This window comes from Cydia amplana, chromosome 19 (genome assembly GCF_948474715.1).
Source record: "Cydia amplana chromosome 19, ilCydAmpl1.1, whole genome shotgun sequence".
Classification (NCBI taxonomy): domain Eukaryota; kingdom Metazoa; phylum Arthropoda; class Insecta; order Lepidoptera; family Tortricidae; genus Cydia; species Cydia amplana.
In genome coordinates this window covers 390,199-514,519 of record NC_086087.1, presented here as the reverse complement: position 1 = coordinate 514,519, position 124,321 = coordinate 390,199, and the positions used below count along the sequence as shown (strand labels likewise).

General features: G+C 39.6%; 4 protein-coding genes across 4 annotated transcripts; 2 read left to right on the top strand and 2 right to left on the bottom strand.

The window, feature by feature from the left end:
- The first annotated feature begins 23,670 nt into the window (after positions 1 to 23,670).
- Positions 23,671 to 68,163, top strand: LOC134657086 (nose resistant to fluoxetine protein 6-like). Its single transcript, XM_063512639.1, has 12 exons — positions 23,671 to 23,797; positions 47,548 to 47,684; positions 50,755 to 50,879; positions 52,172 to 52,380; positions 56,884 to 57,080; positions 59,215 to 59,384; positions 60,701 to 60,886; positions 62,132 to 62,311; positions 63,244 to 63,394; positions 64,981 to 65,164; positions 66,986 to 67,128; positions 68,011 to 68,163. Exons 1-12 carry the CDS (start codon positions 23,716 to 23,718, stop codon positions 68,161 to 68,163), a joined length of 1,917 nt encoding a protein of 638 aa, XP_063368709.1. The 5' UTR covers positions 23,671 to 23,715.
- Positions 68,164 to 71,495: 3,332 nt separating this feature from the next.
- LOC134657043 (small nuclear ribonucleoprotein Sm D3) lies at positions 71,496 to 72,665 on the bottom strand. Its single transcript, XM_063512596.1, has 2 exons — positions 72,211 to 72,665; positions 71,496 to 71,744 (listed from the first exon to the last, which is right to left on the bottom strand). The coding sequence occupies exons 1-2, from the start codon at positions 72,518 to 72,520 to the stop codon at positions 71,662 to 71,664; spliced, it is 393 nt and encodes a 130-aa protein (XP_063368666.1). The 5' UTR covers positions 72,521 to 72,665; the 3' UTR covers positions 71,496 to 71,661.
- Positions 72,666 to 73,180: 515 nt separating this feature from the next.
- Positions 73,181 to 86,183, top strand: LOC134657085 (zinc finger protein 384-like). The gene is made up of 8 exons (XM_063512637.1): positions 73,181 to 73,386; positions 73,723 to 73,933; positions 75,118 to 75,245; positions 76,196 to 76,366; positions 77,732 to 77,988; positions 78,630 to 78,725; positions 84,581 to 84,653; positions 86,058 to 86,183. The coding sequence occupies exons 1-8, from the start codon at positions 73,228 to 73,230 to the stop codon at positions 86,181 to 86,183; spliced, it is 1,221 nt and encodes a 406-aa protein (XP_063368707.1). The 5' UTR covers positions 73,181 to 73,227.
- A 15,634-nt stretch (positions 86,184 to 101,817) lies between these two features.
- LOC134656745 (alpha-ketoglutarate-dependent dioxygenase alkB homolog 7, mitochondrial) lies at positions 101,818 to 110,007 on the bottom strand. The gene is made up of 5 exons (XM_063512261.1): positions 109,796 to 110,007; positions 109,295 to 109,485; positions 107,776 to 107,955; positions 103,874 to 103,998; positions 101,818 to 101,956 (listed from the first exon to the last, which is right to left on the bottom strand). Exons 1-5 carry the CDS (start codon positions 109,902 to 109,904, stop codon positions 101,824 to 101,826), a joined length of 738 nt encoding a protein of 245 aa, XP_063368331.1. The 5' UTR covers positions 109,905 to 110,007; the 3' UTR covers positions 101,818 to 101,823.
- Between the last annotated feature and the right edge of the window lie 14,314 nt (positions 110,008 to 124,321).

The following is a 124,321-nucleotide window of genomic DNA, read 5'->3' as shown; positions in this document are numbered from 1 at the left end:
ATCGACTATCACTATGCCCGTCACTTTCGCACTTACATACTTGTTAGAACGTGACAGGCATGGTGATAAACGATAAAAATGCTACCGTGCTACTAGGGCTGAATTAGATAGCGTTAAATGTCCGGGTACAGTTGCCATCAGCCAGCCTATTATGGATAGCTTTATCCATCTTTATCCACGTGATAAAATAACTGTCACTGTTTAACACCGTGGGAAAGAAAGTGACGGACACCGTTTTATCACGCTGTCACGTAGACAAGAACGACCATATCCGTACAGATATATTGGAGCGGCCAAGGTGCTCAATAAATCTGAACAAACACTTTAACGCCTTGACAATAAAGGCGTGTTCCGATATTTGTGAGCGCCTCGATGCTCCGATATATCTGGTGGCGACTGTACAACCTCTTTAACGGTTAAAATTAAGGCTCTAATGTTTTGCACAAATTAGTATTCCTTTTTCTGTATGATAGTAATTGATATACCTAAATTTAATTATGATCTAGATATTCTACGGTTAGTAGAAATGTATATGAGACGTTTAAAAGTATAATAAACGTTTTAGAAGTGATCTAAATGGCACAAGCATCAAGCGTTCAAAGTGTGAAAATGTGATTATCAATTATGTAACATTTAGTGGCTTAAGCTACTTTGTGTTATAAGCGTAATTTAGTTCAACTATCTATATCATAATATAATATGAAAGGTAAAAAAGCGTATATAATTTGACATGTCTTACGTCATATTATAAGGCTCACCCCCGCGACCTTTGCTTATTATAATTTCGTCATATACACCCGCTATGGTGAAATGCAGGAATTATAATAATTAATTATCTGCCAAATAATCCAGGGAACATACGTAAATTATGTATGTCACACGAAATTTAAGATTTTAAGCAATTGTTACATTGAAGTAACGAGGTTGCTTAAAACTATTTTATCTACGCACATGTCATTAGTGCTCTATAATGCGTTCAGAAACCGTAGGAAATGACCAGCTTTATTACAACCAATTTTACTATGAGAACTTTCTTATCTGTGGTAGTAGGTAAAATCTGTACTTAAATGTTATTACATTACAGATTTTTTGTTACGTTATGAGTTTAAATTTGGAACAGCAGTCAAAACTCAAGTGGGTCTCTATTCTAGTATCCATAGATATTAAAACAGTTATCGATACGAAACGTCAATTTAGTATGTTTTTTAATATAAACCGCACGATATTTGATCTCAAGTGACATGAGAATAGGGACTTCATTCGTTTGTCTAGGAATTAAAAAAAAACTACGGATGCGTGACATGCGTGAATAAAGGTTTCATTCACCGCCATTTGACGTACAGTTTATCTTTTAATAAGTTTTAAGTATGTGTTTAGATAAAGTAGTGTGTGTAACTGTACATAATTAGGCATTAAAACTCACTACGTTCGTTTCTTAAACCCACACTCGTATATTAATGCCTCTTATTATGTAGCAGTCACATAAACTACTATAAAAGTTAGCTATTTAAAGTTAAATAATAAATATATACACTTCAGGACTCTTATTCAGTCTCTTAATAACAATTATGTGTTGCTGTTAATTTAACACTATCACAGAATAAATAATAGTACTAAGTACAGAAGACTCACTCTCTAACAAAACGCGTCTGTTACGATCAGCACAGATATGGCCGCTAGGTGGCGACAGCGCCACGCGCGGCTTATGGCTTTCCCCAAAATTGGGGCCGAACGGATGTACTTTTAGCTACCAGTAGCAAAGTGACGAAATCGCGGAGTGAGACACGCCTGACACTATTAGATTTTATATAATGCTTGTTCATCTAATGATATTATTTTATAGTATTAAAGTAATTAAGAGGATAGTAGACGACTCTTATTTGGGCTGATTATTATATATTTGTCGATTTTTCTTCCCCAGATTTCTAATTTGGTGGATAAATAGTTCAATATATCACAGTATGTTCTACAAAATCTTCCTCTGAGTTACGAAAACGTATGGCACAATCGTCATCAGATATATCGGAGCGGCCAAGGTGTTCGCAAATATCTGATCAAAGTCTTTGCCGCTCCGATATATCTGATGGTGACTGCACTTTCGTAACACAATGGAACATTACATAAGAATTAGATATTTTTCGGGACATGTTGTGATTTCGTATTTATTCCGCCCAGAATGTGGAGCTCACACAGAAGCGCTGGTGGCCTAGCGGTAAGAGCGTGCGACTTGCAATCCGGAGGTCGCGGGTTCGAACCCCGGCTCGTACCAATGAGTTTTTCGGAACTTATGTACGAAATATCATTTGATATTTACCAGTCGCTTTTCGGTGAAGGAAAACATCGTGAGGAAACCGGACTAATCCCAATACGGGCCTAGTTTACCTTCTGGGTTCGAAGGTCAGATGGCAGTCGCTTTCGTAAAAACTAGTGCCCACGCCAATTACTGGGATTAGTTGCCAAGCGGACCCCAGGCTCCCATGAGCCGTGGCAAAATGCCGGGACAACGCGAGGAAAATGAATGTGGAGCTCACACCGGTCAGCCAAATTTTATCCAAATCTAACGAAAATCAAATTGTCAAAAAATTAAAATCGGCCATTTGCTTTTTAAGGTCCACTCTCCTCTTATTTACCTTTTAAAGTTATACATTAATTCTCATTTAAATTGTTATTGGATCTGGGCAAAGGAAAACTATTAGGCGGGCCATTATATTTTATAATGTAGACTAACGTGTGATTGTTAATTGTAAATAGGTAGATAGTTGCTCAATAGAAAATTATTCCATTTGGGCGTAAATATAGGACTGTTTAGAATTGTATATTGTGTCACATCACAAGAGAACAAAATGACATATTTACGGCGAGGGCGTACGATCCTGAGTGTAGTGAGGGATTCAAGTGTTAACGCTCAAGGTGGAAATAATTTTGCTACCATGTGACATATACTGCTTTTTACATGACCTATGAGGAAATTATTGTTTCAAAATATTATTTAAGCTAAAAAAATAGCATGTGGAAAAATATCTACTAAATATTGACAACTATTGTCAATAATACCTATTGGCTGGTGTAAACAATATAACAATGTTTGCTAGTGTCAAGAATACTGATTCCTAATGTAATGAAGAAAAGTGTCAACTAGTGTTGGAAAGTGACAAATAGTGTCAAATTGTTCCGGCAAAGAAAATGATCGTTCCTAAATTGAGAGCCATAACGTATAAGTCATTCAAGTGTTTGTTTAGTAAATGTCAATGTTATAAATAAATCACTCATTATTATGTAAACGTATATTTTGTGTATAGTTTGTAGTGGTTGATTTTAATGGTGGACCAAATATTATCGTTATTTTATTACCTGAACTTGAGTATGTAAATAAGAAATTGACATACTTGTCGAAGTTCGGGGTTGATTCACAAAAAGGCATCATTATCACTAGCATTTTTAGCACTTTTAATTTTTACGTATTTAATGAGTCGAGTTTGTAATCCCCTTACTGCCCGTGATACACAATGTTTTTCATCACATTTGCGAAGAAATAAAAAATACATAAGGCAAAAAGTATGTGGCCAAGATACGCGAGCAGCCGACCCAACTTCATACGCTGCAGTCGGCCGGTCAACGACACCTCGTCACTCATGAGGCCCTGGTACTAGCTCCTTGTTCAATTCAGTTTTTGGACAGTTGGATTTTAGCTAAACTACAGATGTGAAAGTTTCCCAAAAGCTAGAAAAGTTCCCGGAAATTTCAGGAAAACTTTCGTTTTGAACATGGAATGTTTCAATTTCGGTACAAAGATATGAGAACTTTCCTAAATTTTTATAAATGGAAAGTTTAACAAATTTGGAAACTTTCTTTCGGCACATTAGTACAAATAACAAAAAAACCTATAGGTACTCATCCCTTTCTTTTGGGTGCTAGTACTAGCGTAAGAAAAGGACAGTATGATTCGCTCTATGTTTGAAATGCGACAGTCCCTGGACCAAACCATATCCAGTCAACGATATGTCAGAATTTCACATTAAATATTTGCCAAAATGTGCTTTAAAATGTCGATATAAATGAGTCCTAACTCGCTTTGTATCGCTGTAGAGTGTATACACGGCTTATTACTCCGCGGTGCTCCTTATTGCCTTTGTATATGAATTAAAATGATTAATATACTATTTTACATACATTATTGATTTTTATTTTACCTCAGTGTCTGTTTATTGTTTAAAAGACTAATATCTTCCCGAAATAATGTGGAAAGCTTCAGTATTTAAAATGTGAAGTTAAGGCCTGCCGGCAGAGCGTCAATTTATCTCCAGGGCCCGATTTATCTTTCCACGCTGTATACAGGATGCCCAGTAATTAATGGATAACCTTCTAACCACCGACATTCTACAGTAACAATTATTATCGAACGAGCGAGCGAAGCGAAGCGAAGTTCTTACATTCGACTTTGAACACACGGCTGGCTAGGGGCACGTCCCGGCATTTCAATGTTTTTAAGCTGAACTTTCAGAGGATAGTTTGATACTCAATAACTTAAGTAAATTTATTCTAATTTAAATGAAATTGGGTGAACGTATAGTCGAGGGCATTATATTTTAGTCATTAAATTTTGAGCTGGCTTGAACAAGAGGTTATTGAGCTAGAAGAGCTTAAAATGCTAAAAAGCCATTTGTGAGGGGTCTTGCTATTCTGGTCATGTTAATTGCAAGAAAGTATGGTCGAGTTTGGTATCAAATGAAAGTGCTCGGTTTACACATTTATAAAATTGTTTTTTTAAAGATTTTTTTTTAAATTATGACAATTTTGGAATCCAAGATGGCGGCCATGCACTGTCATTAAATCGTAATGGATATCATTTTATAGGTTTTAGGGGGCGCAGATTTCGAAAATGATGATCATTTTGGATTCCAAAATGGCGGCCATGCACTCCATGCAGTATGTCATAAAAGTCGTCATGGATATCGTTTTATAGGTTTTAGGAGGCGCAGATTTCGAAAATGATGACCATTTTGGATTCCAAGATGGCGGCCATCCAGTATGTCATAAAAGTCGTCATGGATGTCGTTTTATAGGTATTAGGGGGCGCAGATTTCGAAAATGATGATCATTTTGGATTCCAAAATGGCGGCCATGCAGTATGTCATAAAAGTCGTCATGGATGTCGTTTTATAGGTTATAGGGGGCTCAGATTTCGAAAATGATGACTATTTTGGAATCCAAGATGGCGGCTATGCAGTATGTCATAAAAGTCGTCATGGATGTCGTTTTATAGGTTTTAGGGGGCGCAGGTTTCGAAAATGATGACCATTTTGGAATCCAAAATGGCGGCCATGCAGTATGCCATAAAAGTCGTCATGGATGTCGTTTTATAGGTTTTAGGGGGCCCCGATTTCGAAAATGATGACCATTTTGGAATCCAAAATGACGGCCATGCAGTATGTCATAAAAGTCGTCATGGATGTCGTTTTATAGGTTTTAGGGGGCGCAGATTTCGAAAATGATGACCATTTTGGATTCCAAGATGGCGGCCATGCAGTATTTCATAAAAGTCGTCATGGATGTCGTTTTATAGATTATAGGGGGCGCAGATTTCGAAAATGATGACCATTTTGGTTTCCAAAATGGCGGACTTGCACTATGACATAAAAGTCGTCATGGATGTCGTTTTATAGGTTTTAGGGGGCCCCGATTTCGAAAATGATGACCATTTTGGAATCCAAAATGACGGCCATGCAGTACGTCATAAAAGTCGTCATGGATGTCGTTTTATAGGTTTTAGAGGGCGCAGATTTCGAAAATGATGACCATTTTGGATTCCAAGATGGCGGCCATCCAGTATTTTATAAAAGTCGTCATGGATGTCGTTTTATAGATTATAGGGGGCGCAGATTTCGAAAATCATGACTATTTTGAAATCCAAGATGGCGGCCTTGCACTGTGTCATAAAAGTCGTCATGGATGTCGTTTTATAGATTTTGGGGGGCGCAGATTTCGAAAATTATGACCATTTTGGATTCCAAAATATTGGCCATGCACTATGTCATAAAAGTCGTCATGGATGGCGTTTTATAGGTTTTAGGGGGCGCAGATTTCGAAAATGATGACCATTTTGAATTCCAAGATGGCTGCCATGCAGTATGTCATAACAGTCGTCATGGATGTCGTTTTATAGGTTATAGGGGGCGCAAGTTTCGAAAATGATGACCATTTAGGAATCCAAAATGGCGGCCATGAACTATGTCATAAAAGTCGTCATGGATGTCGTTTTATAGGTTTTAGGGGGCGCAGATTTCGAAAATCATGACCATTTTGGATTCCAAGATGGCGGCCATGCAGTATTTCATAAAAGTCGTCATGGATGTCGTTTTATAGATTATAGGGGGCGCAGATTTCGAAAATGATGACCATTTTGGATTCCAAAATGGCGGACTTGCACTATGAAATAAAAGTCGTCATGGATGTCGTTTTATAGGTTTTAGGGGGCCCCGATTTCGAAAATAATGACCATTTTGCAATCCAAAATGACGGCCATGCACTATGTCATAAAAGTCGTCATAGATGTCGTTTTATAGGTTTTAGGGGGCGCAGATTTCGAAAATGATGACCATTTTGAATTCCAAGATGGCTGCCATGCAGTATGTCATAACAGTCGTCATGGATGTCGTTTTATATGTTATAGGGGGCTCAGATTTCGAAAATGATGACTATTTTGGAATCCAAGATGGCGGCCATGCACTATGTCATAAAAGTCGTGATGGATGTCGTTTTATAGGTTTTAGGGGGCGCAGTTTTCGAAAATGATGACTATTTTGGAATCCAAGATGGCGGCCATGCACTATGTCATAAAAGTCGTCATAGATGTCGTTTTATAGGTCATGGTCATCATATTCGAAATCTGCGCACCTGTTTCAAATAAGATATAGATCAGGGATGTTGCGGATGCCGATTTTTTGACATCCGCGGATGCGGATGCGGATGCGGATTTTTAAAGGCTCACATCCGCGGATGCGGATGCGGATGCGGATGTCAAGATTAGGTACTTAGAAAACGTCAAATATTACATTTTTAGTATTTTTTTATTTAAAAAAAAACGAAACGTTTAGTATTTGAACAAGAATATAGGTGCGTTATATTTAATAAACAGTAACTTGGCTGACTTTTCTGGATCTAGACGATTTCGTTATAGGTAATTATGAAATTACCTAGCACTTACGCCGCCGCTAAGACGTTCCTGTACCGACTTGTTCGACATCCGCATAAGCTCCGCATCGATTTTATGCGGATGCGGATGCGGATGCGGATGTTGAAAATAATGCGGAAGTTCCGCGGTTGCGGATGCGGATGCGGATGTTCGCAACATCCCTGATATAGATGCATCCTATAGTAAGTCAACAACATCTATATCTACTATCGAAATGAACTTTTGATAGTATTAGTAGTACGAAATGTAATCTGAAAGGAATCAAGTAATGCATTCCTGTAATGAGGAATCGACATTGATTCCAATTACTAGTAATTGCAATATTCGAGAAATTGATTCCTGATTCCTCAAATGGAATTGTACTTAGTAATTCGGTATTGTTACATTACAAAGTACCTAATCTGGGAATCGGTAATCAGATTAAAAAGTAATTTCAAGTAATCGTGGAATCAGGATTCAATTACGAAATGCCCATCTTGGACTAAGTAGCACTGCTATCAATTGATCTTTTTGACGAACCGCGAGTTCTCAGTTCGGGGCGAACTACTAGTTAATTAAATAATAAAAAACCGGCCAAGTGCGAGTCGGACTCGCGCACGGAGGGTTCCGCACCATCAACAAAAAAGCGGCCAAGTGCGAGTCGGACTCGCCCATGAAGGGTTCCGTATTTAGGCGATTTATGACGTATAAAAAAAAACTACTTACTAGATCTCGTTCAAACCAATTTTCGGTGGAAGTTTACATGGTAATGTACATCATATATTTTTTTTAGTTTTATCATTCTCTTATTTTAGAAGTTACAGGGGGGGGGGACACACATTTTACCACTTTGGAAGTGTCTCTCGCGCAAACTATTCAGTTTAGAAAAAAATGATATTAGAAACCTCAATATCATTTTTGAAGACCTATCCATAGATACCACACACGTATGAGTTTGATGAAAAAAAAATTTTGAGTTTCAGTTCTAAGTATGGGGAACCCCAAAAATTTATCGTTTTTTTTCTATTTTTGTGTGAAAATCTTAATGCGGTTCACAGAATACATCTACTTACCAAGTTTCAACAGTATAATTCTTATAGTTTCGGAGAAAAGTGGCTGTGACATACGGACAGACGGACAGACAGACAGACATGACGAATCTATAAGGGTTCCGTTTTTTGCCATTTGGCTACGGAACCCTAAAAACACAATGCCTACGAACAATGAGTTACATAAAAAAAAAGAACTTTTCTCGTCATTACCATAAAGTCCATGGTCTAATAAAACATGGTCTTCTCTTCCCAGAGTGTCACTTGCCTACGTCACAATAACATTGCCACTTTATTTCAACATAACATGTTACATTGTTTGAATAAATTACATTGTACATGGGTACATTATATCTATGGTTAATAAGTTAATTTATTTCTTTATAATTTAATAATTTTCATTTATATGTATTTTATCTTAAATTTTACAATAACACGTCATTTTTAATTATTCGTTAGCAATATCTTCCGATTCACGAAAGAAATTTCAGACGTTCGGGTAATTCTGTTTACACTACTGGCAACACAGGATAGCGCTGTCACATTTGACAATCCGCCATTTTGTCCCTGACCGACCGTCCTTGTCGAACGCGTGTTAATTGTTATTTCCTTCTCGCTCAGTGTCAGCAGTCGCAGTGTTTTCCAAACTTTTCACGTCGTAAGCTTCGTAATTAATGTTTTGTTACGAAAATGGTTGGCTGCTCTATTCGGAACTGTAAGAGTAGGAGTGAAAAGTGCAGTATAGATTTGTTTTATTTTACTATGTTTCTACATGAATAACTTAAAATTAATGCCGTTAAAATAATTTTCACTGTTGGTTAAAATTCTCCCACATTTTAAAGTTTGAGAACCTGTAAACAGCATGATGACGTAGGCAAGTGCCAGTTAGGTCATTCGCGAATCTCGGAAGAGAGTACCAGGCGGAGTATATTATTATACCATGCATAAAGTCATTATCAGTCTAATTTACTCTATGTGTTGACCAATTAAAGGGAATCATTTCCTTGATCAAACAATACACTATTAAAAGCAAGCGTAAATTAAGTTAGAAAATATCTCAGAGAAACAGGTATTCTTTCTAATATGTCTAAATTAACTAAGATAATCAATAGGTAATTATTATTTTAACATTTTATATATTTTTATACACCATTTTTTCCGTGATGAAATAGTATTTTATGCAACCGTTGTTTAAGAGGGGTCAAAAAAGGCGAGTGGTGTGAGTAACAATTTGAGGCGAAGCCGAAAATTGTTAATAAAGACGCCACGAGTATTTTTTGACTCAGTTAAACAACGTTGCATACAATACTTTTTTCACCTCAGCAGCTCGAACAAGGGTACTTTGATTCTTAAAAACAGTGAGCAAAATGCGATTTTGCTCACTGAGTGAGACAAAATGACATTCAAGTGACCTTTATAGTCAAATGTCATTTCAACATGCGGGGTCTAATAAAACTTCGAAATACTTGGGTTCTATTATCTCTGTCCCTTTCACACTGTTAGCAAAAAGAAACAGACAAAAAAAAGTTAAAACGACATTCAACAGTATATTCACGGTTTATAATAGACCCCCGAAAAACTTCAGACCGCATCGTTCCAAACCACGTACGAGTATGAATTCTTAATAATTAATAAATAAAAATAAAGTTTAAGATTTGATAAAAACTGATAAAATACTATATTTTAGGTATTTTATTGTACAATTAAAATAACGAACTCAAAAAATACACAGATCATCACGCAAAATTAATTATTTTACTTTTAAGAATTTCTACCATAGTTGACAAATAGTACGTATCCGCAATTCGGACCGTATCTTACAAAGATTTTTTTTACAAAAAAAAGTTTGAAGTGTCAGTTAATGTTTGTTATTTCTATATTATTTTAATGGAATTTATTATTACGTTTTGTTTTTGTGTTCCATTGCGGTAATTAAACTTAATTGTTTGTATATCTTAAGAAAACATGAGTGCAGGTATTAAGTGATGAACAAGGATTACATTTTTCAAGTTGTCTAATAGGTATGTTCTCACTGTGCTGAGGTGAAAAATGAAACTACGAAATTAATGGTGTCTCAGTTTTTGAAGTGAAAACTTGTTTAGCGGCGCTGGGCACTTTTTGAGGTGGGGAAAAAATGATAAACTCGAGACAGCGTAAGGCGATCACGTGACCGTAAGGTTTAGATGGCCACTCATTTAGATGGCTTTTAAATCAATAAACAAAAACTAAATGACATTACATGAAAGAGGTTCTATATAATCTTGTACGGGCTGAAATACGAGGATCTCGGAGTTACATTCTTTATATCACTCAAATATAATTTAATAAAGCTACATCTTGATGAAATCGCTAATAAAAGTGAACTATAGTACTGGTGAATAAAACTCAAAATATCATGACCAAATATATTTAGATGCGAGGTCTGCAAGGTACCTAACTTTACAATTTCTATTCGAATTTTAAACAATTAACGCTACAAATTTAAGCTCACTGGCCAGCAATTTCGGAACTAAAGTTTTTCAATAGAAAGGAGGATGGGTCAATTATACATAGTGCTGCAGACATTTTGGACTAGTCATTGAGTTTTCACTTCTGTCGGCACTCCCGGAGTGCAACCCTTTTTTTTATTTCACGTTATGTTTACGATCGCTCTTAAATAGCTATCCAATGAATTAAAGCTAAAAGCTTAGCTTGTTTCTATGTTATTTCTGGTCGGGCGGGTTTCGACCATTGAGGTATATGTATACAAGAGACGACATCTCGAACAAAATGTTTCCGCACCTCAGAGAAGTGCATGCACTTTGCTTTTAGTACGTCACCGACCACTGACGAGATGCCACACGTGTACCTACAGAAAATTAAAAAAAAATAATTAAAAAATGCCTTCGTGCGTGTTAAAAAGTTGCAACAATAGCACAAGAAAATATAATAAAAGGGATGGAATAACATTTCACCGATAAGCAATGGAATAACTGTTGATTGTTGGGCTAACGCTCGTACCGTGGGAGAGAGGGCGGTGCTTGGTGTGGGACGCTACGTGTGTCAGCACCTTCGCCGCCTCGCATATCAGTCGCACGGTGCGCGCGGCTGGAGCGGCGGCCGAGTCTCAGGCTGCAGTGAAGCGGCAAAAGTATGCCCCCCTAGGAGCAGGGTACATTTTTCTCCCTTTCGCGGTAGAAACGGCGGGCTGCTGGGGGGCGGACGCGAAAGACATGGTGCGCGACATAGGCCGTCGACTTAGGCAGAAGGGGGAGGACCCCCGCTCCGAGTCGTTTCTGGTGCAGAGGCTATCCATAGCCATCCAGCGCGGCAATGCTGCGAGTATTATGGGCACTTTTGCACCGGAAGCGTCTAGGAGCGGCAGCAATGTTTAGTTAGTAGTTAGTTTGTAAGTATGACTGACTGTATGTATGTCTTTTTAAGTGTATTTGAACCTGTCTTTTACTGCAATAAATTGGGGACTGTTGATTTACTATTATTTAGTTTTCAAAGTAAATGCTTGGTCGTAGAAAAAGTATTGTATGCAACGTTGTTTAACTGAGTCAAAAAATACTCGTGGCGTCTTTATTAACAATTTTCGGCTTCGCATGCATGCATGCACTTCTCTGAGGTGCGGAAACATTTTGTTCGCGATGTCGTCTCTTGTATATACCTCAATGGTTTCGACAGCAGCAGGGCACTGTGTCGATTACGTAATGGAGAACTTGTCTATTGACCTAGGTCACTCGCTCTGTTCATACTGTTGTGATATTGGTATACTGTGATGCATCGTCTTCATAGAAATATATTAACTGACCAATTCAAACTTACATTTTATTTTTAGGGTTCCGTATAAGGCGAAAGGATAATAGATCCTCGCGAAAGGATAGATCTACGTACGAGAGGTCAATACGTTGGTCATACTGAACAACTTTTACTATGGGACCAACCCTGAAATTGAGAAAAAATATGCTGTTTTATACAGGATAGCCCATAAATACGATGGCAAAACTCATGTTTCTTCTTACTTAGGTGACTTAGGTCATAAAAGATTAAAACTAGAATCATCTAACTGAAACAAAATGAAAATATTTTCCTTTTATACACAAACCTTTGTTAAGTTATCAACAATATCTACAATAAATAAAAACTTTGCATTTTGCAACACCAACGCATAATACGCTAGTGGGAGAAGGGGTTTCTTAACTTCTTAAGTAATAGCCTAATAGCCCAAGAAAATAAAATTAGCATTATTAACAAACAAACATTACGTTAACAAATAAACATAGTTTTAATTCGCTTTAAATTATGGCAATAATCGGCCAATACGTATAATAACGTATAGTACCTACTTTACTACAGCTCTTTTGTTGCGAAAACTTCTTGCGTCATATACTGAAATAACTACACATAGTGTGAAACAGAATACATCAGGTAACCACTGACTTATTCAAAGCAATTTCTCAAATAAAAAGACTAACGAAATTTTTTATTCTACTGCAAATAACTAAATTAAGGAGATCATTTGCTAATGTGTCATCTATCTATCGCAAATTTCATCAAGTGCCGTCTTTTTATGTCACCCTGTGTCTTCTTAAAACAGAACCCTCTCCTTTTCGGTAAACAGGTACAGTCAGCAGCAGAAGTTGCTAAGCGGGCCAGGTGCTCAAGATGATCTTTTATTTAGACTTTATTGTTAAGAGAATAAGAGCATGTCAAGGTAATTTTGAAGAACTCGTCCGCATAGCAACTTCTGCTGCTGACTGTACATGGAATAATTTAAAGTACCGCTCCATCCGAGGATATAAGACATAAGTAAACAGGAAAAATACGAGCATGAGCAATGCCAAAAAGAGCTTAAACGTAATATAAAAGTAGGCCAAGTTCTCTTTAACCAGAGACAAATACGTTTAAGACTGTTAATCTTCATTCAATAAATATCAATTAAGTATGTAGAAAACCTATGAAAGTCTGTTAATTAAGTTTAGTTTAGTTTAGTTTATTTATTTCATAATGATAAGTACTAAGTACTCCATGATTTGATTATGCGATCGTATCAAAAATACACTGCAGACTTTTTTGAGTTCCAATTAAGTACTTACCTACCTTTAATCTTTGGGTTTAGTAGTAGTATAAGAAAAACACATATTTGCACAAACCAAGTATACTTACATAACTTTACTCTAAGTACTCTTAGTACACAGTAAATATTGTAAATACCTAAGTTATTAAGATGTAATACGTATGCTAGTTTTTAGGGTTCCGTACCCACACTGAAAGAAATAATTAACTGAACTAATTGAGTACTTTAAGAAATAGTTCAACTTAAGTTACAGCGAAACAAATTTTAGTTATATTTACAAAACTAATTTTGTGGTGTACACAATACTAGTCATGTTATTTTGTATTTGATGTGCAGTAATTTAATATTGGGCTGTTATTTACTTAATCAACTTAAACAAAATGGTAGGGCTGCGGCAACGAAACCGTTTTTTTAAATTAACTTAAATGTATCCTTATTTATTATCAGTATGTTGGACTATTTATTAACAAACTGTGTAATGTTGTTATAACTAAACTGTATATAATTACTAACTGTTAATGTGTTTAATTGATTTTAACCAAATCTAATCGCATACTTATAATTTTACCTAAATAACAATCAGGAAACAATATCATTCAGATATTTGACAAACAATTATGTTATCTTCAATTTACTACTTTATTTATTAACAAAAAATAGTTTTGTAACAATTAAGTGGCTTTTCAACTGTTTATGAGCTTAAGCAAATGTACGAAATTAACAAAACTATAGTTATAAAGTACGCAATGTTTAGTAAGATAGCTACCAAACTTTTGTTATCTGTAGCACGAGTGATTGTTTATAAATATGTGAAACGGAACGACGCGCACGTTATAAAACGGACCGAAGCAAACCTGTTTGTTCCTGTTTCCTCTGTCAGTTGTGAGTCCGGAACGTTAGTAAAGTTGTTCACTAAATTTTGTTTCTACAAAGATACTAAATATATTGATGGTTTTTGTTAAAAAACCTTTCAGGCAAGCCCTTGTTGTTAATATGGACGAATTTGTGGAGGCGGCGGCGGCGGAGTCCGCCGGAACTCCGCCTGAGCGTGATGCCTCATGTACAAGTTGTACTACTACGACCATGGAGGAGTATTTGAAATCATGGGGACTCCCTATGTATATTGATAAATTTAAAGGTAAGTAACAATATTATTTAAGGGCCTACTGCAGCCGCGTCTGGCGCTTCGTAAACCACGCCCGCTAGTTCTTCCCTCCCCGCTAACACGCACACATGGAAACGCTTCGCGCCGCACGTGAAGTTTGTGTTACCTTTTAGCACCATCTAACGTTACAGAAGTTAACTACCATTATACGCGGTCGCTGCGGTCGGCCAGAAACTTAAATTCGGAAAAAATTGAAACAGATGGCGTTGTTACTTGTTCATAATAGCAAACAATAAAATAATTAATTCATAAACCTGCATATTTATTGTTGTTTTGGAAGATGTTAACAGCATAGAAGCAGCAGCGTAGATAGCATATAAGTTAAGAGTACCTATTGATAATAAGAAAATAGCACAAGAACAGAAAAGAGATTATTTTTCATAAAATATGATGAAAACAGATTTACTTACTTGATTACGCTCACCTGACTTTTCGGTCACTAAATGCAAATTTCAACCTTATTGTTATGGGGTTACAATACCCCTGGGGTTGCAGGCGTCCATAGTCGTTATTATTATAAATGCTTTGGTTGAAATGCTTTTGAACCCTCGAATTTTTCATAGGTACAGTCACCTGCAATAATATGTTACTCTTCGACGGCCGCAAAAATATGTGACACGCTCTTATGGCTCTACAAATAAGATCTAACACGATCTACCGCAAAACGGCCTTCGGTGTGTAACACATTATTGCAGCTGACTGTACTCGTATTCATTGTATAGGTAGGTATTAATATCTTTTATCCGATCGATTTGAATTTATTTGAAATAAATCACAGTGTTTAGTAATTTTTATTGAATAAGAGATTATTTAGGTATGTAAGGAATACAGGGTGCCTTTTTGAAACACTCATTTTTAGGGTTCCGTAGGCAAACGGCAAAAAACGGAACCCTTATAGATTCGTCATGTCTGTCTGTCTGTCTGTCCGTCTGTCCGTCCGTATGTCACAGCCACTTTTTTCCGAAACTATAAGAACTATACTGTTGAAACTTGGTAAGTAGATGTATTCTGTGAACCGCATTATATTTTCACACAAAAATAGAAAAAAACATTTTTTTTTGGGGGTTCCCCATACTTAGAACAACTGAAACTCAAAAAAATTTTTTTCATCAAACCCATACGTGTGGGGTATCTATGGATAGGTCTTCAAAAATGATATTGAGATTTCTAACATCATTTTTTTCTAAACTGAATAGTTTGCGCGAGAGACACTTCCAAATTGGTAAAATGTGTGTGTCCCCCCCCCCCTGTAACTTCTAAAATAAGAGAATGATAAAACTAAAAAAAATATATGATGTACATTACCATGCAAACTTCCACCGAAAATTGGTTTGAACAAGATCTAGTAAGTAGTTTTTTTAATACGTCATAAATCCCCTAAATACGGAACCCTTCATGGGCGAGTCCGACTCGCACTTGGCCGCTTTTTCTGGATAATTTTGAATTTCAATTGTCAGAGGTGCCTACATGTGAATGTGACTAGAACTTAAAAACGAACTGAATTATTTTAATATGTCGATTTTTCTTGGTGACCCAGGAGAATTTTTTTTTATCCCATACAAAAAGAGCGTCTCCCAATCGCGTATCGGTTTTGGTTTTTACTTATAAGTGTGAAAAATATATTCTACCATATACGAAGGATGTGTGTTTTTTCATGTTTTATGTGTCTTTTGTACAATAAAGTGTTTTACTGCTACTAATATATCATATTAACGATTAACTAAAAAGGTATTTACATCTAATTTAACTGGTAAATTATTAAAGTCCGCTAAAATTAATATATATTCAAAAAATATTTGTTAATATGTCCCAAAATCATGGCTCATTTTTTAAGTCTCCTGACTTACCAAACATATCGCAACGAAGGCAAGGGTACAACGCAGCATCGTGAACCTAATAACGTAACGTTTCAGTTACTTTTTTAGTCGCCGACCATTTTATCCGAGGTACGAAAAGAGGTATTAGATCTATCCTGGGTCTAATATGTTATAAAAACATAGTTTTTTGAAAAATGTTCGTAGGTAGTACACAAAATTTACATTTTCTTTTAAATCTGATTTGGGTCATCGTTCTCCCTGGTGACTTTTCTGGTGACCCAAGAGACATCAATTTTATTATGACTCAGGAGACTTTTTTTCTATGCACTTTGATTTTTTTGATGCGCTAATTTTGTAATATAAAATAACTTTAAACTGCTGATATACTTATATCACTTTGCTGATGCGTGGAAGTGGAATTTAAACTTAATTTATTGTTCTCTCCCTTGACATTTTGGCATACATTTGACATGCTGCAGTGCACTCCTAACGTTAATAAAGACATAATTTTTAGAAAAAGCTTTAGGAAAACTCACTCTTGAGCTTAAAACGATTAAGTCCTTATCATATTATGTTAGATTTTTAGTACAGACCCCAAATCAGTGAAAATGTGTCTTAGCCAACTAAATTTGTCTCTGGGAAAAGTACGATATCCCTAAAAATTGTACGTACATTTCGCATTTTTCTGAAGGAACGGAATTCATAAATTGGGTTATTATTATTTTTTCAGATTATTTGATTGCATTGACATATCACCAAGATAGATAGAACATTTAAGTTACCAGAAGAAAAGCATTTGTGTTCTTTTATACAGTGTGGAAAAAGTAGGTTCGATTCCCGGGCGCGACTAAGCGAATTTAAAAAAAAAAACAACGTGTTGCATTCCGGGAGTGCCGACAGAAGTGAAAACTCAATGACTAGTCCAAAATGTCTGCAGTACTATGTATAATTGACCCATCCTCCTTTCTATTGAAAACTTTTGGTTCCGAAATTGCTGGTCAGTGAGCTTGTTTAAAATTCGAAATTCAAATTTATAGCGTTAATTGTTTAAAATTCGAATAGAAATTGTAAAGTTACCTTGCAGACCTCGCATCTAAATATATTTGGTCATGATATTTTGAGTTTTATTCACCAGTACTAGAGTTCACTTTTATTAGCGATTTCATCAAGATGTAGCTTTATTGAATTATATTTGAGTGATATAAAGTTATAATACTGTGAGATCCTCGTATTTCAGCCCGTACAAGATTATAACCTTTTTCATGTAATGTCATTGAGTTTTTCTTTATTGATTTAAATGCCATCTAAACCTTACGGTCACATGATCGCCTTACGCTGTCTCGAGTTTATCATTTTTTCCCCACCTCAAAAAGTGCCTAGCGCCGCTAAAGAAGTTTTCACTTCAAAAATCTTTGAATGCAGTTGTTTCTTTAAAAAACAATAATGTTTCATTTAAGTAAAATGAGCAAACTTAAGGTTTAAGGCACTTTCCCTCCAGGGCCCATAATTTTTTTCCACCCGGTAGTAGACAACTATTTTTTTCGACTAAATGAAGTTTTATTAGATAAATCGTTGATCACATGGTTCGTTTCACACATCACATCAAATCGTTTGTCATCACAATCAAAATTTGTCAAAAGTAATGAAATTTATGCCAAAAAAACATAAATAAAACATATAAATTGAACAATTTTTTTTAATAAAAATCTTTCTCGATGATATAAAAAAGAACATCGACAAATTATGTTCAAAGAATTAATATCAAAACAGATGTCATAATTAGGATTGGCTACTTTAAGAAAGGGACAGAGAGATTTAATCCTCTCGCTCTGCACGTTTTTCTCATTCCTCCTTGTCAAGCCAAAATAAACTATAAAATGATAGTAACACAGTACATTGTAATATTCACTTTTTCCACGGTATCATGTCATTGTAAATTACTTATGTGAAATTGTAGTGGCGTGCGACTTTCAAACCGGAGGTCACGGGTTCGAACCCCGGCCCGTGCAAGTGAGTTTTTGTAAGTAGGGACCTTTTTTAGTGGTACTTAAATATAATAACTTTTCGTATTATTGAAATAAAATATTTTATTCAAACTTAATAACGAATAATATCTATTAGTTTTTAATATTTATTCAATTATTTTAAATTATTTGAGCATGAAAAATACTAGATTTATTTTTATCATTACAATAGAAAAAAGCAAAAAATATATTCTTATAGATATTTTATTTTCAAACAAAAATAAAGCAAAAAGTTACGGTTAGATTCTGATGGCTAAATACCAAACAGCTACCGATACATTTCCATATCTGTCGAAATTTCCTAACCCGTTGTAACTGACAAAGAGTATAGATTTCGACGTAGCATGACGTAGCTAAGCAAACACGCACACATGCGTAACGTATAGGCCTGTAAGAAGGCACCATCATAGGTTTACCTCCGATTCCGTTACTACTCAATGGAGTTACGACTCAACGTTTATTGGATATTAAAATTTTACGTAATTCGGAGCGCTGCGCGAAGTGACATAGGTCTTACCTCTTTGAGGCACGACGGCCATCTAACATTACTGGCATAAAGGATGCATTTATGACTTTGACGCATGACAGAAAGAGAAACCGAACTGCGTAAAATGGGCGTTTGCTGTTGAATTCATAAAATCAAAAATCGATAATAAATCCATCGGTAAAGGATAATAAGTTAATATTTAGTTCTTTGAAAGTTAAGACGAGATGAAAACCTTTGCTGTAAGGTGGATTGTGCTGGATATGGATGTGTTTTCTAGTTGCACGAAGCTAAAACCGAAAAATGAACACGTAAGTTTGGATTTATTTTCTATCGAGAAAATTTTAAGCATTCGTGTTTCGACTACTACGAAATCACTTATCATATAGTCAAGAAACATATATCCGAAAATCACTACTGTTTGTTTCCGGGGCTAGCCACTGCCACGTTTCTAAGATCCTGTTATTTTTCGATGCACGGCCTTAATAACATTAATTAATTACATGATATTTGCGAGTTGTAGCGTTACTATTAGACATCTACCTAATGTGTTCAATGCCCAGAAGGGTTGAATGCGCAATTAGGTAGGTGAAAGGACTGGCTATATTGACATTCGTTGGAATTGTTGGAAAGTTCTATTGTACCTATCTCCTTTATCAGTGAACAATTAAACATAGGTATGCTGATATGTGCATGTTTTAATTTCAGAACACAGCATCGATTTCGATACTCTTGGCGGCCGTCTAAGCAGGAGGTGCTGGAGGCAGGGATCGGAACCGGTTTTTTGCAAAAACTTAGAAATAACCATATTTTTCGAATTATTTTATACTCGAAATGTAGGACTCAGTTGTGTTTTTAGGTTACGACTTCGTATTATTAGATTGCCCAATTAGAAATGAAGTAATTAGCAAAGAACGAAAAAATACCGTTTCCGTTCCCATACAAAAAATACCGGTATCCGATCCCTGGCTGGAGGGATTCATTATCCATGTGAAAAGTGCGGCGCAAATAGAAGACACCATCGCACGCAGAGCGGAAAAACTTCGCGGAATGGACTTAACGTTGCAGCCGGCTATAGTAATTGTGGGACCTCGTATCAAAGAAATATCAGCCAGGTACATAATTGTAAATAATGTTCGTTACGAAGTAACGTCTATTGTAAATGCAGTTGATGCGTATTTTAAAATGGCTACCAAAATTACCCCCGCCCCCTGTACCCGTCCTGTTGGGTAAATATCCAGCTGCTGCCCATATATTTTTTATATTAATGTTTGTAACGTCAGTGCGGCCAACTCCGTCATAGGGACTATTCCGTATACAAGCGTATATTTAATTTTTATCAACCATAGGAAAAAAGCCCCTCTACTTTTGATAGCTGAAACTAAAAGCAATCACTACTGCTTTATCAATGTAATTATTACCTAAATCTGTACTGGTGTGTAAAAACCCCTCCTGGGGGGAATAGCCCCTATGACGGAATTGGCCACATTGACCTTATGTATTAGAATGTCTCTAGTGGCCACAAATGGGAATGATAATGATTACCTAGTTACCTTTAATACGTACTCTTGTGCACTCGAGCATTTTCCTTTAAGTAGCTGATAATGATAATATTTGTTGTATACAAATTTGTTACCACTAGTGACAGCTGAGATTTTTTTACCTGTTGCCACTGATAAGTACTTACTGGAAATATAAATTCTCAGCTTAGCAACTGGGAATTTGTATTCCCAGTACTTATTACTGGGAACAGTATTAGAAATATGTAGAACTATAATTATTTTTACTGAGGACGCTTGGGAAGAGATGGTACTTTTTGATTAGACCTAAATAAACTAAAAACGATTATATTGTAATATTGTTTAAGACTTCATAAATACAGTAATTATTAGAATAAACATATACTTATCATTTAAAGGAAGAGTTTTACTATGCTACCTATACCTACCTAAAAACCATACAATTCAAATATTCATATCAAGTTGCATTATGTTAATTTTCTGAAAACTTTCAAAACTGATTTGCTAAGGGACGGAGTTATGCGACTGTAGTTCCGTCCTGTAGCAATTCTGTTTAGGTGCTAAACAGAATTGCAATAAGACATCATGGTAAGGCTACTAAAAGGTATACTTACAATTCATTTTGATTATAAATTACTAAATCGGTCAAGCTACTTGTAGCTAAACAGTTTAGTTACTAGTTACCAGACTAAACAGTCTTATTTACAACTTAACCTACTGTAACACATCAGCAAAATAAATAAGTTACCAGTTGACGAACAATGTGGCTGCTAATAAACAAATCAATTCAGAAAATAATTCAACAGTTAAACTACTAAGTAAATGTGGGATTATTTAATTATGACAAAGTATTTTTGTGTTTGCAACCAACTAGAAGATATTAGATTCATGAACAATTTGGTTATTAAATAATTAAATTGTTTCCTCAATAGTAATAAAATGATGCTGGTACTTTTGTTGTAAATTACAAAATATTATAATTCTTTCTAGACTAATACTTTTGTTATAAGTAGAACATACAATTTAATATAGTAACATAAATAGTTAAGTTGTTCATATCTCAACAGAAATAGCAAAACACGGTTTGGTAATGGATAACACCTAGTTCGCAAGTCCCAATTTTTTAGTAAGCTGTAATCAAATATTTGGTTACAGTTATGCAAATATTTCTTTCAGTGCAAAGGGTAAAAACGGGACCCTATTACTAAGACTCCGCTGTCCGTCCGTCCGTCCGTCCGTCCGTCCGTCTGTCACCAGGCTGTATCTCACGAACCGTGATAGCTAGACAGTTGAAATTTTCACAGGTGATGTATTTGTTGCCGCTATAACAACAAATACTAAAAACAGAATAAAATAAAGATTTAAGTGGGGCTCCCATACAACAAACGTGATTTTTGACCGAAGTTAAGCAACGTCGGGCGGGGTCAGTACTTTGCTTGCGTGTTTTGCTCTATTTTTTGTTGATGGTGCGGAACCCTCCGTGCGCGAGTCCGACTCTCACATGGCCGGTTTTTTTTTAATGTATTTATTTATGGGCCAATAGTCACATCATCCATTAATTACATCACACGTTTAGGGGGGGGGGAGGGGGTCAAGAAAATGTGACATGTTGTGACAGGGGTGAGTGGGGGAGTCACAAACTCTGTGACGTCAATAGGTACAAAAACCTTACTTCGATTTGCCGATTTCGTTAAAAAAAATGTGACGTCACACCAGGAGGGAGGGGGTTTGTCAAATGTGACAATGGGGGTGGGTCAAAAAACCTACCGATTCGTGTGATGATTTTGATTTGATTCTTCAATTTCATTTCATAGCCTGGCACGTTTGCCATTTCATAGCACGTTGAAATCTCCCAAATGTTTTAAATCCAAGCTTTTGTTTCTGTACGACAACTTCCCATACAATAAAATTTAGCGAACGCTTTAACGGTGACAGACTGTTCTTTAAACGTGCTTGGTTACGCAAGTGCATGACTGTTGGGCCGGTAAATCAACTGAGATCCATGCCAAGTTCAAAAACATTAATCTTCAAGTTGTTTTGAATGTTGACAAAGTTCAGCGAAGCACGCTTTATCTTAAAATATATTATGTTGCATGTTTATATCTGATTTCGATTTATTGGAACGAAGTTCCTTATCACTATCAGACGGTACGGTGGCACGGAATTGGCGATGGGGGCCATAGGTACCAAATTTCATCTAAATCGGTTTAACGGTTTAAGCGAGAATAGGTAACAGACAGACAAAGGTAGAGTTACTTTCGCGTTTATAATATTAGTTGGGATTAGTATTAGAGATTCTACTTACACGTGTTAAGTTGACTACTTACCTGTAAGTACTTGTAAGTACTACCGGTATTAAAATAACAATAAATTAACGATAATTTATCGTTACAACATCAATTAACAATTTGATTACAGCGACTATAATAAACCATGTAGGTACTCTACTCGACACTGTGTTGCCCTTGACCCTTGAGGCATCTTAGATGTTGTTGGGTTCTATTTTGTATAGAATAGAGCGAGTCACCATCACCATCTGCCAAAAATAGAATTAGAATATAGACATGCATAGGCATGAAATCTTATTACCTCGGGCAGCTAAACTGAAAAAACCGGCCAAGTGCGAGTCGGACTCGCGCACGGAGGGTTCCGCACCATCAACAAAAAATAGAGCAAAACAAGCAAAAAAACGGTCACCCATCCAAGTACTGACCCCGCCCGACGTTGCTTAACTTCGGTCAAAAATCACGTTTGTTGTATGGGAGCCCCACTTAAATCTTTATTTTATTCTGTGTTTAGTATTTGTTGTTATAGCGGCAACAGAAATACATCATCTGTGAAAATTTCAACTGTCTAGCTATCACGGTTCGTGAGATACAGCCTGGTGACAGACGGACGGACGGACGGACGGACGGACAGCGGATTCTTAGTAATAGGGTCCCGTTTTTACCCTTTGGGTACGGAACCCTAAAAAAATGGCCGCAAAAAAAAACTGAACCCTTTGCACCACAAGTATCACATCATAACTTTATTAACTCAGGGCATCTCAGGGTGTCTTCCGCAAGGTCGTACTCCCTTACCATTACCACCACTCTCGCGTTCCCACCCTCGCCAGTCGCCACCCATGCTGAAAAAAACTACACTTTGCATCATATAATCATCATTAGTAGGTACGTACATTTATTTATTACCCAAGGTCGCATTCTTACACTTAGGTACCATCACTGGGTTACTACAACTGTACTTTCAACCCTCGCCATTGCAAACAGTGCACCGATGATGCAAAAAAAAACTGAACCTTTTTGCATCATAACTTGCTCACAAGTATCACATCATAATTATATTACCTCAGGGTGTCTTCCGCAAGGTGGCACTCTCTTACCACCACTTTTACTCGCGCTCCCACCCTCGCCAGTCGCCACCATGCCGCCGCGCACCGTGCTCGTGTGCGCGCTGCTCGCGTGCGCGCGCGCCGACGCCGCGATCAGCGCCAGCGATCTCACCGGTGTGTGCTAGCTTTAACAACTGGCCAATTTTTTAATTTTTATTTGAAAAGTGTGAGTTTGTTGTGCACTGGAAGTTTGTTTTGTCATTGTTTGGATTTTTTTTTAATTTGGTAAAAGTGAGGAAAATTATCCGTTTTTTTTCACGTGAAGTCTTTCTATAATAAGGGTTTTTGAAAACATTAATACTCTTACTTAAGAGTCGATTTTCCCCTGTAATAGCAAAAAATAGGTGTTTGCTTATTACCTACTTATTATTATACTAATAACATGTTGATGTTACATCTAATGTGGTGTTGTTCAAATAACTATGACCTACATCTTCACCTCTCAGACTATGGTCAATCTTTACAAAATCATCCTGTATAGATATTTACATTTGGTTCATTTATTCTAACATAGGTACATATGTATGTTCCAATTTAAAAGCTAAACCTTCGGCACAAGTGTTGGTATCACTTAAATTTTCAAAATTAAATATAACGATTAAAACATAATTCATATTTACTTTCATAGGTATTCACATCTTACATCAGCATAGTATTAACGACTGCTCTTACGTGTAATGTAAGACACAATAATATACTTATACAGACAGATGCTCTACATATTTTTTTGCAGAATTGTAAATATAATTAACATGAGTTTACAAATATTAAGAAATTGGCCAGTCTCATGATATTATACTAGTTATATAATAAACATATGTAAGGATAATAAATTGGGTAATGATAAGTACGAAATGTGATGCCATCACAATAATCATTAAAATTAGCGAAACGGCAGGCAATAGAGCGTTAAAGTTTAAGTCGGTTTACATAGTGCATTGGGTCATTTGGGTCCATTGCATGCATGTACATGTAGACCGTAGCAATACTTCATTTAATACCCAACGTATTAAAATTGCTGGCAGTTTTATTGCCAATAAATTAATAATATACATTGATTAAAGAGATGGTGAATAACGTGATTACTCAGATCATAGAATAGCTTTCGACAATTCTTGTCATGCGTTGTAAATTGTCTCCAAGACACTGGCTGTTGCTGCCCGCTGAATGACTAACAATAAGTTTAAAAATATTTAGGTATGTCGAATTTCCAACGAGATGTGATAAATGTGTGAGTGGACACTCAACACAGGATCTGACGTGATTTAAAACGAGACGTACATAGATTTATAAATACACTGGAAATAACCCATTGAGATATAGTTCCATGACTTCCATGATACCGCAGACAGTTTGGCGACGCAAAATAGTATTTGACTTGTTGCTCTTCGGTGAAGGAAAACATCGTAAGTCGTGAAGAACCTGCCTGCATCTGCAAAGAAATTTAGGGAGTGTGAAGCCTCTGGTCTAGGTACCCTCATTTACATTTAGGGTAACGGCACCAGTGGCCAGCCGGGTACCAGTGGTCAGCCTTTTGAGCCGTTTATTGGTCATAAATATCTGGTATATTCGTTTAAACAAATCGCGAGTACTCAAATAGGAGCTTTGATTCCTTATTGGTTAATACGTCACACGACAAGTGCGGTGAGGGAACGGGGGGAAGAAATATACTCGTTCATACAGGTGCTGTTTGTCGACGAGTGCAATAGTGTCATGTCGGCCATATTTTTTACTGCACGTGGGGTTCTCTTAACAGGCAAGAAAAACTATGTTTTAATGTTAAAAGTTATTGTTTTTGTTAATGATTGGTTTATTTATTAGTTTATCTATTAAATTGCATTATATTTGAATGAAAATATCAATATTTCACTTATAAATTGAGGGGGCTGGCCACTGGATAACACTTTTTTCCAGAAAATCCAGTGCCCAGCCCCCCACGGCTGACCTTTGGGTTATTCGTTTATTTTATTATTTTCCAGCCAATGCGACCGTTAGGACCGTTAAATTTACATTTTCAAATTTAGTTAGGCATGCCCTAGTCAATTTAAAGTAAAACCCAGTAGTCAGCCGCATTTGAAATAACGTTTTAATGCGGCTGAGCACTGGGTTTCGCGGATCCAGTACTCAGCCATTGACCTTGCTTGGTACGTCGTCGCCAAAAATATGTCCACATTTTTAAACCCTATCTCATTGAAATAAGGTTCAAAAGTGTATACATATTTTTGACGTTACTATACATAACTATCATTTTGCTGTTTCCTGGTCGGTATATGACTTTGTTTATTAATGATAATTAGATCTGCATAGACTCGATTAATTATTTTTTACCGAATACCTACTAGGAACATAATTATATATTACCTGATTTACCTCATTAATTTTTGACGGATTAATTATTAGAAAATAAATATTGCGATTCTTAGTTTGCAAGAATAATGTTAGTTAATTAAGTACCTATGGCCAACAAATTTCGTGTCATAAGAATTGTATGTACCTATAAGATTTTTTATTTATTAAATAAGTAAACAAGTAGGTAAATAATACATATGTATATGCAAAAAAATTATAAACTAAAATTAAAAACTACAACTACAATAACAATAACTAAAATAGTTCTACATGACATAAAAGCTCTCCAAGGGGACTCTACGTGTTGAATCTGTGTCCCCACGCAAACCTATCAAAAAACCGGTATTATAGGCCCGTGATATCCAAGGAGATACAAATAAACTAAAATAGTAATAAAAAATAGATATTTGTATAACATCGTTGATTTTGATATATGCAAAAAATTATAAACTAAAATTAAAAACTACAACTAACTACAATAACGATAACAAAAATTATAAAGAAAAAATAAATATTATAATATCGTTGATTTTGATATAAATATTAGTGATTTTGACCTAATTATTATGAATAGTTTATATAGGCTGAGTACTGGGTACACAGAGGCTGCTTACTGGATTTTGGAGGCTGACTACTGGAGAAAAGTGCCATTTTTTGTTTAAACTTAATTAGAGATATTATAAAGAGGATTGTTATTTTTTTAAATATTTTGTTTTAAAACTATGATAAACAATTGATCTAACCATGTCATTTGTTTAATTATCCGACTAATCCTGTAGAAATGCCGAACGTTCAAACTTAAAAAAGTCGTTATAAGGCTGACTACTGGTGCCTTTACCCTACTAGGATTCTGGATTTGTACCTCACATGTCGTTGCGAATGCCACCTTGGTCCGACTAGTCACTGCTATCCTTCATTCGTAATAAATGTGGTGGTTTCTTAAAGTTTCTATTGAAATCTAGAGTGTCGCTAGGAGAGAATCTAGCGTGTGAGGTCAGATCGGAGGGCCTGCCGTGAACATTGTAAAATATAATTTTCCTTATCTGACTCTCGGTCGCTCTTGCGGCGTATTCGAGTGATAACAGGCAGTTTTTGGATTTTCGACATCTCTGCAAGACTATATTGAGAGCTAAGTACAGCCTGCACGTACGCCTTATCATTAATACTTAAAAACATACATCGTGTCTACTGATGTGATGTCGAAAAGTTTCCGAAATATCCACATAGAAAAATTTCGGAAACTTCTCATACTTATGTGTTTCCTTAATTTAATATAAATATCTGGGTGACCGAGCTTCGCTCGGAAAACATAAAAAAACTCGAAAATGCGCGTTTTCCGAGAGATAAGACCTAGCTAGATCGATTTTCCGCCCCCAAAAACCCCATTATAGCAAATTTCATCGAAATCGTTAGAGCCGTTTCCGAGATCCCCGAAATATATATACATATAAACAAGAATTGCTCGTTTAAAGGTATTAGATCTTTTTCTGCAATTTCCGAGTTCTTTTCCAACTTTTTTTAAACTGTAAACTAGCGCATCTGTACCTACTCTGTAGAAAGGCCCCAAATTCGTATTTACTGCAACGAAAATTTGGGTAGCATAGTGGGTAGCATAAACACCTTTCCTAATTACCGAACTAATCATCAAATTGAGTATCATATACGTCACAGTGTACAAGTATACCTAGTTGAAGTTTTTGGCGTAACCAGCACCTTTTCAACGGTTACCTAAGTTTGCTATTGTGTTGTATGTTGTGTTATGTGAGCTGTCATTTGCCGCTCGGGATTCGTGATTTCTTCCTGGCGCTGCAGGTTTTCCTATACCTAGTCTATAATTGTATATGTTTACGCTATTAGACTAATATTATTAGTGTGCTAATATTGTTCGTAGACTAACAATGTTAGTTTTAGAAATGAGGATTGACACCCAAAATATTAGTGAAAATACTGGTAATACCTATGAGGCAGTGTATTAGGGACCCAGTTATTACAAGCTATTAAATTCAATATTAACTTGTCTTCTATCTATAAATATGGTACCAGAAGGTCCATACGAGAGTACGGATATGATCTAGAAGATTCTATCTTCTTCATTCGTCACTCTCGCATTTCCATAAATATATTCGTTAAGTGTCACGATGACATGATAAAATCGTGACCGTCTTAGACCCGCTTTATCCTAAAAGTTGTAAAAGTAACCTTCACTCTCGAAAAAAGAACAAATAATGACACAAGTTCTGTAGACAAGGTAACGGCTTATTCGCAGTGCTGTAGGTAACGGCTTATTCGCAGTGATCTGTAGATTTATGTTATGGCACAATTAGGTTCAGTAGCCTCATACGGCGTGAGTATGTGTCGTCTGATTTTCGGTATGAATGTCAAAGTCATTTGGTCAACTGTAGCAGCCGATATTGCAGGAGCTCGTTTCTCAAAAGCTTGTAACTTGTAATACAAGTGGAAGTTCTTTTTTTCTAACATAAGCTGTCAAAAAGTGACATGCCCCAGGGACCCAGATCGGAGGACTTACTAGTCCCTCGATCTTTGATAGGTCTTGTAGTTGAAAGAGGCAAAAGGAAGAAAGGATGAGACTGAAATATATATTATTTAAAATAGTATCTAGACGTATGTCGACGGAGTTCTCAAACGAGTTCCAAGAACACGGAAATTTCTAAAAACTTTCTAAAGTACAAGTACACCTTTCTTAAGTAGTAAAATTACCTCAATATTTATCAGAAAATTCCGAGAACTTTCAAAACTTGTTATAACCTTTTTGCAACTGGCAAATGAATAGGTCATTTTATAGTAGGTACCTATGATTAAATCGTTGCCATCTTTCCTGTAGACATCGCTGAGTTAAGAAAATCTAGAGCTCATTTTTACGCTGCACCCTCAAGGCGGGATACCTACATTTTTAGGGTTCCGTAGCCAAATGGCAAAAAACGGAACCCTTATAGATTCGTCATGTCTGTCTGTCTGTCCGTCTGTCCGTCTGTCCGTCTGTCTGTCCGTCCGTATGTCACAGCCACTTTTCTCCGAAACTATAAGAACTATACTGTTGAAACTTGGTAAGTAGATGTATTCTGTGAACCGCATTAAGATTTTCACACAAAAATAGAAAAAAAAAACAATAAATTTTTGGGGTTCCCCATACTTCGAACTGAAACTCAAAAATTTTTTTTTTCATCAAACCCATACGTGTGGGGTATCTATGGATAGGTCTTCAAAAATGATATTGAGGTTTCTAATATCATTTTTTTCTAAACTGAATAGTTTGCGCGAGAGACACTTCCAAAGTGGTAAAATGTGTGTCCCCCCCCCTGTAACTTCTAAAATAAGAGAATGATAAAACTAAAAAAAATATATGATGTACATTACCATGTAAACTTCCACCGAAAATTGGTTTGAACGAGATCTAGTAAGTAGTTTTTTTTTATACGTCTTAAATCGCCTAAATACGGAACCCTTCATGGGCGAGTCCGACTCGCACTTGGCCGCTTTTTTAGTAGACGGGATATATATATATTTGTACCAGACGCCCTAACCAAGGTGACAATCGCTTGCGCTTCGCTATCGAATCGCTTTGTGTCTCTCTATCACTCTTCCATATTAGTGTGACAGTGACATTTGCGTTTCGTGCGCTACGGAGCGTTAGCGATTGGCATGTTGTCTACGGGGCCTGAGTCCATAACTTTTATTCTTTTGTCCACAAAAGTGACCTTTTTCTAAAATGTGTTTGACCAACTCCTTCATTAATCCAAAGTGCCATTTCCTTAAATTGTGTGATGCACCGGTCTAAACAGTACGATTTATCTAGTTATGCTTTTATTAGATAACGTCATTCTGTTGTCACCGGCAACCTCAGAGTTGGTCACGGTGGAGTAACCGTTGCGTAACCGCGAAACCCAAACTACTAAATCGATGAAAACGTGAAGATACTATCTCGATTGATGTTGCCATCTTTAAGTGTTTGGTTAGGTACATATAATGCCTGACCGTGGCATTCCACTGCGACTCGTACATTTTAAGCAGTTTTTAGGGTTCCGTAGCCAAATGGCAAAAAACGGAACCTTTATAGATTCGTCATGTCTGTCTGTCTGTCCGTCTGTCCGTCTGTCCGTCTGTCCGTCTGTCCGTCTGTCTGTCCGTCCGTATGTCACAGCCACTTTTCTCCGAAACTATAAGAACTATACTGTTGAAACTTGGTAACTAGATGTATTCTGTGAACCGCATTAAGATTTTCACACAAAAATAGAAAAAAAACAATAAATTTTTGGGGTTCCCCATACTTCGAACTGAAACTCAAAATTTTTTTTTTCATCAAACCCATACGTGTGGGGTATCTATGGATAGGTCTTCAAAAATGATATTGAGGTTTCTAATATCATTTTTTTCTAAACTGAATAGTTTGCGCGAGAGACACTTCCAAAGTGGTAAAATGTGTGTCCCCCCCCCTGTAACTTCTAAAATAAGAGAATGATAAAACTAAAAAAAATATATGATGTACATTACCATGTAATCTTCCACCGAAAATTGGTTTGAACGAGATCTAGTAAGTAGTTTTTTTTTATACGTCATAAATCGCCTAAATACGGAACCCTTCATGGGCGAGTCCGACTCGCACTTGGCCGCTTTTAGAAATATGACTTAAATTGAGTAGGTAATTTTATTGATCCCCGACGCAAAAAGAGAGGTTTACTTATATATTTGACGCCAATGTCTGTTTGTCTGTCTGTGGCATCGTAGCTCGTCAACGGATGGACCGATTTCGATGCAGTTTGAAGAGTATCATGCAGCTCTTTTGCAAAATGATGTAAAGCATTTTTGGCATTATTGGTTAAAAATACTAATAAGTAGCATCGCATTAAATCTTAAACTTAAGAAGAGCTGTATGTAATGCTAATGTAGTGTGGGTTAACAATTTAGCAACAAAATGTCAGTAGGCAGGTTTGTATGTACCTACACTTTAGGTAGCTACCATATAGGTACCTATAGTTACTTACTGCCTGCAAAAAGCTTATTTCGTAAGCCGCATCGCGCATAATTTATAACTACTTAGTCCCTTATTACAGCCTGTGCGAGTGACATTACAAATAAGTGAGACGAAATCAAAAGATTCTGGGTTAATTTTATATTCCGTTGGCACATCGCGATTCCTGTACGAGTGTTTAATATTGCCAAATTCATTCTGTCACGTTTCGAAATGCTTACTTGCATTAGTGTTATTTTGATCACTAAGTACCTATATAACAAGTGCCAAATAAAAATATCTGGGGGCACGGTAGTGCCCCCGCCAAGACGAGCAAAGCGAAGCGCAAGGGCACTACCTACCTTTTCTCGAAGCGCTTCGTCGTTTTTTTGAACCCTCTTAACTTGGGTTTGGATTATACCAGATAAACAAAACTCTCGGGATATGATGTCAATAGTGGACTTATTAAGCATAAAAATAAAAAATTATTAGCCCCTAAGGGGGTGAAAAGGGGGGTCGAATTTTGTATGGGAGATCGATAACCGCGGAACCGATTTCGTTGAAATGTGGTATGTAGATGAAATTTGGTATGTAGATAATTATTGTTATGGGGAAGGATATAAAATAGTTTCAACCCCAAAATCACCCCGTAAGGGTGAAAAGGGGTAGAAAAAGGCGTTAGGGGAAAAAGGGGGTTGAAGTTTGTATGGGGAATCAGTAAAAAGCAGATTGTATATAAAAGATGCCCCCCAAGTACGTATTTCAGGATTTTTAATAGTAAATCACCCGAAACCCTTTAAATCAGAAGATTGTCATAAGCAACTTACAAAAAGATGTGAAATCCCACCAAAAACATTTTCATGTAAAATGTTGCCAAGACGAAACCATAAGGCTCGCACTGACAAAAAGTTATCAGATATCTTGTAGAGCCAAGCTTCTAACTCTACAGGCCCTACCTTCACAGACTCTACACCTTAGTCAAAATATGTGGCTTGGCCGTTTCATTATTACAAGAACTATTTTATAATAAAAAATAATGATTCACTATTCATTATTTTTTATTATAAAATAATAATTCACTATTCATTATTTATTATTATAAAATAAAGATTCACTATTCATTATTTTTTATTATAAAATAATGATTCACTATTCATTATTTTTTATTATAAAATAGTTCTTGTAATAATGAAACGGCCAAGCCACATATTTTGACTAAGGTGTAGAGTCTGTGAAGGTAGGGCCTGTAGAGTTAGAAGCTTGGCTCTACAAGATATCTGATAACTTTTTGTCAGTGCGAGCCTTATGGTTTCGTCTTGGCAACCTTTTACATGAAAATGTGTTTGGTGGGATGTAATATTCTGGATTATTTTAATTTACGGAACTGTTCCAAAGGAATGTTTTTCGTAAGAAATATTACCTACCTATTTACTTACTTACTACTTTCTGCTATCTACTAGATTCCAAAAATAAGTACCTACCTACCTTAACTAGTTTTGGGAGTATTAGTAAAATGTGTGATGAAACATGTGATTCCCAAATTTTGGCTCGCATGGTTTTATGCTCTCAAAAACGAGCATTTCACATAAATACCATAATAAAAAATTTAATAAAAAAAAGCTAGGTTAGACAACAGAACATTACGCCAAGAACATGATACGAGACGTTGCGCCGGCGCATAAACGATCCTTTTTTACCGGCGATGTAATTTTGTTGAATGCTCATTATAAATTCATATGAACTGCCTAACACTCTCGATAATCCCGTAATAGACAACACAACACAACAACAAGTGAATCCCGACTTTGCCAGTTGCTCCAGTAGTTACACAGGATTACTGTAGGAAACAGGCGTTATGTATGCTATAGTTGCCTGCGATGATGCAATGTAAGCATATAAGGATCACGAAAATATCTGATATATATAGGGTCATTGCGTCAGTTCACCGTCCAGTGCCAGTGTGTTCAAGAATTCAAGAATTGCGTATAATTTGAATAATTCGTATAATTCTTTGTGGCAACTACGCCAAGTGGACGGAAACAGGCACTGGACGGTGAACCTACGCAATGCACCTAGGTATACGATACGAGTATACATTCATAGACCGAGCGAAGCAAAGCGTTTAGTTTCAGTTTGGACAAAATGCTTTCGTATGTATTGTCGGGCTGTTCTAGATCTCTACAGGTCGAATTTTTCTACCAAGTCTTTGAAAATTTGTAAACAGTTAGGTTAGAATATTTTACATTAGTGTTTTATATTAGGTAGTGTTTCATCTACAGCTCACAGAGGCCATGGTTTGTGATGCTATAAAAATTTGCCATAAGTGCATATCATTGTTACGCAAGATTTGTTTGCTTTAAGTAATAGTTGGTAATAGTAATTTTTTATATTAAAAAAAACCGGTGCCTGGGGCCAGAGCCAAAAAAATTAAGATATATTTTTTTAGACGTAATTATCTGGTTGATAAACTACCTACTTCACTTAATTCTGATGACAGTTTAGACGTCAATAAACGTCATTGACATTATCGGATCTGCGCGTACGAAACCGTGTGAATGGATTTGGATAGTTGTTGTTGGATCTTGTAATCTATATATATAAATGCAAGTGTCCTGACTGACTGACTGACTGACTGACTGACTGACTGATTCATCAACGTAGAGCCGAAACTACAAAAGCTAGAAAGTTGAAATTTGCACACTAGGTTGCATTTGTAAAGTGTACAAGAGATAAGAAACGATTTTGAAAAATTCAACCCCTAAGGGGGTTAAAAAGGGGATGAAAGGTTGTATGGGGTTCAAGTTTTAGTTTAAGCTAGGAATTTGAAACTTGGTGAAAATGTATTATATTAAAAAACAAGAAAACGAATTTCCGCGTTTTAGAAAATTCATCCCCCAAGGTGGTGAAAAAGGGGTTGAAAGTTTGTATGGAGATCAAATATTTTTGTGAGTGTGGGAGTTGAAACTTTGTATATGGGTATATTATTATAAGACAGGAAAAGTAATTTCAGCGTTTTTGAAAATTAATCCCCTAACAGGGTTAAAAAGGGGTTGAAAGTTTGAATCCATTACAAATGCTTTGAAACTTCTTAGAAAGGCATAATAGCCGATTATAAAAAAAAGTAATTGCGACGTTTTAGGAAATTCAACCCCTAAGGGGGTAAAAAAGGGGATGAAACTTTGTCTTGGGGTGCAAATTTTATTTTAAGCTAGGACCTTGAAACTTTGCAAAAAGGTATTAAATTAAAAAACAAGAAAACGAATTTCAGCGTTTTTAAAAATTCATCCCCCGAGGTGGTGAAAAAGGGGTTGAAAGTTTGTACGGAGATCAAATATTATTGAGAGTGCGGGGCTTGAGTCTTTGTATAAAGCCATATTATTAAAACTTAAGAAAAGTAATTTCAGCGTTTTTAAAAATTCATCCCTTAAAAGGGTTAAAAAGGGGACGAAAGGTCGTATGGGGTTCAAGATTTATTTTAAGCTAGGAATTTGAAACTTTGTGAAAATGTATTATATTAAAAAATAAGAAAACCAATTTCAGCGTTTCCGAAAATTCATCCCCCAAGGTGGTGAAAAAGGGGTTTAAAGTTTGTATGGAGATCAAATATTTTTGTGAGTGTGTGACTTTAAACTTTGTATATGGGTATATTATTATAAGACAGGAAAAGTAATTTCAGCGTTTTTAAAAATTCATCCCCTAACAGGGTTAAAAAGGGGTTGAAAGTTTGAATCCATTACAAATGCTTTGAAACTTTTTAGAAAGGCATAATAGCCGATTGCAAAAAAAAGGAATTGGGACGTTTTAGGCAATTCAACCCCTAAGGGGGTAAAAAAGGGGATGAAACTATGTCTTGGGGTGCAAATTTTATTTTAAGCTAGGACCTTGAAACTTCGCAAATAGGTATTAAATTAAAAAACAACAAAACAAAGTTCAGTGTTTTTAAAAATTCATCCCCCGAGGTGGTAAAAAAGGGGTTGAAAGTTTGTACGGAGATCAAATATTTTTTAGAGTGCGGGACTTGAATCTTTGTATAACGCCATATTATTAATTCTCAAGAAAAGTAATTTCAGCGTTTTCAAAAATTCATCCCTTAAAAGGGTTAAAAAGGGGTTGAAAGATTGTATAGGGTTTAAATTTTATTTTAACCTACGAATTTGTAACTTCGTAAAAAGTTATTTCATTAAAAGAGAAGAAAACTAATGTTAGCGTTTTTCAAAATTCAACGTTTAAGGTGGTGAAAAAGGGGTTGAAAATTTGTATGGAGGTCAATATTTTTTGTAAGTACGGGACTTGAATCTTTGTATAATGACATATTATTAGAATACGAGAAAAGTAATTTCAGCGTTTTTAAAAATTCATAGCCTATAAGGGTCCAAAAGGGGTTGAAAGTTTGTATAGGGTTCAAATTGTATTTAAAGCTAGGAACTTGAAACTTCGTAAAAGGTATTTTATTAAAAAACAAAAAAACCTATTCAGCGTTTTTAAAAATTCATCTCCCGAGGAGGTGAAAAAGGGGTTGAAAGTTTGTATGGAGATCAAATATTTTTGAGAGTGCGAGACTTAAATCTTTGTATAAAGCTATAGTATTAGAACACAAGAAAACTTATTTCAGCGTTTTTAAAAATTCATCCCATAACAGGGTTAAAAAGGGATTGAAAGATTGTATAGGTTATAATTTTATTTAAAGCTAGGAACTTGAAGCTTCGTAAAAAGGTATTTTATTAAGAGAAGAGAAAACTAATTTCAGAGTCTTTGATAATTCATCCCCCAAGGTGGTGAAGGGGGTCGAAAATTTGTATGGAACCCAAATATTTATTGGAGTGCGGGACTTGAATCGTTGTATAAAGGCATATTATTACAATACAAGAAAAGTAATTTCAGCGTTTTTAAAAATTCATCCCCTAAAAGTTTAAACAGGGGTTGAGACTAGGTAGAGGGTTCAAATTTTATTTAAAGCTAGGAACTTCAAACTTCGTAAATAGGTAGTTAGGTAGTAGATTTTATTAAATAGTGGACTTGAAAATCTTCTGGGGGTTATCGAGATTATCGAGAACAATTTTATTCAGTTAGGGGCTTGAAACTTCGTAGCCAGGTTGTGAAAGACAAATCTCATGCGTTGTATAATAATTAACAAATGATTAACCGTCCCTACTGCTATCTTTTGCTGCATAATGTTCTAAGCTAATGTAGAATTTATAACCACCAATATACAAATCCACGCGTACGAAGTCGCGGGCAACAGCTAGTCTATATATATAAATGCAAGTGTCCTGACTGACTGACTGATTCATCAACGCAGAGCCGAAACTACGAAAGATAGAAAGTTGAAATTTGCACACTAGGTTGCATTTATAAAGTGTACAAGAGATAAGAAGCGATTTTGAAAAATTCAACCCCTAAGGGGGTTAAAAAGGGGATGAAAGGTTGTATGGGGTACAAGATTTATTTTAAGCTAGGAATTTTAAACTTTGTAAAAATGTATTATATTAAAAAACAAGAAAACTAATTTCAGCGTTTTTGAAAATTCATCCCCCAAGGTGGTGAAAAAGGGGTTGAAAGTTTGTATGGAGATCAAATATTTTTGTGAGTGTGGGACTTGAAACTTTGTATATGGGGATATTATTATAAGACAAGAAAAGTAATTTCAGCGTTTTTGAAAATTCATCCCCTAACAGGGTTAAAAAGGGGTTGAAAGATTGAATCCATTACAAATGCTTTGAAACTTCTTAGAAAGGCATAATAGCCGATTACAAAATAAAGTAATTACGACGTTTTTGGAAATTCAACCCCTAAGGGGGTTAAAAAGGGGATGTAAGTTCGTCTTGGGGTGCAAATTTCATTTTAAGCTAGGAACTTGAAACTTTGCAAATAGATATTAAATTTAAATACAAGAAAACTAATTTCAGCGTTTTTGAAAATTCATCCCCTAAGGTGGTGAAAAAAGGGTTGAAAGTTTGTATGGATATCAAACATTTTTTCGAGTGCGGGACTTGAATCTTTGTATTTGGGGATATTATTAAAAGACAGGAAAAGTAATTTCAGCGTTTTGTAAAATTCATCCCCTAACAGGGTTAAAAACAGGTTGAAAGTTTGTATATGGTTCAAATTTTATTTTAAGCTAGGTAATTGAAAATTCGTAAAAAGATATAATATTAAAATACAAGAAAACTAATTTCTGCGTTTTTGAAAATTCATCCCCCAAGGTGGTGAAAAAGGGGTTGAAAGTTTGTATGGAGATCAAATATTTTTGTGAGTGTGGGACTTGAAACTTTGTATATGGGGATATTATTATAAGACAACAAAAGTAATTTCAGCGTTTTTGAAAATTCATCCCCTAACAGGGTTAAAAAGGGGTTGAAAGATTGAATCCATTACAAATGCTTTGAAACTTCTTAGAAAGGCATAATAGCCGATTACAAAATAAAGTAATTACGACGTTTTTGGAAATTCAACCCCTAAGGGGGTTAAAAAGGGGATGAAAGTTCGTCTTGGGGTGCAAATTTCATTTTAAGCTAGGAACTTGAAACTTTGCAAATAGATATTAAATTTAAATACAAGAAAACTAATTTCAGCGTTTTTGAAAATTCATCCCCTAAGGTGGTAAAAAAGGGGTTGAAAGTTTGTAGGGATATCAAACATTTTTTCGAACGCGGGACTTGAATCTTTGTATTTGGGGATATTATTAAAAGACAGGAAAAGTAATTTCAGCGTTTTGTAAAATTCATCCCCTAACAGGGTTAAAAAGGGGTTGAAAGTTTGAATCCATAACAAATGCTTTGAAACTTTTTAGAAAGGCATAATAGGCGATTACAAAATAAAGTAATTGCAACGTTTTTGGAAATTCAACCCCTAAGGGATTTAAAAAGGGGATGAAAGTTCGTCTTGGGGTGCAAATTTTATTTTAAGGTAGGAACTTGAAAATTTGCAAAAAGATATTAAATTTAAACACAAGAAAACTAATTTCAGCGTTTTTGAAAATTCATCCCCTAAGGTGACGAGAAAGGGGTTGAAAGTTTGTATGGATATCAAAAATTCTTTTGAGCGCGGGACTTGAATCTTTGTATTTGGGGATATTATTAGAAGACAATACAATTAATTTCAGCGTTTTGTAAAATTCATCCCCTAACAGGTTTAAAAAGGGGTTGAAAATTTGTACAGGGTACAAATTTTATTTTAAGCTAGGAACTTGAAACTTCATAAAAAGGTATTATTTTAAAACGGAAAAAAAATAATTTCAGCGTTTTTGAAAATTTATATCTCAAGGTGGTGAAAAAGGGGTTGAAAGTTTGTATGGAGTTCAAACATTTTTGTGAGAACGGGCTTGAATCTTTGTACAGAGGCATATTATTAGAATACAAGAAAAGTAATTTCAGCGTTTTTTAAAATTCATCCCCTAAAATGGTTTAAAAGGGGTTGAAAGTTTATATTCAGTTCACAATATCAACATTAAATATATTATGTTATAGACGTAATGGCTTACTTTAGATATGTATGGTTAGTAGTTACACTATTGTCTTAGGTTTACCTGTAAAGATAGTTGTAAGTATGAAAAAAAAAAAATATATAGGGTTCAAATTTTATTTACTTCAAACTTCGTAACTAGGTAGTTAGGTAAATAGAGGACATGAAAATCTTCTAAGGGGTTTGAGAGGGATTATGTCGAGAACAATTTTATTCAGTTAGGGGCTAGAAACTTCGTAGGTTGTGAAAGACAAGTCTCATGCGTTGTATAATATTAATAATTAACAAATGATTAACCGTCCTACTGCAATATTTTGCTGCATAATGTTCTAAGCTAATGTAGAATATATAACCACCAATATACAAATCCACGCGTACGAAGTCGCGGGCAACAGCTAGTTCATAATACGAGCGTTGCGTAGCCATTTGCGGTTTGTGAACGTACTCGCTGGACCAAATTACCATGTAAAAGTTGTAAATACACGATGGAGCTAAAATCGCATGGACAAAGATAATATAACGAAGACGGTTGGTCTGTGTTCAATTGAGTCGCTTAACTTCAAACGCGGGTAAATCCATCTGTCAGATTATGTTGATTTTGGTATTAAGAAAAGGTAGTGTAGACATTTGCTAAGAGGGTCGCATGGATTTACTCGAGTTTGAAGTTAAGCGACACAATTTATGTAGAAAATTTTCACATCTAGTTAGCCTCTTGTCTGTGTTTTGATCCAACCATGTCATCTTCTGTCACTCTATTTAGTGAAATAGGGCCCTGAAATACCCTTTTTCCAAGTCCAAATGTATTACCAACTACTTATTGCAGCGATTATAATATTAACTATGCATTGGTAGCGTTTTTGTGTTGCGATAAGCAATTAAGTGAGCAAGCAGAGCGAAAGTAATCTACCTAATCATAATCAAAACAATTGAATTACGGCACGTTCTGCGACGCGACGCTCGTAGATCATTGATAATGCGAAGACGATTAACGTTCTTAGAAATCAAGGTTTTGCTATTATCTCACGAAGAGTATACCTACCTGGCCCCGTAGCCAACTTGCCAATCGCTAACGCTCCGTAGCGAACGAAACGCAAGTGTCACTGTCACACTAATATCGAAGAGTGATAGAGACACAAAGCAATTCGACGCCGAAGCGATAGCGATCGTCACCTTGGCTAGGCCGCCTGTTTATTTCATTTAGATTTATATTATCAAAATAAAAAAAATACAATATTTTTTCAAGCTAAACTTGACGGTATTGCAACGCTAAGACTGCACTGTTTTAAATTAGAGTACTTTCAGTTTAAAAAATGTAGGTACCTTACCATCTTTCATTAGGTATTTGCCATTTGGAAACCTTATTGTTAACACATTATACCTATCGCGTCAAACGTTGGTCCCTGTGACGTGCCATCAATTCTGTTTTGGTTGGCCTTAAATTAAAAAGTAATTGTACCTAGAAATATGTATACGTAATGCGTGATGGATATTATCCGCAGGAATAAACGACATAAACGCGCGTAGCATATACATAGCTCATAGTAGTTTTTCAAGATTCCCTATTCCTACTTCTTGAATAACAATGTAGATACAGATAACAGTGTGATTACATAAAACCAACACAAACCTCAAAAATATTCCGTTAAAATGATTTGATTTGTTCCCCAAGTTACTAACCAATTAATAACAGGCAAAATGGCCAAATATGTAGGCCACAACAAATCTTTGTTACCATAGGAAAAAGGATGTGTTACAATTGTTACATATTCGGCCATTTTGATTCTGACTGTACTGTACCCAATAGGTACAGTCACCTGCAATAATATGTTACACAACGAAGGCCGTAAATAGTTATTTGTACAACAAGTGATCAAAGTTTGATATTTCTTCGAGTGCTTATTTTGAGTCCCGTGCAAGCGAAAGATTCTATAATCTCTATTTAGAATCTTGAGCGTAGTAAGGGACTCAAAAGCGCACGAGATGTAAATAACTTTGATCTCGTGTAGTACACAACATTTTTCACCTCAGCACAGTGAGAACATACCTATTAGACAACTTGAAAAATGTAATCCTTGTTCATCACTTAATACCTGCACTCATGTTTTCTTAAGATATACAAACAATTAAGTAAGTTTAATTACCGCAATGGAACACAAAAACAAAACGTAATAATAAATTCCATTAAAATAATATAGAAATAACAAACATTAACTGACACCTCAAACTTTTTTTTGTAAAAAAAATCTTTGTAAGATACGGTCCGAATTGCGGATACGTACTATTTGTCAACTATGGTAGAAATTCTTAAAAGTAAAATAATTAATTTTGCGTGATGATCTGTGTATTTTTTGAGTTCGTTATTTTAATTGTACAATAAAATACCTAAAATATAGTATTTTATCAGTTTTTATCAAATCTTAAACTTTATTTTTATTTATTAATTATTAAGAATTCATACTCGTACGTGGTTTGGAACGATGCGGTCTGAAGTTTTTCGGGGGTCTATTATAAACCGTGAATATACTGTTGAATGTCGTTTTAACTTTTTTTTGTCTGTTTCTTTTTGCTAACAGTGTGAAAGGGACAGAGATAATAGAACCCAAGTATTTCGAAGTTTTATTAGACCCCGCATGTTGAAATGACATTTGACTATAAAGGTCACTTGAATGTCATTTTGTCTCACTCAGTGAGCAAAATCGCATTTTGCTCACTGTTTTTAAGAATCAAAGTACCCTTGTTCGAGCTGCTGAGGTGAAAAATATATAACACGATCTTATTTGTAGAGCCATAAGAGCGTGTCACATATTTTTGAGGCCTTCGAAGAGTAGCATATTATTGCAGGTGACTGTACCACACAGATGCGAGTAATTCATTAGCGTAATTATCTAATCTAATAAATAATAATTAAGTTACAAATGTACATTGCTCCACGAGCGGGCGATTCGTATGAAAGTAAGAACATTTCACCACACAGTGGAATTTTACTTGTAAAATGCTTCGAAGCACGCAACATTTTCATGCCAAGAGCTACGTCAAGTATGGAGCTTATAGAGATACGAGGGGCGTTCAATAAAAAGTGAGAATGAGTATGTTATATACAACTTTTATTAAATGTTATTTTATTTTTCGACATAGTCACCTTTTAGCATAATACACTTAGTATATCTTTTTTCTAAACTTAAAATTCCATTTCTAAAAAAGGTTTCATCTTGAGTACTTGAAAAATCTTGTATTGCAGCGACTACCGCGTCGTCGTCTTCAAATTTCTTGCCTCTTAGGTATTCCTTCAATCTCGGAAATAGGTAGAAATCACTAGGGGAGAGGTCTGGTGAATACGGAGGATGCTTAAGGATATCGAACCCAGCATCACGTATTGCAGCCATTGCAACGGCGGACTTGTGTGCCCGTGCATTGTCCTGATGGAACAACACAATTTTCGAGAGTTTACCTCGCCGTTTTTCACGGATCTAATTGCGCAATGTTGCTATTTGTTTGGCATATAAAGAGCCCGTAATAGTGGCTCCATGCTCGAGATACTCAATCATTACGACCCCTTTACCATCCCAAAAAACAGAGCCCATGACCTTACCGGCAGATGGGCCCACCTTGAATTTCTTCGGAGTTGGAGATGATGGCCTTTTCCATGTCATAGACTGCAGTTTCGTTTCAGGGTCGTAATGATGGAGCCATGTTTCGTCCATTGTTATAAATCGCGCCAAAAAAAGTTCCCCGTCTTGCTGTATCAGGTCCAAAGCTTCTTGACAAATCTCGACTCTAGTTTGTTTTTGCGTGTCAGTAAGCATTCTGGGTACCCAACGCGCTGATACCTTTTTCATACCCAAGGGTTCATGTAAAATATTATGCACGCTCCCCGTTGAAATCTTTACATTTTCAGCAATAAAACGAACCGTGACACGACGATCCGCCAAAACTAAGTTTTCGACTTTTTTCACAATTTCTTCAGTTACTGCTGTAGTAGGGCGTCCGGAGCGGGGGTGATCCATGGTCGATGTTCTTCCACGTCTAAATTCGGCGCACCAACGTGCGACTGTCGAATACGGAGGAGCATTAGACCTTAAAGTGTCTCGTAAATCTAAATTGACTTGGTCCATAGAAAAAAATTTCAAACACAAGTATTTGATAACGGCGCGCAGTTCAATTTTCTCCATTTTCGCTAACGTACTCAATAGCATCGCAAAGAAATCGCCGTATTTTTTTTTTAAACAAATAACAGTTAGTTTTTTTTTTCATGGCAATCAGCTAGGTAGATTAGCTTTGTCGGCCAGTATTTACTTTCCTAATATTTAAAGAGTTTGCATCTCATTCTCATTATATATTGAACGCCCCTCGTATGTATATACATACGTTGTTGATGCCAAGTTTGTGCAAAGTTAGCGTGGTTAGAGTCTACGCTGCAAGTAGTGCCACTGAGTTACAATGCATTCTACATACACAATATATCAGGGTAACGTAACGGTCTATGTTCATATTAAAGGTCACGATTATTATTGATCAATATTTTCATTTTATGAGGCGTAAGATATTTTTATAAAATGGCCGAATGTTAAGGGTAAGGGTAAGAAACAGTCAGTCAGTTGAAACAATTGTAACTTTAAATGGATACAATACAACGGAATAAACAGCCGTGCCCCCATATTAAATCATGACTAGCCCGGTTTTCATTGATATCGGTATGCGGTAATAAGCAATTTTTAAATCATTATAACAAGTCTTACTCATCCATGAACGGTAAATATCTGATATGTGACATTGACTCTAGTCATTCTGACAATAATTACAATTGCATAATAAGCGATTAAAATATTTTTGAAAATTACATGAGGTTATTTTAAATATTACTATTTAACGTCATATTTTTATCGATATCGACTATAGTACCTTTGCTTTACTTGTCCTCGCACTTTAAACATCGGCCGGCATCGGGACAAAACCGGGCCATGGGTGATCTGAGGGTCTACCGCGAACACCGAAGTTCGCAAATTGAGGGCATCTTTCTCCTCTTTTTATTTTCTTTTATCTACTTACGCCATAAATGGAGTATAATAGAAAGATACCCGCTTGGTGGCTGTCAGCGAGCGGTTGAGAATCACCCAGCGTTGACGACCGGGGCGCTTATGCAAGCTACCGGTTCGACAACCGACGGCAACCATCTAATCGCTTATATTGCAGACCTTATCCCATTGGGACAAGGGTTATAATACAATGGTCACTTACTGCTAATGTCTGCTTGCTGCTTTTACCGACCTCTACACAAGCAAAGTCGCGAGCGGACACTATATGTTTATTTCCATTGGGTTTATTTCCATTAGGTAACGATATAAACCTAAATTGCACAACCTAAGCCCTAAAACTCAAGCCTAGGTGAGCCAAGAGAAACCAGTCAGTGACATAAGCGAGCTAAATACTAGACAACATAAACGTGATCATTGGTAGACCTTATTCCTTGGTGATAAAGACTACGAATGGTCAACTCTCGATACGCACTTTCTAGTGCTCGCAGTTTCCTTATGGAGTTCCTTGTGTAAGTATTTGCTGTTGAGCAATATCAGAGGTTAGGATTGTAAGGTTCAAATCCGGATAATATGCTAGTTTACCTAATATGAAAACTTGGGGCATTTTATTGTACATGTACCTACATACACTGCACTTTTTTTTCAATTTGCGTATTGTTATATATGGGGGCACGGCAGTGCCCCCGCCAAGACGAGACAAAGGGCAAAAGGCAGTGCATATCTTTTCTCGGCATTATATTATTCCTGCTCAGAATCACGGGCTCTTTCTATCCTAATAATAGACCTATGAAACTATGAAAAATGGTAACGTAATGTAAAAAAAAAATCTTGGGATTTTTTTTGGTCCTATTAAATCGAAAGAGTCAATGATTCTGAGCAAACTGCAGAAATACTTAACGTAAAAATATGAACATAATACTAGTGGCTCTGTGAGCTGTAGACCTCGCGAGCATAGCTTATTGGGACCGTGCACGATGACAGCGCCACACAGCGGTTTGATCAATCAACAATACAAAGATTTTAATTTATTAAAAAAAAATACGAAGTTTAAGTGAAAAAAAATACAAAAAGTTATGTCTTACTGGGGATCGAACCCAGACTTTCTGTGTGCAAACAAAAAAAGCGATTGTTTACAAAACGCGCCATGATAGTTCTTAACTAAGCTGACGAAATTCGGCTACTCATTCTCGAGTACAAACTAAATATCTAAATACCGCCTGAACCAGCAATACAATTTTTCTGTATTTTTTGCCATTTACTATGTAAATGTGTCTCAAAAAGAAAATACTCTTATCATTTCGATACGACTATTTGTTTAAGCGCGAGGTATCACAACTCCCCCATTTTTGAAAATTTCCAAAAACGAGATCAACAAAAAAAAATTATTTACTCATAGAATCTGGTCACAAAATTTCACAAGAATCGGTTAAGAATTGTGACCTGTAGAGGAGAACATCCGGACATACAAAAGCAAAATGCCCGAGTCAAAACGTAGACCTTCGCTACGCTTCGGTCAATAAATATGGTAGGCGTAGCAGTTTACAAGTTAAATTGCACTCTGTGTAAGTGTAAACACTTTATAATGCGGTGTCTGTGTCCATAGACACGGTACTAAGTGTAGAGTCTTAATCTCAACATCAAACACGAGATTGTAACACTCGAACCGCGTGAACAGTTTCAAGACCGCGTTGCGTGTAAAATGCAGCGTTAGACAAATATTTCGACAGCCAGTGTATCAATCGTGATCGTGACGTAACGATGAAATGCCAAGTTCACCGGCGCCGGCGCAGTTGATGCAGACGAGCACGATTCAGATTTAACAACTTGTCACGGTTTTGATGTTACTTTATACGACCTTGAAGATGGCTTACGCTGATTGGTGCATGCGAAATGAAGTGAAAGTCGTGCGTGAGAGGCGCGCCAATCACCAACACGAACGTCAAGGTCGTATCAAAACCAGTTCAACCATAACAAATTGTTAGATTAATATCGACCTCCTGGCCATAATAAAAATTTAATTTTAGTTATTTTTCTGTTCCTGAAAGTTAACAAAAAAGCACATTATTTTTAAGGCTAAAACTACGTCAAGGTTTATGGCTCTTATACCTACAGCATAGCACAAACAAAAATTACTAGACACCAAATAAATATGTGTTTTTGCGGATAAGTATATTAAACCTACAACCTATGATAGGTACTTATACGAATTTTGCTTTCAATATTTATATATATTGAATTAAATTGTTTACTGAATAAATGCAAATAGAATGACCTAGGGTCCTGTCCGTCTAGACAAGGACTACCCAAGGGCGACTTAATTAATTTAATTACCAAAATGTATGCACTGGATTTATTTAATTGTGCATTTATTTTAATTGATGGCTCAACATTGTCTGGGTCATGCGGTCAAGCGTTTTAATACACATAAACCATCCATGCTAATATCTTAATTAGGTACACATTTTATTTGACTGTCTCTTACTTTTCCACGGTTACTACAGTACCATTTGTGTGTAATTTTGAGATTAAGTATTAAAAAATATTGCAAATATATAACTTGTTCTATTTCCGATTGTTAGTCGTACCTACTCGTAAGTAGTTATACTTTTGTGATGGTTTTGCGGCCCAAGCTATTATGCTAATTAAATAATTATCACATTTACACGCGTACCATGTTCATAGTTATTGTCATGGCTGTAAGAGGTGTCTCTATTATCCTCGTATCGGTCAATTATTTCTTGTAAAGATTCCTTTTTCTAGGAATTGATAATTATGCTTTTATTGTACGATCATCATGCTCATTCAGTGTAAACAAAGAAACTGAACACAATTATGAAATCAATGGGAATAGTCAAGGGAGTTTTTGTAGCATCATCAATTATATTTGAGTGATATAAAGTTAGAATGTAACTGTGAGATCCTCGTATTTCAGCCCGTACAAGATTAGAACGTTTTTAGGGTTCCATAGCCAAATGGCAAAAAACGGAACCCTTATGGATTCGTCATGTCTGTCTGTCCGTCTGTCTGTCCGTCCGTATGTCACAGCCACTTTTTTCCGAAACTATACTGTTGAAACTTGGTAAGTAGATGTATTCTGTGAACCGCATTAAGATTTTCACACAAAAATAGAAAAAAAACAAAAAATTTTGTGGGTTCCCCATACTTAGAACTGAAACACAATTTTTTTTTGTCATCAAACCCATACGTGTGGGGTATCTATGGATAGGTCTTCAAAAATGATATTGAGGTTTCTAATATAATTTTTTTCTAAACTGAATAGTTTGCGCGAGAGACACTTCCAAAGTGGTAAAATGTGTGTCCCCTCCCCCTGTAACTTCTAAAATAAGAGAATGATAAAACTAAAAAAAATATATGATGTACATTACCATGCAAACTTCCACCGAAAATTGGTTTGAACGAGATCTAGTAAGTAGTTTTTTTTTAATACGTCATAAATCCCCTAAATACGGAACCCTTCATGGGCGAGTCCGACTCGCACTTGGCCGCTTTTTCATGTAATGTCATTGAGTTTTTCTTTATTGATTTAAATGCCATCTAAATGAGTGGCCATCTAAACCTTACGGTCACGTGATCGCCTTACGCTGTCTCGAGTTTATCATTTTTTCCCCACCTCAAAAAGTGCCCAGCGCCGCTAAAGAAGTTGTCACTTCAAAAATCTATGTCGATGTGCGATGGTCACCTTAGCCAAGGCCCGCAAGTAAACTTAATCTTCGTAAGAATCCTATGGCGGTAGCTTGGTATTTAGCTACATGGCAGTAGACTATTAGCCATGCAAGAGGAATCTTTGTTATTTATCTTACGCCTATTAAAGTGTCCCACTGCTGGTGGTAAAGGTTCCCATTTTCCCGCCATTTGGTCCTGTTCACCATACCTATGTGCCGCCATCGCCACTTCCACAATATGTGGCTAGGTCGTCCCGCCATCTCCGTTTTGGTCTTCTTCTAGTGCGATCCAGTCTATCTAATTAATTGATCCGAACCCAGGATATCCCTCGTTAAAGTTCAAAAATTAATGATTTTCTTTGTTTCTTTCAGCTGAGGAGTACTACTCCATGCCTCAGCTATTCCACCTGGACGAGTACGAGAGCTGCCTGGCGACGCGCGGCGTGTACTGCCTCGGCAGCTTCGAGCTGTCGCCCGACGGGGAGTCCAGGGTGTTCCGACTGATGCAGGTGAGGGTTGAGGGCTTCATGCTGCAACTGTTCAACCAGCAGTACGAGAGCTGCCTGGCGACGCGCGGCGTGTACTGCCTCGGCAGCGTCGAGCTGTCGCCCGACGGGGAGTCCAGGGTGTTCCGACTGATGCAGGTGAGGGTTGAGGGCTTCATGCTGCAACTGTTCAACCAGCAGTACGAGAGCTGCCTGGCGACGCGCGGCGTGTACTGCCTCGGCAGCGTCGAGCTGTCCCCCGACGGGGAGTCCAGGGTGTTCCGGCTGATGCAGGTGGGGGTTGAGGCTTCATGCTACAACTGTTCCACCTGCAATACGAGAGCTGCCTGGCGACGCGCGGCGTGTACTGCCTCGGCAGCTTCGAGCTGTCCCCCGACGGGGAGTCCAGGGTGTTCCGGCTGATGCAAGTGAGGGTTGAGGGCTTCATGCTACAACTGTTCCACCGGCAGTACGAGAACTGTCTGGTGCCTGGCCTGGCGACGCGCGCACAATTGCACATTGCTTTACAAAAGTTAATTGCGGTGTGGATGCAGCTTTACAGCTAAGTACCTTTTTATCATTATTTGGACAAGTACACAAGTACACATTACACAAGTATATAGTATACCTACATATCATTGTATGTATAATATGTATTTATGCACCAATAATAAGAAAGTAAAGTCCTGTCAAACAGTTCGCATTCCATCGTGTTATATTGGTAATGCGATATTTGCAACGTGCATGTGCATCAAACCGGGACGGTGTGCCCGATACTGCCCAGAATCACTCACCAATTCTACACATTATTTACACATTCTATGTCTATTGTAAACGCTTCGGCCCGGATTCGGACCGTTCTAGCGTTAGCCATCAAATCTAACCTACTTTAAGATCTCACATTCCGCTTTTTACCCTTTGGGTACGGAACCCTAAAAATAACATTATGAACAAGTATTAAACTCTATTTCTTTTCCTTATTGGATACCTATAACAATTGCTGTTATTTAAAAAAGCGGCCAAGTGCGAGTCGGACTCGCCCATGAAGGGTTCCGTATTTAGGCGATTCATGACGTATAAAAAAAAAACTACTTACTAGATCTCGTTCAAACCAATTTTCGGTGGAAGTTTACATGGTAATGTACATCATATATTTTTTTTAGTTTTATCATTCTCTTATTTTAGAAGTTACGGGGGGGGGGACACACATTTTACCACTTTGGAAGTGCCTCTCGCGCAAACTATTCAGTTTAGAAAAAAATGATATTAGAAACCTCAATATCATTTTTGAAGACCTATCCATAGATACCCCACACGTATGGGTTTGATGAAAAAAAAATTTTGAGTTTCAGTTCGAAGTATGGGGAACCCCAAAAATTTATTGTTTTTTTTCTATTTTTGTGTGAAAATCTTAATGCGGTTCACAGAATACATCTACTTACCAAGTTTCAACAGTATAGTTCTTATAGTTTCGGAGAAAAGTGGCTGTGACATACGTACGGACAGACGGACAGACAGACAGACATGACGAATCTATAAGGGTTCCGTTTTTTGCCATTTGGCTACGGAACCCTAAAAAGGAGAGCCAAGTTCAATACAAAAATTATGCTTGGCTGTGGGCTTCGCCGCAAAAAGAATGGAGATCTAAATGAGTGCCAAGTTCTATGCAAAATCCAAATACAAGGATAGCCTTAAAAGTGCATGGCGACTTAATCAATGAATTAATTCATAATTTCTCCGTGCGATGTCGCAGCTGACTGTACATTATATTGTGCACTGCATGCGTTGACGTAAAACTGAATGAGAAACAAGTTACATTATGAAACCCTCTCGCAAGCCAACACTTTCGCAAACCTAATAATTAGGCGCTGGTCACTTCATACCTATCGAAACTAAGACTCCTTGCAATTATTTACAAACCCTATCTTGTAAATCACACACGTGCAAACTTTGGACATAAAAAAACTAGAAACTTTGTTTTTAAACAAGCTTTTATTAGGTCGACCTGTATGTAACTAGTAGTTCGCCCCGAACTGATAACTCGCGTTTCGCATAGAACTGTATTTTAAAACTGGATAATAAAATAAAAAAATGTGTAAGTCGAGCACTTTCATTTGATACCAAACAAGATGACCAGAATAGCAAGACCCCTCTCAAATTGCTTTTAGCCTTCTAAGCTCTTCTAGCTCAATAACCCCTTGATCGAGCCTGCTCATAATTTAATGACTAAAATATAATGCCCTCAACTACACGTTTACCCAATTTCATTTAAATTAGAACAAATTTACTTAAGTAATTGTGTATCAAACTATCCTCTGATAGTTCAGCTTAAAAACATCGAAATGCCGGGACGTGCCCCTAGCCAGCCGCGTGTCCCAAGTCGAATGTAAGAACTTCGCTTCGCTTCGCTCGCTCGTTCGACTAACTATGTAATGGAATCTTGCAAGTTAAATTTGATCCACTTCCCGGTTTCCGATTGAGCTGAAATACACATGTAAGTCGGGTGACAATGCAATATTATGGTACCCTCGAGCTGATCTGATGATCGAGACAGGAGGTGGCCATAGGTTTTTCAGAATTGTCTCGATGAGTATTAGTTGTCTGTCGTAAGAAAAGTACAGTCAGCGATAAAAGCTTGTACCAAAAATGAAATTTTTGACAAAAACTTATTTAAACGTGCCGTTTAAATCTTCTTCGAGCTAATATCACCGCGATTTAAGCCTTATTTCGAGACTATAAGGTCCCTTTTATACTTAAGTAATTGAGCTTGTTGTAATCTTCATTATTACGCAGTAGGTACTATGCGTAGGTAATTGAAGAATTAAGAAACGTCAACTGAAATCATAATTTGCCTAATACACGAGTTTCGCAGTCTTAATAATATATCTCAGTAAGTATAAATTTACGATTGGTATCCCAAAAATAATGAAATCAAGACTAAGGGCGTACGCTAACTGATTATTCAAATATAATATAAGTTAACTCCAGAAACTTTCCGTGTGTGATAATATATTATGTTACAATCTACTTTTGCAATACATAAATAACTAATAACATACTTAACTAATGTTACCTATTTAATTTATTATTGCAGGAGTACTCCTCAAACTGGGTGGATAACTTCAATCACACGCGGCTCCACCGGGGAATATGCGTGTCTCGACGATGTGCTGAACCGAACACGGCTCTAGAGGTTCCAGAACCTTCCATGGACTCGTGGTAAGTCTCACCTTCAAAGAAATCATGATTAAGCATAAATTTATTTTATTTCATAAGTCTAAGGCGCGTGCGGCGTAGCCAAGACGACAATACAAGCATATAAGGTGACATTGTTATTTCCAAACATTATTTATTTAATGGGTCACTCGGGTGGCGTTTACGCTTTTCGATTCTCAATTTCTCACTTTGGCTACACAAGTGTCTATCATACCTATGTTATGCGTCACTTTGAATTTAAATAAGTTTTTGGCAAAAATTTCATTTTTGGTACCTACAAGCTTTTATCGCTGACTGTACTTTTCTTACGACAGACAACTAATATACTCATCGAGACAATTCTAAAAACCCCTAACATAATTAGGTTGCGTTGTTTCATCACAGAGTTCCTATGGCCACCTCCTGTCTCCATCATCAGATCAGTTCGACAGTACCATATTATTGTATTGTCATCAGAACTACATACAGCTGCCAATTTTCATGATGCTACGATCCTTGGAAGATGGTTAAATTAGTTACCTTAGATTCCATTACATAGTTAGGTACATACAGGTCGACCTAATAAAAGCTTGTTAATAAGTTTTTGGCAAAAATTAAATTTTTGGTATATACAAGGTTTTATCGCTGACTGTACTTTTCTTACGACAGACAACTAATACTCATCGAGACAATTCTAAAAACCCCTGACACAATTAGGTTGCGTTGTTTCATCACAGAGTTCCTATGGCCACCTCCATATTATTTGTATTGTCATCAGAACTACCTATACATACAGCTGCCAATTTTCATGACGCTACGATCCTTGGAAGATGGTTAAATTAGTTACCTTAGATTCCATTACATAGTTACATACAGGGGGCCGATTTTTGAATTTCGATCGCTCGATTTCGTAACTCGAAAATCGGTGGAAAACGGCGAAATGCTAATTTTTGAAATACGAGTGATAGAAATTTGGAATCGAGTGGTACTGACCACTCGTTTTCAATTCTATTAGTAGAATTTATATGCCTAGTAGTGGACATATTACTGAACGAAATACACGAAATCGAGCGGTCGAAATTCAAAAATCGGCCCCCAGGTAGACCTAATAAAAGCTTGTTAAAAATATATATTGACAGGTACTTTGTTAGACTATCATTAGCCATGTTGATTCGATGAAAGTACGACTTTTTCCCCCCGTTCGCCCGTTTTTTTCGATCTTAAATCCTGCGTATGGATATCTCGGGAACTTAATTTTCTGAAGTTTTTCCACCTACTTACATTTGGGTTTTATCAAGAAAATTGTTTATTTACAGGTTCGCGTCATGCGTGAATGCGAGCACCATGTCGTCGCACAACCTATCAGCGCGACTATACCAGCTGGACTACTGTCAACGAGGGCAGGAGAGTGCACGGCCCTTAGACGCTGCCGATAGAGCCTTCCCAATAGTATTAGCAGCCTTGGCGGCTCTCGCTGTTGTGTCTACTGCTTTGGAGTTGCTACTGTCACCACAGACTAAGAAAGGTAGGTACGATCATAGATTAGTATATGTTATTACTGTAAGGTACGATGCCGGTGTCATAACCTATCAGTATGTCTAATTGTCTATATCGTCAGTATCACCTCACGCTTGTGTGTCATAGAGCAGGAAAGAGCTCGACCTTTAGACGCTGCTGATAGAGTTCCCTGTTATTGACAGCTTTAGTTGCTCTTGCTGGGGTCTCCACTGCTCTGCAGTTTCTAAGACTAAGAAAGGTCAATATGCTAGCCTCACAACCTTTCTGCTCGTCTATTCAAGCTGGACTTTTGCAAAGAAAATGCACTCCAAGCTATCTCACTAGTCTCACTACTTTAATGAGTCTCTTTTCGGCTGGAGTAGGTACATTTTCTTGCCAGCTACAACTTGAACCAGGCACCTGTATTTCAGACCTTGGCACTTCATATCGAAAACACATACTTAAGACAAAAGCTTACAAGCTCACCTTCGATCGATATTTCGTCATAGCAACCAAAAGGTTAAGGGCAAGGGAGATGGAGTAAATAACTAACCTAATTATTGTGGAATATCTGTTCTGTTTTAGAGTATAGGGACTGTCTAAGCTAACTCTGCACCTTCAACAGAACAAAGTGCATCATTGTCATTATAAACATTATTATTATTTTTATAGACAGTTGACACATTTCGTCGCTACAAAGCGAGCGGAGCAAATCCCAAGCGGAGTTAGCTTATTGGTCCGACTCTACGAGTTTATATTTGTTCGCTAATTTACTTTCGTTTCGACAAAGTAACAGACTATGTATAGTATGTACTTATACTACATAGGCAATGGCCAGTATATTTACCTATCGGCTCGAAACTTGGCGAGATTCGCAAACCGGAAAACATGATCTGTTGCGTTTGCACGGTTTGCGCAAGGACCGGTCCTTATCTAACTGCAGCCCTGTGTTTTGCGAAATTATCCCACACGGATATTGGTACTTTTACTCAATCTGGTGCTAATGCTAGACTTTCGAGAAGTCCTTGTAACGCATTCACATGATCACATCTATTTGGCTCATTTCATACAGGTTATGGGACATATGGGTAACAAGTGTAACAACTCTATAATGGACGTGGTACCAATAATTTATAAGAAGTAGAATACTGTCGTTGCATTTCTTGCTTGCCTCTGAGCGACCTGCGCGGACGTAGCTGTTTGTTTACACAATACATACTTACATGTCATAACAGATCTGGGCCTTTCGCCGCGGCCCTGACCCGCCTCACGTGGTCAGCACCCGGGCACGTGTCGATGACCGGTTTAGGGCCAAACACCGGGCTAAATCAAGTTTAGATACTTTAGAGTAAAAATGGCTGAGTTAACTGACCCGCTGATCTACTTGTTTTGGAGAAGAAAGTGAAATAGTTTTCGTAATAGAAGATTCGACGCATAAATTACATCTAAGTATATTTTATATATTACGCGAGCGTGATGGGCACATTTGCGTCGGGGACAGCCCGGGACAGGTTTTAGTATTTATAAGTAGTTATTTTTTATATTTTTAGTTTGTATTTATATTTAAGTTTTTGCAATAAATTTTCGGTATATTACATGTAAGTAAATTAAGATTTTTAGTTTATATGTATTTTAATTAGATAACTGTTCAGAAAATGTAGTGTTCATTTAGACAAGGATGCTGTGTAGGCTTTCTTTTACAGGCTTTGTATTTATTGTAAGCCTGTATTTGTATTTGCCTAGGTATGTATCTTGTAGAGCAAGGGTTGCCATGGTTGCCAACCTTTACTAACTCAAGCACGCTCAAGCTGTGCTCAAGTCAAGCCTCATATGGTGCAAAAAACCGGCCAAGTGCGAGTCGGACTCGCGCACGGAGGGTTCCGCACCATCAACAAAAAATAGAGCAAAACAAGCAAAAAAAAACCGGCCAAGTGCGAGTCGGACTCGCCCATGAAGGGTTCCGTATTTAGGCGATTTATGACGTATTAAAAAAAAACTACTTGCTAGATCTCGTTCAAACCAATTTTCGGTGGAAGTTTACATGGTAATGTACATCATATATTTTTTTTAGTTTTATCATTCTCTTATTTTAGAAGTTAGGGGGGGGGGGGACACACATTTTACCACTTTGGAAGTGTCTCTCGCGCAAACTATTCAGTTTAGAAAAAAATGATATTAGGAACCTCAATATCATTTTTGAAGACCTATCCATAGATACCCCACACGTACGGGTTTGATGAAAAAAAAATTTTTGAGTTTCAGTTCGAAGTATGGGGAACCCCAAAAATTTATTGTTTTTTTTCTATTTTTGTGTGAAAATCTTAATGCGGTTCACAGAATACATCTACTTACCAAGTTTCAACAGTATAGTTCTTATAGTTTCGGAGAAAAGTGGCTGTGACATACGGACGGACAGACGGACAGACGGACAGACGGACAGACGGACAGACAGACAGACATGACGAATCTATAAGGGTTCCGTTTTTTGCCATTTGGCTACGGAACCCTAAAAACGATCACCCATCCAAGTACTGACCCCGCCCGACGTTGCTTAACTTCGGTCAAAAATCACGTTTGTTGTATGGGAGCCCCATTTCAATCTTTATTTTATTCTGTTTTTAGTATTTTTTGTTATAGCGGCAACAGAAATACATCATCTGTGAAAATTTCAACTGTCTAGCTATCACGGTTCGTGAGATACAGCCTGGTGACAGACGGACGGACGGACGGACGGACGGACGGACGGACGGATGGACAGCGGAGTCTTAGTAATAGGGTCCCGTTTTTAACCTTTGGGTACGGAACCCTAAAAAACTGTGTGTTTTGTTTTGTAAATCCGTCAGGCAATCCAAAAATCAAAGGCCCCTCTTGCTATCTTGCTACAAAACCCGCTTCACAAACAGTGCACCTGTTAAAATAGAGTTATTAATTCATTTAACCTAGAATTTGACTAATTATTATTTATTAAATATTATAATTATCTTCGTTTGACGTTTTTGAGATGTTAAATTGGGCAAGCCGGTGGCCGGTGCTGTCATAAAAGGTCACGGCCTTAACGACATCATACCTCTTACTTTTATCAACCACTCGTATTTTAATTACAGTACTGATTACATCAATGTTTCCTTTATTACAAAATCTACTAATTAATTAAACCACTCTCAACTTAGGTAACCCAGCATATTAACATCTGTCAAAGTAAAACCTAACTATAAACTGCAGAGCATGGTAAAAAAGTGGCGTACATAAGTAGAGCCACTATATTAGTGACTAGATACCTACCTACAAAATCGATGCATTCCTTCAAATATTATGGTTCAGTGGCCTGAGTGGCCATAATGGTAAATTTCTCTTGACTTTTTGTCACTGACTTTGTGGGTCAAACACAAAACTGTGTTTACGTCTTTCCTGTAGACATTCCCAAAAGGGTTATAATAAAGGTTAATTTTCTTATTTAATCCTTATCCACATGAAAAGGATAAGTAAATATGATGAAATCATTTGTCATTTCCTTTCCTACCTGCATCATTATGTAGGTACAGGTACAGTTCTGACGAACACTCCAGGGCTATAACCGCGAAAATCAAAGTTAGCAAATTGCGGGCATCTTTCTCTGTCACTCTAATTACGCTTTCATTGGAGTAAAACAGAAAGATTCCCGCAATTTACGAAATTCTGTTTTCGCGGTAGGCCCTAAGTTTTCTCACCTGTGGTGTGGATAATACCATGGACAATAGTTAACAGCTTTTTCTCAAAAATGGACGGCAAAGTCGACGTTGCCGGTTAAAAAATAGGTCGCGAAGTGCGTAGTTTATGGTCATTCAAAAAATTAAAAAGTTAAAAACATTGCAGTCTCGATTTGCATTGCAATGTCGCATACAAATTCAATTATTTAACGAGTTCCAAACTTTTTAAAACTTCAAATGGCCATATCAAATGAAGGCATAGGTCCCTTAAACAGCCAATCTCTTTCTCGCTCTCACTTATGGGTGCGACGCTCCAAGGTCGCGGTGCGGTGCGATAGTCTGTTACAGGCTTAATGTTGGTACCGCGACTATTTAGGTGTCTCAAATAGGTTGGCGTATTTTCACTTCTTTTTTTTTTAAAGGCGGCAAGCTAATTTTTTTAATGGTTGTATTTTTTTTCTGTGAAATGAATGGAAAATTAGAACGTTGCTTCTGTAAAGCCCTTGCTACACGGTCGCCGACAAGCCTTCTAACCGTCTGACCTTGGTCTGTCCTTGATCAGTTTTGGTCAAATTTTGTTGGAAACAACTGTCTACACGGTCCGTCCAGACCAAGGCCACGCGGTCTGAGGGGCTTGTCGGCGACCGTGTAGCAAGGGCTTAAGTTCTGTAAAATATTTCTATTTCTTGCACCATTTTTGAGAAAAGCACTATATATGACTCGGCTGGAAGGCTACTTGCTGGCTTCGGATTCAATTAAACGGACTCCCAAGGTCGTCCGTTTAAAAAGAATCCTCAGCCTGCAAGTAGCTACTTCCGAACCTCGACAATAATGTACTATTTCAGAATACCAATGGGCGTTATGCTGGTCGCTCCCGGGCTGCTGGCGCGCGCTGCGGGCTCCGCCGCCGGCCGTCTCCGCCGCCGGCGACCTTCGGGTCTTCGACGGACTCAGGGTGCTCTGCATGATGTGTGTCATCATTGAACACGTATGCTGGCTGAGCACCATCTCTTATCTTACCGATATACGGTATTTTGAGACGGTGAGTACAGAGGCCCGTTTCTCAAAAGCTTGTAACTTGTAATACAAGTGGAAGTCCCTTTCTAACAAAAGCTGTCAAAAAGTGACATCCGCTTGTATTACAAGTTACAAGCTTTTGAGAAACGGGCCCCAGATAGATAATTCTTTATTCATACTCATACCCATACTTTCGCTGTGGGCGTCGGTGATGAAAATAAATGATATTGGAACACCATCGCTTATGTAGCTGATACACGGTTTATTTATTTCAAAGACACAAGACGTTTCTGCTTTTTTAAAATGTATATGTAAATTGGATGACATGTAACTAACTGATCTGATAACGGAGACAGGAGGTGCTGGCTATGGGAACTCTGTTGTAAAACAACGCAAACTGTTTGGGGATGTTAGAATTGTCCTGTACGGTTACCATCAGTCTATCCGGTGGCGAATGCACTAGTCCCAAAACGCACTATTAGTCAATACACTCTAATTTCGAAAGCCCCTCTTCTCATAAGAAACTAGGCCCAAAATACCATATTTCCAAAAAGGCTCATTCTCGATTTACACGAGAACCATTGAGAACTAGTCCCAAAATACACCTTTCCCAAAATACCCCAAATTGTGTTCACCTGTGCGTGGCGTAATACTTTATTCTCATAATGCGTAGGTCTCAAAACACTCTAGTTCCAAAATACCCTATTTTTTTGGAATGTCTCTTTATGACTGCTTTCAGCCGTAATCATTACCCGTTTGATGCCTAAAATATTTTTTTCAAAAATAGGATTTATTTAATTATTATTTTGAGCTATACAGGGTGTAATCGTTAAGTGTTGCTCGGCGATAGTTCCGTAAATATAGCAGATATCAGAAAATTTCAAATTGATATCGAAAGTGCATATAGTGAAAGTGAAGGGCAATATACACACGAGTGTTTTAATGCCTGTGTTGATAAAGCAGTGTATGGAACTATCATAATTAGGTGGGCGAGAAACTACCCTCATTTATGGCATTATTGGCATTATTTATCTTATTTTTCTGATATCTGCTATATTTACGGAACTATCGCCGAGCAACACTTAACGATTACACCCTGTATAGCTCAAAATAATAATTAAATAAATCCTATTTTTGAAAAAAATATTTTAGGCATCAAACGGGTAATGATTACGGCTGAAAGCAGTCACAAAGAGACATTCCAAAAAAATAGGGTATTTTGGAACTAGAGTGTTTTGAGACCTACGCATTATGAGAATAAAGTATTACGCCACGCACAGGTGAACACAATTTGGGGTATTTTGGGAAAGGTGTATTTTGGGACTAGTTCTCAATGGTTCTCGTGTAAATCGAGAATGAGCCTTTTTGGAAATATGGTATTTTGGGCCTAGTTTCTTATGAGAAGAGGGGCTTTCGAAATTAGAGTGTATTGACTAATAGTGCGTTTTGGGACTAGTGCATTCGCCACCGGATAGCCATCAGTTTGTCACTGACATAAACGCCGTCGAGAACGTAATTTACTTTCTATACATCCCGTTTGCATTTGCACTAATATGCGAGTGCGAGCGAGATGTATAGAAAGTAAATTACGTTCTCGACGGCGTTTATGTCAGTGACAAACTGATGGTAACCGTACTGATGACTTGATGAGTATTAGTTGCTTATGGAAAGAAAAGTTAAGTCAGCGATAAAATTTTGTACCAAAAATCGAAAAACTTATTATTATTATTATTCTATAAGCAGGCAGGCAGTTGTGACAACTGATATTGCCTGTATCCAGTAATCATTGATAGTTGTCATTGACAAGTAGATGTATAGGTGTGCTTGTCTAGTTGATTTTTAAATTGGTTCACATTTTGTGCTGAGACCACATCTTCAGGAAGTTTGTTCCAAGCCCTCACTACTCGGTTGCTCAAAAAGTGTTTGTATGGGTTACTGTGGGACTTATGCCTTTCTAACTTTAAGTGATGACCTCTCAGACGGGTGTTGTTGTTGCGCTTGAACATTTCATGAAAATCCTTGAGGTCATAGTGCCCAGAGAGTATTTTATACGTCTCTATTAGGTCTCCACGTTCTCTGCGGTGCTTAAGAGTAGTGAGCTTCAGTTCCTTCAGTCTCTCCTCATATGACACTTATTACTTATTTTGAATAATTTTCAGATCCGCCGCTCCGGCGACGCGATACTCCTCGGCAACTCGACGCTGGTGGTGCAGGTGTTCTTCCTGATGGCCAGCTTCCTGCTGGCGCACAAGATCCTTCTGCAGACCTCTAGGGGGTCCATGCCGTCGTGGCGGTCTTTCTTCTCCACCATGATCAATAGGATCATCAGGTTACATTATATCCTTACAAAATGATAGCTACAATAGTTATTTGTACAACAAGAGATCAAAGTTTGATATTTCTTCGAGTGCTTATTTTGAGTCCCGTGCAAGCGAAAGATTCTATAATAGATTCACGAGCGCAGCGAGTGAATCTAATTTAGAATCTTGAGCGTAGTAAGGGACTCAAAAGCGCACGAGATGTAAATAACTTTGATCTCGTGTAGTACACAACATTTTTCACCTCAGCAGTGAGAACATATTAGAGAACCCGAAAAATGTATTCCTTCTTCATCACTTACCTCTATTCACTCATATTTTCTTAAGATATACCAACAATTAAATTTTCACCTCAGCAGCTCGAACAAGGGTACTTTGCTACTTAAAAGCAGTGAGCAAAATCGCATTTTGCTCATTTTGTCTCACTCAGTGAGCAAAATGCGATTTTGCTCACTGTTTTTAAGTAGCAAAGTGGTACCCTTGTTCGAGCTGCTGAGGTGAAAAGTTTTTTTTAGGTTATGCTGGTTGTACCTACGCCCTTACTGTTAACTGTGCATTGGTGGACCTGTACCTACACTGTACAGTTAAGATGAGTGTTGATGTTTGTACCCAAACTTTCTTGCAATTCAACAGATACCAACTATGATTACTCGTATTATATGGTTGAAGCATGGTTTTAGCGATGAAATTGAATATTCTTCCTCGCGTTATCCCGGGATTTTGCCACGGCTCATGGGAGCGTGGGGTCCGCTGGACAACTAATCCCAAGAATTGACGTAGGCTCTAGTTTTAGCACGTAGGCAATGAAATTTAAATGGCACTGTGTATAAGGCATTTACAAAACGTCCTATTCCTATCTATGGAGGGTAGAGGTACTCCATATGCCATAGGTCCATAGTCCTATCCTAGCGGTAAAGTAAAATGTGGTCACACGATATTGACAAAAAAATCTTCCTCACTTGGCCTCTGCTTGGCGTCACGCGGCTGAGAAGTTTAAGCTGTGCCTAACCTTTATTTTCACCATAAATTCAGCTTGAGGTTTCAGACTTTTAACAACCAAGACTTGCATTCTATACTTGGAGGATACAATTAACAGGCTTTCCCCTCTGTCGAAAATAGGCGGCCAACGGTCATACACAATGTATGGACTGACGTGTATCTGACATGGCTATTTTTACGTTACGCATACATTTGACGTTCCCCTCCCCCGCAAAAATCGGCAGACTGTTTTGTACAGAAAATTACAGACATGGCGTCTCCGTTTGATTATATCCTCCAAGATTCTATATACTCGTTTATAAAACGGCTTTAATTTTGAACATGACAGAGTCAGCCCTTCATACTACATGGTGGTATGGTTCGCGGCGACGTGGTGGCCGCGCCTGGGCGCCGGGCCGCAGTGGGCGCCCCGCGTCGACGCGGAGGCCGGCGTCTGCCGCTCCAAGTGGTGGGTGCACCTGCTGTACCTGAACAACGTGCTGGACGCGGACAACAAGTGCTTAGTGCAGACCTGGTGAGTCAAACACGAAGTTAGGAAGGGATATACACGTGCAGATGTCTACGAGATCTGTCTGGCAGAGATCTATCCGCAGGGAGAGAGACTGATCTAATAAACACACATTTACCTAGCTATATCCTCCTAAGGCCCAGCCATACAACCGGAACATCCAAAATTTGACACTGAAATTTGAACCTTAATTGTAGGAAATAGAGTTTATTTTGCGTTGTTTGAAAATTGAACGAAACAAAGCAAAAGAGAACATGATTTAAATTCCATCGAACTAAATAGGTACTATAGATAGGACCTTGGGCTTTGGGAGGATATGTTAGGTATACACTTCAAATCCTCCTAGCAGTAGAAGACCGTCATCCTCAAGTTTAAAGTTAATTTTGAAGTTTAAAAAAACATTTAATTTTATATTCTATTGTCGATGGAGTATACATATTCTGACGTGACTCCATTCGGATGTTCTCCTCTACCTACAAATCGCAATTCTTAATCGAATCTCCTGAATTTTTGTGACCAGATTTTATGATTAAATTGTTTTTTTTTTTTGTGGCGCTTAAGATTAATTGTGATTTCACTGCGAGAACGACTCAACGAACTATAGTTATTTGTACAACAAGAGATCAAAGTTTGATATTTCTTCGAGTGCTTATTTTGAGTCCCGTGCAAGCGAAAGATTCTATAATAGATTCACGAGCGTAGCGAGTGAATCTAATTTAGAATCCTGAGCGTAGTAAGGGACTCAAAAGCGCACGAGATGTAAATAACTTTGATCTCGTGTAGTTCACAAAACTTTTCACCTCAGCAGTGAGAACATATTAGAGAACCCGAAAAATGTATTCTTTCTTCATCACTTACCTATTCACTCATGTTTTCTTAAGATATACCAACAATTAAGTTTTCACCTCAGCAGCTCGAACAAGGGTACTTTGCTACTTAAAAACAGTGAGCAAAATGCGATTTTGCTCACTGTTTTTAAGTAGCAAAGTACCCTTGTTCGAGCTGCTGAGGTGAAAAGTATTTTACTTACTTTTAGGTATACTTTCTAAGCTTCACAGGTACATTTTCTAAGCTTAACACGAGGTCTATAGCTCACAGAGCCACCAGTTTTAATTATTGGTTGGTATTACTCCACTTACGATCGATAGATGCTATTCGAGATCCTTGCGGGTATTTTTCTTTCTCTCGATGGAGATGATGATGATGATGATGATGATGACATCTCATAATGATGATGAACCGACACCGCAGGTACCTGGCAGCAGACATGCAGCTGTACGCCGCCGCGTTGCTGCTGAGCCTCGCGCTGGCGCGCTGGCGGCGCGGCGCGCTGCCGACTCTGACGGTGTTGCTGATCATCTCCATCGGGGGATTATTCGCCATCTCCTACTGGTTGAAGCTTCTATCCACGTTCGTCATGCATAACCCGGAGTAAGTGCACTTTTAGGGTCTCCCCAAACTTATCGACGCGGAATCGGCAATGCCAATAGAAATGAAACTTTATGTCCACGCAATAAGAGCGAAAAAGACGCCGACGCGTCGGCCGTCGACGGCCGAACGGAGCCGAACCGAACCTTACCTGTTTATGCTGTTTACTATCGGCTTTCGCCGAATCCGCGTCGATAAGTTTGGGGAGACCCTTACTCGTAGTTTACACCTCTTCCTAATTGAGGACCGTTGATAAATTATTGTTAATCTAAATGTTCAGTACTCAATCTCACGGATGTAGAGAATATTGCTAATCCAAATTGAACCTTGAGTGCATGACCGTGTCTCGGAGCAAGCTACTTAAGTGAACTTAGTATATAAAGCAAGCGTTCCGAAAATGACCATCAAACCCAAGAACTGTCTCACCATCCTGTAATCAAACGAGATATAGGTAGGTATAGTTTGTAGCTTTCTAATAGAGCCCGAAGGCTAATCCTATTGTTAAGTAAAACCGCTCGTGCCACGTGTCACAACCACCTGCATAAAAAATCGGTACTTCGGTTACTGAGTGCCGGCGAGTCGAACGCTACAGAACCAGTCTAAAATGTGTCATCGAGATGCGTAACAAAGACGCGTTATCAGAGAGCGCACCTACACTGGTTTTTTGAGCGTTGGACTAGCCCGCGCTCAGGTGTCAAATAGAATAATAAGGACCCTTTTTTGCAGGTAAGTAGCACGTGCGGTTTTACTGAACAATAGACAATAAGATAAGCCTTCGGGCTCTATTAGAAAGCTACAAACTATACCTACTTAATTCTGTAAATTAGGTTCTCTTTAGAGCACACTTTATGTCTATCGATATATATGTCAACATTCGTGACCTTACCTATTGTCTACATTCTAACCTGTTCTATGAGATGTAACGGTGTTTGTAGGGTGGTCCGTGTGAAGTACTACGGAGACCTGTCCTTCAACATCCTGTACCAGTCTCCGCTGGGCAACGTGCCGGGCACGTTGGCAGGCCTGTTGCTGGCCTACGTCCATCATGAGATGCTGGAACGGAACAAGCAGCCGCAGCAGTACCGGGTACGTTTCCTTTACCTAACCTCCCTGCTGGCTTTCTAGGCTTGATAAAGTCTAGTCATAGAGAAAAAAGCGGCCAAGTGCGAGTCGGACTCGCCCATGAAGGGTTCCGTATTTAGGCGATTTATGACGTATAAAAAAAAACTACTTACTAGATCTCGTTCAAACCAATTTTCGGTGGAAGTTTACATGGTAATGTACATCATATATTTTTTTTAGTTTTATCATTCTCTTATTTTAGAAGTTACAGGGGGGGGGACACACATTTTACCACTTTGGAAGTGTCTCTCGCGCAAACTGTTCAGTTTAGAAAAAAATGATATTAGAAACCTCAATATCATTTTTGAAGACCTATCCATAGATACCCCACACGTATGGGTTTGATGAAAAAAAAATTTTTGAGTTTCAGTTCGAAGTATGGGGAACCCCAAAAATTTATTGTTTTTTTTCTATTTTTGTGTGAAAATCTTAATGCGGTTCACAGAATACATCTACTTACCAAGTTTCAACAGTATAGTTCTTATAGTTTCGGAGAAAAGTGGCTGTGACATACGGACGGACAGACAGACGGACAGACGGACAGACAGACAGACAGACATGACGAATCTATAAGGGTTCCGTTTTTTGCCATTTGGCTACGGAACCCTAAAAATACATAGAGTGCTCACTCCATAGATCAGTTTTAGTACCAAAAAGACTATTAGCATCTAGCATCGAGTAGCGGAACTATCAGTACTGCTACTTGACAATAGATGTAGCACCGACCGGAAAGTCTTATGCTGTTGAGATAAGACTTTCCGGTCGGTGCTACATCTAATGTCAAGTAGCAGTACTCATAGTTCCACTATTCGATGCTAGATGTAGACACTGAAATTAATAGTCTGAACTGATGTATGGAGTGAGCACTCTTGTCTTACTTATTTCTCTATGGTTTAGTCTAGTCTAAGGGAATTTAAAGTTCCGATTGATTGTAAAATTGCTTCGTAGACTAAGTTGCATAAAAATTAAGTAGGTACTCGTTGGCTCTTGCCGGTGGAATAACATCGATGCGTTCTTTAGTCTCGTCTTTGACTGTATCAGGACACTATGTTAACTACTTCACATTTAAATCAATTGTTTAACAAGCAGATACGTCTGCGAGCGATATTCCAAATTTTATACTTCACATTTCCTCTTATTTCTTTAATTACCTACTGGAGCCATATGTCATCCTCGCGTCTCGCTTTCTTCTCAATCTAATGCTAACTGATAAGTATGACTCCTATCCTGGTCGGTAGTGAGGCAGTACGTCACTGATGCCTACGAAGCGGGAGGTACAAGTTTCGAAACTCTTAAGGAAGAACACATATTAGTGTGATTATCGGTTATCACGAATATTTTGTTCCCAAATTATGGATGCTATCTATGTACGATCGATGTCAAAGATATGTTTACATTTTTACAACTTATTCCTTTGTAATAAGGCGAAAAATATAAACATATATTTGACGTCGACTGTACAATGTGCACTATATTGTCGCCTAGGACCCACAGTATACTGTGGGATAGGTACAAAGCTTTGATAAGTAGTGATGCTGATGATGTTGCAGTGGTTCCGCTGGGTGACGGGCTCGGGTGCGCCGCTGGCGGCGTGGTGGGTGGCGTGGTCGCCGCTGCTGCTGGGCGGCGGCGCGCCGGCGCGCGCGCCCGCCGCCGCGCTCGCCGCGCTCGAGCGCCCCGTCTTCAGCCTCTTCGTGGGCCTGGCCCTGCTGGGGGCCATGCATGGAGTGCAACGTAAGTATATACCTAACGAGTCAGTTATATCCCATCAAAAACATTACATGTAAAAAGGTGCAAGTTTCGCAACGCTTTTACTACAAAAAAGTTTTGAGATGTAATGTGAAACCAAGTCCGTTATTTTAATCAGTGCCAGGGGGTGTTAAAACCGTATCAATAAGATATCTTTAATTTGTAATACATATAATGACTTGGCCATCGCACGGCTGCATAATGACAAAAGGATCATCGTCACCTATTAAAAATAATTCTAATTTTGTATAAATTTTAGATTTTAAGTATGTGATTATAGCTTACTGGATGACGAAAATTTCTGCGTTCTGGTCTTATCCAGAGGTTCTCAAATAGGGGCCTGAAAATGCGGCGAAATGGTTCCAGTAAAGGATGGTACGGCAGTGTTTGCTTCGCGCTCAACTTGGCGGGGGCACTACCGTGCCCCCAGATTTGGATATCTTTACTAGGTTGTAGGTGTACCTACAGATAGCAAATGAGAAGAAACTGTGTCCGCATTCGAATAGTTTATTGTGATATGGCTTGATGATTCTGCTGAATACGGGTAAATGGTGACTTGGTGACGCTACACGGGACCTAGACGAGTGACAATCGCTGATAAAAAAAATAGAAAGATAGAGAAATATATTCAATCTTTTTATACAATGAAAGAAAGAATCTCTTAACTTTTCGTTGCATCTGCCATCCTAACAAGAAACAGTACCTATATTTTCTCTTGGCTGTCAGTCCCCAGAATTGCAGGGTAGCATTTTTGCCATTCTTGTTGGAGTTAGGTATTTAGCGTGAAATTTCAACAATTTGCACGCTTTCCAACATGAGTGATACTAATATCTTCCATTGTCATGTGTGTCCTCTCAGTGCATGATATATGATAGTAAAATGTTAGCTATTTTAACATTAGAATATTTGTATTCTGCCCTCCTAAGCCCCTCCTAAGCCAAGTAGCGCTATCTCAAAAACAAATGATTTTGAAAATGGAATTCTCAGCTAGAGAAACTAAAGTATAAGTTAGCAATGAATTTTTCTCAAAAATGGACGGCAAAGTCGACGTTGCCGGTTAAAAAATAGGTCGCAAAGTGCGTAGTTTATGGTCATTCAAAAAATTAAAAAGTTAAAAACATTGCAGTCTCGATTTCGGGACTGCAACGTCGCATAAAAATTCCATTATTTAACGAGTTCCAAACTTTTTAAAACTTTAAATGGCCATATCAAATGAAGACATAGGTCCTTTAAACAGCCAAACAGATGATCAGCACTTATTATTATAAAGCCTGTAACAGACTATCGCACCGCACCGCGACCTTGGAGCGTCGCACCCATAAGTGAGAGCGAGAAAGAGATATCTGTTTCACCCATAAGTGAGAGGGAGAAAGAGATATCTGTTTCTCGCCCTCACTTATGGGTGCGACGCTCCAAGGTCGCGGTGCGGTGCGATAGTCTGTTAGAGGCTTAATGTTGGTACCGCGACTATTTAGGTGTCTCAAATAGGTTGGCGTATTTTCAGCAGAAAAATACACTTCTTTTTTTTTTTAAAGGCGGCAAGCAAATTTTTTTAATGGTTGTATTTTTTTCTGTGAAAATTAGAACGTTGCTTCTGTAAGTTCTGTAAAATATTTCTATTTCTTGCACCATTTTTGAGAAAAGCACTATATATGACTCGGCTGGAAGGCTACTTGCTGGCTTCTGATTCAATTAAACGGACTCCCAAGGTCGTCCGTTTAAAACGAATCCTCAGCCTGCAAGTAGCTACTTCCGAACCTCGACAATAATGTACTATTGTATTGCTCACATGTTTGGTGTGTCCAGCGATGTGGGTGCGATGGTTGTCGTGGCCGGGCTGGGCGCCCGCGGCGCGGCTGAGCTTCGGCGCCCTGCTGCTGCACATGCCGATCAACACCGCGCTCATCGCTGCGCGCCGCGCGCCTACTGAACTCAACCGGTTGTCTGCGGTACGTACCCACCTACATAATGTACATATATGTTTATAGTTTAAGGATAATCATATTGTGTGCCCTTACAGGGTGTCATGTACCTACCGCTTTATACTTGTAACACCTTACTTACTGTATTATGAACATGACTACAATGAAATAAAGAATAATTAGTATACGTATACTACATCCCCCTACGTAAGCCGTAGCGTTACACAAGAAGATCCAGGATACCTGACACCCACCTATCCAAAGTGGCCCTGACCTGGAAGACCATTCCACTTTAACTTCAAAAAAAAAAGCGGTCAAGTGCGAGTCGGACTCGCCCATGAAGGGTTCCGTATTTAGGCGATTTATGACGTATAAAAAAAAACTACTTACTAGATCTCGTTCAAACCAATTTTCGGTGGAAGTTTACATGGTAATGTACATCATATATTTTTTTTAGTTTTATCATTCTCTTATTTTAGAAGTTACAGGGGGGGGGGACACATTTTACCACTTTGGAAGTGTCTCTCGCGCAAACTATTCAGTTTAGAAAAAAATGATATTAGAAACCTGAATATCATTTTTGAAGACCTATCCATAGATACCCCACACGTATGGGTTTGATGAAAAAAGAAATTTTGAGTTTCATTTCGAAGTATGGGAACCCCAAAAATTTATTGTTTTTTTTCTGTTTTTGTGTGAAAATCTTAATGCGGTTCACAGAATACATCTACTTACCAAGTTTCAACAGTATAGTTCTTATAGTTTCGGAGAAAAGTGACTGTGACATACACGGACAGACGGACAGACAGACAGACATGACGAATCTATAAGGGTTCCGTTTTTTGCCATTTGGCTACGGAACCCTAAAAACTCGTAAGTATGTAAACATAGTTTGAATTGGTTTTGCAGGTAGTGGAATGGCTGGGCGTGGCCGGGACAGCGTACTTGGCCGCGCTGCCGCTGGCGCTGCTGGTGGAGCTCCCGGCGCAGCGCCTGCAGCGCGCGCTCGAGGGGCTGCGCGGCGCGCCCGACCCCAAACCCGTCGAGAAGACCAACCTGTGACAACTCTAGCCACAGACAAGACATCCTCTAGACTGAGCATAGTAACACTACCCCCTCTGCCACTCATACGGTAGATTTACTCCATCTTCGAGTCAATCCCGTGCCGTGATTGGTCCGTGTCTTTGAACGGACCAATCACGGCACGGGATTCGCTCACCTCGTCCCCCCGCACCCCCGTATTTTTGGCAGCATCGGTTTCATGAAATAATTGCTCTAAACTCAGTCTAGAGGATTCCTAGTCTATGACTCTAGCTGCCGAGTGGGATATTATACGACTGTGTAATAGTACATGTTATGGCCCCTATTTCACCATAACGACAGGTGCGACAATTCGACAAATGTCACTGTTGCTGACGTCCCAGGCGTCCATGGGCTACGGTTACCGCTTTCCATTGTGCGGGCCGTATTCCCGTTTGCTACCATCATTGTATTATTAAAAAAAACTTTATTATATCGGCAAAAAACAGATATTTCTCTTTCGAAGTTTATGATGATGATGATGACAATTGTCACACGATTTAATAGAACTTTCGGTAATTCTTGACAGAACATGAGTTCTGTGTCGGAATTTCGTGACAATTGTCGTGTTTCTTGTGACAATTGTCATTAGCTTCGCAAAATAAGTACTTATTTATTGGCGATATAATGGAGTTTTTTTTTAATTAATATGTTGGTGGCAAACAAGCACACCGCCCGTCCGATAGTAAGCGGTTACCGTAGTCTATGGAGGCCTGTGACGTCAGTAACAGTGATGTCGACAATTGTCGCACCTGTCACCGTTATATTTCGAAGAATGCTGACATATTGCAGCATATCAAAATGGCGGTCGGTATCAGCACCGAGCAAACGTGTCGCGTGATATTTGCAAGCGCTGGTAAGATAAGACGCGACATAACATCGTGGGGTACCTTTATGATTATGATAACACACACTTTGTTTCTTGCCAAGTCGGTACTGAATTGACTGTGTCTGACTCTATGTAAGTATCTTTTACCTACAAAGCTACAATGATAAACACAAAATGAAAATTCTTGTACTTATGCAGAGTTACGAGACGTGGTAAAAGTGTAAGTAAATATTTGTTACTGTCTAGTCTAATCGGTGAAGTTAACATTAGGGAACCGTGTGAGTTTTATATGGGGTTTCAAATTGTGAATCTCGAAGTGGTTCGCCCACATTTACTAACTAAAATGAAATATTATAACATATAAAAAAAAGAAATGATCCGCTTGCTTGTTGCTTGAACGTGTGAAACGTTGAGTGTGGGGTGTGGGTGTGGGCGAGCCAATATTTTGTAACGATACCTAAGGTTAAGGATAATAATATGTAGTAAGTACCTAAGCAAGTGCTCTCTGAAGGTTTTGGCACTGTTTGTGATAATTTTGGTTACCTAGCATGAGATGTAGCTGCTGACAGTAGTCAGCAGCAATAGTTGCTAAGCGGGCGAGGTGTTCAAAATAATCTTGACGCGACTTTATTGATAAGAGAATAAGAGCGCGTCAAGGTAATTTTGAACACCTCGCCCGCTTAGCAACTTCTGCTGCTGACTGTACGTGTTAAAGCTCTTTTGTTTTTTATATTTCAGATACTAAAGTCAGGTCAATTTCTTTCCAACTATTGGGACAATTTTGTATCTGGGGGCACCGCAGTGCCCCCGCCAAGTCGAGCGCGAAGCAAACACTGCCGTACCATCCTTTACTGTTTACTGGAACCATTTCGCCGCATTTTCAGGCCCCTATTTGAGAACCTCTGGATAAGACCAGAACGCAGAAATTTTCGTCATCCAGTAAGCTATAATCACATATTTAAAATCCAAAATTTCAAGTCTGACCTACAGACTTGAAATTTTGAATTTTGGATTTTTGGATAGGTACGGTTTTAACACCCCCTGGCACTGATTAAAATAACCGACTTGGTTTCACATTACATCTCAAAACTTTTTTGTAGTAAAAGCGTTGCGAGACTTGCACCTTTTTTACATGTAATGTTTTTGATGGGATTAAATTGACAGATCTGTATGACAAATATCTGGAATCTAAAAAACTCTACATACCTACTTATTTAGTGCTAACTAGGGCCAATTTCCTAAAAGCATAAAATCTTTTTCATGCTTTTAACAACAAATGGACATGACATAGTTTAGCAAAAAAGGTCCTAAGGCTTTTATTTTTGTAGTTTTTTGTGGAAATCCAGACCATTGGCCTGACATGGGGTCCTTTTACACCCAATTGACAGACTACATCTCATATTTACTATAAGCTGGTAAAAGTTGTGAATAGTAATAAGTCTCTGTTCAAAGCGAAATGAGCCTTAATACATAGGAAATATGCCTTAGATTTATATGGTGAGGTTTGCAGTGATAGACTAAACTTTGCTCAATGTTAACTAATAACAGTAAGCGGTGTAAATAAATGAAACTAAGTAAAATTGTATTTCTGTGTTTTATTGTGTCATTTCACACACATAGGTATCACAAATTTTATACACAAGATTTGCGCCCACTAAGTTTTCATTTTACATTTAGATCCCATTAATTTGACAAATATGTTTAGACTTCTTAAATTACTAAAGAATAATTGATAGTTATTGACTTGTCCAGCCATTGTCAAAGTGTGCTCCGCGGAGCCCTAGGGCTCCGCAAAGCCTCCGCGAGATAAAATAAAAAAATCAGCTCTTCTGTCTGGTTCACAGTTCAATGGTGACAAAAAAAAAATCATTTGGGTCTCTATCAAATATTTCGCTTTCCAAAAGGGTTTTGTTCAGAAAAAGTTTCAGAACCGCTGGACTAGTCATATTGTTACACTTGAGCCGATTTTAATTCCGTCAAAATAATGGGATTAAAGTTAACCACACTTTTAGTTCCTAAATACCTCAATACCTTGAACTACTTTAGGAAAAATCAAGGTTTGCACTAAGGTCATTATTTCCAATAAAAGATTTTGATGAAGTTTTTGAACTAAAAGTACAAGACTTTTATTTAAAAAATCTGTAATTGCCATCAAAATCTACAGACTAGTCATCAAAAATATGTCTGCAACCACAAAAGTCAGGTGGTTGAAAAGCTTATGACCCCTTATTCGCTATGTGTACGACTGGTGCTGCCCTCATTTTGTCGGACTTTCTACGTTAAATTTTATGGAGTAAAATTAGTTCAAGCGGCTGCTGCTAGTACTAATGTCGGACATTCCATAAGATTACCTGTGTTTGTGACGATCAGCGCCACTTCCCCCTCCACCGACTTCGCACCTTCCCAATATACATTTCCATGACCATCAAACTTGAAACAGATTGTGGACATCAAACTTGAAACAGGAAGTGGAGTGAAACACACTTCACAACAAAATAAACTAAAAGTATCCTCAGACAGTACAACTGCCAATAAAATGCTGATTCATTGGCAATAGTGTATTATGTAACTTACATACAAGGTGCGGCAGTGAGCCTGCAGAAGAATAATAAAACTTAGTCTAGCCTAGCCTACTGTATGGTGAGTGTGGACTAACGTCTCGAAGGCCCGGAGCCACCTTGCCAGCCTCCGCGGTGCCCGCCGCCTCTCCCGCCCGGTCTACCTCGGCCTGCAGCTGGAAAAAGATAAAAATACTGTTAAAATCATGGATTGATATCATTGTAATGATGAGGGCAAGGATAGTTTTATCCGGTTAAGGCTTAGTTAAAAGTAATTTTTACCCAATATGTATATGGAATAAACAATTGTACCTATATCTTTCAAAAGAAAACTAAAAGTATTTTTCAACTATCAACTATGAAAGTTACCTTTTACTACTTACTAGTCATCAATATCTCTTACTATACTGTATTTGTGGTTGTATTGGAATCTTTATATTCAATGAGTACCTAAATTTGTAATAAATACAATAAGCACACTATCTTTTACAAACCGAGTTTGCAGTTAAGTAGAGTAATCAGCTGAGAAGTAACAACAATGCATCTCAATGACATAAATCACTGCATCTTATCAACAAAAACAAACAACCAAAATGTTTGTATCAAAACAATGCTACAGCTACAGCTGCCGCAGCAACCAACCTTGTGCCCTTAGTATAGCGCTCTTCCCGCGTCCTGCCGTCGGCTTGTTCCCTTGCCGCTTAAACATCGGCGCATTCTTCAGCATGTCGGGCAGGATGAGGAAGCGGATCTTCGAGCCCCGGATGTACACGTTCTCCAGCTGAGCGACGCGGCCGTCGCGGTAAGTCACCGTCACCTGCGTCATCGTGCAGTTCATGTTGTCTTCAGCCTCGATTAGCTTCCCCCGGTATACTTCACCGGTATTCGTTTCGCAGGTCACTACGTGACCTTCGGCTTCGTGAAGTACTTTAATAGGCACACCGATAGACATATTGGAGACTTTAAGGACAAATAGTCTATCAAAATCACGAGATTATCAAAAAGTTGAGGGGATATTTAGCGATTTATACCGCAATTTCGCAAGGAAATTACGATAATAATGGCGGCAGAGGGGACGCTGACCGAATGACAGTTGTCAAAACAAATCTGTTTGACACACATTTTAAAACACGGCAATCTGAGTCCTGGTAAATAAAACTGTTTATTTTATTTAAAATTTTGTTTTATAGAAAGAGTTTTTAGTTAATAAACAAAAGAAATAGATGTATTTACTTTTAAATTTTTTCGTACCAGAAATAAAGCGTATAAATATGACAGGCGGCAAACCATATTTCTCCATACGTTAAAATCAAGATCAAGATCATTTCAGCATTTATTTTTAACGCGAAATATGATATAACATTTGTTTAGTACTGATAAAAAAATTATTAAGAGTTAATTTTGGATAAACTAAATGATTTTTATGTCTAATTAAAGCAATTAACTTGTCGTTAATTTGGATTACCACGTCATATTCTGAAACAAAATGTTTTTAACATCCTAAATTTTTTCAAGTATCCTAAATAGCTTGAGTCGCGTCACTTTTTTAACTGTCACATTTCTGTCACTTCGTTTGCGTACTTTGCGTCGTTCTTCCGAATTTTGTAGTTTACGTTTGTGTATTTGTGTGCATTAGTTTTAAATATCAAGCACGGTGTGATGGCGACGGTGATGAAGGTGGAGACGGAGGCGGAAGTGTGCTGCGTGTGCGGCGGCGGCGGCGAGCTGCTGTCGCCGGAGGAGCACGACGCGGCCGCTCCGCCGCTGTCCGGCGCGCCGCCGCTGCGGACCATGCTGCTGCAGATCAACAACAACAAGGTACTGTAGCCGCCAGTAGCGTAGTTCACATGAATCTAATGCTACCTTCTATGGTAGTTCACCATCGGTCTCTTAGTATTTACACTTTATTTTCGGTCTAGTTAGTGAGTGGCGGAAAATCATGATTTTTATGACCCAGATACTGATATTAGCCAATTTACTACGCAATTATCCTATTCTTGTACCAATTTTGTATTAAAAAGGCAGATTGGTTGGACAAATATGGGCAAACCAATTATATATAAGCATCTCGATAAAAACAAGGTTTAGGCATTTTAGGACAATACTGTGTCTAGGTTTCATATTTACCAAATGTACTTTTCCCTATTGTCTTAGGTGTTGCCAGAGGGCCGTATCTGCGGCGGATGCGCGCGCCGCGCCGCGGAGTCGTATGAGTTCAGCTGCGCGTTGTCTGCGCGCGCCGCGGCCCCGCTCGGGGACAAGTTGCGCGCCTTGCGCAGGCGCTTGCACGAGCTCACACAGCGCATTGATGTGTTCATTGTTGTGGGTGGAGCGGGGGCCGCTCAGGGCACATACAGTGAGGAAGGTATGTGCTCAGTACTCTTATCTTTCTCCGATGCAGTGTTTGTCAAAGTTTGTACAGTCAGCAGCAGAAGTTGCTAAGCGGGCTAGGTGTTCAAAATGATCTTGACGTGACTTATCGTTAAGATAATAAGAGCGTGTCAGGGTAATTTTGAACACCTCCCCCGCTCAGCATTTTCTGCTGCTGATTGTACAGGGTTTGAGAGAAGACAGCATTAGATTTTATAAATAGGTCACAGACGATTGGTTAACTGATGTGTGATATTTAAAAGTGTGTTGAAAAATGCTCGAAATAGTTATCTGAATTCTAAATCAAGTTTAAGAAACTAATCCAATCATTGTTTTATAGTACCTTATTTTACATTTTTATCAATGTAATATTTTTTTTCTACTCCCGTACTTTTATTTGTCATTTAAAGGGTTGTGCACACATCTTTAAAACCCTATTTTAAAATTGTCAAGACAAGTCTTTAGTCTATTCCCTAAAAAAGCATTTGTGCATACACGCAGTATCTTTTTGGCTCTTTTACGATACTTCGTGTAATGGCCACTTAAAAAATACATTGTTGCCAACCTTATAGTCGTAACACACTGTCGCACCGCAACGCGACCTTGGTTCGTCGCACCCATATGTGAGAGCGAGAAAGAAATATATCTTTCTCGCTCTCGCTTATGGGTGTGAATGTCATATCTGACAAATAAGTGAACCATAGACATGTTTTTTTTTAATTTCATTCATTCTTTTCCCGCTCGTACCCTCCATTCTTTGCTACTTCTTGAATATTGTGAATCTTGAATATGAATACTATTGTGCCTGTCGAATGAAAACTTAACTTTTATGATAAAAAACAGTGTGTCTTTCAAGTTAAAATGAATGAAGACAAAACCTTAGTGTCTACTCCTGAAGAAATATCAGTAATAGCACAAGAATAACTAAAAACAGATAATACCGTAGGTAGAAGTCCACTAGATGACATGAAAAATATTTGTTAAATTTACAATTTTATTTCAAAGTAAGTGTTTGGTCGTAGAAAAAGTATTGTATGCAACATTGTTTAACGGAGTCAAAAAATACTCGTGGCGTCTTTATTAACAATTTGAGGCGAAGCCGAAACGCCACTCGCCTTTTTTGACCCCTCTTAAACAACGGTTGCATAAAATACTATAATGTGTTGTTATTCTCTGCAGACATTATTATGGTGGAGAAAGATGCCTTAGCTGCCGCTGCAGCTGCTGATGACGAGGAACTGGAGCGAGCAAGAAATGCTCGAGGAGACCATGTGTACCAGTGCTCCGTGTGCCCGCTCTCTTTCCAGGTATTCATGTGCCATAGTTAATTCAACATTTATTTGAGGAATCTGTTACCTTGCTGCTATCTATAATTCCTACCTACACTATTTCATGTCATTCACCTATATGATGTAACTCACAGAGAATTTCTGTTCAAAAGAATTTGAGTTTTAAAGAATGACTAAAACTTTTCAGTCAATATCGTGGTACAGGCTTCCTAGTGCAGAGATCATTAGTATAGTGTACCCTGCTTGTATTGTATTTAAGATAATCTCAAAATTACTACATTTCCTTAATATTTAAGTTTACCTACTTTTTCCCATAGAGGGCACGTGCCCTAGAAAGACGTCTTTCTATAGCAGTGGGACACTGGCTAACTAAGTAAAAGCGGCCAAGTGCGAGTCGGACTCGCCCATGAAGGGTTCCGTATTTAGGCGATTTATGACGTATTAAAAAAAAACTACTTACTAGATCTCGCTCAAACCAATTTTCGGTGGAAGTTTGCATGGTAATGTACATCATATATTTTTTTTAGTTTTATCATTCTCTTATTTTAGAAGTTACAGGGGGGGGGGACACATTTTACCACTTTGGAAGTGTCTCTCGCGCAAACTATTCAGTTTAGAAAAAAATGATATTAGAAATCTCAATATCATTTTTGAAGACCTATCCATAGATACCCCACACGTATGGGTCTGATGAAAAAAATTTTTTTGAGTTTCAGTTGTAAGTATGGAGAACCCCCAAAATTTATTGTTTTTTTTTCTATTTATGTGTGAAAATCTTAATGCGGTTCACAGAATACATCTACTTACCAAGTTTCAACAGTATAGTTCTTATAGTTTCGGAGAAAAGTGGCTGTGACATACGGACGGACAGACAGACAGACATGACGAATCTATAAGGGTTCCGTTTTTTGCCATTTGGCTACGGAACCCTAAAAATTGCACATTCTGATAGATTATATCTGTTTCAGCGCGTGTCAGAGTACCGCACCCACATGTCGACCCACCCGACGGATGCCTTACACTCGTGCTGGACCTGCGGGGCCCAGTTCACCACTCCGGTGGCTCTCCGGGAGCACCAGGCCACACACGTCCCGGCCCCGCAGCATGCACAATGTAATCTCTGCCACACGCAGTTGCAGGTACAATTATTTTAATCATCGTTTCTGGTGCAAAGGCTATCCAGCAGCGCAATGGCAATGCCGCGAGTATTATGGGCACTTTTGCACCGGAAGCGTCTAGGAGCGGCAGCAATGTTTAGTTAGTAGTTAGTTTGTAAGTATGACTGACTGTATGTATGTCTTTTTAATTGTATTTTAACCTGTCTTTTACTGCAATAATAGTACATTATTGTCGAGGTTCGGAAGTAGCTACTTGCTGGCTGAGGATTCGTTTTAAACGGACGACCTTGGGAGTCCGTTTAATTGAATCCGAAGCCAGCAAGTAGCCTTCCAGCCGAGTCATATATAGTGCTTTTCTCAAAAATGGTGCAATAAATAGAAATATTTTACAGAACTTACAGAAGCAACGTTCTAATTATCACAGAAAAATACAACCATTAAAAAAATTTGCTTGCCGCCTTTAAAAAAAAAAGAAGTGTATTTTCTGCTGAAAATACGCCAACCTATTTGAGACACCTAAATAGTCGCGGTACCAACATTAAGCCTGTAACAGACTATCGCACCGCACCGCGACCTTGGAGCGTCGCACCCATAAGTGAGAGCGAGAAACAGATATCCCTTTCTCCCTCTCACTTATGGGTGAAACAGATATCTCTTTCTCGCTCTCACTTATGGGTGAAACAGATATCTCTTTCTCGCTCTCACTTATGGATGCGACGCTCCAAGGTCGCGGTGCGGTGCGATAGTCTGTTATAGGCTTTATAATAATAAGTGCTGATCATCTGTTTGGATGTTTAAGGGACCTATGCGTTCATTTGATATGGCCATTTAAAGTTTTTAAAAGTTTGGAACTCGTTAAATAATGGAATTTGTATGCGACATTGCAGTCCCGAAATCGAGACTGCAATGTTTTTAACTTTTTAATTTTTTGAATGACCATAAACTACGCACTTCGCGACCTATTTTATAACCGGCAACGTCGACTTTGCCGTCCATTTTTGAGAAATAGTACATTATTGTCGAGGTTCGGAAGTAGCTACTTGCAGGCTGAGGATTCGTTTTAAACGGACGACCTTGGGAGTCCGTTTAATTGAAGGTCGCGGTGCGGTGCGATAGTCTGTTATAGGCTTTATAATAATTAGTGCTGATCATCTGTTTGGCTGTTTAAGGGACCTATGCCTTCATTTGATATGGCCATTTAAAGTTTTAAAAAGTTTGGAACTCGTTAAATAATGGAATTTGTGTGCGACATTGCAGTCCTTTGGTTTTTAACTTTTTAATTTTTTGAATGACCATAAACTACGCGCTTCGCGACTTATTTTTTAACCGGCAACGTCGACTTTGCCGTCCATTTTTGAGAAAACTAGTATTACGGTGTTTCCCCAGTCCCAGTCGGAGCTGCGCCGGCACGAGCAGCAGTGCCCGTCGCGCTGCCCGTGCTGCGCGCTGCTGCTGGCGGACCGCGCGGCGCTGGCGGCGCACGTGGGCGCGGCGCACGGCCGCGGCGGCGCGCGCCACGCCTGCCCCGCCTGCTTCCTCGCGCTCGCCAGCGCCGCCGACCTGTCCGCGCACCTGCTGCGCCACAGGCAGGCCAGGCAGTTCGTGTGCGGACACGACGGCTGCATACTCCGCTTCGGCACTAGGTAAGGCGACAGAGTCACCGGCACAGGCAGGCCGGGCAGTTCGTGTGCGGACACGACGGCTGCATACTCCGCTTCGGCACTAGGTAAGGCGACAGAGTCACTTTATAGGACAACATGCCCGTTTGGTTTACTATGTCATCTTCTCTAGTTTCCGTATGATTTTTTTCATTGCTTAAAAATTTAAATAAAAAAACCGGCCAAGTGCGAGTCGGACTCGCGCACGGAGGTTCCCGCACCATCAACAAAAAATAGAGCAAAACAAGCAAAAAAACGGTCACCCATCCAAGTACTGACCACGCTCGACGTTGCTTAACTTCGGTCAAAAATCACGTTTGTTGTATGGGAACCCCACTTAAATCTTTATTTTATTCTGTTTTTAGTATTTGTTGTTATAGCGGCAACAGAAATACATCATCTGTGAAAATTTCAACTGTCTAGCTATCACGGTTCGTGAGATACAGCCTGGTGACAGACGGACGGACAGCGAAGTCTTAGTAATAGGGTCCCGTTTTCACCCTTTGGGTACGGAACCCTAAAAATTACTATTTTGCGGGAGCCCCCTCTTATGAACCATCACTGTTTATATTATTAATTTTAGTGAGAGAATGAGTATAGTCATAACCGTTTTGTTTCTTGTGCAGAAGTAACCTGATGTCGCACATCCGCAAGTGCCACGGCGGCGCCGACGAGGCGCCGCGGGAGCCCGCCTCCACGTCCTGCGAGGAGTGCGGACGCACGTCAGTATACCTAATGACTATTCTACACCGTGTTTTTTTTATTTCCGTTAATTTCAAGGGTGCATTCCTGAGCTTAAATCAAGTAACATTCTCAAAGACACCGATATTCTAATTAACTCCATTTCGGAGATAATCAATAATTTTTTTTTCACCTCAGCAGCTCGAACAAGGGTACTTTGATTCTTAAAAACAGTGAGCAAAATGCGATTTTGCTCACTGAGTGAGACAAAATGACATTCAAGTGACCTTTATTGTCAAATGTCATTTCAACATGCGGGGTCTAATAAAAGTTCGAAATACTTGGGTTCTATTATCTCTGTCCCTTTCACACTGTTAGCAAAAAGAAACAGACAAAAAAAAGTTAAAACGACATTCAACGGTATATTCACGGTTTATAATAGACCCCCGAAAAACTTCAGACCGCATCGTTCCAAACCACGTACGAATATGAATTCTTAATAATTAATAAATAAAAATAAAGTTTAAGATTTCATAAAACCTGATAAAATACTATATTTTAGGTATTTTATTGTACAATTAAAATAACGAACTCAAAAAATACACAGATCATCACGCAAAATTAATTATTTTACTTTTAAGAATTTCTACCATAGTTGACAAATAGTACGTATCCGCAATTCGGACCGTATCTTACAAAGATTTTTTTTGTTGTCAAAGTTGGCGATTGAAGTGTCAGTTAATGTTTGTTATTTCTATATTATTTTACTGAAATTTATTATTACGTTTTGTTTTTGTGTTCCATTGCGGTAATTAAACTTAATTGTTTGTGTATATTAAGAAAACATGAGTGCAGGTATTAAGTGATGAAGAAGGATTACATTTTTCAAGTTGTCTAATAGGTATATGTTCTCACTGCGCTGAGGTGAAAAATGTTGTGTACTACACGAGATCAAAGTTATTTACATCTCGTGCGCTTTTGAGTCCCTTACTACGCTCAAGATTCTAAATTAGATTCACTCGCTACGCTCGTGAATCTATTATAGAATCTTTCGCTTGCACGGGACTCAAAATAAGCACTCGAAGAAATATCAAACTTTGATCACTTGTTGTACAAATAACTATTTTCCTATAAGGCCTCTACAAGCGTGTATACTTGCCTTAGGGCCGGTTTACATATTGATTAGTGTTTAGAATGAGTTCATACATTTGCTACTAAACTTAGGTACAATCTCGGTCCATCGATGTTCGAAATGACATTGATATGTCACAGATTTCAATTGTTTGGTTGAGTTAAATGTAATGCCCGTATTACAACAACGCTATATGCTACATTTAATTAGTTTAACTTTTTTTTTTGTAAAAAAATATTTTTTTTTTTTTTTAATTATCTATGCCATTTAGTTTTCTTAACGTACTTAACCATACCCCGAAGTTAACGGAATTCAATAAAAACACGGTGTATACAATTACATACAAGCGCCATGAATTTTACGGCGCTTACGATAGTTTAGTCGCGCGGTAGAGGTTGCGATTGCGACAATTTCATTGTTTGGTATGGCTTTTATAATCTCAATGCATAGTATTAGCCTGTACTTTATTACGCAATAGGCCTCTGCTGTATATTAATAGTACATTATTGTCGAGGTTCGGAAGTAGCTACTTGCAGGCTGAGGATTCGTTTTAAACGGACGACCTTGGGAGTCCGTTTAATTGAATCCGAAACCAGCAAGTAGCCTTCCAGCCGAGTCATATATAGTGCTTTTCTCAAAAATGGTGCAAGAAATAGAAATATTTTACAGAACTTACAGAAGCAACGTTCTAATTTTCACAGAAAAAATACAATTATTAAAAAAATTTGCTTGCCGCTTTAAAAAAAATAAAAGAAGTTGTGAAAACAAGGGGGGATGTGATGGTGAGTTTCCCTTATTAGAGCGCAGACCGGTTAGGTTGAGGTTCCCAACGAGTCGGCACTCTTATTAGATGGTGATGGGTTCAGGCCTGGCTAATCAGAACAACACAGATCTTCTAATAAGAATTTTATTGAGCACAAACACACAGAGTAGGTTTACACAATCTTATAAAATATCGATGAAGTCTGTAATGTCACTTACACTGCACGATTGTCTTTGTTACATACGCACACTGATCACTACGCGAAATCAAACTGTTCGTTTACTTAGATGGGCGACCGACCGTATAGGTGATACGGGTATAGCGAGTTACGACTAGATTTTGCCCTGTGCGCGGGGCCCGAGGGCCCCGCGGTGTGCGTGTTGTTTGTTGTTGTTGTTGTTGTGTAGTTGGTGCTGTTGTTGGTGCTGTAGTAATTTGTTTTCCAAAGGGAAAAAGAAATAAAGTTGTACTTTTGCTAGAAAGAAAAGATCCGCATGCGAGCACTTCATTCCCGCAGCTCGGCCTTCGGCCTCGCGTGCTTGGGAAACCGTAAGGGACGCTCCGGGCCTTCGGCCCTACGCGGAGCTCGGCCTTCGGCCTTCGCTGGGTTTCGAAGCTCAGCGTCGGGCCTTCGGCCCGCCGCTTCGCTTATTAAAACACTTGGGGAGGGTTGGTTTTGCTTGGGAGCGTAAGCGGGAAGTTGAAGCTTAAACACGACCCAATAGTAAAAGTGTCTTGACAAGCTCACGTCGGGCCTACGGCCTACGGCCTTCGGCCCGCCGTTTCGCTTGTCTAAGCCACTTTTACTATTGGGTCGTGTTTAAGCTCCAACTTCCCCCTCTCGTGTGACGCTTCGGGCCTTCGGCCCTACGCGGAGCTCGGCCTTCGGCCTTCGCGAGCCTCGACGCTTCGCCGCCGGGCCTTCGGCCCGACGGCTCGCTTATCAAGACAGTTGACTTGGTAGAACGCTTGGAAGCACTGCATTCACGCAGCTCGGCCTTCGGCCTCGCTTTAAATTACTGAGGGTTGCACGCTTGGGAGTCGGGGTGAAGGCTCCGGGCCTTCGGCCCTCCGCCGGGGTCGGTCTTCGGCCTCCCGGCCTGAAGCTCGCCCTTCGGGCTCGCTTAACACACTTTTTTTATAGGATTTTGCTTTGTTCGTCATTCCCGCGGCGAGGCCTTTGGCCTCGCCCAAAATTACTGGGGGTAGGACACGCTTGGACGTCCAGGGTGAAGCTCCGGGCCTGACGGCCCGTCGCGGGGTCGGCCTTCGGCCTCCCAGCCTGAAGCTCGCCCTTCGGGCTCGCTTAACCTACTTGGAAATTTGACTTTTGCCCCTGTCCGCGCCGTTTTGGACTTTTTCCAAAAAAAATTTTTTACATAGTAATTTTGGGCCCCCAGGCTCACCGCATGCCAAATCTCAGCGCGCTCGGACCAACTTGAAAAAAATTAAAAAAAAAAGTCGGCCATTTAGATTTTTTTTTAATGCAGTTTGTTTTGTCTCGGGGCCCTCTATGACATTTGGTCGAGCACCCCCCACCCATCTCGCACCGTTTAAAAGCTGCCATACAAAATAAAAATTGCCATTTATTCCGCCATCTTGGGATTTTTCCAAAAATTTTTTTTTTCGTAGGAATCTAGAGACCCCTGTCACCCGCCATGCCAAATCTCGGCGCGCTCGGACCAACTTGAAAAAATTAAAAAAAAAAGTCGGCCATTTTGAATTTTTTTAAATGCAGTTTGTTTTGCTTCGGGGCCCTCTATGACATTTGGTCGAGCACCCCCCACCTATCTCGCGCCGTTTAAAAGTTGCCATACAAAATAAAAGTGACCAGATTTTCCGCAATTGAAACACTTTTCAAAAAAATTTTTCTTCATAGGAATCTAGGGGACCGCGAATTTCCGGGAGCAAAATTTCAGCGCGCTAGGACAAACTTGAAAAAATTAAAAAAAAAAAGTCGGCCCGTTTGGAAAAAAAATGGCGGCTTCGAAAACTGCGAGGGTCCCTCTATGACATTTGGTCGAGCACCCCCCACCTAGGTCTGACCGTTTGGCCAGGCCGTCAAACATTTTTCTGACCGAGAGCGGTAGACCAAATGTCAGATTTTTCTGGAGGTCACCGAGCCGCCCTCTATACGACCGTACCATAGTAAAATACCCCCCGAACCCCCTTCCGGGAGATCAATTGATCATCAGTCAGTCGTGTTGCAGCTTTATATATATATCATGTGACGAGACGTACTCCGCACTGGGCTTACGCCTTACTAGGGTAGGAGTTACACCGTGTGCGATCGGAATTGCGACCATAGAGGGTTTACGCAATGTGTGATCTGGACGGGCTTGCTCCGTATTAGTAAGGAGTTCGCTTGGAGGACTTGGTCTAGTAGACAGCCGTGTGAATCGGAATTGCGACCATAGAGGGTTTATGCAATGTGTGATTCGGGACTGCCGTGCCTAGAGCAAGGTCCTAGTTAGGAGCCGACTGGGATGTCAACTGATTTGGGTCGTGACCCGACGACCTTTTATACTACTTGACCGCGTGGGTGAAGCGACGCTCTCGAGGCTCGGCGTCACCTCGCGGTGGGGATGTAACCGACGTTGGGCGCGCGAATCTGGAGCGCGCGACAGTTGCACCGTAGAGAAAAAATGGCGTGGCGTCGGCATTACTGGAATGCGCGACCGTTGCACTGTAGAAAAACGGCGTGGCGCCGGCGCTTAGTGGAAGGGCCGGCGGGATCTGCTACCTGCGTTACGCGTCGAGGTCATTTTGGGTCGAAGTTGAGTTTGTTGGTGCTACAAAGTGTATTTTTCTGCTGAAAATACGCCAACCTATTCGAGTCACCTACATAGTCGCGGTACCAACATTAAGCCTGTAACAGATTATCGCACCGCACCGCGACCTTGGAGCGTCGCACTCAAGAGCGAGAAAGAGATATCTGTTTCTCGCTCTCACTTATAGATGCCACGCTCCAAGGTCGCGGTGCGGTGCGATAGTCTGTTATAGGCTTTATAATAATAAGTGCTGATCATCTGTTTGGCTGTTTAAGGGACCTATGCCTTCATTTGATATGGCCATTTAAACTTTTTCTCAAAAATGGACGGCAAAGTCGACGTTGCCGGTTAAAAAATAGGTCGCGAAGTGCGTAGTTTATGGTCATTCAAAAAATTAAAAAGTTAAAAACATTGCAGTCTCGATTTCGGGACTGCAATGTCGCATACAAATTCCATTATTTAACGAGTTCTAAACTTTTTAAAACTTCAAATGGCCATATCAAATGAAGGCATAGGTCCCTTAAACAGCCAAACAGATGATCAGCACTTATTATTATAAAGCCTATAACAGACTATCGCACCGCACCGCGACCTTGGAGCGTCGCACCCATAAGTGAGAGCGAGAAACAGATATCTCTTTCTCGCTCTCACTTATGGGTGCGACGCTCCATGGTCACGGTGCGGTGCAATAGTCTGTTACAGGCTTAATGTTGGTACCGCGACTATTTAGGTGTCTCAAATAGGTTGGCGTATTTTCAGCAGAAAAATACACTTCTTTTTTTTTAAAGGCGGCAAGCAAATTTTTTTAATGGTTGTATTTTTTTCTGTAAAAATTAATGGAAAATTAGAACGATTGCTTCTGTAAGTTCTGTAAAATATTTCTATTTCTTGCACCATTTTTGAGAAAAGCACTATATATGACTCGGCTGGAAGGCTACTTGCTGGCTTCGGATTCAATTAAACGGACTCCCAAGGTCGTCCGTTTAAAACGAATCCTCAGCCTGCAAGTAGCTACTTCCGAACCTCGACAATAATGTACTATTAAAAAGTTTGGAACTCGTTAAATAATGGAATTTGTATGCGACATTGCAGTCCCGAAATCGAGACTGCAATGTTTTTAACTTTTTAATTTTTTGAATGACCATAAACTACGCACTTGGCGACCTATTTTTTAACCGGCAACGTCGACTTTGCCGTCCATTTTTGAGAAAAAATAGTTGATGTGTGCAGGTTCGGGAGCGTGGCGGCCATGAAGCGGCACGCGCGCGTGCACCGCAGCGCGCCGGACCACGCGCACGCGCAGGTGACGATACTACGAGTGTACACTCAGCAGCAGAAGTTGCTAAGCGGGCGAGCTGTTCGAAATTATCTTGACGCGACTTTATTATTATTATTATATTATATTGTTTAATACACTAGCAGCTGAAAGCTGATGCGTGTATACCACTGCACTTGTTTTTTTTAACGATTAATGTTCATTTTTTTGGTGAATTAAGTGTTTGTCAAGTTTTTAAAACTGTTCACTGAAGGAGCACATATCACTGTTTCTGGTAACTTATTCCACTCACGTACGACGCGGTTCGATAGAAAGTGCTTCCTAGGATTGCTTGTGGCCGTGGCTGTGGCCTCTTAAACGATGATTATTGCTCATAACATACAGGTCCTTTAGTTCAGGTAAGTCATAATAATCATGTATGATCTTGAATGTTTCAATGAGGTCACCACGCTGTCTTCTTCGCTCCAGGGTTGTCAATTATTGTTAAGATAATAAGAGCGTGTCAAGGTAATTTAGAACACCTCACCCGCTTAGCAACTTCTGCTGCTGACTGTACATTCATTCGACTATAAACCGAAAAGTGACCAAGGAATCGAACCAGCCTCCTCAGGGGTTCGGCACCTGCCGCGATAGCAGAGGACGCTGGTTCGATTCCAGTCCAGCCATGGGGCCACAAAAAGCGACATCTAGGATGGCTCAAGGGTAACACTAGTGTGGTGTGAGGGTAGAAACGTATAGCCAACTCGCCACTAATGTTTCTTAGTATAGTTATTATTAAGATTTATAGTTTATAGGGACTCTATCTATTGTTTCCCAAAATGTTTTAAGTCATAATGTGCTGTTTGCCCGCATTTTCATTAGCCATAATTAATTTGGTTCAGAAACACGTCACTTTTCAGGATTGCCTTAAAACAAACCTAACCTAACTTAACCTATTTATAGGATAACCATACGAAAATCCTGAAAAGTTAACGGTTTCAGTTTTATGACATGATAATATGACAAAATAAAAACCGGCCAAGTGCGAGTCGGACTCGCGCACGGAGGGTTCCGCACCATCAACAAAAAATAGAGCAAAACAAGCAAAAAAACGGTCACCCATCCAAGTACTGACCCCGCCCGACGTTGCTTAACTTCGGTCAAAAATCACGTTTGTTGTATGGGAGCCCCACTTAAATCTTTATTTTATTCTGTTTTTAGCATTTGTTGTTATAGCGGCAACAGAAATACATCATCTGTGAAAATTTCAACTGTCTAGCTATCACGGTTCGTGAGATACAGCCTGGTGACAGACGGACGGACGGACAGCGGAGTCTTAGTAATAGGGTCCCGTTTTTACCCTTTGGGTACGGAACCCTAAAAATACATTATGACTTAAAACTTGATGGGAAACAACGGGACCCCGTAGTATATAGGTGTTGTTGGCAACAGGCCGACGAGGGAACGGAGATGCTGATGATGGAGACGGACGAGCTGCAGGGGGAGGTGGAGTATCTGGAGGTGGAGACCCTCGAGGACGCGGACCTGTACGCCGACCGCAAGCCGCAGCCGCACTGACGAGGCCCTCTTCAACACCTACCTCCTTTCATACAGTCATAGAGAAAAAAGCGGCCAAGTGCGAGTCGGACTCGCCCATGAAGGGTTCCGTATTTAGGCGATTTATGACGTATAAAAAAAACTACTTACTAGATCTCGTTCAAACCAATTTTCGGTGGAAGTTTACATGGTAATGTACATCATATAATTTTTTTAGTTTTATCATTCTCTTATTTTAGAAGTTACAGGGGGGGGACACACATTTTACCACTTTGGAAGTGTCTCTCGCGCAAACTATTCAGTTTAGAAAAAAATGATATTAGAAACCTCAATATCATTTTTGAAGACCTATCCATAGATACCCCACACGTATGGGTTTGATGAAAAAAAAAATTTTGAGTTTCAGTTCGAAGTATGGGGAACCCCAAAAATGTATTGTTTTTTTTCTATTTTTGTGTGAAAATCTTAATGCGGTTCACAGAATACATCTACTTACCAAGTTTCAACAGTATAGTTCTTATAGTTTCGGAGAAAAGTGGCTGTGACATACGGACGGACAGACAGACGGACAGACGGACAGACAGACAGACAGACATGACGAATCTATAAGGGTTCCGTTTTTTGCCATTTGGCTACGGAACCCTAAAAAAAATACATAGAGTGCTCACTCCATACATCAGTTTTAGTACCAAAAAGACTATTAGCATCTAGCATCGGGTAGCGGAACTATTCAGTGCTGCTACTTGACAATAGATGTAGCAGTACTGATAGTTCCGCTACTTGATGCTAGATGTAGACACTGAAATTAATAGTCTAACTGATGTATGGAGTGAGCACTCTTGTCTTACTATATTTCTCTATGATACAGTGTGTAAATCCAATACGGGCGAATATTTAAACGGTGGTTAGCATAGGACCTAAAAAGTATATTGAGATAGATTTTACTTAGAAATGCATTGAAAATTATAACCATACAAAATAATTCGGCCCGCAATGTAATACACCACACACGTTACGGGATACGAGCTTTTTAAAGTAACTGTCAACGCTTTTTGGCAGTTACTATGAAAAGCTCGTATCTCGTAATGTCATTATCATCTTGTTTCTTAATGTTTACAGTACATTGCTGCTCGGTACATGTGGAAAAAATTAATCACCAGGGGTCATAATTAAGTGTAACTTAAAAAAACATCTTAATTAATGATAAGACGGGTAAATTCTATATCTGGTTTAATTTATTGCCCGTATTTGACTTACACACTGTATATGTACCTATTGACACATTCATTGCCACCCAGCCGAACAAGACACCCAGGCCAGGGGGCCGATTTTTGAAATTCGACCGCTCGATTTCGTGTATTTCGTTCAATAATATCTACAATACTAGGCATGTAAATTCTACTAATAGAATTGAAAACGAGCGGTCAATACCACTAGATTCCCAATATTTATCGCTCGTATTTAAAAAATCAGCATTTCGCTGTTTTACACCGATTTTCGAGTGACGAAATCGAGCGATCGGATTTCAAAAATCGGCCCCCGGGCCGCAAAAAATTCGTCATACTGGGAAGGTGCGAAGTCGGTGGAAGGGGAAGTGGCGCTGATCGTCACAAACACAGGTAATCTTATGGAATGTCCGACATTAGTACTAGCGGCAGCCGCTTAAACTAATTTTACTCCATAAGATTTAACGTAGAAAGTCCAACAAAATGAGGGCAGCACCAGTCCTGCACATAGCGAATAAAGCTGTAGCACAGAATAAGTAATGGTCTTATCATACATAACGGCCACGCACCGCCCCGCCCCGACTCGCATTACCTCGCCCCGCGACTGGCCGCGACATAAATCTGACGGACTTCTGGCGTGCTCTCAGTAAAGCAACTTACCCACACATACACAATGACGCGTGTACAAACGTACCGTGCACACATATAAACGCAAATGATTTTTGATGTATGGCGTGTCCGCCCTGTGGTTGTAGTAGGTACCATGATCCCGACTATCAGGGGCCCGTTTCTCAAAAGCTTGTAACTTTTAATACAAGCGGATGTCACTTTTTGACAGCTTTTGTTAGAAAGGGACTTCCACTTGTATTACAAGTTACAAGCTTTTGAGAAACGGGCCCCTGGTCGTCCGGCCTGGGATCGAAATCATAAAATGCCCGACAGTCGGGTTTTCAGCACTGAATGTGTTATGAGGACAGTGGACGAGATGCAAAAATATGTATGGATTGTTTTTGCGCCTAACCACAATAAATACGAATACCACTTCCTACAAAACCGAAGTTTGACAGCGATTCAGGGTAGTCATGCTGTCCCTTGCTAATGTATGGCACTATCCCTTTCGGCTATTTAGGGTTGTCAAAATTCAAGTCATCTTATGTGTCGTGCACGCAAAGGGACCTCAAGTTGTGCCAACCCTAATAATTGCTCGCAGCAATGCTGACGGGCCCCTCTGAGCCGTAGTTTTATGAATAAGGACCTTAGTATTTATGTAATCAATTTATTATTTGACTTGAAAGATTTAGTTAGGATATATGTTACCGTGCATAGCAGCCGTAAACGTAATAAAATAACACACACGCTTGTACAGTCACGTACTAGTAAGTGTTGAGCCATTGAGGGTTCAAGCTAATCTGGTTGTCAATAATAACGGTATGAATGTCCAATGTTAAGTAAACCCTATATGGTTCAACGATAATTGTTGAAGTCTATGACTGAACCTAGGTTGTATTTACGAGACAAATGAAAGGTTACTTTGTTTATTTAAATGAAGGTTGAAATTTGATTGAGGGTGGTACTTAATTGAATGAGTTTTCCAATAGGATACGGCTGTTATGCGCCGGTCAGATAGCTTAAACATTTATGGCTAAAGTAGTTTTAAATAGAGGTAAAGTAAGACATGGAAATAATAAACAAAGTTATTTTTAATGCTTGTTTTATTTAACATTTTCTAAAATTATAACAATAAGTAAATGGTTCATACTTCTCTAAATCACACAATACTGTCGTTTATAAAAATAGGAGACTAATAATTTTAAATACTAGCTAGCTAGTAGCTACATACATACTTAGTCAATGGTCAGGTATTGCATTTGAATGGTCAGTTCACAACTTTTTGACCGCTGCTACTATTTTATTTAGGTAATTATATGTCGGAGAATGGCTGAAATGTGCCATCTATTGCCTTCAAGAGGCGTTTCATCACGCAATCTTTGACAAATAGAGCAAACTAGGGTGTATACCTGAGTGGTGTTCGGCGCAGTTCCGTCAAGGCGTCATAGAGTGCGCTGTCAAAAACAAATGAAATCGAGAACAATTGAAGTTATGCTGTCAACCAATCTTCAGATGAGAACATGATGAGAAAGAACGGGAGAAGATGACGTCTGTGGCGGTTCCCGGTCTAATCCACTGGTTTGCTTTGAATAAGAAGTGTAACGTGTGCTATGATTTGTAATCAGTCTTATCCAGTAAAGACTGAGTTGAATAACGTATTTCATTGACGAGGGCTCGTCATCCACGATTGAAGGCCCTGATGTGCTCCTGATAGTATGATACGCCCACGATTCCGACATATATTAAATACAGACGAACTGTCTGGCCTAGTGGATAATAGTGACCTCGCCTGCGAAGCCGATGGTCCCGGGTTCGAATCCCGGTAAGGGCATTTATTTGAGTGATGAGCATTTTTTTGTATGTAAGTATGTTTTGCTTAGTTTCGGGCTTGGTCGATCTGTGTAAGATTGTCCTCAAATATTTATTAGGTATTATTATGTTTCCGTTTATACTGTAATGTAAGCCTTGTCTGCTGTGGCCACAGGCTGTAGGTAAATCAATACCTAAGATTGAAAATCAAACGTATGAAAGCCATGTCAACCGAGCGAGCGCGATGCGTCTCTGTTTCCGACTGACTGACTACTCTTTATATTATATTGTGCAACGAAGGGGGTAAGTGAAATATTGTAAACGAGAGTATACATTCACGACAGCAGCTAGGGTCGGGAATAATATATTCATTTAAAGTTTCCACATCATCCACATGTCTTTAGGGCTGGCACAGTATGTCAACTGAGTAGTCGACAGTTGTTAAAAAGGCTATCGGTACGGTAGACAGGGACATTTCCCATCACCCCCTCATGGTCTTTCCTGGCTCATGCCGTACAGACCGAATCGTGGGAGCCGTGTAACGGTCCGGCTTTCCGTGCCCCGCTACACGTTGCTTCGTGACTCCCTACAAATCGAATAATGTCCCTGGCCTTTCTCCCATTTCTGGGCAGGCCACTATCTTCGCGTCTCGTTTGCCCCCAATTTGGGCTTGACATCATGTCACGTCACTCAGCGTCATCTTCAAACTCTTGAGCCGCTGTCCTTAGTCTTCAAAACGTCTTCGCTTGATGTGCCAGGAGTGCGAATCTGCGCAGCGCGTCGAAATTCTCTTCGCACGAAACCAATTCCTCGTGGAATACTGGGCCAACCGTTGTCCTCCTCAGTGTGCTGCCAGCATCTCCGATCTCTCGTCCGCGTACAGCATACATTCCCAGAGGGCGTGATCCCGGCTCTCGTTGTACTCGCCGCATGGGCACTCTGCAGACTCGCACTGGCCTAGCTGATGTAGGCGCAGCCTGAAGCATCCGTGCCCGGTGAGGATCTGGGAAACCACGTAGTCCGGTTCTATCCAGTGGGAACTTAGCCTCACGCCCACGTCTGGGAAGAAGCTGTACAACTCGCGTCCGTCCTCGCTGGTCCGCCATCTGTCCTGCCACTGAGCCACGATGTCGGTCCTAACCGTCGACTTGAGTTTCCGGTGCTCCCTGGGGTCCAGCTGATCTCCCTCCTGAGCGATCCTTCCTGCACGACAGACTTCCAGATCGGCAGCTAGAACCCCCGCAAGCACAGGTAACGCCGCGGAGCTACACGATCTGTAAGCCTTCGTGAGCAAAATTAGTGCCGGTCTTTGCGTCTTAATCAGCGCTCGTTTGACCACGAAGTTGGACGAACAATGGTACCATACTGCGGCAGCGTACGTGACCGTCGCCACGTATGTCCCCGCGTACAACACGCGAAGGGAACGGTACTTGACACCCCATCTGGTGGCGGAAACCCGCGACATTTTGCCGAAGCAATTGGAGGCCTTTTCCCCTATGAGTCTCGCATGCGGCAAGTAGGACCTTGCCTCGTCCAGAGTGACACCGAGCAACGTAGCCTCCGAAGCTCCTTTGATTGAGGCGCCTTCCAGTCGGATGACTGGCGCTCGCTTGAACCTACCTTTATACGTCATGGTCAAGGACTTCGCGGGCGAGAATCGCAAGCGATTCCGCGATCCCCACCCGGATACTTCCTTCAACATGACGTCGGCCTTGCGTTCGATGTCCGCGCGAGAAGACGCCTCAATCAATATCGTCACGTCGTCAGCATACGCGATCAAATGCACTCCCCCGGGTCGCGGCAACAGCAGGAGATCGTTAGGAGGACATTCCATAGCGTGGGATCCAACACCGACCTCTGTGGACATCCCATGGTGCTAGTCTTTGAGCATGACTGATCGCCCACGTAAAGACTGACTCTACGGTTCGTGAAGTAGCTGACCAAGATGCGGTAAAGGTTCGGTGGGGCTCCACCTTGCTTTACCTTCAAAATCATTGGCCACCAGCACCACGCGTTATCAAAAGCACCTGAGATGTCCAGAAAGATCAGTTGCACGTACGGAGCTGAACTGGCGGAAGTGATGTCGTTAATCCGGCACAGCGCTGACACTGTCGACCGGCCGCGAGTGAATCCAAATTGAGCGTCCGAGATATTACGGTACAGACAGGGAGCACAGGAAACTATTACGCGTTCCAAAACCTTACCTAAAATAGGGAGAAGCGTGATTGGTCTATACGCTTTGGGGTCACTGAGAGATTTACCGTTACCCTTTGGCAGGACGACGAGGCGACCAGATTTCCAGATCTCCGGGAAGACTCCTTCGGTGATGCACTTACTGAGCATGAGCCACATCTCGTCCGACGCGGCCTTCCACGCCCACTTGACAATGACTGCCGTGATACCATCTGTACCTGGAGCCGTGTTAGGCAGGGAACGCACAATTCGCTCGACCGTCTCCTTTTCGGGGGCCTCCATATCGCGACCAGAGGGCGCGAAGGTGGCCGCTACACGAACAGACTGGTGGTGAATGGTATCACCGTCCGGCTTGTCGTCTGGATACAGCGGACGAAGGAGGCCTGACATGGTGTCCCCCGTGGACTCGGTGTATCCCTCCACGAGCTTGATACCGTTGGTGATGTTAGGCGAGGGGCGCACGCGCCCACAACTCTGCTATCCGGCGAAAGAAGTCCAGCTCTGCCTGCTTCATGGCTTTCTTGTATCTTCACCGAAGGGCACGAAGTTTGTCATGAAGCTGCTGCTCTGCTGTACCTCCTAAGCGGCGTGACCGATGCCGCGCGCGCCGAGCCCGGTTGAGTTTCGGACGATAGGCTTCCAACTCGGGGGACCACCATTCATACCTGCCATCGTTCTTTTTGCCGTTGTAGCCCAAGGTCTCGGGCAGTGCGCAGCAAGATCTCCGAATACCGTTCGCTGTATCTGTTGGCGGGAAGGCCTGGGTGAATCCTGTCCATGCGGTTGTGCAGCTTCGAACAAAAGTTGGCCCAATTAACTCCACGCGTCCGGAATGGCGGCGGCAGACGTGTCGACGGCGACTCACTGGCTGTCGAATCTAACCTACCGAAAACCGTTTTGAACGTGATGAGCTGGTGATCGCTGAGGCTGGCGCCCTCGTGTACCGTCCAGTCGCACACGTTAACACCGCGAGTAGTGATAGTCAAATCGACGTTTGACATGCCATTTGGTCCACTGCACGTCGGCGGCTGTCCCGAAGCGTTGTGCAGAAGAAGTCCCTTACCTAGGATAAGTCCCTCCATCTGGTTCCTCCTGTACTCCGTGTCCGGTCCTCTTCCAGTGTACTGTCTCCTATCGCAGTGCCACATAGGCGAGTGAGCCTTACTATCAACGCCTATGAGAATAGGGTCGCCCGAAAGCCGTTGTAGTACCGCCTCCAGGTGAGCAATGTGGCGACCGATGTCATGACAGTACTGGAAGTACCCTCACACAACGTGTATTCTGGTACCTTCGTGTGCGACGTGGACCACCACGCAGTGCTCGTTGCTGAGATGGCTGAGAAGAGTTACTGCTATTGCGCGGTTAAGTACAAGGACGCCAGCCTTGGGGTTTGCGCCACACGACAGAATCCCGGGCCGACCATTGTACTGTTCCTGGACGAGTACCAGGTCGAGCCGGTGCGAACTCGCAACCACGGGGAGTTCTGTGGTGGCAGCCTCCGAACCCTGCAAATTGAGCTGACCAAACGAAAGGCTATGGCTGCCCGCATCTGCTATCGATAGAGCATCTTGGCCGCCTCCTGCTGCTCGGCATGAAGCCGGGCCGGGCAGGCGGGCGACGCGGTCGCATGTGTAGCGGCCTCCGCTCGCTTAAATCGCTTACAGGTTGCGCAGCACCGAGTCTCTGACTTACATTCCGCCGTCATATGGCCTACCTCGCCGCACTTACCGCAGACCACGTACTTTGAGCGACAATACTTTTCCGGGTGCCCATACTGTTGGCACTTGGTGCAGCAAGTAGACCATTCGGTCACACACTTCCGCCTCGTCCCAGCCAACGTAGAGTCAGACCAAGAAAAGTCTGCAGCGGATTTGACAACCCTCGCAGTGCCAGTGTTATTTTAAACGTCAAACTACTATGAAATTATGACGTGTAAATAACTCTTGCACTGCGTGGGCTATCAAATCCGCTGCAGACTTTTCTTGGTCTGACTCTACACCTTTCCCAGACCGACCAATTTGTCTGTACTGCCGGGGAACATTCTAGGATCACCAGAAATTTCGGTCCAAGCGGCTTCGAGACGCCGAACTTGCACTCATCCCTGAAGCGGGACAAGGGCCAGTCGGCGTCCTCCGCCAGGTTGACGCGGTGAAGCTCCTCTATGATCTGCTCCCCTGACAAGTCTGATCTGATGTACCTCGGCGCGATCCTCGGTTGCCTGGGCTTCGGAACCGCCACAAGCAGTCCCGGTGGTGCGGCGTCGCGGAGCCAGAGTTGCCGACCCTCCTCACCTGGGTAACCTTAATACCTGCCTCAGCCGGCTTGACAGCATCCTGCAAGATCTTCTTCGTCTCGTCGCTCGTCTCGGCTTCTGAGCCGGCCTCTGGGTAAAATATGACTGTGGGTCCCTGGGGCTGCACTGGACGAGGCGGCTGTCCCTTCGGCATCTTCAACGCATTCGCGTATCCAGCGACAACCGGTACTCCCGCGGTGGCCGTAAGCCGAGGGGCGGCCGCTGAAGACGAACCCTTCAGTCTCTCGATTTCCAATTCCTGCTGCGCGCATCGCAGACGCACGGCCGACAACTGGTGCTCCACGTCCGCCATCCTGGCGCACAGTTGGCCGACGTAGGATAATACGTCCCGGCCGTGCGCTGCGATGCCAGTCTTATCTGCCATATTCAACTTATTCGACGCATACGCTATAGCGCCAACACCCTTTACAGCCTGGTGGGTCAGTTCTATAAGTTCCTGAGTGTTCAACTTGAGGGGCGTTCCTGGTTGTCTGGGAGCGGCGTTCACCTGCTCAGTGGCGTCTACGTGCGGTGTGGGGGCGGCAGCGGGCACGGCCACAGCGGTGGGCGGTACCGGGGACGTTGTCCTACTAGAGCGGGCCTGGGGGGCGGACGACAGAATGCCACCAACGGGGGGAACCGTTGACGGCGCACCGGCGCCCGTTTTCTGCGTCCCGCATCCTCATTGGCCAGGCGCTGCCTGATGGCATATATCAGTCACCTCTTCGGGCTTGTCAGCGGCCGCTTCGCGGTGCCCTGCTGCTCCTGCTCTTTCTTCTCCTTCTCTTCCTCCAGCAGCCGCTGGTGCTTCCGCCGGCCATCATTATCCTTACCGACCATCTGGAGTGCAAGTTTTTCGGACGCACCGGTTCTTGTATATCAAACGCGAAAAAAAATAAAAGTAAAAGTCTGTCGGTGTTCTACAGATTGCACTTCGGGGAGTGTGCTCAAGAGCTACACGAGCTTATTCCACCGTCCCCATTCTACCATCGGACTTTTAGACGCACGGCCGGTTTCCATCCTTACTTGGTAGATATTCCACGAATCCGCACGAAGCGCTTTGCTTCCTCTTTCCTTATGCGCACTGCCAAGGAATGGAATTCCTTGCCGGCGTCTATATTTCCGAGCTCATATAACCCGGCAACCTTCAAATCAAGGGTGAACAGGCACCTTCTGGGCAGACTCGCTCCATCGTAGGCCACGTCTTCGCCCCGGCTGGTCTGTGGCCATGAGTAAGCCCATTTTTAATAAAAAAAAAAAAAAACAAGCGGTCCTAACCTCAAATCCACGTGTTTATTAAAATCAGTTTTCATCAATAAAACTTTCGCTTGAGGGTTAGAAACACTAGAACGCTGAGATTATGAGATATATTATAGAACTGATCTTCGTAGTAGTGCGGGATCGACGATTAAACGTCCCCGCACTTACCGAGCACTGAGTCCTTCAAAATCCTTGTAATCCTTCTCGAGTGGCACACAATTATTACTAATTATAAACCACAAGGATAACCAATTTGCAAAACACACAACAAAACAACGCAATAATCCAAGTAAACTAGTGGCTCTGTGAGCTGTAGACCTCGCGAGCATAGCTGGGACCGTGCACGATGACAGCGCCACACAGCGGTTTGATCAATCAACAATACAAAGATTTTAATTTATTAAAAAAAATACGAAGTTTAAGTGGAAAAAAAATTACAAAAAGTTATGTCTTACTGGGGATCGAACCCAGACTTTCTGTGTGAAAACAAAAAAAGCGATTGTTTACAAAATGCGCCATGCACTGACCATCCAGCCTCTAGACATAGCATAGTCGCGCTACCCCCTCTGCCACACATACGGTAGCGTTACTCCATCTTCGAGTCACGCCTACACCGCTTACTTCAGTCGGCGGACCGGGTTCGGTGTAGAAACTTCGGTAGCTCGAAGAAGTTTTTGCTATCAAAAATGCATTATTGTTGTGTCAAATTGTGTGGCAAGAACACTAAAAACTCTGGTGTACAAAAAAATGGCATTTCATTTCACAGGTAAGCCGATTTTTTAGAGATTTGGATAAAAAAATATTTTAATTTAAGCGTCTCATCAAATTTGACAGCGCTTGAAACTCGATGACGTCTTTTAAGAAAGTCTCTTTCTATCGCGCTGCATCCGTATACATCCTTTCTTGTCTTTTATTACGTGACATTCCTAAGCCCAAACTAGTGATGTCCATATCCATAGAATGTGATTGTTTACTATTGATAAGGTAATTCAATTCAAATCGCATAGGTATTTGCGAAAAATTCACTATAAAACAAATAAATAATATGAGAAGTACACTTACGGTCAGGTACCAATTTTCCCTTGAACATAACCGATATTGTCAATTCAGCACTACATAGGTACTCGTATTACTTTTAGCGATTATAAAAACATTGCAAAAATTAATCACAAGACCAATTTTATACAAAAACACACGGTTGCAATTTAAAATGCATTATTTTGATTCCATTTTTGTTGAGAATAGTGGGCGCCGGTTTAACTTTTTAATTTTTGCTTTTTTTCTGTGTACGACTGCCAACATGGCAATGATACTTGAACATTCGGCCAAATAATTTAAACCTCATTTAGTTAGATTGTGTTAAATAACATTTCATTTACATAATAACAAATCAATATTTGATTTAAACCATGTAATAACTCTTAATAGAATTATACAGGATGTTTTTAATGGGTGGGTATAGTAGGATACCGCGAATACAGGGTGGATTTTCTTTTTGGCTCAGTGAGGGCAGCTACCAGATCCCGTACTGCTACGAGAAAACGGTCTTAAGAGACCTTCCCTCGATTTTAAATTAATGAAGATTGGCATTTACAGATTTTGGAAAAAACATACAGGATACGAGAAAAAGGTCATTTTTGACAAACTTTTTTTTATGCCAATCGATCCCATTCCTATTGAGGATCAAAAGCTTGTATGGGAGCAAAAAAAAATTTCATGCTAGAAAAGCCACAAATCGAGGAAAACTTTTCCCATAATATTTGAATGAAAATGAAAACTTTTATTTTTCACATGCTACTTTTGTATGCCAATCGATTCCATTCCTATCCAGTATCAATAGTTTCCTAGGGGTCGACTTACGGTAATGTACTAAAAAGCCACAAATTAATAAAAACTTTTTCCATACATTTACTAAGGAGAAAATGTGAAATTTATTATGGGAAAAGTTTTCCTCGATTTGTGGCTTTTCTAGCCGGAATTTTTTTTTGCTTCCATACAAGCTTTTGATCCTCAATAGGAATGGGATCTAATTTGAAATCGAGGGAAGGTCTCCTAAGACCGTTTTCTCGTAGCAGTTCGGGATCTGGTAGCTGCCCTCACTGAGCCAAAAAGAAAATCCACCCTGTATATAAAGCCGCAACCCGAGTGATTAATTGACATAATTGCTCTCCCAGAAGGGGGTTCCTGGGGTATTTGACTTTGATACGGTCGTATAGAGGGGGTGGTTTGGTGACTTCCAGAAAAATCCGACTTTTGGTCTACCGGATTATCCGACTTTTGGTCACTAAACGGTGACAGATACGTGGGAGATGCTCGACCAAATGTCATAGAGGGACGCTGACAGTTTCTGAAGCCGCCATTATTTTTTCAAAATGGCGGATTCAAAATGGCGATCATTTTTCAAAATACTCCCAGCGCGCTAAAATTTTGGTCACGAAAACTCGGGGTCACCTAGCTGTATTCCTATGGATTTTTTTTAATAAAACCAATATGGCGGTAAAAATGGCCACTTATTTTTTATGAAAATCTTCAAAGGTGAGAGATAGGTGGGGGGTGCTCGACCAAATGCCATAGAGGGCCCGAGACAACACAAATTGCATTTAAAAAGTTTCAAAATGTACTAACTAACATAAAAACACCTTGTAATACCATGGTTGCAATAAAGAATTATGATTATGATTATGGCCGTCTTTTTTTTTCAAGTTGGTCTGAGCGCGTTGAGATTTGGCATGCGGCGAGCTTGGGGGCCCAAGATTAGTATGTGAATTATTTTTTGAAAACACTCAAAATGGCGGCGGACACGGGCAAAGGAAAATTTCCAAGTAGGTTAAGCGAACCCGAAGGGCGAATATCAGGCTGGGAGGCCGAAGGCTGACCCGCCGAAGGCCCGAAGCCTTCACCCCGACTCCCAAGCGTGCAACCCTCAGTAATTTAAAGCGAGGCCGAAGGGCGAGCTGCGTGAAGAAGTGCTTCCAAGCAGGGATGTTGCGAATATCCGCATCCGCATCTCGTCTCGTCTCGCGCTTCTCTAAATCCCATAAGACGCCTTTTTACCAATAGTTTATTTTTAAATTAATTATATAAAGCAGATACACCTGCTAACGAAACCACAACGTTATGGGTTAATGTTTTCGAACGAACGAATCAACATAGCATTCAAAACATGCTTGCATATTATTACTGTTATTACATTATTGACCGTGATTGACAATGTTATTATTCAACGTGTCACATCACTAGCGCCCGGCAGATATTACTGTCTGACGCCCACGTGTGTTTGAACGGACCAATCACGGCACGGGACTCGCTCACCTCGTCCCCCGCACCCCTGTATTTTTGGCAGCATCGGTTTCATGAAAGAATTGGCCTAAGTTGAGTCTAGAGGCTGGATGGTCAGTGGCGCCATGATAGTTCTTAGCTAAGCTGACGAAATTCGGTTACTCATTCTCGAGTACAATAGTAGTTTATGCAACAGTGATATAATAAGGGTTCTTAAAATTCAAGGGTCGAAGTTACAAAACGAGACGTAGTCGAGTTTTGTAAAAAAAGACCCGAGAATTTTAAGAACCAATTATGAGCTGTTGCATACATTACTTTTTCTATGACAGCTGCAGCAAAAAAAAAAAAAAAAAGTTATTATTAAAAAAAAGAGTTATTATTAAAAAAAAAGAGTTATTATTTAAAAAAAATTGAGTTATTATTAAAAAAAAAAAGAGTTATTATTGTAAATGAAAACATACCTCTTTCAATCAAGATGATCGGAACTTGTATCTTTAAAAAAAATAAAGCAGTTGTATTATACTCATAAGATGACTGCTAGCAGTCATCTTATGAGCCTATAGACAAAGCATTCAAATGACATTGCTTTAGATATCACTGTCAGTCATTTAATTGACACATTTAAGTGCTGGAGTAGAAAATAGTAGTTTATGCAACAGTGATATAATAAGGGTTCTTAAAATTCAAGGGTCGAAGTTACAAAACGAGACGTAGTCGAGTTTTGTAAAAAAAGACACGAGAATTTTAAGAACCAATTATGAGCTGTTGCATACATTACTTTTTCTATGACAGCTGCAGCAACAAAAAAAAAAAAAAAAAAAAAAAAAAAAAATAGATTATTAAAAAAAAAAGAGATTATTAAAAAAAAAGAGTTGTTATTTAAAAAAAATTGAGTTATTATTTAAAAAAAAAAGAGTTATTATTTAAAAAAAAAGAGTTCTTATTTAAAAAAAAAAAAGAGTTATTATTGTAAATGAAAACATACCTCTTTCAATCAATATGATCGGAACTTGTATCTTTAAAAAAAATAAAGCAGTTGTATTATACTCATAAGATGACTGCTAGCAGTCATCTTATGAGCCTATAGACAAAGCATTCAAATGACATTGCTTTAGATATCACTGTCAGTCATTTAATTGACATATTTGAGTGCTGGAGTAGAAAAACTACTATTATTTTATTCTGTTTTTAACCGACTTCCAAATCTCAAAGAAGGAGGTTATCAATTCGGTTGTATGTTTTTTTTTTTTTTTTTTTTTTTTTTTTTTTTTATGTTTGTTACTCCATATCTCCGTCATTACTGGACCGATTTTGAAAATTCTTTTTTTGATTGTATGTATATGCATACAGATTGGTCCCGTTTTGGTCAAAACCCAGTTCTGATGATGGGATCCATGAGGAATCGAGGGAACTCCTCAAATCTTAAAGGCATACATATAGTGATTTTTGTGTTTTTATCAACAAATCAAGCATATACATTCAGAAACGTAACATTTGATGAAGTGGAACTGCTGATGATGATCAGAACAGAACTCTTCAACGACGCATAGTTCACGTTTGGCGATTTGTCCTCTTCGTTATGTTTGTTAAGCAAGTTAAGTTTTTAAGCCACATTTTTGTCAAGCTCGAGTTCTGATGATGGGATCCATGAGGAATCGAGGGAACTCCTCAAATCTTAAAGGCGTGCGTATAGAGATTTTTGTATTTTCATCAGAAAATCAAGCATTTTTATTAAAAACTGTCGCATTTGATGAAATGGAACTGCTGATGATGATCAGAACAGAACTCTTCAACGACCCATACTTCACGTTTGGCGATTTGTCCTCTTCGTTATGTTTGTTAAGCAAGTTTAGTTTTTAAGCCACATTTCTGTCAAGCTCGAGTTCTGATGATGAGATCCATAAGGAATCGAGGGAACTCCTCAAATCTTAAAGGCATACATATAGTGATTGTTGTGTTTTAATCAACAAATTAAGCATATACATTTAAAAAGTAACATTTGAGGAAGTGTAACTGCTGATGATGACCAGAACGAAACTCTTTAACGACGCATAGCTCGCGTTTGGCGATTTTTCCTTTTCGTTATGTTTGTTAAGCAAGTTAGGTTTTTAAGCCATATTTATGTCAAGCTCAAGTTCTGAACATGGGATCCATGAGAAATCGAGGGAACTCCTCAAATCTTAAAGGCACACGTATAGAATTTTCTGTATTTTCATCATAAAATAAAGCATTAACATTAAAAACTGTCGCATTTGATGAACTGGAACTGCTGATGATGATCAGAACAGAACTCTTCAACGACGCATAGTACATGTTTGGTGATTTCGAATTTCGACTTTGACTTGGACTGGGACCCGGACTCGGATCCAGATCCGGCCTCGTACCCGGATCCGGTTCGGACCCGGACCCGGACCTGGACTCGGACTCGGACCTGGACTAGACCCGGACTCGGACCCGGACTCGGACACAGACCTTGACCCGGAAAACCACTATGATACCTAAACTAAACAAACTACTATGATTACCTACCATAAAATGTAGGTATAAAGTATGATGAGGCCAAACCCCTCCCGCTCAAACCCCCGTACACCGCACCGCATGCGCCGTTAAGTGGGTTAGGTTAGGTTTGAACTGCTATCCTCACAGAACCGAACAAAAGTGGGTTAGGTTAGGTTAGAACTGCGAGCCTTACAGAAACGAAATGCTACTAGAAAAGTGGGTGGTTTTACCTCCTTTTCTACATAGCGCACCGTCTACAATAATCTTTCACCGGGCCGCATAGAAGTCGGTTTTTTTTTCTTAAAAATTATTAGTATTTGTTGTTATAGCGGCAACAGAAATACATCATCTGTGAAAATTTCAACTGTCTAGCTATCACGGTTCGTGAGATACAGCCTGGTGACAGACGGACGGACGGACAGCGGAGTCTTAGTAATAGGGTCCCGTTTTTACCCTTTGGGTACGGAACCCTAAAAAGGCTAGTCTAGGGTGGTCAGTTCCGGTCGGGCCTGGGCCGGCTCCGCAGTATGACGGCGACGCGGCGACGTCGCGGCAGCTTCTCCCCGCGCCAGACGCTTGCCTCGCCCCCTAGGACTGCGTGCGTGTATTCGTAGCGAGACACGCCACTGAAACAGACAATAGTTATTTGTACAACAAGAGATCAAAGTTTGATATTTCTTCGAGAGCTTATTTTGAGTCCCGTGCAAGCGAAAGATTTAGAATCTTGAGCGTAGTAAGAGACTCAAAAGCGCACGAGATGTAAATAACTTTGATCTCGTGTAGTACACAACATTTTTCACCTCAGCAGTGAGAACATATTAGAGAACCCGAAAAATGTATTCCTTCTTCATCACTTACCTCTATTCACTCATGTTTTCTTAAGATATACCAACAATTAAATTTTCACCTCAGCAGCTCGAACAAAAAGTGAGACAAAATGTCCCGTTTTTACCCTTTGGGTACGGAACCCTAAAAACGAACTATAGAACGTGACAGGCATGGTGATAAATGATAAAGAGCCGGCCATCATAGCCCTTCTGCTTTATATAAATCTAATAAAACAGGTCACGTACTGGTCTTCGTTTTCCCCAAAGAATACGCATTTTGTTCGCTATAATACATGCTGTTATTACGAAAGCGACTGCCATCTGACCTTCAGACCCAGAGGGTAAACTATTAGGCCTTATTGTGATATTAGGTAGTCCGGTTTCCTCACGATGTTTTCCTTCACCGAAAAGCTTCTTCTTCCTCCTCGCCTTTTCCCGCTATACGGGGTCGGCTTTCCTTATTTTGAGTCTCCAGGCAGTTCTATTCTGAGCGTCTTCCTTACGCAAGTTAAGGCTTTCCATATCCTTATCAATAGTTTTCGTCCATGAGGTACGTGGTCTTCCTCGTCCTCTTTTCATAGTATTCATGGATAGGCATTTTCTGACGATATGATTTTCCGGCCTTCGCATTATATGACCATACCATCTCAGTCGTGATTCAGATATTTTATCCGTTATGGGTGCGACTTTAAAGGTGCCTCTGATGTATATGTTACGTATCTTGTCCTTAAGTGTCACCCCCGCCGACCACCGAAGCATTCGCATTTCTGTTGTGTGTAGCTTCTGTTCATGGCATTGTTTTACTGGCCAGGCTTCACAGCCATACAACATCACCGGTCTTACTGCTGCTTTGTATACTTTTCCTTTAGTTCTAACTGGCATTTTAGCATCACATAAGATTCCTGTAAGTGATCTCCAATTGCACCAGCCTACCGAAACTCTGTGAGCAATGTCTGTGTCAATCGTCCCATCCTCGGATATTTGTGACCCAAGGTATTTGAACACATTTACTCGCGGGATCTCAGCATCGTCGACGGTGAGATGGACATCAGGTGGTCGTGATGAGGCGGTGGATTTGGTAGAGGTAAAATCACAGACCATGTACTCTGTTTTTGTCCTGCTGATACGTAACCCGTTTTCTTCCAGCGACTTTGTCCACTTGTTTAGACTCTGCTGGATCTCGTCACGGTCGTTGGAAATCAGGACCACGTCGTCTGCGTATAGGATGTTCCATGGGGTAGGCTCTTGAATATTTGCGGTCAGATAGTTCATAACGATATTGAACAATAAGGGGCTAAGTGCACTGCCCTGATGAACGCCTACATCAATTTTAAATCTTGCGGATATTCCGGCAGGACATTTTACTCGCGTGTGGACATCTGTATACATATCCATTATCAAAGTAATGTAGTTCTCTGGTACTGTGTGCGCTCTCAAGGCTTGCCATATTATAGACCTAGGTACTCGGTCAAATGCTTTTTCTAGGTCGATAAAAGCCAGCCATAGTTTGTCCTTCACCGAAAAGCGACTGGTAAATATTAAATTATATTTCGTACATACCTAAGTTCCGAAAAATTCATTGCTACGAGCGGGGTATGAACCCGCGACCTCCGGACTGAAAGTGCTATAAATTAGGTAATTTGCTTTTAATAAAAAAATCGGTCTCAAAGTTTAAGAAATATCACCCTACCGCAGAACTGAAATATGCAGGCTTACCTCATGATATACAGCGCCCGGCGTTGCAGCAAGGCGTCCAGAGCGAGGTGCGTGTGGGTCTCGTGCTGCAGCCGCATCACAGCATCAGACAGGAGGCACAGACCCGCTATCACGCCCCCGCAGAACTGAAACAGGTAAGTTGATACATAAGATTATCGCGCCTTCGTTGCGATAATTGTTCCTTGACTTGGAGCATCCGTGGCGCAAGTTCTTGCTATCATCTGATCTTACGAATCCATTAGGTATCTACGACGCTCGAGTAACTCCAAATTTAGCATAGCCTGTTCCCCTGCCTTGCCAATCTTGCCGTCACTTGTGACAAAATCGAGAGGCGGGTTGTAAATCCGAAGCGACCCAAATAGAAACAAAGCTGATTTGGCATCATAAACTATTAGGCACAAGCTGAAAACTGAAAGATGTCTTGTCTAAATAATGATACATGTACAATTACAGTATATTATTGATAGATATAGTCAATTGCAGTGAATTTAATTAAAATTGTAATTCTGCTAATGATTCACCCTTTGTCCGGAGATCAGTATGGTTTAGGTACCTATATTATCAGTTCATGTGTCATAGACTATATGACACATTAACTGATAACTGCTAGTATGGAAATGGTATTAAATAATACAAGTAACCTCAGAATACGAGTATCGGCTGAACCTGCGTAATGCACAAACAGTATTTAAACTCATTTCTTGCAACTTAGACATCACATACTGCAATTTACATAACGCAATTACTACGTAGACATACTGCAATGGATCCCATAGCTACTTATGTGTTCATTGACTTTGGAGCGAACGGACTCCTGCGGGATGACCCTGATAAAATAATTTCCATGGATTTGTTGGCGGTGAAGAGCCAAGACTTTCGAAACATAACGGAAGAGACCAGAGAAGAGATGATCGCGAAACCTCCCATCTGCGACGAGTATAACTGCCATCTGAAAGACGGACACTTTGATCCAGAGGACGAGATTTTTGATTTCTTGGGTCGTTTAGACAAACCAGTGTGTCTCGTCGCATTCAGCGCTTTTAACTACGACTTTCCGTTATTCAAAAAAATGTTAAGCACTCGTGGTACACAATTTTTTGAAAGCATCGTATGTGCGGACTCGCAGGCTGCGTTCTACGAAATTTTACACCCACAAGGTACGAAGAGTACTAGAGAGGAAAGGTTAGCTGGACGCTACGCGTGGCCCGAGGGATATTTTGACAAGCCAAGTTTTGCACTAAGAGAGGTGTATGCCAGAGAGCTTGAAAACGTGAAGTACTACTTTCAAGTAAAGCATAAACTCCAGGAAACACCAGAGTGTCGGAACAAGGTGGCCCTGCGAGTGGCCGTGAAGTATTCTCAAGAGTTCGTGTTGTGGCTGGAGAAGGAGGAAAAGTGTTTTAAATTTGCTGAAGTGCCTATGCGTAACGAGAATAACCCGGAAGAAACAAAAGATGAGTAAACAGCATCAATAGTGGGTAAGATGATAGAACAACCGGGCGAAAGTCTTTGCCATTTTCTAAAAATAGTGTTATTATAGATTTGTATTCTACAATTTGCCGCATTCAGACTATTCAGAGGTGATTCACATAATCTACACACCCACCACACTACATAATATACCTACATCACCCTACATGTTCCTTATTCTTTATGTAAAACTTTACACTACTTAATACTTTAGTAGATACTTTTGATAAGTAGTCCCATCTGCTACAATTGACGATGATAATAATGATAATCGAACCAAAATATTTATTTAATAACAAAGCAACATTCCATTACACTTCACAATAAAATAAAAAAATTACATTAAAATCAAGGTACCTACTCTTAAAACTAAACACTACTACTAAATATTAATCTAAACTAACAACTAACAAGTAACCTACCCACCAAACTCGCCCGCGCCCCTCCAGACGCAAAGGAGCCCATCACGCTCGCCGCGTTGCCACGCTGAACCGCGATGGACAACCTTTGCATGAGGAACGACCCGGAACGAGGATCAAATGAAATTGATAATTGATATCAATAAATAATTGCACTTTTTAATATTTTTTTTTGTCAAACTCGTATACCTACATATAATAGTAGTTTATGCAACAGTGATATAATAAGGGTTCTTAAAATTCAAGGGTCGAAGTTACAAAACGAGACGTAGTCGAGTTTTGTAAAAAAAGACCCGAGAATTTTAAGAACCAATTATGAGCTGTTGCATACATTACTTTTTCTATGACAGCTGCAGCAAAAAAAAAAAAAAAAAGTCGAGTTTTGTAAAAAAAGACCCGAGAATTTTAAGAACCAATTATGAGCTGTTGCATACATTACTTTTTCTATGACAGCTGCAGCAAAAAAAAAAAAAAAAAAAAAAAAAAAAAAAAAAAAAAAAAAAAAAAAGAGAGAGAGTTATTATTAAAAAAAGAGTTATTATAAAAAAAAAAGAGTTATTATTAAAAAAAAAGAGTTATTATTAAAAAAAAAAGTTATTATTTAAAAAAAATTGAGTTATTATTTCAAAAAAAAAAAGAGTTATTATTGTAAATGAAAACATACCTCTTTCAATCAAGATGATCGGAACTTGTATCTTTAAAAAAAATAAAGCAGTTGTATTATACTCATAAGATGACTGCTAGCAGTCATCTTATGAGCCTATAGACAAAGCATTCAAATGACATTGCTTTAGATATCACTGTCAGTCATTTAATTGACACATTTAAGTGCTGGAGTAGAAAAATTAAATAGTATACTACTTCTTTATATTTGAATACTTAGGTACCTACTTTTTATTTGCTATAGAAAATTCTTATATATTTTTTCTACTCCAGCACTTAAATGTGTCAATTAAATGACTGACAGTGATATCTAAAGCAATGTCATTTGAATGCTTTGTCTATAGGCTCATAAGATGACTGCTAGCAGTCATCTTATGAGTATAATACAACTGCTTTATTTTTTTTAAAGATACAAGTTCCGATCATCTTGATTGAAAGAGGTATGTCTTCATTTACAATAATAACTCTTTTTTTTTTTAAATAATAACTCTTTTTTTTTTTAAATAATAACTCAATTTTTTTTTAATAATAACTCTTTTTTTTAATAATCTCTTTTTTTTTAATAATAACTTTTTTTTTTTTTTTTTTTTTTTTTTTTTTTTTTTTTTTTTTTTTTTTTTGCTGCAGCTGTCATAGAAAAAGTAATGTATGCAACAGCTCATAATTGGTTCTTAAAATTCTCGGGTCTTTTTTTACAAAACTCGACTACGTCTCGTTTTGTAACTTCGACCCTTGAATTTTAAGAACCCTTATTATATCACTGTTGCATAAACTACTATTACTAATTGACATTAAAGTATATTAAATATGATTCAGTATTGGTTTTTTTAAAGTAACTCATCCCAACTGCGTCAATATGAGGCTTGATATGTGCAGCCTGTATTATAGTGTAACTCCACTTCAGTACTAGATACATACAAACAGCAACACTCTGAACTGTCCATCGCGGTGGACCTTATGCCTTTTGTAATAAGGTTTATACCGATGGACAGTTAACAGTAAGGTACTAGCGCGAAGTTCCCTATTACTAGTTAGTAAATTAACTAACCTTAACGGCCTACAAAACTGTAAAGTAACTCCACCTCGGTACTAGCGAAGTTATCTACAAACTAGTAGAGTAACTAACACACTTGCCTTTACCCAGTAGAACACAGACACAAAATCGGCTAAAAAAAGTATCTCACCCGAACAGCGTCAATATGAGGCTTGATATATCCAGCGGCGGCCAAGTCCAGCACATGGGCAGCGGGGAGGAGTTCCGAGTCCGTCCCAGTTCGGGGGAAAACGCTCCGTATTCGCGAGATGACAGCTTCGTTTACGGTAAAGAGGGAAACCATATATGTATCTCACCCGAACAGCGTCAATATGAGGCTTGATATATCCAGCGGCGGCCAAGTCCAGAACATGGGCAGCGGGTAGGAGTTCCGAGTCCGTCCCAGTTCGGGGGAAAACGCTCCGTATTCGCGAGATGACAGCTTCGTTGGTCGAGCTCCATGAACTACGTTCCGTCTCGCGGAAGCCTATGATCGCCTGCGAAATAATAAAATTGTAACGTTAATACATTGGATGGCAAGAACCCTTAAGGCCAGAGGGCCTACCGCGAACACCGAAGTTTGCAAATTGCGGGCATCTTTCTCTATGACTTTAATTACGCCCGTGTTCTCGGTAGGCCCTCTGAGCACACATTCGGTGCGCACTGCAGGCCCTTTAAGTCGTGAGTAGCCGCCAAAAACGCTAATTATACTTATATGAAATACATACTTATATGAAATACCATGCATGGATGCATTGAATAAATGATTATGATTATGAATACGAAATATTTGCGACATTTATAAATCTTACACCGGCCATTCACATTTTACCTCTACTTCCTTATAACGTTATCTCTGACGTGAGATATCAACATGACGTAGGTATAAATATACATGACCGTGACGTAGAATTCGCAACTCGTAAACGGCCTCGCAGCGGCCTTGGCCTTCAGCCGGCCTCGCGGCATGGCCGCCCTTGTTAGCGAGGTCGGGGGTGGTTCGGAAGATATCCGCGGGAGGCGCTGATGTCCTCGCATAGTAGAGCTGTCAAACTGACAGGAAAGACTAACGAGCAAGGGTAGTATTCCACCTGTCCAATTTCTTTGTCCAATGTGTATTTGCATCTCACATTTTGCTTCAATGAGAGAGTGAGACCACAGAATAAATAATAGTTCTAAGTACAGAAGACTCGCTCTCTAACAAAACGCGACTGTTACGATCAGCACAGATATGGCCGCTAGGTGGCGACAGCGCCACGCGCGGCTTATGGCTTTCCGCAAAATTGGGGCCGGAACGGATGTACTTTTAGCTACCTGTAGCAAAGCGACGAAATCGCGGAGTGAGACACGCCTGGTGAGACACACTGACATTGCACAAAGAAATTGGACAGGTGGAATACCACCCTTACTTATTAATGGTTTTATGACAGTTATGAATTGACCCTTTAGCTGTATATTATGTATGAAGCTAAGGCCTACCATTATTTTATAGCATAAGGGTCAGGGTTAATACAAGTGTAATTAACCCGTGAGTTCCCACGTGTGTGACGTCACCATAAGCGTTCTGGCTCAAATTTGAGCCCTTGGGAGCTGACAAGTTAAACCAGCATCCCTCTTCTGACAAAATAACAATTATAAAATTAGTGTACTAATATAAATTGCAATTTAGTAGTAGTAATTTAGCAAAAAAAAAAAAATTTAGTAGGTATTTATAAAAACATTATTTTAATATGGTTGGTATATGGGTATGGTAAAAACCTAATTTTTACCCTAACTTGCTATTATTTTTATAAATAAAGTATGATTATACAAAAATAATATAAAAAAAGTACCTACATTATCCCAATGGTCGAACTCATATCTGATCCGCTTGAGCATGGGTTCCAGCTCGGCGAGCAGCAATCCCTCCTCCGCCTCCGTGACAAAGTCCGGCAACACCTGCATGCCCTGTACGGTGGCCGCTCGGAGCTCTGGCTGCTCATCCGGTGGCCATGATGAGTGCACCTCTATTAGCTTTGGATCGGCAACTGGGAAAATCATCATTGTGATAGGTCTTAAAGGACTAGAAAGGCTAGGAAGTCTCAGTTTCTTACTTATTTTTGATTTTTTATCCTTTCAAGATTTCTCTGGAATTAGCTATGGTGCTTTTTATTGTTTTATTTGAGCTAACCTGTGTTAGGACGGTATTCCACCTGTATAAATAAGCGAAAGTTTTTTAGTTACCATGACCAGGCTGGTATAAAATTGCGAGCTGTTGGCAGTCGCAACAACGAGACCAACACAAAGTGGAGCATAGAATAAGAAAGAGACGCAGGACTGCCCTTTCAGGATCCTTACCAGGCAAGGCGCCCGCTGCAGTCTTAGGCTGCGAGCACAGCCCGCGCGCCGCCGGGCGCCACAGGCCAGTGCGGCACCGTCGAAGTACGCTGAACGTCAGGCCACGCATCACGGTTTGTAAACAAACCGCTATTTTGCGTAATATTCCTCTCACAAAATAACCTGAAAACAGAAAAAAATGACAGTCAGCTGATTGAGCTGTCAGTCGCAGTCCAAATATGATCCAAATTCACCAAAAAATTTGCAAAGGGAAAAACTTTAAAATTTTGTTTATAACCAATGGATATAAGGAAATATACACATACAACGTAAATAAAATCAGCTGGAATAATTAGTAGGTATACAATTTTATGATAATTTTTTCAGTAAATTTTGACATAGGTGGAAATTTTCTGCTCAATTTGGACCAATGTATTAACACATCTGTCAACGTCATCTTATGAATGCTAACCTGCAATGTGCATATTTTGCAGTGTACATTTTGTAAATAGTTACGATTTTGCTGAATTGCTGAATACGAGCCCTCAACACACAACAGGTGATTGTCATAGTCATAAACCATTTTTGATTCCCTTTCTGGAATAAGGTCGTGCTTGGGTTTTTGGTTTTGTTGCAGTGTTTTTGTTTATGGATCTTTTATAAATGCGATGTATTTTTTCTTATGCATATTGTGCTGTTTCCTTGTTGTCCTTGGTGGTTGGTGATTTGGAAATGGTTAAAAAGACTAAAAAAGAATGTGTACATAGTGACCTAACCATTACATTTGCTATATGTCTAGTTAAGATTATAAATATGGGCGATACGTAACATTTTCATTTCTAAATATGTATCATTATATTATAAGGGCACGGTTTGATATATAGGTGAATAGATAAATAGGGTTGATCACCCCGTTTGTTTTTAGATTAAATTTTCTTAATTATTTGCAGTAAGTATGGAAAAACTCTATACACCATACACCATACAATTAAGAATTTATCTATTCATTAATAGTTTAAATAAGAATAGATTTGTGCAACAAATTAGACTACGAGGGGTGTTCAAAATATTCTCGGTATGAGAATGAAAACAAACAAGTACGAAAAGTTTGATATTTTTATTTTTCAATATACTCCCCCCCTATGTTCATACACTTAAAAGATCGATCAATTATTTTTTTTAATCCTGCATAAAAATATTTTTTATCTTTGGTGTAAAAATGCTCCTCCACTGCCGCCTTCAATGCTTCATCATCGGAAAATTTATTTCCACGCAGATCCTTTTTAACCCTCTGTCACTCAAGAACATCAATTTTAATATTTCAAGCAAATTTGGATAGAACTAGTTGAAATAAAAAACTTAATTTCTCATTTTTTTTATTTTTTTTTATTTCGCGACAAAAATCAAAAAAAAGGGAGCGTTGCTCGTAGGCAACATTGAGTAACAAGCATATCAAAAATATTCAAAATCCTGTCCTTTTCGTCTTTTACTAAACTAGTGCCTATGACAGATGATAGTTTCTAAAACAATTTATATTTTTTGTGTAGCATGAAGCTACGCCGCACTTCTCACATACAGTGTGGGTGAATCCGAAGCAAGACGGAAACTTACAGCGGATTTCCTTGTCAGACCATTGCGGCCAGTGCCCAATCTGGTCCTGTCGAACTGCTTGTGGGGGTGCGTGCTGAGCAGGTCCTTTACGTTTTTTAGCCACGATTTCAGTTTCTAAAGATCGTCGAGTTGTTGTAGATGATTTAGTCCCCATTTGGCATAGACTAGTGGCGACATCCAGACGAAAATCTGCCGAACCTTTGATGGATTTCTTGGGAATTATTTTGTGTTTGCACACTCTTTTGTACAGCAGCCATGCATTTGCCATTGACAAATCCAAGTAGTGGTAAAATAAACGCATAGGCCAGCGTTTGCTCCGCAGTTTTATTTTGTATATACCCATTATACTGTCTGTCTTATTTTTTCGAACTTGTTCAAGGCCATTGTACGTTGAATTAGTTATGTGCCGAGTATAGGTGCCCAGGGACTGGTAACCCTGGGTAGTTTAATCAGGGACATCAGGAATACTATGCCGATGATCTGTCGTATATCTAGGTCAGTTACACGAAAGGTATTACTTGGATCCTTCTGTACCACATAGAGGTTGGTCTGTTCAACAATCGTTTGAATTAACTCTGGTGGGAACAACTTCAGAAAGAACTGCACGGGTGTATCGAGTTCTAAAGTATCAGGACTAAGTGTATTAATTACCTTTGCATGCTAGCTGAAGTGCGTTTAACTCCAGGTTCTTCTTTTTCCACCGTAAGTTCAGCTTTTTTGCCTTCTTTCCTTGGGACCTTGAAGCTGGAAGATTACAATCGCTTGAAGTCGATTGTATTGGTTCTACCTGAGTCGAAATGGTAATTTCGTCATTTTGTAAGGTTCAATCAATGTGTCCACATGATTATCAAACTCCCCGTCAGAAGAAGCATCGCCAAACTCATCAATAGTATCGGCAATACTATCGTCATCAAATTCTAACCCATCTTCACTCGCATCATCATCACAGAGTGCCGCAGCAATGTCGGTATCTTGCAAACGACGTTTACGAGACATCCTAGGACAAGATATTAATTACGTTAAAAACATATACCTACCGTACGACACTTTGACCCTTTTACGATAATGTAGCTTATGGGCTACAAACACTAAGTACCTATTACTTTCATAAAAACAAGGAATTACTTGAAGATAACAATATATGTTAAGATTTATACACTTACCTCAACTTTTTTCACGATAACAGGCACAAAAATCACCAACTACTATTTTTAAAAGATTTTAACAAATTCACAAACACATGTTTTTCAAATTTCTCCGAAACACTAAACATTGTTGTGTTTGACCGAGTAACGCCATCTAGTTGAAAATTGAGGAAGCGTATAGTCCGTGCATCGGTGTGTAGACTACAAGATACAGTGCATAAACTAGCGTTTAAACAATTCCTTTAAAATTGAGAAAGGTGTCAAGAGTATGTTGCCCGTAGGCAACAGTATGATACAGAGGGAACAAAAAGAAGTCGCTGGGGGCTAAGTCCGGACTATACGGTGGGTGAGTAACAGTTTCAAACCCACATTCAACAATAGCTGCCTTGGCAATATGAGCAGTATGGACGGGGGCGTTGTCATGCAGAAGCATAACACCTTTGGTTAACTTTCCTCGCCTCTTTTCTTTGATTGCATCCTTTAATTGACGTAGAATGTTAGCGTAGTACTGTCCTGTGATATTTACACCTTTTTCTTTATAATCGATCAGTAATACTCCTTCACAATCCCAAAATATCGTGGCCATGACCTTGCCAGCTGAAGGGATGACCTTGAACTTCTTGGGATGAGCTGAACCCTTAATGTGCCACTGCATGACTCTTGTTTACTCTCTGGGTCATAATGATGAACCCAGGTTTCATCTCTAGTAACTATTCTTTGCAGCACCTCATCAGGATTTTCACCGCACAGGTCAATAAAATCGGAACAACAAGCTACACGCATGTCTTTTTGAAGCCGAGTCAGCATTCGCGGAACCCATCTTGCACTTACTTTTGACATATTAAGATGGTCATGGATAATATCATGTACGGTACCAATAGAGAGATTGGTTACTTGTGCTATAGATTTTACCTTCACTCGACCATCTTCCAATATAAGTTTTTCCACTTTATCAATATTTTCTTGTGAAGTAGCTACTACAGGCCGGCCAGGTCTAGGGTCGTCTTCAACACTCTCCCTTCCACGTTTAAACTCGCTTGACCACTTTTGAATGGTAGATAAAGAAGGAGCAGACTCACGGTAAACACAATCCATTTCCTCTTTTATGGTTTTTTGATTTTTACCCTGTTTTGTCAAGAATTTTATCACGCATCGATGTTCTAATTTAGTTAACATTGTCAATTCCCACATGATGTTCATGTTTGTTCAGCAATTGCAGGAAAACAAAAGAACATCTCGGTTCGAATTATACTTTTTTTTAATGTCAATGAATAAACCTTAGCGGCCAGTAACGAAAGAAATTTTAGAAGAGGTTGTAAGATATCAATACCGAGAATATTTTGAACGCCCCTCGTATTATTTCATGAAATGCCATACTGTAGGGTTTTACCATGTGTCCCCTAGCTATGTTAGGATTGTTATGCTAGACTTGTTACGATTTTGTAAAATAAATCAATACACCAGTTTTTAATGGAAATAGAAAAAGTACAGTTGAAAGCAAAAAACTGTTGACTAACCATTAAAATTTTGCTATATTTGCAGGAAATGTACCTAACATTCTATACCTACAGTAAATTACAATAGATATTTCGTTACATTCCAGATGCAAGCCGCCATCACCACAGCGCCATCACGTCTTTCCTAGTCATGGCGAGGTGATGATAACTACTCATAGTGCCTCAACACGAGACTAAAGTCTATATGCAGTAGCCTGTGTTTTACATCTATACATAAGTCATGGGTATATCCGTACGAGACTGCAAAATACCGCATTAGAGGTTATTTCCACTAGTATCTGTCATGGGTCTATATTGCCCGCAATGCCGAGCGGCGATCGCGGCGGCGCGACGCCCCATGAGCATCGAGCGGCTACCCGACGAAGTGCTGCTGCTGATTCTGGAGCGGCTGCCGGCGTGCGAGCTGGTGGCCGGCGCAGCCAGGGTCAACCGCCGCTGGGCCGCACTAGTGCGCCGGCGCGCCGCCTCCATACACTGCAGGCTACAACTCCCGCGCTTACCCAACACCCTACGCTCTTTAATAGTCACCTCCGGTCTACAATGCTCCATACCTTCCCTACTCACAGCTACGATGCGCATGAAACAACTGCGAGAGCTCTCCTGCCATTCCGGCGTCCGATTCTCCAACGAGGAAATCGCTTTGCTAGATGCGTTACCCAATTTGAAGCATTTAGATGTGTTCACGGCGTGCGCGGCGCGGGACGTGTCGGATTCAGCCGTAGCTGACAGACTGCAGTCACTGGTTGTAAATAGTTACACTGCCCGTTTCCCTGGCGCCGAGCGCTGCCAGCTGCGAGGTCTACACATGTTTGGGGAGGCGCTGTTCACGCCACCGTCGAGGTTGCTGGCGCTGCTTCGCGCCAGAAAAGACCACCTGACTGATTTGACTCTCCGATGCGCGGATTTACGCCCACACATGTACGAAGCCATCGGCGCCTGCGCGAACATGGTGAACCTCCAATTGTATAGCTGTTGGTTGATGTCCGCGGAAGACGCGATACGCGCTACTCGGCCTCAAGGCCTGAGACGCTTACACATAACGGGCGCGGTGATGGTGCGACGGACTTACCTCGACGAAGTTATAGTGCGGTTGCCGAAAGGGATCGAAGAGCTCGCACTGAGCGGCTCGGCGCTCGGCGACGAACATATTTCAGCGTTAGCCGCTCGACTGCCGCATCTGAAGGTGTTGGAAGCCTGGCGATGCCGCATCACGCCCGAAGGCGTTTTAAAATTAGCCGCCTCTATGCCGAAGTTGGAAGTCTTGGATCTCGATCTGCCGCTGCGTTCGGCATATGTGGGTGCGTTACGCAGGCACGCAACGCTAGAGTTTATTCGGTGTTTATCGGAGCGTCCGCCGGCGGAGCGGGATTTTACTCGGCCGTACTGTCTGCGGCGACGGCCAGTTCAGCGCGCGCAGCCTTGCAACTGTGCCTCCGACGTGACTAAAGAGGTGGTGGAGCCTCCCGTAGGGTTGCAAGGGCCGCAGAGGAAGGTCCGCGTCGAGTGCGCCGCGGCGCGTTTCGCGGAGGACTCCTTTCGGCGCCGCGGTGAAGGTTTTAGAGCTAAGATTTTTTACCACTGGACGTCGACGCGGCTGCTGCGGCCGCTGCAGGACCCGCAGCTGGACCCGCCGTGGGCGACGGCGTACTGCGACGGCAGCTAGCCTAGGGAGCTGCAGCGAGTGCAGGGGGCCTGCCGCGAACCACGTCCGACGTGTTGCCTCTCTGTCGCACTTGTAAACTCGCACAGGGAGGCAACACGTCGCGGTTCGCGGTAGGCCCTCAGCGCGCCAGCACCCGGCCCCGCCTCGACGTCGCGCTCATCTCAGACGGTAACCACGAAGGGACAGAGAGATACCACATTAAAATAGCGTCTCCCGAGCGTCGGCCTCTAGTCAACTCTATGACTGCTGCTCGACGCACCGCTGGCGCAACTGTGCAGCGACAGCATTTTCCACAGCGCTAACTAGACGCCTAAAAGACGGGTGTCTCAGAGTGTTATCTACAGCGAAGTAGCCAGCTCAGCAGAGGGATCACTGCGCCGTCATACGCGCCGTCAGTATTTGAACTCTAGGTAAATTGTACGAGTATAGCGGTGTCCGACTCCAAGCGAAATGAATAGAGTCCGTTTAAGCTACATGTCTTCATTTTGTTTTTAATACGCCTCGACTCGGATCTAAAGTCCTTGCAATATTTCTTGTCTACTTATGAAAGAGTAGCTCAAAGCTGTATAAAACATGTGTAACACAGTTTTCTGTGGCTCCAAAGTCCAACCTAATTGCTATGGGGTCTGCCCTGCCGACCGAAAGGCCATTATATGTGATCAAAAAATGAATTATAATCTGTAGCCGCGAGGGGACTGGAACAACTTTTTTAGTGGTTGTGTGTTGTGTGACTGGTGACAAGTTTTAATAATTTATGAAAAGGTTTAGCATAATATTATTTACAAATTGTAACTTTATACGGCCCACGCCATAAATATCTGAGCGCATAAAATGTTAGTTGTAAAGCGTATGCCTAAGTCCTAGGTTGTCTATATTCAGATGTACTTTATTGTGTTGACTCGATTTTAGTTACCTACAATACCTACCTACCTTTTTATGGGTATATTTTTAATGTGCTTGGCGTTAAAATACTCTAAAGTTGGAAAAAAGAAGCAATGAAAAAAAATCTCTAAAAACATTGTGCAGTCAAGTTCATAAATATGTATACATTTCTTCACCTTAATCAGTTGCAATAGGCTGAACAAATGTTTACATATTTATGAAAATGATTAACCACTATTTATACCAACGTGCAAAAACGGTCACAAATCGCGTTTCCTTCGTTCGTGTATATCCTTTTTGCTCTACATAACACAATAGAGCATATCCTTCATTCTTTCTATGGTAACAATCATTCTGAATTCTGATGAAGTGTTCATATTTATTGCATACCTAATCTAATTTGCTGTATAATCGCTGCAGAAAAAACAAGCAATCTGTGTATCTGATCTCAAAACTACGTATGTTTCAGACACTACAAGGGTCGTGATTCATGAACTTTATGCATTTTTGTGATTTTTCTTACTTAACTTATTTTTTATTTATCTGTTTTAATTTATTTTAAACTTAAGTCTTTCTTTCAGCCTCTTAATTTAAGGGTGGAAGTCTACAGCTTCGCTTTTACAATTTTTACATTATTAATTTATTATATTTCTGTGAAAATCTTTGTGTTAAATAAAAGCATCGTTAGTAAAGAGTTGTTAATAGTAGCGACATCTAGGTTCGTCAGCTGTCAAATTCCAAGCATGTTTGTTTTAAATCTAAAACTGCCTTTCCACTGAGGTGGAAATAATACAGCGGAGCAGAAAATAGATGTGAATTACAATAACAACCATTCATGTTGATACCTAGATTCCCGCATATACCTCTTATCTTCCCCTCACTGGAAAGGCAGCCTTACACCTATCCTATAATCAATAACACTGCAACTTACAATGCTTGTGTTTAACACATTTTAAAAATGTTTTTATCCTGTATTTTAGCAATAGGAAAATATACCCACACCTATTTATATGTGCGTAATAGGTACTCTGTTTTTATATAGGTTCAATTCAAATGTTTAAGGTTTTAGTTACTATTTAATAAGAAGTACCTTAGTAAAAATGACAGTTTTGCTATAAATGATTTTTACTAAGCAATAATAAGCATAATGCTGTCTTTTCACTGAGGTGGAGATGAGAGGAGACGTGAATAAGTAGTATTGGTTGTAATCTAGCGAAGCGGAGAAATCCCCAACCCAATGCTATTGATATTGGTTGATTCCCGCACGTCTCCCCACATCTCCGTGTCAGTACTGGTAGCCTAACGCCCACATAATTCAGAAATGGTAGGAATAAAGTTAAAGCGTAATGGCTCATTCAAACAAATAGCTTAGGGGCCTATTTGACTCAAGAAAGTTATAAAAGACGACGTGGCTGCCATTTTTGTAAGGAGTGGTTATAGCATGTCATGGGCAAACTGTCATATTTTACAAATTGACATGTCGCTCTATGATGTGTCATTTAAGAATTTGACAGTTAGACGCCGTGAAATATCCACGCCAATGATCACAAAACAAAACTTGCCAGTCATGTCACCTCCCGTCACATCTTCTAGTCAAATACACCCCCTTCTCTAATAGCGACAATCATGTGATTCTCCAATGAAATAGCACGTATCATTTGTGTTGTCCATTGTTTTAGTCAGTAAAAGTAACTTTTAAATATTAACTTAATTATTTTATCTTTATATATTGTACCATGTTCGCTCAATAGATTTATTTACATCTATACAAACTGTGCTATTATTTTCCCGTGCATGTCCCTAAGTAGGTACAGGTATAACGGCGCTCACAAATATCTGAACACGCCTCTATTATCAGGGCGTTAGAGTGCTTGTTAAGATATTGTGAACACCTTGGCCGCTCCGATATATCTGATGGCGACTGCACATAATTTCAAATATGCCCGGATGAGCAGCTAAGGGCCGGTACAGACGGACTGCAACTTGTATGGGAACTGCACGCCGTCGTTACAGTCGTTGTGCAGTTCCCATACTAGTTACAGTCTGGTTGCAGTCCGTATGTCTAACGCCTGTTTTTCGACATTAGCAATGATTATGTTATGACGAATTCACTTAAATGCGGTCGCTCTCTTAGGGGCTACCGCGAAAACCGAATTTCGCAAATTGCGGGGAACTTTCTCTTTTACTCCAATGAAAGCGTAATTAGAGTGACAGAGAAAAATGCCCGCAATTTGAGAAATTCGGTTTTCGCGGTAGCCCTTCGGTACGGTGTTCATTTTGTAATTATTTATTTAATTAAAACACTGAATTAAATGTAACACAGTCTTTAATCGACGCCATCTCTTATTTTTCTAACTTGCCACAGATTATGTCATACAGCAGAAGGATACGTTCATGTAGCTTCCATAAACATCTCCCTTCTTTTATTAACATAAAAAACAATTTTAACGTTTAATCCTATAAATAACTTACAGATCTAATTTCTCAGGCACCTTGACTATCCTGCCACTTCTGGTGGTTTTTAATGCTTGAGGAGCATTTATAACAGGAACATTACCACCAGCCGAAGAGCCAACCAAATTAGCGTTATTTAACAAATCTTCACCATTATTAGGAGTGTCTCTCAAAGTTTCAACATTAGGGGAAGTGCCTGTTACATTGTTATTTTGTATATTCCTATCACTACTACAACTAACAGCTGGTGCTAGGGTGCCTGTTGTACTATCTAAATCATCAAACATATTACCATAATTTCTAATTTCAGGCTTATCACTAACATATTTTCTATTTCTACGGAAGAGTCTGCCACTATCATCCGCCAACAAATATGAGCGGGGCTCATCACATCGCTTAAGGACCTTGCCTGAAACCCATGGAGAATCAATACTTTTTTTAAACATAACATTTTGGTTAGGGTTAAGGTTTGGTAGAGACTTAGTATTCTTATTATAATATTGTTTTACAGAGTCATGATATTGCTCATATTTTTGTTTATCAATAGTTACTACTTTAGGTTTAAGACAATTCAGAGATACAGGTATAAGTGAGTTTAAATTTCTTGAGTACATTAACTGAGCAGGTGAGGGCTGATATGGCTTTTCTGTATTTCTATAATTTAATAGACCAAGGTAAGGGTCTGACCCATCTTCGTTACATTTTTTTATAATAGACTTAAATATTTTAACTCCACTTTCACTCATTCCGTTTGATTGCGAGTGCTTGGGACTTGTCTCAATGTGAGTAAATTTATAATCTAAAGCAAATTGCTTAAATCTATCAGATGTAAACTGAGTTCCACAATCTGTTACAATGTATGATGGGATACCATGCCTTGCAAAGATTGACTTACAATGAGTAATTACACAATCACTAGTCAAGTTATCTAATTTACACACCTCAATGAATTTAGAGTAATAATCTATCATTACTAAGTAATTATTTTCATTAAACTGGCAAATATCCATACCTATTTTATACCATGGTAAAAACTCAATGTTATGGTTCATCAAGGGTTCTTTCTGATTGTTAGGCATAAACTTTGCACATGGTATACAGCCGGTTACATAACAGTCTAAGTCTTTGTTAATTTCTGGCCAAAAAACACAAGAACGTGCCCTAGTTTTACATGTACTTAAACCTACATGTCCTTCATGTATTTTTTGCATCATGTATTGCTGTAATGTGCTTGGGATAACTACAAGATTGCTTTTTAAGATTATACCATCTAAAATTGCTAGTTCATCCCGAAAGGTCCAGTATTTTTTTATATTTGCATTTAGATCATGATAATTTTTTGGCCATCCATTCTCAATAAACGATTTTACAATACATAACACACCATCATTCTTTGTTTCCTCTTGTATTTTCTTTAGCCAGACATTTGAGATTGGCAAACTTTCTCGAAGTAATTTTACATGCATTACAATATTGTTATTAAGTTCCTGGAATTTACTCTCAGTTTCTTTTTTATTACAACTTCGAGAAAGTGTGTCAGCAATATACATTTCACGACCTGGTTTGTATTTTACATCTAAATTATAACCTTGAACTGCTAGCATCATACGCTGTAACCTGGCAGGAACTTTGTATAAAGGTTTCTTAAAGAGTGATTCAAGAGGTTTGTGGTCAGTTTCAACAAACACTTTACGGCCATATACATACTGATGCATTTTAACACACCCATAGACCACAGCTAACATTTCTTTTTCCAGTTGACAGTAATTTTGTTCTGTTGAAGTTAGGCTTCGAGACCCGAATGCAACAGGTTTTTCATTTTGCAAAATGACAGCTCCAAGGGCTGTAGACGAGCTGTCAACTGACAAAGTTATGCTTTGGTTGGTATTAAAGTAGGTTAAACATGGACTATTACATATAGCATGTTTCAATTTATTAAAAGAATCTTCTTGGTTGCTCTCCCAACGGAACAAATTGTCTGCTTTCATTAGTTCCCTTAGAGGTTGATTAATGTCAGAGTACCTGGGTATGAATCTTGATAGGTAATTACACATACCAAGAAACCTTTCAAGGTCTTTCTTGCATTTTGGAGTTTCCATTTTCATAACTGCCTCCACCTTAGATGGGTCTGGGGTCACACCTTGTGGTGTAAATTTATGCCCTATATACAATAGTTCTTCAACAAAAAACTTGCATTTACTTTCATTGAATTTGATACCATTATCTGATGATATTTTAAGAATTTTATTTAATCTCTCATTTAATTCTTCAATACTAGAAGCCCATACACAAATATCATCTATGTATGTACTAACTCCCTCTATATTTTCAAACATTTGTGCAATTGTTCTACCAAACTCCTCAGGCGCAGCAGAAATTCCAAATGGCATTCTTAAATATTTGTACCGGCCAAATGGAGTTTGGAATGTACATAAATCTGAACTCGCCTCATCCAATCTTTGCATCCAAAACCCATTTGATGCATCTAACACCGCAAATACTTTAGCACCTTGCATTTTGCTTTTAATTTCATCTAATGTATGCAATTGAAATTTGGGCTGAATAATAAATTTATTTAACGCTCTTGGATCGAGGCAAATGCGCAATTTATTATTTGGTTTTCTGACTACTACTAAACTATTGACCCATTTAGTTGGCTTGGTTACCTTCTGTATTACTCCCATCTGCTCCATTCTTCCCAATTCTTCTTTTAGCTCGGACAGTAATGAGAATGGAACTCTCCGTGCAGCCTGCACCACAGGCACTGCATCCTCACAAAGTTTCAGTTCTACTGTGTTGGGAAGGCATCCAAGACCACCATCAAACAGCTCACTGAAATTATTTTTTAAGTTTTTTATTAGCTTAGGAATTTTATTATCGAGTTCAACACTATGAACATTGACCAGTTCCTTATTTGCAATAATGAAACCATATTTTAAACATGTTTTACACCCTAACAAAGTAGGGACGTCACCCTCAAGAATTACAAATTCCACCATGTAAGTGTTTTTGTTAGGATGTCTAATCATTAGTTTACACTCACCATGAACACTCATACTTTTCTTGTCCAACTGTACTATTCTCTTTTTACTCCTTTTAATTAATTCTTTGGGAATTAATAGCTTTTTACATACCTCTGTACCCATAACGTTGCATCCCGCACCTGTGTCCAGCTTCATAAGAGTTGGTTGTCCGTTAACAAAAAATGTTTGGGTGATTTCATCTCCCGAATCATCTACGGTAGCCACTCCGATGAAGAAGTGGTCGCTCATGTCAGCACCCTCTTCTACTTGATCTGACTCCTCTTGTACAATATGCACTTTCTTTTTCATGCACATAGTTGTGAAGTGATTGATTCTGTTACAATTATAGCATGTCTTTCCATAAGCAGGACACTTGTTGATACCGTGAGATTTACTGCAGTTTCTACAATTTTTTATAGTTTTACTTAAAGCATGTTGATTGTTGGTAGGCTTACGAACAAACAGAACCTCCGCCTCCGGTTCCTTATTTAACTTTTGTTGTTGTACATGTAACCTTGAAGCTTCAGCATTTTTCAGGTACGTAGTCACGTATTCCAATGTCAGTTTGGTGTCCTCTTCCGAAATTAATTTTGTTTTTAGCATGTCGTATTGCCTGTCAAGCCCGGAAATGATTTTACTTGGAATAAGTTTATCTTCCAACTCCCCCAGCTCACATTGTTTTCCAAGATTAATCACTTTAGTAAAATATTCTTCCAGCCTCTCCCCGCCATTTTGTTTTGTCACAAAGAATTCATGACGTAAAATTGTCAAATTTTTCCTTGGCGTGAAATGGTTTTTAAATTTCTCGAGTACTTTGTCAAACGTATCACTCTCTTCTAATGTAAACGTGTTGTAGATATCTATTCCTTTTGTTCCAATTAAATTTAGTAGAATTGCAATTTTTCTTTTCTCCGTGGCCTTGTCCAATTCATTAGCCTCCATGTGAATTTTTAGCCTCTGGCTCCATATCTTGAAATTTTCTGCCAGATTTCCATCATAGTTCATGGGCGGCACTACGCCTGACCCCACGCCTGACACCATGTTCATTTTGTAATTATTTATTTAATTAAAACACTGAATTAAATGTAACACAGTCTTTAATCGACGCCATCTCTTATTTTTCTAACTTGCCACAGATTATGTCATACAGCAGAAGGATACGTTCATGTAGCTTCCATAAACATACGGTTACCATCAGTTTGTCACTGACATAAACGCCGTCGAGAACGTAATTTACTTTCTATACATCCCGTTTGCATTTGCACTAATATGCGAGTGCGAGCGAGATGTATAGAAAGTAAATTACGTTCTCGACGGCGTTTATGTCAGTGACAAACTGATGGTAACCGTACGGCCCCGTAGACAAGATGCCAATCGCTAACGCTCCGCTCCGTAGCGAACGAAACGCAACTGTCACTGTCCTCTAATATGCAAGAGTGATAGAGAGTCACAAAGCGATTCGATGGCCTGTCGCCCTATATTTTGCACTAGCTCCTGCTCGCGTGTTCGTCTACTTGGTATGATGACGATGTTTGATAAAAACTAGCCTATGGCCTCCCCGGGACTTTAACTTCGTCCAAATCATACCAATTCATCTAAATCGGTTCAGCGGTTTAAATATGAAGAGGTAACGGACAGACAGGCCAATTTATACTAATATCAGAATAACAATTTATCGTGCATTTCGCTCGTATTTGTTCGTAACAAGTATTCGAGCGAGCAGCCGAGCATTCTGCCTTAGAGTTCTGTGGGTGCCTAGCCAAGGTGTCAATCGCTTGCGCTATTACGACAACGCAACGCTTTGAGTCCCTCTATCACTTCCATATGTGCGACAGTGACAGTTGCGTTTCGTTCGCTACCGGAACGTAAACGATTGGCAGGTTGGCTACGCACCCTGTTACATTCGTATTTATCTATCTATCTAATCTAATACCTTTAAACGAGCAATTCTTGTTTATTTATTTATTTATATATATATAGCCACATGGAGAGCAGTTCTTGTGTCTGGAGCCCAAATGAGGCGAAATACAAGTTTATGTTGGAACGAATCCAAAACAAATTCATCAGGTTCTTGTACCTAAAGTTGTATGGAGTGTACCCCTTCTATCCTCGAATGTACCCAACCCTGTTTGTGCTCGGAATGGTGGGATATAACCAGCTAGAGGTTAGAAGGGAATTGGCACTAGCCTCTTATATATTTCAGTTAGTGCGAGGAAAGATCAGTAACCCAGAGTTACTAGAGACAATAGGTG

What these genes read in the sequence shown, in the direction of transcription:
- LOC134656745 (XM_063512261.1), bottom strand. Translation starts at nt 109,904, where the DNA reads ATGCGTGGCCTGACGTTCAGCGTACTTCGACGGTGCCGCACTGGCCTG. An exon ending in AGTTCGACCATTGGGATAAT is followed by an intron (nt 107,956 to 109,294) that starts GTAGGTACTTTT and finishes ATTATTTCGCAG; the next exon opens with GCGATCATAGGCTTCCGCGA. An exon ending in CGGGCGCTGTATATCATGAG is followed by an intron (nt 101,957 to 103,873) that starts GTAAGCCTGCAT and finishes TGTCTGTTTCAG; the next exon opens with TGGCGTGTCTCGCTACGAAT.
- LOC134657086 (XM_063512639.1), top strand. Translation starts at nt 23,716, where the DNA reads ATGCCGCCGCGCACCGTGCTCGTGTGCGCGCTGCTCGCGTGCGCGCGC. An exon ending in AAGTGCTTAGTGCAGACCTG is followed by an intron (nt 60,887 to 62,131) that starts GTGAGTCAAACA and finishes CCGACACCGCAG; the next exon opens with GTACCTGGCAGCAGACATGC. An exon ending in GGCCATGCATGGAGTGCAAC is followed by an intron (nt 65,165 to 66,985) that starts GTAAGTATATAC and finishes TGGTGTGTCCAG; the next exon opens with CGATGTGGGTGCGATGGTTG.
- LOC134657043 (XM_063512596.1), bottom strand. Translation starts at nt 72,520, where the DNA reads ATGTCTATCGGTGTGCCTATTAAAGTACTTCACGAAGCCGAAGGTCAC. An exon ending in CGCTATACTAAGGGCACAAG is followed by an intron (nt 71,745 to 72,210) that starts GTTGGTTGCTGC and finishes ATCTTTTTCCAG; the next exon opens with CTGCAGGCCGAGGTAGACCG.
- LOC134657085 (XM_063512637.1), top strand. Translation starts at nt 73,228, where the DNA reads ATGGCGACGGTGATGAAGGTGGAGACGGAGGCGGAAGTGTGCTGCGTG. An exon ending in TGTGCCCGCTCTCTTTCCAG is followed by an intron (nt 75,246 to 76,195) that starts GTATTCATGTGC and finishes TATCTGTTTCAG; the next exon opens with CGCGTGTCAGAGTACCGCAC. An exon ending in CGGACCACGCGCACGCGCAG is followed by an intron (nt 84,654 to 86,057) that starts GTGACGATACTA and finishes TGTTGGCAACAG; the next exon opens with GCCGACGAGGGAACGGAGAT.